General features: G+C 41.9%; 1 protein-coding gene and 6 pseudogenes across 1 annotated transcript; 3 read left to right on the forward strand and 4 right to left on the reverse strand.

Annotated features, from left to right (window-relative positions):
- The first annotated feature begins 8275 nt into the window (after nucleotides 1-8275).
- On the forward strand, nucleotides 8276-21464 carry LOC122899901 (butyrophilin subfamily 1 member A1-like). The gene is given in 8 exon segments (XM_044238114.1): nucleotides 8276-8360; nucleotides 10125-10472; nucleotides 13640-13921; nucleotides 14037-14237; nucleotides 16579-16605; nucleotides 20266-20292; nucleotides 20706-21229; nucleotides 21231-21464. Coding segments are annotated over 8 exon segments (1728 nt in total).
- A 6639-nt stretch (nucleotides 21465-28103) lies between these two features.
- LOC122905074 lies at nucleotides 28104-28860 on the forward strand (annotated as a pseudogene).
- Nucleotides 28861-33758: 4898 nt separating this feature from the next.
- Nucleotides 33759-34645, reverse strand: LOC122905131 (annotated as a pseudogene).
- Nucleotides 34646-44559: 9914 nt separating this feature from the next.
- LOC122905194 lies at nucleotides 44560-53661 on the reverse strand (annotated as a pseudogene).
- Nucleotides 53662-69330: 15669 nt separating this feature from the next.
- Nucleotides 69331-79659, reverse strand: LOC122899910 (annotated as a pseudogene).
- A 48888-nt stretch (nucleotides 79660-128547) lies between these two features.
- LOC122905259 lies at nucleotides 128548-129521 on the forward strand (annotated as a pseudogene).
- A 390-nt stretch (nucleotides 129522-129911) lies between these two features.
- LOC122905356 lies at nucleotides 129912-136729 on the reverse strand (annotated as a pseudogene).
- Between the last annotated feature and the right edge of the window lie 1669 nt (nucleotides 136730-138398).

Raw genomic sequence — 138398 nt, forward strand, 5'->3', positions numbered from 1 at the left:
TATTCCAGGAAAAAGGTCTTATCGGAACACTTTCATGTCTATTGCTCAAGTTGCAACCCTCTAGTCCATGGCTGCTCTCAGGGGAGGGAAAAATCCCTGCATTTTGACTGGAAGCTAGTACCCTAGCAAAAATGGTAATAAGACCCAGAAACTTGATGCCTTCTCTTTGTTCCAATCTTAATACAAAGCTGTCTTTTGGGGCACAGGACAACCACCTAAGTCACTAGGATGACTGCCAACCTTAAGACTCTCCTTTGAGGTTTCCTCCTCATTGGTCCAATGTGGTCTCTTCCACATCACTTATCTAGCCACTCCTGGCCAAAAGACCTCCTCTGAGGTCCAGCAAAAACTGAATTAAAACCCAGCAAATGTCTGTTTCCTAGGGAAGTTGGCTGTAAAGACTACATGCATTGGGAGGGGAGAAAAGATGGTGGGGAAGTAGGAGGAGGCGCCCTTTCAACCTGTACCCTAAAGTGAGCTGATTACCTTCCAAAGAACTCCAATCACCCATGAAATTAGCCTGAGATCAGAATTATACACGTCTGGATCTCTACTGGAGCAGAAGACGCCAGTGGGCAGGTAAAGCGGAGTGAAAAAGTCGGACTGATATTGGAAGATAAACAAAAGGGGGAGGGAGCAACCAGAGGTGACCCATTGGAAAGTAATATCCCAATGCGAGAGTGCCCTGCGTCAGGGGACCAGCATTAACTCAGGAGTCTAGTAGAAAGCACTCAAAAAGAGCAAAGGATAACGGGGGGGGGGGGAATTGTGGAAATCGGGGTGTTAGGGACAGGAGCTTAAGTCCCCAGACCCAGGACAGCCACCCCTGGTGCAGAGCCAGAGAGAGTGCGGCAGAGAAACCAGGTCTTGATCCCTGAACCACCAGCGCGCCTGAGAGCGCCTGGGGCCCGGCTCCCATGAGGGGCTGGGAGCCTCGCAGGCCAACAGAAGCACAGTTTTTTTGCAGTCCCCACGCAAGTGCCCTGCCATGCCATCAGAGTCCAAGCCATGCCCCTCACCCTTCCCTGAGAGAGGTGCACACAGGCGCCAGCCCAGTGCTCTCGGACCTGGAAAGACCAGACACTCCCAGCCCAGGCCAGCAGGAAAATCTCAGTGTGCGATCACTGCTTGGAACCTCTCTTGCAGCTGCCGCTGCCATGGTTTTGGGGACAAGCAAAAAATCCTGAGACCCCAGGGCCCGCGACTTGGAACTGCTCTGCCAGCGGCCAAGGGGGGATTTATTTGGGCTCTACAGCCAGACTGAGGCTTCTCTCTGAAAGGGAGGTCAGGGTGCAGTTTGCTTTCCTCTAAACCTACAAAAACCATCAAAAGTGGTAAAGGAGAGAGAGAAAAACAAAAGTGAAAAAATATAAAAACCTCCAGAGAACAAAAGCCTGAAAAAAAAAAAAAACAGTTTCCTCATAGCCCACCCCCTTGGGGGGCTGGGAGGACTTAACTCAGAGAACATCATTGACTGAAAACCCATGTGGCAGGCCCCTCCCCCAGGAAAAAAACCAGGAAAGGGGAAAAAGAAAAAAAAAAAAAGACAACAAGAGAACAACCACCACTACTTCATAGAACAATTTTTATTATTAATTCGTTCCCACTATTCTGGCTCTTTTTTTTAAATATAGATAACTTTTTACTACTATATAGATAATTTTTTAACCTATTTACCATCACAGTGAGGTGTCCAGTACATCAAATTCCATAATAACCTTCTAACCTGAACTTTTTGATACCTACACCTGTGTTTTCCTTTTGCATTTGTATTTTTTAAATTTCTTTTTTTTAATTTTAGTTTAGTTTAGTCTAGTTTATTCCTTTTAGAGATAAACTTCAAGGTAATCCCCTTTACCCAATAAATGCTACCCTATAGGTAAACGAATTCTTAATCCCTCTTTATCTTAGGAAAGTTGAGTCCTTTAACAAAGATATCAAGATACATCCAGGAAGAATCAAAAGAACCTTCCTCGCCCACACTGAGAATTTATAACCACTCTACCATCTTTTTCTTCAACCAGTGTTTTTGTGTTTGTCCTGATAGTATATAAATCTTATACTTGGGGCTCTTTTTGATGATGTTCTTCCTTTATTTGCACATATATGCATATATATATATATATATATATATATATATATATATATTACTCTTGTCATATACTTTTATCAGTCTTTTTGTCTGTTTTTGTTTGTATACTTCATAAATCTTACCTTGGGCCCATTTAGGCTGAACCTTCTCTTTTATCTCACCTTTCATTCCTGTCTCTCCATTTAGGCTGAACCTTCTCTTTTATCTCACCTTTCATTCCTGTCTCTCTCTCTCTCTCTTTTCTTTTCCTTTTCTTTTTTCTCTCATTTGGGTGGAGAATCCTGATTGCTCAGAAGCGTTCCAGTGTGAACCTTGACTGCACCATGGTCGATACATCCAGCTACACCCGTTCAGCCATCTCTCACCAAAATGACTAGGAGGAGGAATGGCCAACAGAAGAAACACAGAGGAGGGGCCTTCTGCAACAGAGCTAACGGTTATCAACATAGACAATATGTCAGAAAGAGAATTCAGGCTAACAATTATCCAGGCAATACCTTGGTTGGAGAAAGCCATGGATGACAAAACAGAATTGATTAGGGCTGAACTGAAAACGACCAGAGATCATGTTTCCAATGTTAGGGAAGAGCTGAAAGCTACCAGGGATGAGCTTCACAATGTTCTCAAAGAGTTCCAATCCAATCTAAATACTCTCAACGCTAGAGAAACTGAGACAGAAGATAGAATTAGTGATCTGGAGGACAAAAAGATAGAGAGAAAGGATCAGAAGGAAGCCTGGAACAAACAGCTTAGAAACCCCTAAAACAGAATCAGGGAAATAAATGATGCTATGAAACGTTCCAGTGTCAGAATTATTGGAATCCCTGAAGGGGAGGAGAAAGAAAGAAGTCTAGAAGATATAGTGGAACAAGTCCTTCATGAAAATTTTCCCAATCTCATGAATGGAACCAGTGTTCATGTACTAGAGGCTGAACGGTTTCTCCCCAAGATTGCAGATTCTCGAAAGTCCCTGAGACACCTAATAGTAAGAATGAAGAATTATAATTGTAGGCAGAAACTCTTGAAAGCAGCTAGGACAAAGAAGCTCCTTATGTACAGAGGAAAGCCCATCAGAATAACGTCAGACTTGTCCACAGAGACCTGGCAAGCCAGAAAGGGCTGACAAGATATATTGAGGGCACTTAATGAGAAGAACATGCAGCTAAAAATAATTTATCCATCAAAACTGACATTCAAAATGGATGGTGAGATGAGTTTCCTGAAAGGAAAGATAAGACCGGCGAGGCTTAAAAGACTATGCAAACACCAAGCCGATACTGCAGAAAATATTAAGGGGGGTTCTATAAAAGAGGAAAAAGCCCAAGAATAGTATTGAACAGAAATATAGAGGCAATCTACAGAAAGAAAGACTTCAAAGTTAACACGATCTCAATAAAAACGTATCTATCAATAATCACTCTCATTGTGAATGGCCTAGATGTGCCCATAAAAGGGCACAGGGTTGCAGATTGGATAAAACGACAAGACCCATCTATATGTTGTCTACAAGAGACCCATTTTGAACCTAAAGATACACCCAGACTGAAAGTGAAGGGATGGAGAAGTATCTTTCATGCCAATGGGCCTCAAAAGAAGGCTGGGGTAGCGAATCTCATATCAGATAAATTAGATTTTAAACTAAAGACTGTAGTCAGAGATACAGAAGGACACTACATCATTCATAAAGGAACTATCTACCAAGATGATCTAACAATAGTAAATTTCTATGCCCCCAATATGGGAGCAGCCAATTACATAAGAAAACTGTTAATCAAGATAGTCATATTGATATGAATACACTAATAGTAGGAGATCTTAACATGCCTCTCTCAAAAATAGACAGATCATCGAAGCAGAAAATCAATAAAGAAACAAGAGCATTGAATGACACATTGGACCACATGGACCTCATAGATATATACAGAACATTACACCCTAAAAGAACAGAATACTCATTCTTCTCAAGTGCACATGGAATCTTCTCCAGAATAGACCACATACTGGGTCACTCAACAGATACCAAAAGACAAATTATTCCATGCACATTCTCAGATCACAAAGCTTTGAAACTTGAGCTCAATCACAAGGAAAAGTTCAGAAGGAACTCAAACACCTGGAAGCTAAAGATCACCTTGCTTAAGAATGCTTGGATCAACCAGGAGATCAAAGAAGAACTGAAACTATCCATGGAAACCAATGAGAATGAAGACACTTTGGTCCAAAACCTATGGGATACAGCAAAGGTGGTCCTAAGGGGGAAAGACATAGCCGTCCAAGCATCCCTCAAAAACATTGAAAAATCCAGAACACAGCAGCTGTCTCTACACCTTAAAGAACTGGAGAATCAACAACAAACCAAACCAACTCCACACATAAGAAGGGAAATCATCAAGATTAAAGCTGAGATCATGGAGCACTGGGTGTGGTGAAAAAATAATGAATAATGTTTTTCTGAAAATAAATAAATTGGAAAAAAAAAGAAAAAAAAAGATTAAAGCTGAGATCAATGAGGTAGAAACCAGAGATACAGTAGAATGTATCAATGAAACTAGAAGCTGGTTTTTTGAAAGAATCAGTAAGATTGATAAACCATTGGCCACACTAATCCAAAAGAAAAGAGAGAAAGCTCAAATTCATAAAATTATGAATGAAAGGGAGAGATCACAATGAACACCAAGGAAGTAGAAACAGTCATCAGAAGTTATTATCAACAGTTATATGCCATTAAGCTAAGCAACCTAGATGAAATGGATGCATTACTGGAAAACTATAAACTCCCAAAATTGAACCAGGAAGAAATAGACAACCTGAATAGACTGATATATAGTAAGGAGATTGAAGCAGTGATCAAAAACCTCCCAAAAAACAAAAGCCCAGGACCTGACGAATCCCCTGGGAAATGCTACCAAACTTTCAAAGAAGAAATAACACCTATTCTCCTGAAGCTATTTCAAAAAATTGAAGCAGAAGGGAAACTTCCAGACTCTTTCTATGAAGCCAGCATTACCTTGATCCCCAAACCAGAAAAAGACCCTACCAAAAAGGAGAATTTCAGACCAATATCACTGATGAATATGAATGCTAAGATTCTCAACAAGATCCTAGCCAACAGGATCCAACAGCACATTAAAAAGATTATCCACCATGACCAGGTGGGATTCATTCCTGGACTACAAGGATGGTTCAACTTTCACAAATCAATCAATGTGATAGAACAAATTAATATGAGAAGAGAGAAGAACCACATCATCCTCTCAATTGATGCAGATAAAGCATTTGACAAAATGCAGCATCCGTTCCTGATTAAAATGTTTCAAAGTATAGGGATAGAGGGAATATTCCTGAACTTCATCAAATCTATCTATGAAAGACCCACAGCAAATATCATCCTCAATGGAAAAAATGCTTGCAGCCTTCCTGTTGAGATCAGGAACATGGCAAGGATGCCCACTCTCATCACTCTTGTTCAACATAGTATTAGAAGTTTTAGCAACAGCAATCAGACAATAGAGAGAAATAAAAGGTATCCAAATTGGTAATGAGGAAGTCAAACTCTCTCTCTTTGCAGATGACATGATTCTTTATATGGAAAACCCAAAAGACTCCACCCCCAAACTACTAGAACTCATACAAAAGTTCAGCAACGTGGCAGGATACAAAGTCAATGTACAGAAATCAGGGGCTTTCTTATACACTAATAATGAAAATACAGAAAGGGAAATTAGAGAATCGATTCCATTTACTATAGCACCAAGAACCATAAGATACCTGGGAATAAACCTAACCAAAGAAGTAAAGAATCTACACTACAAAGAGGTAAAGGATCTACTCGAGGAACTACAGAATTAAAGAAATTGAAGAAGACACACACACACACACACACACACACACAAAAGATGTATTATATGGCTTTGAAAGTAGAAAGTATAATATTAATCCTACTTCCATCAGGAAAATTTATTTTGAGCAAGAAAAATCATTCATGGAGAATGAACAGTGTTTGTGGATAAAGCAGCTGGAATTTGAGCCTGCTGAGTGAGGGGAGTTTTCGTAGTGAATAGAAAGTGCAAGAAGCCCCAGGCATAAGGCTTTTTTTTAAAGATTTTATTTATTTATTTGACAGACAGAGATTACAAGTAGGCAGAGAGGCAGTAAGAGAGAGGAGGAAACAGGCTCCCTGCTGAGCAGAGAGCCCGATGTGGGGCTCGATCCCAGGACCCTGGGATCATGACCTGGGCCAAGGCAGAGGCTTTAACCCACTGAGCCACCTGGGCCCCCCAGCATAGGGCTTTTTTAATCTTGGTTGTGCATACACATTCCCTGCTTCTGGTCTAGAATCTAGCCAACCTGGAGAGTAGCAGTTGTTGAAAAAAGGATTATGGAGTCTGCATCTCTGTGTGTCCCCCTGTAGAGTGAGTCAGTGTATCTGTACCTGCCCTGTTTCTGTGGCTCTGATTATGTGTTTCCTTCCTGATAACTGGTTTATCGTCCAGAGAGCAGGGCAGAGTCTGCTAGGGGTGCATTTTGTAAGCTTTCACTTTCAAATGGTGGAAGGAGTCATCACAGGATTCTTCTGTCCAGGAGTGCTGAGTGCCCCAGGTCACTGTTTCAGCTGAGACCTCTGCAACCTGTGCCAGGCTGTGCTTCTCCACTCTCCTGGGAACAAGCTGCTTCTCAGACAAGAGGAGCCCGTGGCACCAATGTTGGATCTGGAAGTGGGGTTTGGGGCTTGAGCAGTCAACCTCATGTTAAATCTCTGAAAGCAGATTTGGGGCTGGCTGATGTCTCACAGTACTGAGTCAGAGACGCTCCAGAAGCCTCTGTTTTTCACGCAGGTGAGTGGGTTTTGAATACACTTGCTGGACAAGAAGAGAAAAGTGGGAAGCAGCTGGCTGGGAAGAGGACGCTGAGATTGTGGTGGGGCTGTGGGGTCGTGCTGGATAATAATGAGGCTCTGAGATGACCCAGGACTACAGTAGGGACTCCACTTTATTCATTTACTGAATGACATTTCTGCAGCGTTCCTAGCACCAGGCACAGTTCTAATGTGCACTGACTTTCCATACATAAATTCATAGGATACTTCTTTTTTTTTTTAAGATTTTATTTATTCATTTGACAGAGAGAGATCACAAGTAAACAGAGAGGCAGGCAGAGAGAGGGAAGCAGGCTCCCCACCAAGCAGAGAGCCCGATGCAGGACTCGATCCCAGGACCCTGAGATCATGACCTGAGCCGAAGGCAGCGGTTTAACCCACTGAGCCACCCAGGCGCCCCCATAGGATACTTCTTATAATGTGGGATGAGGTCTTATTACGCTCTCCACATGGCAGATAGGACCTGAGACAGAGTAGGTTAAGAAACTTGCCTCATCTGATTCCCTCAGCATGTGACTGAGTATGGAGGAGACCTTAGCAGTCAGCCCCAGAATCTATCCTTCCCAGGACCATTGGCTGCCCCCTGCTCCCCCGAGTCATTGGTCTGAAGCCCTTCTTTTTGACCAGTTTCATTTTATCGTGTGCTTCCCACTGCTTTGCTGGGATCCTTTATCCTGAGGCAGAAACCTCTCAAAGATAGAGAAAACCAGGATTAACCATGGGGAATTGTCTTGCTTCAGTTATGAGCAAGTCCACATCCTTGGTCCTGAGCAGAAAAGGGCTGCAGGAGGCAGGAGATGAAATCAGTATGAACTCACCTATCAAAGGACCCTGGAACAATGTGCATGTGGTGAGAGCCACAGTGTCCTTGAGGAGGACGCAGTCTGACTGTCATGCTTCTTCTCAGTCATTCCCTGGTTATAATTAGGGGGCAGCAGAAGAACAGCACACAGGAGCTGGTGTGTCCTTCACAGGGAGGGTCTTGTGTTCCCAGACATCTGTGGTGTCCCATGACTCATGCAGACATGGAGGAGGCTCCTGTGCTAAGGCGAGAAGGGTCTGGTCCTGTGGGCAGAGTAGGCTGGGAAAGTTTCCAAAGGGCTGGGAGGACTTTCTTGGCATCAGGGTTGTGGGGCTCCCACCTCATCAGCATACTGAGCAGTAGGAAAGGCTGTGCTCCTGCTGGGGACTGTTGCCAGCCCTGAGCCCGGCTGTTTGCTCTGAGGCCCAGAGCTCTGGGCTGGACCTGCCTCCTGTCTGGAGGTGCTCACCTGCCTCCTGCCCTGTGTCTCCCCAGGTCTGAGGAAATGGAGGATTGCTGCAGGGGCTCTTTTCTCTACCATCTCCCCTCCCTGCTCCTCTTCTTCCAGCTGCCTGCTGGGGGCTCTGCAGGTGAGTGTGTCCGCTCCCCGTATCTCCCTGGGGTGGGTGAGAGCCCCCAGAGCTCTGCTGGTGTCTCCATCAAGACAGATGGATATTGGTGGAAGCCCTAGATCTACACAGATTCTGAAGATGCCCCAACTCCTATTTGAAATGAAACACATAAGAAGAATCCCAGAACTGCAAAATAAGGGCAGAGGAACATGAGAGTTCTCTAATGAGGAGTTTATGTCTTCTAAAGTAAAAAAAATGTGACTTTCACTATGAATAGTATGAAAATAATTTTATTTTTATTTTTTGCCTCCTGAATTTATTGGATTTTTGTTTCTTGGCTTTACTGGTACTTCTATTTCACAAATATTTATAGGATACTGAATACATGTTAGGTGCTACTCTGTGTACAAAGCAGCCAGTCTCTATATTTACAGAGCTTATATTCTGGCAGGACAGCGAGTACAAAATACCACAAGTCCGTACAGTTCATGTCTGTTAGAGGAGTGGAGAGCATCACACAAGGACCTAGAGCATTTGGGACAGTCAGGGCTGCAGGATGGCAAGTGGGCCATAGGTGCTCCATAGGTGATCACTGTATACAGTGGGATGGGAACAAAGACATTGAGGAAGTGTAATAACCCTTCTGGATGCCATGGAAAGAGGTTCTCCACAGTGAGGAGCAGCAAGACAAAGCTGGCAGTGTGCCTGGGTGTTCAAGAAGCAGAGGATGTGAGTGTTGGCCAGAGCAGAGTGAATGAGGGGGAGAGAAGCAAGAGTTGGGAATCAGAGAGCAGGGAGGGTCTTCCTTAATGTGCTTGGGATCACATAGGCAACTGCAGAATCTTTGAAGGGCTTTGGTAGAAGAGGGACGTGGTTTTGGTTACAGGTTTAAAGGTTCACAGACGTTGACTAGAGAGAGGATATCACAGGGAGACTAGTAATTGTCATCCCACAGGTGAAACAGATAGAGATTCAGCTGAATTTGAGTAGCACAGGAGCTGAGAAGTTGGTGTTTAGATGTCCCGTGGGGCTTGTCCTGCAGAAGTGTCCTGTTGTGACATATCGACCAGGTCTCAGGAGACCAAGGCCTACAAGAGGCTGGGGACAGTGGGATGAACCCTCTTTGGGAATAGGCAGTGATTTGGGTCCTGGGAGCAGTGGAGTGAAGGCAGGTTTTAATGGAAGTAGCTGTGAGGTCTAGTTTTTAGTGCACATAGAATTCAGCAGAGAACAAAGACATAGGCAGAAATAATAAATTTAGGAGCAGGTATAGGAAAGTTTCAGGTGTGGTGCAATGAGTAGGATGTTACCACTAGTCCATAGTACTGCTCTTTGTGAGTTTTCAGTCCTGTCCTAAGAGGAGTCAGGTTCGAGCTGTGGTTCTCAGTGTGTGTTCCCTGGAACATCAGTATCAGCTTCTCACCACCTCCTTAGAAATGCACATTCTTGGACTCGCTCCAGACCTTCTGAACCAGGAGCCCTGGGGGAAGAAGAGCCCAGCAGTCTGTGTTTCACAGACCTTCCTAGTGATTGTGATGCCTGTGGAGGGTTGGAACCACTAAGTTAGAGAGTCCTTCATGGAAGTGCCTGGAATCAGGAGCACAGGCTGTTGAGGAGTCTCTTTGACACAATTTGTGTGTTTCAAAGTTGTTGTAGGATAAAATTGTCATATTAGGAGTTGTCACAGCTGAGTCCCTCAGTCAGGGCCTCCCTCCTAACAGTGTGTCCTCTTCCCTGTCCTGCATCTCTCCAGCTTTCTCACTCCTATGTCTGTGTCCACAGAGGAGTTTATGGTGATTGGCCCCTCGGAACCCATTGTGGCAGTGCTGGGTGGGGACATCACGCTGCCATGTCGTGTGTCCCCGGCCATGGATGTGGAGAATATGGAGCTGCGGTGGTTCCGCTCCAAGTTCTCAGAAGCAGTGTTCATCTATCAAAGCCACCAGGAGCAGAGAGAAGAGCAGTTGGTGAAGTACAGAGGGCGAACCTCATTGGTGAAGGATTTCCTCACCCAGGGGGAGGCTGCTGTGCGCATCCACAATGTCCAGGCTTTTGACAATGGGCTGTACACCTGCTTCTTCCGAATGGGAATCTTCTATGAAGAGGCCAGTTTGGAACTGAAGGTGGCAGGTGGGTTGCTGATCAGTATTTATTCACCTGCAGTACTGGAATTCAGAGCCACCTCAGGATCTAAATTAATATCCCTCAATTTATACAAGAGGGAAAGTGGATTTTTCACTCTTCATTTTATTCAGTACGAATATACAGAACTCTTGGTACATGATAGCTATGTTCTCTGCACCTGGATATCTCAGTGTAACAAATAAAGCTCACTGCCCTATAGAGTTTATATTATACAGACAATAAATAGCCAAATAGATAGGTTATAGACAATGTTAGATGGTGGTGAGTAGAGATCTAGCCTAATATACATTTTAGGGGTGAGAGTTCCAAGCAGAAGAACACCAACATGAGGCACCCAAGGGAGGAGTGTGGCTGGTGAGTCTGGGCAGAAAGAGAGGCCACATGATTGGTGTGGAGGTGAATGGGAGGGTGGTGAGAAGTGACTATCTGCAATATAGAGGTGTTCCAGGTCCAGGTGCACAGAGACAGGATTTATCAGGAGAAGCCCATGAGTAATGCACACTTAAGCAGATATTTGAGTGAAGAAGACAGCGTTCTGAGATGGCCTTCTGGTTGATGGATCTGTGTGGGGCATACACAGCATGATGATTGTGGGTCTGAGCAGTCAACTGAATTGTCCTAGGCCTGGAGTGTGTACTCCCTGATGTGTGCAGATGGTGGGATTTGGGAGGAAGTGGATAGGAGTTTCATTTGTGGGGTAGTGGGGGTGGTAATACCAGACCTTCAAAGGCTTTGTGAGCTCTTATGACATTTAGATTCAGGGCTGAGGGAATTTTCAACAGAGCAGTGGAGCAAGGTGTGTGAGGGCAGGTTTGCTTTGGCAGCTGTAATGGAAGGTGTATGGAAGGTGAGCAAGACTGGAGGCTGGATGTAGTTATGCGGTGGAGAGGATGGCCTCCTGCATTCATGTAGAGGCAGTGTGGTGGGAAAGGAGCACTCCAGCATCAGAGAGTTTTGGAAAGTAGACCCAGCTGAGTTGAGGAGATTTGGGGACAAGGACATTTTGGAGGCTTGGAGAGAAGGGACTTCAGGTACTCACAGGTTTTTCTCTCTTTTTCTTAATTGGTTGTTTAGTGGTAGAAATATTGATTTTATGTGTATGCTGCAGGTTGCTGCCATAATGCTGTGTAACACAGACATAGAAATCTCAGTGGCCTGTAACAACAAGCATATATTTAATTCAGCATTCAGGGAGTTCAGCTCATCTGGGCTGTGTTCAGGTAATCTTAACAGGTCTTACTCATAAATCTTCAGCCATGTAGGGGAAATAAAATTAAAAACATAATCTCACAACCCAGAATCTTGTCTCTAAGGGAGTAGTAAGAAAGGTCCTTTTTATTATTAAATTAGCATCAACTACAATGTGCTGTTCTTCACAGAGATTCTATCAAGAAATGCAAAGACCGAAGAAATCTCATCTTTTCCATATGCAGACAGAACTCATTCCATACATGTTCTCAGGATCAACAGTTATGAGCCCTCATGTAGGTGGACTTGTCGGCATCATTTGTCCTAGGTGGTGCACCTTATTATTTGCTTGGATATTGGCTGAGCAAGTAAGTTAGATAGTTGGCATTATTCCGAGAAAAACCAAATTCTTCTACCTTAAAATAATTTTTAAAAATTTCTATTGTAGTTAACATAGATTGTTATATTCATTTCAGGTGTGCAATACAGTGATTCAACACTTTCACATATACTCAGTGGAAATTTCAATAGAAACTCTGCAGGCCAGAATGGAGTGGTGTGATATATTCAATGTGCTAAACGGAAAAAAATACATATCAGTAGCCAAGAATCCAGCAAGGGAGTCAGTCAGAATAGAAGGAGAGATGAAGAGTTTCCCAGACAAATAAAAGTTAAAGTAGTGTATTTTTTTTTTTTACCAATTCTCCCATCATGATGACAGGTAGCGATTTTACACGTGGATCATGGTGCCCACTGAGGTTAGGCTCCTACCCTGGCAGAGAAGGGGAAGAGAGGGCTGCTGTCTTCCTTGGTGTGAGCAATTCAAAGAGAGGGCTCCCAGGTCCTTGAGAAACACATTCTTGGATCACACAGCTGACAAAAGGCCTATTTTTTTTGTTTTGTTTTTTTAAAGTACTTATATAGGGAAGCTCTATTTTTAATTTCTTGAGGAATCTCCACACTGTTCTCCAAAGAGGCTGTACCAACTTGCATTCCCACCAACAGTGTAAGTACTTACATACATTTCAAAGAGGAGAGAAAACACCCAAAACACAGTTTCCTCAAGTAAATGCTACAAGGAAAGGATGGGAAGGGGCTCTCTTTCCCTATTTTCAACAGGGACTTCTAATATATTTTTTCCTGACAGTGGACCTTGGCTGGATTTGTTCAGCTGGTGTTGTCCAGGTGGCTATTGGTTGATCTAGGACAGCTTCAGCTGGAAAGGCTGCACTAGCCTGAAGATGTCTGTCCTGTGGCAGAGGACAAGGCAATGGCACAAGCAGTTTCCAACCTTTGCTTGAGTCACATTCCATGAACTCTCAGTGGCTGAGTCAAGTCACAGGATGGAGCCCAGGAGCAGAGTATGAAAGCATTAACAGTAGGTGGCTGGATGTAAAAAAGGTTGTAAAGTAGGATGTAAAGTAGGGATGGCTGGATGTAAAGACGGCTGAAGGATTGGGGATATTTTCAACATTATCCTATCACAGATGTGGCAAAACATGAATTAGTTCAGGATTTGAGTCTGAATCATCTGTGAGGAATCCTGGCACAGCTAAACCAGAGATGTGGATATTAGGGAGTGAGCTCAGGAGGTATGTAGGTTGGTGTAAGTGATGACTCAGTGGCAGTGGGTATGCCCACAGATGCCCTGGAGAGTGTGTGAGTTGAGAAGAGCAGAGAAGGATGGTTCCTGGAACCAAATTCCTCCTTCTATGCCACTGGGTGATGGAATTCCCACCCTCATGGCTGGGGAGAAGAGCCTGCTCTCTGGGCCTGCCATAGGTCCCCATGTTCCTTCCTTCTGTTATACATGGCAGGACCCCTTACATTAATCCTTGTAGGGACCACTCCCCCCAAGGAGCCCCCCAAATGCAATGCTGCACATGGAGTTGCATATAGGAAGGTTCTGCTGGAATCCCTGGGCTCTGGGTGGTCTACTTGTGCTCTCTAGCTTCTCTCTTCAGGTGTGGGCCCTGCCCCTCAAGTGCACATCACAGGGCCAGAAGAGGATGGGGTCCAAATTGTGTGCATAGCCTCGGGGTGGTTCCCAAAACCCCAAGTGCAGTGGAGAACTCTAAGTGGAGAGAAGCTCCTGACATTCTCTGAGACCCAAGCCCAAGATGCTGAAGGGCTGTTCACCATAGAGTCCACTCTTGTGGTGAGGGACAGATCTTCAGGGAATGTGACCTGCTCAGTCCTCAACCCCATACTGGGCCAGGAAAAGGCAATGGCCATTTTCATCCCAGGTCAGTACTACTTCCCACTCCCAGAAGGGTGGAATGGTCTGGTTGGGGGTCCCTGTGTGTGCTGGGCTGGGCCGTCCAGAGCAGTGCCCCTGATGGGGTGTCTGTCTGGGCACAGAACCCTTCTTCCCTCGGAGTTCTCCATGGAAGCTGGCTTTCATGGTGATCCTCTCTGTGCTGATGCTCCTACTCCTTGGGGCTGTCTTCTACATCATGAGAGAACATAGTGTAAAGCTCCAGAAGATGCAGGAATGGGAGAAATTGCACAGAGACAAGGAGGAGGACCTGCAGATAAAGGAGGAGGCACTGAAGGCCAGAGGTAAGGCAGGACAGGGTCAAGGCAATAAAGGTGGAAACTGGTGCAGAGGAGAAGCAGACAATAATCCCTTGGCCAGGAGGAGGGTCTGAGGAGGACCAGAGAGGACAGGTGGGGTTGTGGAGGCTCGAGGGGTCTGGAGTTAGATCTTCATGGAGACATATAGATGCTATTGTGGGTTTTCCAGGTGCAGTGTTTGCTGCTCTTAATGATGGGAGTGTACTTTTTTTTTTTTTTTTTCAGATGAACTCCAAGCAGATCTTGGTACTTTGTGTCCTTTTCCTAGAAGTTTCTGCGTCGCATTCATAGGAGACATTCTGGTTCTTAGCTCACCTGTTTCCTGTGTTGCCTTTCAGACTGCAGGAAATCTGTTTACCTGGCTGGTGAGTGACTCTCCAAACATCCTTGTGTCTCTTGCCCCTTAATCCATAGTGTCCCCACTCTGTTTCATGCAGAGACATGAGGACCCATCCTTGCTCCAGAAGTGGAACCTGGTGGGAGGCAGAACTTGTTCCATGGGCTTTCCCCATCTGGGCTATTGTTTCACACACGGTGCTTTGAAACCTGGAATGATGGTGGTCAGTGGAGTCTGTCATGCACCTTGGGTTGATCTACCCACCACCTTTGTAGCTTTTAGTTTTCAATGCAACTGGTTCTCAGTTAACCTGAATACTCTGGAATATTTTAGAGAAACTATGTAAATAAATGGGGCCGTTAAATTCAGGAGTGTGATCCCTCCACATAACACCATCGTGGGAGCGTCTTTTCTGGGGCCGTTAAATTCAGGAGTGTGATCTCTCCACATAACACCATCGTGGGAGAGTCTTTTCTCTCCAGTTCCTGGAGGTACTGATCACAAAGTGTTGGGTAGAGGACTGAGCAGAGTTTGGGTGGGAATGTTGTGGGATAAGTTGTTACTGGTCCCAGCGATGTATTTTCTGAGAACATTTGGCCACTTTTACCATAGAGCTCACCTAACATCCCGGTCCTTATTTCATCTCCCCTTTTGTGTTATTTCCATATCTCTCTCTCCTGGAAAACATTGGATGTAACAATGACTTCTTAGATTCATGGAAAAATGTATATTTTATTCCCTAAAGTATTTTCATACATTTTATAGTTTTTTACCTTTAAAGCAAATTGGAAGCAGATGAAATAAAAATTTTGCTTTTTTTTAATGTGACAATTTCTTTATTTTGGGATGCAATTGATATTGGGATTCATTTCAGAAAAATTCTGTGGATGAAATTTGTTAGTATTATGCATTTTCTTTTGGTAATCAAGAATGGTTGGACATAGTGTATTGTTCTTTGAAGGAATACTATTTTTATTGAAAATTTATTTGAAATGCATATTTTGACTTATTTTTGAATCCTGCTGTTCCCCTTAAAAAAAAAAAAAAAGAAACAGATTTAGTTGTTGACTGTATTTATGCTGAGTACCTCCCACACTGCTACCTATATTTTTTAAACATGAAATTGCTTTAGAGATTAAAATTCTTCTCCACTGGCCCCAGGAGATCTACCTGACTCTTATGGGTTCAGTGTTTCCACAAAAGTTGTGTCTCTTCTATTGTTCAGATGCATATAGATAACTGGCCTTGCAATGTTTGTGTGCATAAAATTGAGTAAATAACTTAAGAGTTTTTTTTTTTTTACCTTAGAGATTCTTAATGTCATGATAAATAATTCAATTTTATGTTATTTTCATTTATCTCTTTGGACTCTGCTGATTTTTTTTTTTAATTTTGTCTCTTCTGGTTAAAATTGTTTTTCTTAGTTGACTCTTAAGTCTACTTGTCTGTAGAAGAAGAGAAGTTTAGTAGTTAAAAGTGCTTTTAATTTTTAACTTAACTGTCACTTTGATGGTTTTGCTATTCAACTACATGTGTCTTTTTTTTTTTAATTTCTTTTCAGTGTTCCAGAATTCATTGTTTATGCAGCACATTCTGTGCTCCATGTAATACGTGCCCTGCATAATACCAACACCAGGATCATCCAATTCCCACCCTTCTCCCCTCCAAAACCCTCCGTTTGTTTATCAGAGTTTGTATTTTTTTAATGTTATGGTTTTTCAGACTCAGGACACTAACTTGGCAAAAGTCACACAGCAATAACTGGCAGGCATCAAACTCAGCCTGCAATGCCGGCTCTCTGACCTGTGGTCCAGGGAATTTCCCCAAAACCCTATTGTCTGCCCATGTCAGGAGGGATCTCCTCTCTAGCCTCTCTCCTTACTCTGTTGATAGTGTCACCTGCAGCACAGAGAGGAGTCAAGTGCCAGTAGATCAATAATATGCAGACTTGTTCTGGCTCATGTCTCACCAGGGTGTCTTCCCTTTCAGCCTTGAAGGAGGCAAAACTGTATGCAGGTAAGTGACTCAGTTTCCTGCAGCTTTACTTCCCCAAACTTAACTGTGCCAACTTCTTTGTCACTGAACCTCATCCTAGAATGGGGTTGGTGTCCCTGATCTCCTTATTATGTTTGTTGTGTCCTTCTGAAGACTGCAGGGACTGTCCTTGGGATCACAGATCTGCCTCTATTCTGACCCATTCTCTACTGTAGGTTGCCGTTAGAATTAGCAACACCCTCTGAACGCACCTTGTTTAACTGATAGTTTGTTGGTACAGTGACAACAGAGTGGTCATTTGTAAAGGCAGTTGGACCATGGCATTGATGGTGTACTTCAAAATTTGCTGTCTCTGAAAGATTTCAGAAATCAAGTTTGCCTGCTTAGGACTCAGGTCTTCCTTAAGGGATCCTTGTTTCTGAATCCATTTTACCCTGAAATTCCTATCTCTTTTCGGATCTTGCTTTGGTTTTCCTGGGTTTTTTTTTTCTTTTGCTGTTTCTCTGGAGTGATGGTTTTCATTTTGCTTCTGCATGCTCTGACTCCTTCTCCAAGCCAGGTATCTTCCTCTAAACCTCCATGGTTGTTTTGGAAGTAGTTTCAAACAGGTCAGCTGTTTGAATTCTCAGATCCAGAGCCTCCAGGATATTTATGGAGTCCTGCTACAGGGTTTGTGAGATACTTGCCAGTATAAACAAAATCCTATGTACATGTTTGTATTACAGTGTTAAGATATTAATTTTTTAAAATTTATTTATTTTCAGCATAACAGTATTATTATTTTTTCTTTTTTTATTAATTAATTTATGTATGTATTTCCTTTTTTTTTCAATTTATTTTTAGAAAAACAGTATTCATTATTTTTTCACCACACCCAGTGCTCCATGCAATCCGTGCCCTCTATAATACCACCACCTGGTACCCCGACCTTCCACCCCCCCGCCACTTCAAACCCCTCAGATTGTTTTTCGGAGTCCACAGTCTCTCAAGAAATTATTTTTTTAAAGGACAGTAACTTATAGTTGTTCACAACCATTATCTCTCCTTTCAGAATTTTGGATTTACCTGATGGGCTCAATACAGGTTAGATTTATTAGGGGCAGTGCATGAGTATTGCAATAGGAGAAGCTCAGAGGAGTGAAAATTGTTTACCAGAGAAAATTTTGGAGTAAATCAGGGGGAAAAAAGCTGGCTGGAGAAGAGAGGAGGAGATGAGAAGGAAAGTAGAGAGCCTGTGATTCCTCTCAGAGACACTTTGGGTGGCTGAGAGTAGAAGAGACACTTTGGGTGGCTTTGGGTAGAATAGAAACCACAAATGAGAGCCATGGTGGTTAGAGTGGGAAGTACACAGAGGACATGCAAGTTATTGGGTGTGCAAAAAGTAATAACTTTCTTGACACATGTTTGAGAGATTTCTGAAAAGACATATTTATTTTAAGATGCTTTGAAGTAATTTTCTAACTGGGTTTGCTTCACATAATGAGGCCATCTCACCCTTCCAGTAGTAGTTGGGGGAGGAGTGTGATCCTAGGTTCACTAATGCAATGAAAGGTTATCCAGAGCACCCTGTAGCACTGGGGTGGGTTATGAATGTAGGCTGTTTGAATCCATAACATGTGCTTTTTCTGTCCTGGGTGTTTCTATTTATGATGAGGGATACAGCCTGTGAGAACAGAGAAGGGGGAGCCAGGGGTGTAAGAATCTATGGGAACCAGATGTGTGAGGAAAACTCTTTAGAGAGCCTCACTGAATCATGGGACTTATCAGTTAAAAATGTGGATAAAATAGTCTTCTGTTAGAATCACCCCATCTCTGCTAGATTGAAATGCCCATGTTTTAAAGTATACCTTATATATGTTCTTTTTATTTTGTAAGGACAGACACCCTTACAGTAGAATCAACACTTTCACATTGGTGGGCTCATAATGTGATGTGAACAAATGTCTGATATGATCTTATTCATGAAATTGGAAGAATAATTTCTAATGAGCAGCTTGCTGTGGAAATGAGGTGAAGAGTGATCTTGGACCACAGAAGTGCACAGCATAGCTCTGTATGCACTGTGGAGTCTCAGATTGGAACACCAACTCCCTTTCTCCTCTTCCTTCTTCTCCTCCTCCTGATTCCTCTTCTTTGCTAATCTGTGTCAGTTGTCATATAGAAATGTAGAGTTTGCTGTCGGCTAATGTCTTAGTGAAGAACAAGTCAAGTTCTCTTTTCTCAAAATGTGACATGTCCACCCACTTCACGTGATCTGTTGGTATAAGCAAATCAACAGAGCTGGACATACTACTTTATCTGAATAAACCTGTGGAGAGAATAGTGGTCCCATGTTGTCAGCAAATATTCAAGAAAGTGTCCTGTTCTTATTTTATACTCATTCTTTAATTTTGTTCTGGAGTCTCTGTCCTATTGGAGGTAACAGCTTTACCATGCCGACTTTTCAGGGTCTTATGACAGATATACATTTTCTGTGATCAGTTAGCTTCCTTTCTTCTTCCCAAAGGAGAGTATGAAGGCTGGAGGAGTTCATACTTTGCGTCACTGAGAGACAGGGTCCCTGTATTCTTCTCTTGTTCATTTTGGGACCTCACTTTATAGAGGGTAGCTTGATATGATCCTTAGGATAATTGGGCTTGAGGTTCTGTCTAGGTTTTTGGAGAAATTGTTATTCCATCCCTGCCCCATTCATATCTCCAGTTCCTTAATATTACTCACATCTGTAAAGTCCTCTCCACCAAAACATACTCAGTTTCTGGGGCATAGGACATAGCCATATTTGGGGTCTGATTGTGTGTTGTGTATCCTTGCTTTTGATCTCTCTAGGTGATTATATAGGGAGAAGCAGATGACTAGACCAATGTTTTTTGGTTTCCCCTTACACACAGGGATGTTTTCCCTTGCAATACTCCATGATAAAGGGAAGCAAATTCATTACTTTCTTGCTTTGAACTTCTCTCTCTCCTTCCTTGAATCTTCTCCATTACCTCTTGATGGGGCAAGATTTCTCTGGTGCCATGTCCTGAGCTCTCCTCACCCATGGCTGAGAGTCATCCTCCAGGTGAAGCTCCACCCAGTTGTATTGCCTCTACCATGGTTTTGAGTCAACATGCAAGTTCAGTTCAGCCAGTTCTTTATAAGTAAATGGAGGCCTCAGAAATGTTGATCTCCTCAGTTCTTTCTCAAAAGAAAACTTAGTTTTCAGGATGGGTGTGTGGCTAGGGATTGAGAAAGCTTACTTTGATCATGAAATCTGTGCAAAGAGCCTTCTTTTTAGGTCAGTACCCAGTCCCTCAGTGGTGCTAAGCTTTATGGCTTACCCAGTCCCTCAGTGGTGTTAAGCTTTATGGCTTGGCTTTCATGGGAACACTGTAGCATGATGGTTGTGGATGTATGAGAGAGAGTGTGTGCATGTGGGTGTGTGTGGGTGTGTGTGTGCATGCATGTGTGTGCATTGTGTCAGAGAGGACAGAGAGAGACAGAGAGAGGGAGGGTGAGCATATGAGAGAGAGAGAATTAATGTGCGTGAAAAATAAATTCACCAGGTGAATCCTTCCAAAACATTTTCCCCTATAACTCTTGGTTTAGTGTATTTCAGAGATAGGTATGAACAGTGGTATGTACAGTCTCCTCAAGTCTCTGATTTATTGTTCACATTTGTGCAATGTGGTTTTCTTGTAGATTGGCGGAAGGAGAAGTTCCAGGCCTGTGAGTTACTTCTGTTGTTTGGGTGTTCCTACTGCTAGCCCATGGCTGCTGACATCTACTTCAGCTTGCTGTGCTGATACAGATGCTGGCATCATCAATGGTGGTGGGGTGGGATGGAGCAGTGAAAGTCATGTAGCTGAGATTACTGGGTGTGACTGATACTGGATATAAATGGGTATTCTTTAGTGTTGGAGTCTTGTCTGGCCTCAAGTACCCTGTGACATGTCTAATCTCCAGAGCAGTCTTATGCTTACTTCTTCCAGTTAGAGGCTATGTGCTTGAGCCAAAAGGCTCTCATCTCATGAGGTTTAGCCCTCCTTGCATGCAGCTAGGTGTCTGGGGGTGGGGTGGTGGTTGTGTGCCTTGGTATGTGGTAGGGCAAGTCCTTGAATGATTGGTAACTGTCTCTGCAGTGACTGTCAGTCTGGATCCAGAGTCTGCCCATTCCTGCCTTGCTGTCTCTGATGACAAGACTAGTGTGACCTTCAAGGACTCACCCAAGTCCTCAGATGATGGAGTCTATAGTGTCTTGGGTCATGAAGGCATCACATCAGGGTGCTGTTACTGGGAGGTGGAGATCAGCAATGCAAAAAAAAGTGAATGGGTCCTGGGGGTCTGTAGGAGAGATGTGGAGAGGAAAGGCTGGTACCAGGAATCCCCAGAAAAGGGGTTCTGGGTTGTGGGGATGTATGAAAATACATTATGTTCCCTTCCTGGTAATTCAAAACTCGATGTGCCAATTCCCCAGAGGGTAGGGGTTTTCCTGGACCTGAAGGAATGGGATGTCTCATTCTACAACATGACTGATAGTTCCCACATTTTCTCCTTCTCTCTCGCTTCCTCCTCTGGGACTCTGTTTCCATACTTCAGGTTGAGGTCAGGAGATGTGTCCCTGACCATCTGCTCTGGGGTGGGTGGGCCTGTGCAGACCCCTGTACCCCTTAACAACCCTCCTTGTTCTTCAGAGGATCCTGTGAGCCTCTCAGGGCAGGAGTTCAGTTCAGGCTGTGGTGTTGATGGTGATCTCCCAGGGGCAGAATCTCCATTACTCCCCTGTGGTCCTGAAGCTATGTCCCCATAATGCTCCAACACTGTCCCAGATTCTTCAGGGTGGCTTCTCCTGGAGCTGCAAATTCCCAAGGGTAATAGCCTCTGAAGTTAGTCCTGAATGACTGGGTGTCTTTCCCTTCATTTCTGGGTATAGAAATGAAGGGATGAGGTTATAAGAATAGTCGGTTCATGCCTTATTCTCAGGTATTAGAAGATAAATGTTGACTTTTTCAGCTGTAATGGGGTTAGGGGAATTTTGCTATTGGAAGTCATGTTTCTTTTTATCATGAACATTATTTCATGGAGTCTTTGTATTGTTTTGATATGAAATGAGATGAGGTCTGAATTATTCTGAAGAATTAAATGGTGTTTATTTTACATAGTTTGAGTTGTGCAGATAAACCCAAAGACTACAGGTGGATTACCAGCTCTATTTAGGAAATGTGCACTCTGACTAAAAAACTTTGTCCATTGGAACATTTCTGAAGTTTGGCTAATGGACTTAAAGAAGAGTGGTGTGTAATATTTTACACACAGGCTTCCTATTCTGGAATGGATGAGACATACTTATCTTAATGAACCTCAGTAAATATTTTTTATTCTGAAATACTGGTGCTGCATTAATGCAGGGAATGGATAACTAAGAGTTTGGGTTTCCTTGTGAGTCAACAGCAGTTGGAAAGAACAGAACTGCTACCAGAATAAAGAGGTAAATGAAGAAGAGTGTTTTCAGACCCTGGGTGAATTGCAGAAAGCTTTGACCATGAGCACATTTCCAGGATCTATGTATGGCTTCTCAGTACTTCTAGTCCAATTGTAAGGGTGGATGGAACCTACAGGAAACAGAAGGAAGTCAGACTGTTGAGGACTTAGACCATAATGAATAAAGGTTTGTTGGCTCCTGAAGTAGAAAACACTGACCTGTTGTGTTTCTGGGAGAGATGAGAAGACACGGAATTGGAAGTGGAAGAAGGAAGTCACAGATCTCAATTCCTGTCTGTGACCAAAAATAGGAAAAGAACTGGAGTCCCTTTGCATATTTTTCTATCTTGTCATGTAGATGTGTCATTTGTATTAATTATCTATTTTCCTTTCCCCTTCTTACCAGTGTGATTTTGTGCAAAGTTGTCCATGGTATAATTTCAAATATAATTTCTATGTAATAGAATAGTCAAATGATTGTGGCTGGATTTAAGGAATAAGGAATAAAAATAACTGATTCAATGCCTGAGACTGCCTGTTTGTTCCATTTTGGGAAAAGAGTGAGAACTTTTTCACTTTTAAGTGTAGCCCTGTAGATGAGTGAAAATGTGGAGTTGTTGTGTTTTTATATGGAAGTTCCAATGTGAGTAAATGGTTTATGTGGAAGTTGCGGAACTAGAAGTGTGAAATATGCCCCTTACCAATTCATTATCTTTTTTTTTTCAAAAGGATCATGCTGCAATAACGTGCCTTCTCTATACAAATAGGATGTTTCAACTCTATGAAATGAATGGTATTATTCTTTTTCTTATTTATTCAATTTTTATTCTTTTTTAATTTATTTATTTTCAGAAAAACAGTATTCATTATTTTTTTTCACCACACCCAGTGCTTCATGCAAGCCGTGCCCTCTATAATACCCACCACCTGGTACCCCAACCTCCCACCCCCCCGCCACTTCAAACCCCTCAGATTGTTTTTCAGAGTCCATAGTCTCTCATGATTCACCTCCCCTTCCAATTTACCCAAATTCCCTTCTCCTCTCTAAGACCCATTGTCCTCCATGATATTTGTTATGCTCCACAAATAAGTGAAACCATATGATAATTGACTCTCTCTGCTTGACTTATTTCACTCAGCATAATCTCTTCCAGTCCCGTCCATGTTGCTACAAAAGTTGGGTATTCATCCTTTCTGATGGAGGCATAATACTCCATAGTGTATATGGACCACATCTTCCTTATCCATTCTTCTGTTGAAGGGCATCTTGGTTCTTTCCATAGTTTGGTGACCGTGGCCATTGCTGCTATAAACATTGGGGTACAGATGGCCCTTCTTTTCACGACATCTGTGTCTTTGGGGTAAATACCCAGGAGTGCAATTGCAGGGTCATAGGGAAGCTCTATTTTTAATTTCTTGAGGCATCTCCACACTGTTCTCCAACGAGGCTGCACCAACTTGCATTCCCACCAACAGTGGAAGAGGGTTCCCCTTTCTCCACATCCTCTCCAATACATGTTGTTTCCTGTTTTGTTAATTTTGGCCATTCTAACTGGTGTAAGGTGATATCTCAATGTGGTTTTAATTTGAATCTCCCTGAGGGCTAATGATGATGAACATTTTCTCATGTGTCTGATAGCCATTTGTATTTCTTGATTGGAGAAGTGTCTGTTCATATCTTCTGCCCATTTTTTGAGGCAAGATATATTCAGGGCACTAAATGAGAAGAACATGAAGCCAAGAATACTTTATCCAGCAAGACTGACATTCAAAATGGATGGAGATATAAAAGAGGAAAAATCCCAAGAGTAGCATTGAACAGAAATATAGAGACAGTCTACAGAAAGAAAGACTTCAAAGGTAACTCGATGTCAATAAAAACGTATCTATCAATAATCACTCTCAATGTGAATGGCCTAAATGCACACATAAAACGGCACAGGGTTGCAGATTGGATAAAATGACAGGACCCATCCATATGTTGTCTACAAGAGACCCATTTTGAACCTAAAGATACACGCAGACTGAAAGTGAAGGGACGGAGCAGCATCTTTCATGCCAATGGGCCTCAAAAGAAGGCTGGGGTAGCGATTCTCATATCAGATAAATTGGACTTCAAACTAAAGACTGTAGTCAGAGATACAGAAGGACACTACATAATCCTTAAAGGGACTATCCACCAAGATGATCTAACAATTGTAAATATCTATGCTCCCAATATGGGAGCAGCCAATTACTTAAGAAAACTGTTAATCAAGATAAAGAGTCATATTGATATGAATACACTAATAGTAGGAGATCTTAACATGCCTCTTTCAGAATTAGACAGATCATCGAAGCAGAAAATCAATAAAGAAACAAGAGCATTGAATGACACATTGGACCAGATGGACCTCATAGATATATACAGAACATTCCACCCTAAGAAAACAGAATACTCATTCTTCTCAACTGCACACGGAACCTTCTCCAGAATAGACCACATACTGGGGCCCAAATAAGGACTCAACTGATACCAAAAGACTGAGATTATTCCCTGCATGTTTTCAGATCACAATGCTTTGAAACTGGAGCTCAATCACAAGGAAAATTTCAGAAGGAACTCAAACACCTGGAAACTAAAGGCCACCTTGCTTAAGAATGCTTGGATCAACCAGGAGATCAAAGAAGAACTGAAAAAATTCAAGGAAACCAATGAGAATGAAGACACTTCAGTCCAAAACCTGTGGGATACGGCAAAGGCGGTCCTAAGGGGAAAATACATAGCCATCCAAGCCTCCCTCAAAAAAACTGAAAAATCTAGAACATATCAGCTGTCTCATTGTCTTTTGATTCAAAAAGCACCAAACAGAAATTCTGGAGCTGAACTCAGTAAATGAGATTAAGAATTCATTAGAAACATTGGAAATAGAGCAGATCAGGTGGAAGGGAGAATACATGATCTGAAAGGTGGAATCTAGAAATGATTCAGGTAGAAGTGAAGAGAACAAAGGTTTATTATTATTTTTTTAACGTAAAGAAACCCTGGGGTGCCTGGCTGGTTCACATAGTGGAGCATCCGACTCTTGATCTTTGGGTTGTGACCCAAAGCCCTACATCACATGTAGAGAATACTTAAAAGGAAAACAAGCTTATAAAATGAAGAAATACTGCAAGAGCTACCAGTCTCCATTAGGAGAGCCAGTTAAGAATAGTGGGTATACCAAAAGGAGAAGAGAAGGAGAAGAGGGGCAGAGCTGTTATTACAAAAGTGTTGTCTGAGAACTTCCCAATTCTGGGGAAAGAACTGGACATAGAAGTCTGTGAAGTTAATAGATTACCTTATTTCCCAATACAAAAATATCATCTCCACGACACTGTTTGATGACACTGTCAAATGTCAAAGATAAAGAAGGAATCTTGAAAGTATAAAAGAAAGTATATAAAAATGAGCCCCCATAGGTGAGATCATCAGCTGGTTTCTCAGCAGAAACTCTGTAGGCTCGGAGAGAGTGGAATAAAATACTCATAGCATTAACAAATTAATATTGCCAGACAAGATATCTGTATCCAGGATTTATCTTTCATACGTGAAGGAGAAATAAAGACTTTCCCAGACAAAGAAAACTTGAGGGAAATCCCCACCACTAGGCCTGCCTCAAGACATATTGAGCAGAACTTTAATACTGTAATAAAATGATGAAGGTACAGAGACTCTGAGTAACCTGGCAGACAGAGTCAGAAACTGTAACCTTATTTTAGAATAGAGCATTAAGCACTTAATGATAACAGCAATGGCTAAAGTAATTAAAAATAGATAGATTTACTACATTTGGTAACAAACCTATACCAGAAAAGAATTTGTGGCAGCTAAAATGTAAAAGGGGAGGAGGAAAATGAGAACAGCTATGTAGGCAAATGAAGAAAAGTTGCCAAAAGCAGGAAAAGCACCATTTAACCTATGAGACAGTTTATACAAAACTCATGGTAAGACAAAACAATATATAGAACAGAGAGAACCTTAAAAAGGGGAAAACTGAGGGAATCATCATGGAAAACCAGCAAGTGATAAAAGTAGAAAGGAACACAAAGAAGAGGAAAGAATAAAGATACAAAACAACCAGAAAAGATAAAATGACAATAGTAAGTACTTACTTATCAATAATCACTTAAACATAAGTAGGTTGACTTTACCAATCAAAGACAGAGGGTGCATTGATAAATTAAAAAAAAAAAATAGAACCAAGTATGTCATGGTTTCAGAAGGGTCATTTTAGCTATAAGGACAAATGTAGGTTTATCATGAAGGAATGGATGTGGATAACCCAAATGAATGTGACCAAAATAAAGAAGGTGTAGCCATGTATATATCAGACAAGATAGACTTCAAGCCAAAAAGAAGATATAACGATTATAAAAACATGTGCCCTCAAAACCTGAGTATTGAAATACATTAAACAAATACAGATCTTAAGGGTGAGATAGACAATAATCCAATAACAGCAGGGGACCTCAGTACCCGACAGTCCACAGTGGATTTATTATACAGATGCAGAATCATCAAGGAAACAGAACATAACCACACTTCAGAAAAAAATGACATTTATAGAACATTCTGTCCAGCTGCAGAGGAATGCATATTCTTCTCATGTGTACCTTGAACGTTCTCCAGGATAGATGGAACACAGAAATCTTAACAAAATTAAGAATTTTGAAACTGTATCAGCCAAATTCTCTACATTGGTATGAAAGTAAAAATGAACAAGAGGAAACTGAGTAGACCTAAAAATATGTGGGAAAGAGATGACAAAGTTTTAAACAGCTGAAGATAGACACCTGGTTTTTGGACTAGTCTTGAAAGCATATGCAGAACTATATTGTATTAGTTGCATTATTCCCTTAGATGCACGTCACATTTTATTTCCTACTAAGGACATTTTCACATCACTTAACTTCATGCATGATCAATCATTTACTTTGCTTTTTTACCCCTACTCTCTGTTTACCCACGGATTATAGGAACCTAATGGGGAGTGGAAAGAAACATTTGTCTCAGAATTATCTGACATACCTCATCATTCCAGGTCCTAAATGGGGTGCCTTATTTTCCAGAGAAATATAGTGCGCCAGATTGTTTCAAGTCCCACCGTCTCAAGGTTTCCAGAAACACCTCATCCTCCTCTCATACATTCACCTCCTTCCCCAAACAAGTAGTGGCTGTCTGTTTTCCTCCAGAGGGCAATGCAGCATTGGGAAGGATAGGCAGCCTTCTCACTGGGCCTTTGTTATAATGATGACGCTTTCTTTGCCTCAAAACCCATATCTCAGACAAGGGCTTACTGGGCATCGGATGCTCAACTAGTCTGAGTTTGGTAACACAATCAATAGGTCAAAGAGGAAATCAAAAGGGAAATAAATAATGGTCTCAAACAAGTGAAAATGAAAATATAATATATCAAATTTTGTAGGTTGCAGTAAAAACAGTTCAGAGAGAAAGTTTAGAGCAACATAAAATTAGGAAGATCTCAAATAAACAATCTACCTTTACACTTCAACAAACTAGAAAAAGAGGAACAAATTAAGCCCAAAGTTAACAAAAAGAAAGAAATAATAAAAATCAGAGCAGAAGTAAATGAAATAGAGACCAGAAAAACAATAGAAAGGATCAATGAAATTAAAAGCTGGTTCTAGAAGATGATGAACACAAACTGGCAAAAAGTTAGCTAGTCTAAGAAAAGAAAAGAGACATAGTACTGTGCGGTGACTAATATAATATAATAAAAAAAAGAAGAAATAAAAGAGGATTATTACAATGGATAGGACAGGAATATATAGTATCATGAAAGACTATGAATAATTGCATACTAACAAATTATATATCTAAAGGAAATGGGTATATTCTTAGAAACACATAACTGACCAAGACTGACTTAGGAAGATGTAGACAAACTGCACAGACCAGTCTAGTCATCTGAGAGGCACAGGTGGAGGTTAAAGTGCAGGAAGACAGGCTTGTAGAGGAGGCACAGACACCAGAGAGCCTGGGGTTGAGGATCACGTGGGGCCTACACACCCCCAAAATGCAACTGTCATACACAAGGAGCTCTCCTTATGGCCATTCTCTGCCCACTCATAGGCAGATTAGCTCTGACCTGGCTGAGTTCCAAGAGCCCCCTCAACTTGCCTCTGTATTCATTGTGGAGCCCTGGGCACCAGGAGCTTTGGAACAGTTACAGTGTGATTCCAGAAAAATGGCGTCCCCACTCCACCACTATCCCTGCCAGAAATACAGCTGTCCCTATGGTTCTGCCTATTTGTCTCTTCCCCCAGAGCCCAGCTGGTGGAGGATGTGTCCTGGAACAATGTCCCTGCTATGAAGGGGCAGGTCTTTCAACTACCATCTGACTGAATAGGACAAATACTGACTCTGTTTTCACACCAGTGTGAGGAACCCCAGCCCTCAGGACACTTATCCAGGCCCCGCTTCTCCTAGCATCCTGCACAGTCCCCATGGAGATTTTCTGAATGGCAAAGTGCACTCCAAAGTCCCTGTTATTGAAGAACTTGTTAGAAGACAAAGAATCATTGAAGTCATGCTGTGCTTGGAAGCTGTCCTTATGTTCTTCCTGATCTTAGTCCTGTGAACTCCCTGCAATTAACACTTATCTGATTTATTCAGGGCACCATGTGCTCCCTGACCAGCCTGCCAATGTGCCTGGCCTTCCACTAGCCATGAACACAGGATGCTCCTTACCTGATCTCACCAACCTGCACTTCCCACTGGCACTTCCCATCCCCCAGGGGCCTGCCAATACCATGTGCCCCTCAGCTGCCTGAGGTTGCCCAAGGACCCAGCTGACACCCAAGAGCAGCTGCCCAAAAAGTTTTTGACAACAATGACACATGCCTTGTCCTGCATCACTCAGGGTGTCTCCCAGATATCAGCACATTGTCCACTGACCAGAGGCTGCCTCCATACCAATACAGCCCCCCAAATTTGGTTCTGCCCACCCAGCCACCTACCCCCAAAACCTCTATAACATCTAGCAATATCCTCTCAGGCCTGCTCAAAGCTTCTTCAGGAGGGCAGCCCCTGGGCAGCCCACCACACTGTGGGACACTATACCCACCCAGCTCAATGGGCATGAGCAAGCATTTTACCATCAGCCAGTGAAGGACTTCAGCCTGGGAACCCTGTTTCTTCACAGCGTGCTCTGTGATGTTCATCTGGTCCAGTGTGTCATTTAAGGACTTTATTTCCTTTTTTATCTTTTGCTTGGATGATCTGTCCATTTCAGCGAGAGAAGTGCTAAAGTCCCCTACTATTATTGTATTATTGTTGATGTGTTTCTTTGATTTTATTATTAATTGGTTTATATAGTTGGCTGCTCCCACGTTAGGGGCATAGATATTTAAAATTCTTAGATCTTCTTGTTGGACAGACCCTTTGAGTATGATATAGTGTCCTTCCTCATCTCTTATTATAGTCTTCGGCTTAAAATCTATTTTATCTGATATGAGGATTGCCACCCCTGCTTTCTTCTGATGTCCATTAGCATGGTAAATTGTTTTCCACCCCCTCACTTTAAATCTGGAGATGTCTTCGGGTCTAAAATGAGTTTCTTGTAGGCAACATATAGATGGGTTTTGTTTTTTTTATCCATTCTGATACCCTGTGTCTTTTGGTTGGGGCATTTAGCCCATTAACATTCAGGGTAACTATTGAGAGATATGAATTTAGTGCCATTGTATTGCCTGTAAGGTGACTGTTACTTTATATTGTCTCTGTTCCCTTCTGATCTACTACTTTTAGGCTCTCTCTTTGCTTAGAGGACCCCTTTCAATATTTCCTATAGAGCTGAATTGGTGTTTGCAAATTCTTTCAGTTTTTGTTTGTCTTTTTTATCTCTCCTTCTATTTTCAATGATAGCCTAGCTGTATGTAGTATTCTTGGCTGCATGTTTTTCTCGTTTAGTGCTCTGAGTATATCATGCCAGTTCTTTCTGGCCTGCCAGGTCTCTGTGGATAAGTCTGCTGTCAATCTAATGTTTTTACCATTGTATGTTACAGATTTCTTTTCCCAAGCTGCTTTTAGGATTTTCTCTTTGTCACTAAGACTTGTAAATTTTACTATTAGGTGATGAGGTATGGACCTATTCTTGTTGATTTTGAGGGGGGTTTTCTGCAATTCCTGGATTTTGATGCTTGTCCCCTTTGCCACATTAGGGAAATTCTCTCCAATAATTCTCTCCAATATACCTTCGGCTCCCCTCTCTCTTTCTTCTTCTGGAATCCCAATTATTCTAATGTTTCGTCTTATGGTGTCACTTATCTCTCGAATTCTCCCCTCATGGTCCAGTAGCTGTTTGTCCCTCTTTTGCTCAGTTTCTTTATTCTCTGTCATTTGGTCTTCTATATCACTATTTTTTTTCTTCTGCCTCCCTTTTTCTAGCAGTAAGAGCCTCCATTTTTTATTGCACCTCATTAATAGCTTTTTTGATTTCAACTTGGTTAGATTTTAGTTCTTTTATTTCTCCAGAAAGGGCTTTTATATCTCTGGAGAGGGTTTCTCTAATATCTTCCATACCTTTTTTGAGCCCAGCTAGAACCTTAGGAATCGTCATTCTGAACTCTAGATCTGACATATTACCAATGTCTGTATTGATTAGGTCCCTAGCCTTCGGTACTGTCTCTTGTTCTTTTGTGTGTGTGTGGTTAATTTTTCTGCCTTGTCATTTTATCCAGATAAGAGTATATGAAGGAGCAAGTAAAATACTAAAAGTGTGGCAAAGACCCCAGGAAAATATGCATTAACCAAATCAGAAGAGACCCCAAATCACTGGGGGGGGGTGGGGAGACAGGGGATAAAAAGAGGTTCAGAAAAAAAAAAGAAACAATAAAAAAAAGAATGCAAATAAAGAAAAAATATAAAAAAGAGAGAAATATATGTATATATTAGATAAAATAGTTATAAAACATTAAAAAAGAAAAGGGTAAAAGTTTAAAAAAATAGCAGCAGAAGAAAAAATATTGAAAAAAAATTGAATTAACTGCAGGACTAAAGAATCATGGGGAGAAAGCCATGAGTTCCGTGCTTTGCTTTCTCCTCCTCTGGAATTCCGCTGCTCTCCTTGGTATTGAACCTGCATTCCTTGGTAGGTGAACTTGGTCCTGGCTGGAATTCTTGTTGATCTTCTGGGGGAGGGGCCTGTTGTAGTGATTCTCAAGTGTCTTTGCCTGAGAAAGAATTGCACCTCCCTTACCAGGGGCCAGGCTGAGTAATCTGCTCACGTTTTCTTTCGAGAGCTTTTGTTCCCTGAATGCTTTCCATAGAGTTCTGGAGGATGGGAATGAAAATGGCGGCCTCCCAGTCTCTGGCCCCAAGGAGCCAAGGGCTCCAGGCCCCACTCCTCAGTGTTCCCTCAGAGAATAGTGCCCAATCACTCCTGTCTCCCTAGCCTCTGACCACACTCTGAGCTCACCCAGCCTGCGACTGGTTCAAGGTAACCCCAAGCTGAGAGCTCACTCCTCGGCTCTGTCTCTGTAGCTGGCTTCCCTGTTCTAATACCTGCAAGCTCAGCAACACTCAGACACCCCCAATTCCTCTGTGATGCTACTGGACCTGGGGCCACGCTGACCCCACGTGGGCTTCACCCCGGTTTAGCCTCTGGAGTGATGTCCCTCAATGGAGCAGACTTTTAAATGTCCTGATTTAGTGCTCCATTGCTCTGCCACTTGCGGGGAGCCGGCCACTCCCCCCAAGTTCTATCTTCCTGTCGCTTTGTATTCTCTTCTCCGCCAGTCCTACCTTTCAGAAAGTGGTTGATTATCTGTTTCTAGAATTGCTGTTCTTCTTCTGTTCGATCTCCCATTGGATTTGTAGGTGTTTGCAATGTTTAGATAGCTACCTAGCTGATCTCCTGCTACCTGATGTAGTCTCAGTCTGCTACTTCTCCATCTTGACTCCTCCCAAAATATACCATTCTTTTATGATAAAAGTTTTAATTGATAGGATAGAGAAGGAACATACCTCTACATAATAAAGGCCACCTACAGGAATCCCACAGCAAACATCCTACTCAATGAAGAAAAATTGAAAGCATTTCCTCTAAGAACAGGAACATAAAAAGGAAGGACACTCTCACCACCTCTATTCAATATAGTAGCAGAAGTCCTAGCTAGAGCAATTAGGCAAGAGAAAGAAACAAAAGCCTTCCACATCAGGAAGGAAGAAGTGAAAATGTCACTCTTTGCAAATATCATCTTACATACAGAAAAATCTGAAGAGTCAATAAAAAAACCTGTTGAAAGTAATCAATGATTCCATAAAGTGACATATTACAAAATGATTTACAAAAATTAGTGGCATCCTTGTACGCTAACGCTGAAGCATCAGAAAATGAAGACAGCATCAAAAGTAACAAAATAGGAATATAAGAAACCAGGGAAGTGAAGGACCTGTACAATGAAAACTGCAAGACTTTCCTGAAAGAAGTTGAAGACACAAACAAATGGAAACACATACCATGTTTATGATTTGAAGAATTAATACTGTTGAAATGACCATATTACACAAAGCCATTACAGAGTCAATGTGATCTCAATCAAAATACCAAAGGTGTTTTTATAGAAATAGAAGAAATCATTCTGAAATTTGTGTGGAAGCATAGGAGACTCCAAATAGCCAAAGCAATCCTGCAAAAAGAGAACAAAGCTGGAGGTAGAACATTTCCTCATTTCAAACCATACTTCAAAGCCATGGTAACAGAATCCAATGTGGTAATGGCACAAAAAGCAACATAGGCACCAATAGAACAGAATAGAGAGCCCAGAATTAAATCCCAAAACATGTGGTCAACCAATAAAAGGTAAGGAAGCCAAGAACACCCAATTAAAAGGATAGTCCCTTCAAGAAATGGTGCTGAGGACACCGGAGAAACACAAGCAGAACAACGAACTCTTTGGATCATCTACTCCTTTCAGAGTATTTTTTCAATGTGCAGCTAATAAATAGGCACAGACATACAGATTATAAAAAGAAACTCAAGCAACATGTTAAGAGAGTTAAGTTCAAAGCTTTCTAATAGAAGTTCCCTTTTTTATAGTAGAAGTTCAAATATGATTTCTGTCTCCCCTCCTGCCTGTCTGATCTCTGGAGCACTCCTATTGCTGGTGCTTCCAATCCGATGCCCTCTGTTTAGAGCTCAGCTGAGCTTGGGGTGCACCTGACTCCTGCAGGATTTGGCCACACATCCAAATGACCCTTGACAGGTGCTCTCCTATTGTTGAGTTTCTTTCACTCAGATTTGAAATGAGGAAAGACTCTCCTCTGAGAATTAGAGTAAACTATTTTTTTAATTGAAATAAAGTACATAACGTTCAGAGTGAAATGGCACCTAGTGAAGGTCAGCAGAGAGCAGGATCCTGGCCTCATGGTTTCAGCCTATAGTCCAGCCTCTGCAGAGAAGTTTCTCTGACAGAGACTCTGACACAGGCTGACTCCAATCAGCTTCTCAGGGTTGGTCAGGGTCTCCCTTGCTTTTTCTGTCCCAGGCCTCTCTCCCGTAATGCTTTCAAGGTAAGAGGCCAATGTGCCAGTTCTCCAGGCCTTTTCCCATAACTTGGCACTCACATCCCTCCCACCAGGATTTGCCCATTTCAGCCTTGACCTTGGATGGGCCTGACCTACATGGGACTGAGAGAGTGGATACATTCTTCCAGGTCACACTTGCTCTCTACAAATGATTCACTGACATTGCAGGGATTGAGGAATGTGATTGAGACACTCTGGGCATTTCTGTGAATATGTACTGAGTGAATCTTTCACTGTTGGACCAAAATACATAGTGTCCTTTATTTTCATACCTTTACTCTCAATGTGCTCTGAAGAATTAAACCGTGACACATAAATGGATGTGCAACAGGTTCAAATATCTCAAATATCTTTCCTGCTGCCTGTCGATTGCTTTTAAAAATTACAGTCTCAAAAAAAAATTACAGTCCCATTAATCGGAGGTAGGTTAATCATAAATGGAATTATTATAAATTGCTCAATAATACTTGAAAGCATCCCCAGGGGCTTTAAATAATTATCTTCACTCAGAATAATAGTGAGTTCTTCAACAGAAGGTATTTCATTAAAGAGTAATTCATCTTTTGTTTTAAGAAGAAAATTCTTGTTTTCCTTCTCAGTTTATTAGACATCTTCTCCCCCTGAAAGCAGGGTAGGAAGTCATATACAAGAGGAAGATGATGAGAATGAGGAGGCGCTTGAACTACCGGAATCTGTTTCACTGTCCAAGTCCGAATCCGAGTCTGAAGTGTCTAGAGAGTCTGTGGTCCCCGCCAGCTCTATAGTGCCCAGGGGCGGTGACACAGTTCCCTCCATGGGGAGGTCCTGGCCTTGACTGTGGAGGGAATTCAGGTGGCTGCTCCTTGGCAGGCTGAACCTCCGTGGCCTGTCTGGTGTCTGGGGACACCTCATGCGACTGCAGTGAAGGCCGTGACCCTGGGACAGGTATACAGCCCGAGACTGCACTGCCTGACCTTGGCCATCTCCCAGTCCTGTGCCATTAAATTTCAGAGTTTCCCGCTGAGCCGTGGTGGCCTCAACTACTTCCATGGTGTCGTGCCAGAGGGCCTTCAGACAGGCTCACAGCTTGCTAGGAAAAAGATAAAACTGTGTGGGTTGTAACCGCAACTGCACCAGATTTCCTGTGTTTCTAGGGTAATTGGGGGGGACCTGCCAAGAGACACGCCCCTGCCGCTTACATAGGGGCACTTCCGGACGAGTCTACTCTGCACTTGCTTTTCTTTTAATTTCTTATTTTTTCATTGCTAATTAATGAGTATAATAAAATTTCTCCAAGTGTGTATAAGAATGTCTTTTTCCGGGGCGCCTGGGTGGCTCAGTGGGTTAAGCCGCTGCCTTCGGCTCAGGTCATGATCTCAGGGTCCTGGGATTGAGTCCCGCATCGGGCTCTCTGCTCAGCAGGGAGCCTGTTTCCCTCTCTCTCTCTCTGCCTGCCTCTCCATCTACTTGTAATTTCTCTCTGTCAAATAAATAAATAAAATCTTTAAAAAAAAAAAAAAAGAATGTCTTTTTCCTTATGTGTAGAGTTCTTTGCCTTTATATGCTCAGGGCTTTGGTGGGGGTATTGCCTCCTCACTTTCCTTGGATCTCAGATATTAGAAATAGAGTGGATTGCCTACTCAGACAGTGCTGGGACAGGTGTCCACTGTCACATGCACTGTGCAGCTGACCTCAGGGTGGACATCAACATGCTCCAATGCTTGGGAGTTCCTTAAGGTATTCTCAGGGCACCTTTGTTTTGATACTTCGGTTATGGGATGACAATCTCTTGAGAGGGGCTGTGCTCACCAGAGAGGCAGATGTGTGGGCTCAGAGGATGGTGAACATTCCCGCTGTACCCTTTGACATCTCATAGCAGGCTGCCAGGGCAAAACTAAGCCCCCAGCTAGAGTAATGCTGGTTAGAGGAGGAAGGAAAATTTTGAAAGGCCAAAAGAATACTATGACTCTGCGTGTGTGTGTGTGTGTGTGTGTTGTCATATTCCACATCTTTTCAGGTAGCAAACAAGCAAAAAAACTTTACCCCGCAGTAGAAGATAATCCAGTGAACCCTTCATCTTAACAGTGTCAAAATAAATGAAGGTCTCTGCAAGCCAGAAAGAGTGGCATGATATATGCAAAGTGCTGAAAGGCAAAAGAAGTACAACCAAGTAGAATGTACTTGACAAGACTATCATTCCGATTTGAAAGAGAGATCAACATCTTCCTAGAGAAACAAAAGCTAAAGAAGTTTATCACCACCAAAACAGTCTCACAATAAATGTGAAACTGACCTTTAAAAATGGAAAATGAGAGGTGCCTGGGTGGATCAGTGAGTTAAAGCATCTGCCTTTGGTTTATTCATGGTCACGCGGTCCTGGGATCAAGCCTCACATCAGGCTCTCTGCTCCACAAGGAGCCTGCTTTCACCTCTCTTTCTCTCTCTCTCTCTCTCTGCCTGCCTCTCTGCCTACCTGTGACCACTGTCTGTCAAATAAATAGAAATAAATAAATAAATAAATAAATAATGAAATGGAAAATGAGCGGCCAGAAATTGTATAAGTAAGTTATGAGTAAGAAGATGTAAAATACAAAAAAAAGTCAATATGATAGCATGTATATAATATATGGAAGAGGTGAGGAAAAAAGAAGAGAAGTTTTTTTTTTTTTTTTAAAGAATGTATTTATTTTTAAAAGTTTTTATTTATGGGGCACCTGGTGGCTCAGTGGGTTGAGCCTCTGCCTTCGTTTCTGGTCATGATCCCAGGGTCCTGGGATCAAGCCCCACATCGGGCTCTCTGCTCAGTGGGGAGCCTGCTTCCCTCTTTCTCTCTTTGTGCCTGCCTCTCTGCCTACTTGTAATCTCTGTCTGTCAAATAAATAAATAAAAATCTTTTTAATAAAGTTATTTATTTATTTATTTATTTGACCAGGAGAGAAAGAGAGAGAGTACAAGAAAGGGGAGCAGGAGGCAGAGGGAGAGAGAAAAGCAGGCTGCTGAGCAGGGAGCTGGATGTAGGGCTCAGTCCCAGGACGCTGGGATCAGACCTGAGCTGAAGACAGACACTTAGGCAACTGAGCCACCCAGGGATGTGTAAAGAATGTGTTTAACTAAAGTGACTGTCCAATTAATATACACCACTATAATGCAGGATATTATATAAGAACTTCAGGATAATGGCAAACCTAAAACCTAAACTGGATACACAAAATTCAAAAAAAAGAGAAAGCCAAAGAACACTACAGAAACTTGTCAATCACAAAGAAATAGTGGAAGATAAGGAGACAGGAACAGGAAACTACAAACAATCAGACAACAAGAATCAAAATTTCAATAAGGGGGGGACAAGATGGCGGGGAAGTAGGAGGAGGCGCCTCTTCAACCTGTACCCTAAAGTGAGCTGATTACCTATCAAAGAACTCCGATCACCCATGAAATTAGCCTGAGATCAAAATTATACATGTCTGGATCTCTACAGGGGCAGAAGAAACCAGTGGGTAGGTAAAGTGGTGTGGGAATGGCATTCTGATATCGGAAGATAAACAAAAGGGGGAGGGAGCCACCAGAGGTGATTGGTTGGAAAGTAATACCCCAATATAAGCGAGAGTGCCCTGCATCTGGGGACCAGCATTAACTTCGAGACTGGTTGAAAGCACTCCAAAAGAGCAAAGGATCGTGGGGAGGAAACTGTGGGAATCGGGGCGGCTAGGGACAGGGGCTTAAGTCCCTGGTCCCAGGACAGCCTCCCCTGGTACTGAGCCAGAGAGAGTGAGGCAGAGAAACCAGGTCTTGGTCCCTAAGCCGCCAGTGCACCTGAGAATGCGTGGGGTCCGGCTCCTGTGAGGGGATGGGAGCCACACTGGATGGCAGAACGCGTGAGCCCTGCTATAGAGCCTGAGCTGCATGCACCCCTCATTCTCCCCTGAGAGAGGTACAAAGGCCCAGCCGGCGCCCTTTGATATGTGCCATTGTTTCAGAGCCTAAGCATGTGCACCAAACTCTCCTCCCAGAGAGGTACGCGAAGGCCCAGACTGGTGCTTTTGGACCTGCGCCCCGTTCTCAGAGCTTGAGACCTGCGCATGACCCACAGCATCCCCTGAAAGAGGTGCGTGCAAGCCAGGTGCTCTTAGACCCAGAAAGACCAGGCACTCCCAGCCTGGGCCAGCGGGAAAATCTCAGTGTGCGATCGCTGCTTGGAACCTCTCTGGTGGTCTGGAGCTGCCCAGACAGCTGCCACTGCCGTGGGTTTGGGTACAAGCAAAAGACCCTGCATCCCCAGGGACCACGACTCGGAACCTGCTCTGCCAGGGGCCAAGGGGGAAATTATTTGGGCTCTGCAGCCAGGCTGAGGCTTCTCTCTGAGAGGGAGGTGAGGGTGCATTTTGTTTTCCTCTAAAACTGCAAAAACCATCAAAAGTGCTCAAGGTGAGAGAATTAAAAAAGTGAACAAACATAAAAACCTCCAGAGAACAAAAGCCTGAAGAAAAACAGTTTCCTCAGAGCACACCCCCTTGAGGGGGGCGGGAGGACTTAACTCAGGGAACATCATTGACTGAAAACCCACGTGGCAGGCCCCTCCCCCAGAAAACAAACCAGGAAAGAAAAAAAAAAAAAAAAAGGATGGCAAGAGAACAACGACCACTACTTCATAGGAAAACTTTTATTGTTTACTCGTTCCCACTACTCTGGTTTATTTTTTTTTTTAATATAGATAATTTTTTAACCTATTTACCATCACAGTGAGCTGTCCAGTACATCAAATTCCATAATAACCTTCTAACCTGAACTTTTTGATACAAGTTTTTCTTTTGCATTCTATTTCTTTAATTTCTTTTTTTAATTTTAGTTTAGTCTAGTTTATTCCTTTTTACTTTTATTTCCTAATATTCATATAGAGTTAAACTTCAAAGTAATCCCCTTTTCCCAATCAATACTACCCCTATAGGTAAACCAATTTTTAATCCCCCTTTATCTTAGGAAAGTTGAGTCCTTTAACAAAGATATCAAGATACGTACAGGAAGAATCAAAACAACCTTCCTCGCCCACACTGAGAATTTATAACCACTCTCCCATCTTTTTCTTCAACCAGTGTTTGTTTTTGTGTTTGTCTTGATAGTGTATAAATCTTACACTTGGGCTTCTTTTTGATGAGGTTCTTTCTTTATTGGAATATATATATTTTTTTCTCTTGTCATATACTTATATCAGTATTTTTGTTTGTCTGTTTTTGTTTGTCTACTTCAAAATCTTACCTTGGGGCCCATTTGGGCTGAACCTTCTCTTCGTCTTCCCTTTTTTTCCTGTCTCTCTCTCTTTTTTTCTTTTTCTTTTTCTTTTCTTTTGTCTCTCGTTTGGGTGGGAAATCCTGATTGCTCGTAAGTGTTCCAGGGTGCACCTTGACTGCACCATGTCCAATACATCAGCAACATCTGTTCAGTCATCTCTCACCAAAATGACTAGGAGGAGGAATGCCCAACAGAAGAAAAATACAGAGGATGGGCCTTCTGCAACAGAGCTAATGGCTATCAACATAGACAATATGTCAGAAAGAGAATTCAGGCTAACAATTATGCAGGCAATAGCTAGGTTGGAGAAAGCCATGGATGACCAAACGGAATTGATTAGGGCCAAGTTGAAAACGATGAGAGATGAAGTTCACAATGTTAGGGCAGAGCTTAAAGCTACCAGGGGTGAGGTTCACAATGCTCTCAATGAGTTCCAGTCTCACTTAAATTTTCTCAAGCCTAGGGTAACTGAGACAGAAGATAGAATTAGTGATCTGGAGGACAAACCGATAGAGAGAAAGGATTAGGAGGAAGCCTGGAACAAACAGCTTAGAAACCACGAAAACAGAATCAGGAAAATAAATGATGCCATGAAACGTTCCATTGTCAGAATTATTGGAATCCCTGAAGGAGAGGAGAAAGAAAGAACTCTAGAAGATATAGTGGAACAAGATCTTCATGAAAATTTTCTGAATCTCGCAAATGGAACCAGCGTTCAAGTACTAGAGGCTGAATGGTCTCCACCAAGATTATACACTCCAAAAAAACATCACAACACCTGATAGTCGAATTGAGGAATCATAATTATAGGTATAATCTCTTGAAAGCCGCTAGGACAAGAGGCTCCTTACTTACAGAGGAAAGCCCATCAGAATAATCAGACCTGTCCACAGAGACCTGGCAAACCAGAAAGGGCTGGCAAGATATATTCAAGGCACTAAATGAGAAGAACATGCAGCCAAAAATACTTTATCCAGCAAGACTGACATTCAAAATGGATGAAGAGATAACGATTTTCCAAGACCAGCAAGGCTTAAAAGACTATGCAACCACCAAGCCGATACTGCAGGAAATATTAAGGGGGGTTCTATAAAAGAGGAAAAATCTTAAGAATAGTATTGAACAGAAATATAGAGACAATCTACAGAAAGAAAGACTTCAAAGTTAACACGATCTCAATAAAAACGTATCTATCAATAATCACTTTCAATGTGAATGGCCTAAATGCGCTCATAAAAGGGCACAGGGTTGCAGATTGGATAAAATGACAGGATCCATGCATATGTTGTCTGCAAAAGACCCATTTTGAACCTAAAGATACACCCAGACTGAAAATGAAGGGATGGAGAAGCATCTTTCATGCCAATGGGCCTCAAAAGAAGGCTGGGGTAGCGATTCTCATATCAAAAAATTAGATTTTAAACTAAAGACTGTAGTCAGAGATACAGAAGGACACTACATAATCCTTAAAGGGACTATCCACCAAGATGATCTAACAATTGTAAATATCTATGCCCCCAATATGGGAGCAGCCAATTACATAAGAAAACTGTTAATCAAGATAAAGAGTCATATTTATATGAATATATTAATAGTAGGAGATCTTAACACGCCACTCTCAGTAATAGACAGATCATCCAAGCATAAAATCCATAAAGAAACAAGAGCATTGAATGACACATTAGACCAGAGGGACCTCATAGATATATACAGAACATTCCACCCTAAAAGAGCAGAATACTCATTCTTCTCAAGTACACATGGAACTTTCTCAAGAATAGAACACACCCTGGTTCACAAATCAGGACTCAACCAATACCAAAAGACTGAGATTTTTCCCTGCACGTTCTCAGATCACAATGCTTTGAAACTGGAGCTCAATCACAAGGAAAAGTTCAGAAGGAACTCAAACACCTGGATGCTAAAGACCACCTTGCTTAAGAATGCTTGGATACCCCAATGTTTATAGCAGCAATGGCCACAGTCGCCAAACTATGGAAAGAACCAAGATGCCCTTCAACGGATGAATGGATAAGGAAGATGTGGTCCATATACACTATGGAGTATTATGCCTCCATCAGAAAGGATGAATACCCAACTTTTGTAGCAACATGGACGGGACTGGAAGAGATTATGCTGAGTGAAATAAGTCAAGCAGAGAGAGTCAATTATCATATGGTTTCACTTATTTGTGGAGCATAACAAATAGCATGGAGGACAAGGGGCGTTAGAGAGGAGTAGGGAATTTGGGTAAATTGGAAGGGGAGGTGAACCATGAGAGACTATGGACTCTGAAAAACAATCTGAGGGGTTTGAAGTGGCGGGGGGTTGGGAGGTTGGGGTACCAGGTGGTGGGTATTGTAGAGGGCACGGCTTGCATGGAGCACTGGGTGTGGTGAAAAAATAATGAATACTGTTTTTCTGAAAATAAATAAATTGGAAAAAAAAACTGGACAGCTATATGTAGAAGCATGAAACTCGACCATTCTCTTACACCATACACAAAGATAAACTCAAAATGGATAAAAGACCTCAGTGTGAGACAGGAATCCATCAGAAACCTAGAGGGGAATATAGGCTGTAATCTCTTCGATATCAGCCACAGCAACTTCTTTCAAGATATGTCTCCAAAGGGAAAGGAAACAAAAGTGAAAATGAACTTTTGGGACTTCATCAAAATCAAAAGCTTCTGCACAGCAAAGGAAACAGTCAAAAAAACAAAGAGGCAACCCACGGAATGGGAGAAGATATTTGCAAATGACAGGACAGACAAAAGGTTGATATCCTGGATCTATAAAGAACTCCTCAAACTCAACACACACAAAACAGACAATCATATCGAAAAATGGGGAGAAGATAGGAACAGACATGTCTCCAATGAAGACATTAAAAATGGCTATCAGAAACATGAAAAAATGTTCATCATCACTAGCCATCAGGGAGATTCAAGTTAAAACCACATTGAGATACCACCTTACAACAGTTAGAATGGCCAAAATTAACAAGATAGGAAACAACATGTGTTGGAAAGGATGTGGAGAAATGGAAACCCTCATACACTGCTGGTGGGAACGCAAGTAGGTGCAGTCACTTTGGAAAACAGTGTGGAGATTCCTCAAGAAATTAAAAAAAAAGCTTCCCTATGACCCTGCCATTGCACTACTGGGTATTTACCCCAAAGATCAGATGTAGTGAAAAAAGGGCCATATGTACCTCAATGTTTATAGTAGCAATGGCCACAGTCGCCAAACTGTGGAAAGAACCAAGATGCCCTTCAACAGATGAATGGATAAAGAAGATGTGGTCCATATACATTATGGAGTATTATGCCTCCATCAGAAAGGATGAATACCCAACTTTTGTAGCAACATGGACGAGACTGGAAGAGGTTATGCTGAGTGAAATAAGTCAAACAGAGAGAGTCAATTATCATATGGTTTCACTTATTTGTGGAGCATAACAAATAGCATGAAGGACAATGGGAGATGGAGAGGAGAAGGGAGTTGGGGGAAATTGGAAGGGAGGTGAACCATGAGAGACAATGGACTCTGAGAAACAACCTGAGGGTTTAGAAGGGGTGGAGGGTGGGAGGTTGGGGGAACCAGTTGGTGGGTATTATAAAGGGCACGAATTGCATGGAGCACTGGGTGTGGTGCAAAAACAATGAATACTGTTATGCTGAAAAAAAAATAAATAAATTTAAAATTTTAAAAAAAAGAAGAGGTAGTTATACATTTAAAAAAATAGAATATTACTCAACCATGAAAAGAATGAAATCTTGCTATGTGCAATGATGTGGATGGAACTAGAGGGTTTATTCTAATGAAATAAGTGAGAGAAAATCAAATAACATGATTTCAATCATATGTGTTATTTGAGAATCAAAACAGATAAAAATAGGGGAAGAAAGGAAAAACAAAATAAGACAAAATCAGAGAGGGAGACAAGACAAGACAAGACATAAGGGACTCTTAACTATAGGAAACAAACAGTGTTGCCGTAGGCAAGGTGGGTGGGAATATGAGGTAAGTGGGTTTTGTACATTAAGGAAGGCACTTGATGTAATGAGCACTGGGTGTCACATGCAACTAATGAGTCACTAAACTCTACCTCTAAAACTAATAATACACTACATGTGTATTAACTGATTTTATACAAAAACATAAAACTCTTGTTCTTATTAAAGGGCACGGCTTGCATGGAGCACTGGGTGTGGTGAAAAAATAATGAATAATGTTTTTCTGAAAATAAATAAATTGAAAAAAAAACTAAATAAAAATAGATATAAATGTTTGTTAAAATCCACTAGTGAAGCCATTTCACTATGAGGTTTTTGGTAATGAAGAAGTCAAACTCTCTCTCTTCGCAGATGACATGATTCTTTATATGGAAAACCCAAAAGACTCCAGCCCCAAACTACTAGAACTCATACAGCAATTCAGCAACGTGGCAGGATACAAAGTCAATGTGCAGAAATCAGTGGCTTTCTTATACACTAACAATGAAAATACAGAAAGGGAAATTAGAGAATCGATTCCATTTACTATAGCACCAAGAACCATAACATACCTGGGAATAAACCTAACCAAAGAGGTAAAGGATCTGTACTCAAGGAACTACAGAACACTCATGAAAGAAATTGAAGAAGACACAAATAGATGGAAGACCATTCCATGCTCTTGGATCGGAAGAATAAACATTGTTCAAATGTCTATACTGCCTAGAGCAATCTATACTTTTAATACCATTCCGATCAAAATTCCACCGGCATTCTTCAAAGAGCTGGAGCAAATAATCCTAAAATTTGTATGGAATCAGAAGAGACCCCAAATCGCTAAGGAAATGTTAAAAAACAAAAATAAAGCTGGCGGCATCACGTTACCTGATTTCAAGCTTTATTACAAAGCTGTGATCACCAAGACAGCATGGTCCTGGCATAAAAACAGACACATAGACCAGTGGAACAGAGTAGAGAGCCCAGATATGGACCCTCAACTCTATGGTCAATTAATCTTCGACAAAACAGGAAAAAATATACAGTGGAAAAAAGACAGTCTCTTCAATAAATGGTGCTGGGAAAACTGGACAGCTATATGTAGAAGAATGAAACTCGACTATTCTCTTACACCGTACACAAAGATCAACTCAAAATGGATAAAAGACCTCAACGTGAGACAGGAATCCATCAGAATCCTAGAGGAGAACATAGGCAGTAATCTCTTTGATATCAGCCACAGCAACTTCTTTCAAGATATGTCTCCAAAGGCAAAGGAAACAAAAGTGAAAATAAACTTCTGGGACTTCATCAAAATCAAAAGCTTCTGCACAGCAAAGGAAACAGTCAAAAAAACAAAGAGGCAACCCACGGAATGGGAGAAGATATTTGCAAATCACTATGAGGTTTTATGGGGTTTTGTTTTTGTTGTTTTTACTGACGCAAATCTTAAATTACAAATCACAAGTGCATTAGGCCCTCCCTTGAGCTCCCCAGGCCCACCCCTTGTGTGGAATTTAGGGGCCATCTGGACAAATCCGTTGCTTTTTCTCATTCTTGGGAAACCTCATTCATGTTAGGAAGAGGATCTGGAGACAGAGTAGAGTCTCTATTGTCCAGGGGAAAGGAAGAAAAGAGACAGTGATGGGGCTGATGACCAAGAAGAATGATGCTGAGAAACCCCTTACTGCAGCTACTCACTGCAGAATGAATCCTACACAGCAGGATCACAGAGCAGGGCACAAGGTTAGCTCAGCATGTGGATCCCATCCAGGCCCAGTTGTTCCATGTCCAGCTCTTCCTCCAGCCCCAACCCAGCCACAGCCAGGCTGTTAACACCTCATGTCAGGCAATCTAGCCAACTCTGCCACAATCTCCTTAGAGAAACCTAGGGAGGACTTTCCTGGGAGGATCATGTTGGGTCCTGAGCCATGGCAGGAACAGTGGGACAAGTTCTGGTGGTTGAGAGCATGGGAGTCCTGGAGGCCATTCACTAGCCCCTCACCCCATAAAAATACAGGCTCTTCTGAAAACATGGGAGATCCTGCACAAGGCTAGTTGCTGGGCTCTCCCTGCTGAACTGTTCCAGCTCCTGGGACCAAGTTGTGCATGCCAGGAAGAGTTCGACTCAAAGCAGCAGTCATCAAAGGGCATTCTGTATGGAAACAGTCCCCAGGCTGAAGTCACTCATTGGCCAGTGCTAAGATTGTTTCTTATACCCTTGGAGCTGTGTGGGTAGTGCAGCACAGTGCCATGGTCTGCCCAGAGGCTTCTCACTAGAGAGCTGCATTGAGCAGGCTTGAGAAGACAGCCCTAGCTGAGGTAGAAGCTTCAGGGTGGGTGGCTGGGCAGGTAGAACCATACTCAGGGGCCGAATGGGTATAGAGGCAGCCATTGGTCAGTGGGTACTTTGCAGGTATCCAGGGAGCATCCTGAGTGAAAGAGGACAATGTAGGTGACATTGTTGGCCACAACTGTTTGGGCAGCTACTGTTGGGACTTTCTGGTGACAGCTAGGCCCATGAGCAAACTGAAGGGACTGAGGAGCACATGATGGTGGGGGAGGTCCCAGTTGTAGAACCCAGGTAAGGGGAGGAACCCAGAATAGGAGATGAAGAGGGGGAGGAGGAATTGATGGAGGAGACAGCCAATACACTGAATGAGAGGGAGGAGTCAGACAGTGATCAGTAGTTGTAGGAGCTTGGACCTGTGGCTTGGGACTGGTCATGGAAGCCTAGAGGTCAGGTTTGCTCACAAAGTGTTCCAGGATGAGTCACTGATAAGGGATTAAAGTCATGGATCATCATAGCCCAAGAACAGGCCCAGACACTGGCCCCCACTGATGCCAAGGGCGATAACGTTGTGGTTCAAATTGGAGGTAACTGTTGCCTCACTCAGGCTGGGGTAGGCCGTCTCCTCAGGGTCCAGTCAGGTGGAAAGTGCCAGGGTAAGGGCAGGTTGGTGAGATGAGGTAGGGTGCCTCCTGTGGTCATGGCAGGTGGGAGGACAGGCACACTGGCAAGCTGGTCAGAAGATGGAAAGATGTTAATTCCAGAGGGGGAAAGATAGCAGAGAAGTAGGAGACCTTGTTTCAACAGGTCCCCTGAATTGAGCTAAATATCTACCGGAACACTCTGAACACCCATAAAATCAACCTGAGATGTAAGATTATATACTTCTGGATCTCTACAGTGGCAGAAGAGCATCAGTGGAGAGGTCAGTGGAGTGGAAACACTGGGAGTGATATCAGAGGATAAACAGAAGGGGTAGGGAACCATCAGAAGCAACCCATTAGAAAGTAATAGCCCAATATGAAAGAGCCCTGTGCTTGGAGACCAGCATTTACTTGGAGTCTGGTTCAAAGTACTTAAAAAGAACAAAGGGTCTTAAGGGGCAATTGGTGGAATTGGGCAGCCACAGGTATGGACATAAGGTCACACCCAGTGCTCACTCATGTCTGAGACAGCCCGGCAGGGGCCCCAGTCGGTGGTCCCTGGGCCCGTGGCTTTCCACTGCTTGCACCACCGCTCAGGCTGGGCACACCCCCATCCACGCCTGAGAGAGCCTGGCTCAGGCTCCTGCCAGAGGTCCCTGGACCCACAGCCTTCTGCGACCTGCACTAGTGATGGGTGTGAGTGCACCCAGTGTGGGCATGGACCCCAGACAGCAGTCCCAACCACAGCAGCCACTAGGATTGGACTTCTCAGACCAATATCACTTGTGGTTCTAGGAGCACAGGGGTGCAGAGACAATCGGGGACCTCAGGCAACCACGGAGATGGTGGCTGGGTGTAAGCACCACCCATAAGAGGTTGTGCTGTTCAGCAGTTTGCAGAAGGGGAGCCTGTGTGTTTTGGACCACCCAGAAGGCAGCAGACTGAGGCTTCTCTCTGGAGCTGAGGACTAGGTGCAGACCATTTACTTCGTACTAACACTCTGAAAAGGCACAAAAAAACATCAAAGAACAAAAACCTCCAGAAAACCAAAGCCTGAAAAACTGGTTTCCACAGAGCCCAACCCAAGCAAGAGTGACTGAAAAACAAGGCAGGCCCCTTCCCCAGAAGACAAGCCCAAAGAACAAGAGGACAATAACCACAGGGTCCTCATAAAACTATAAAACCCCAACATCAGAGGAAAACAATATATTAAGCCTCTGGTATTGTCACAAAATCTGTACATTTCATAGATATAACTTTTTTTTAATTCGTTCTCATGATACTTCTTCTTTTATATTTGTAACCTACTTAGCATTACAACTAGATGTTTAATACAACATATTACATAATAACTTGAACTTTTTTCATACATACACCCATGTTTCTTTTCCTTTTTCTTTATAGATGACAGATAAATAGATAGATAGATGATGATAGATGATGGATAGATAGATAGATAGAGATATAAGCTTCAAGATAATCCTTTTTCCCTATTCAATAATACCCCTATATATACACCAGTTTTAATTTCCCTGTACCTCTGGAAAGTTGAGTCCTTTAACAAACATAACAAGATACACCCAGGAAATACTGAAATAACCTCCCTCACCCACATCAAAGCTTTATAACCACCTTCCCATCTTATTCTTTTGTCAGTATTTCTGTGTATTTGTTTCTGTACTATATAAATCCTATTCTTCAGTTTCATTTTGGCTGTATTTTCCTTTTTTTTTTTCTTTCTTGTCTTTTACTTTTATCAGTCTTTTTGCCTGTTTGTTTTTGTTTATGTATCTTATAAATCCAGGAAGTTCACAGGACTGAGGTTGGGAGGAGCATGAAGATAGATTTCTAGCATCCTATGTCTTCAGCAAATGTTTGTTTCTAGCAAGTTCTCCTCCATAGCAGGAACTTTTGAATCCACTTCACCGTTCAGAAAACCTCCAAAGTGGCTGGGCATGTACAGGGAGATTTGGGGCCTGGATAAGTGTCCTGAGGGCTGGTTTTGTGACACTGGTGTGAAGGGCAGAGTGACAGGATTCCTGTTCAGTGCAGATGGTAGTCAAAACAATCAATCCTTCTGTGTATGGAAGTTTCCCCAGGGCACGATCCTCCACCAGCTGCACTCCAGAGGAAGCAACAAATAGGCAGGACCACAGAGACAGCTATCTTTGTGTTGGGTGTAGCAGGAAGTGGGGACACCATACTTTGGGGATCTTGCTGCACCTGTTTCACAGTCCTGGTGTCCAGTGCTCCAGGATGAATATGGAGGCAAGTGCAGGGGGTTCTGGAACTCAGCCAGGCCACAGCCAATCTCATTATCACTGGGCAGAAAACTACCATAACCAGAGATCCTTGTGTATGCCTGTCACAATTTGGGGACTGGTAGGCCCCCACATGTCACAACCCCAGGCTCTCTGGCATCTCTGCCTCCCTCAGCAAGCCTGTTGTCCTGCCCCTCAGCTTCCACCTGCACCTTACAGATGGTGGGACTGGTCTGTTATGATTTTGTACATCTTCTTAATTCAGTCTTGGTTGGTGAATGTTTCTAGAAATGCACACATTTCCTCTAGGTATGAAGTTGTTGGTATTTAATTGTTCATAGACTCCTATGATTCTTTATATTTCTGTCTTCTCAATTGTAATAGCTCCCTTTTATTTCTAAGTTTGTTTATTTGAGTCTTTTTTTTTTTTCTCAGACTAAGGAAAGGCTTGCCATTTTCTTCACCTTTTAGAAGAACCAGCTTTGGACTTCATTGATCCTTCCTGTTATTTTTCTGGTCTCTATTTCTTTTACTTCCACTCTAATGATGATGGTGGTGATGACGATGATGATATTTCATTCCTTTTGTTGACTTGGTTTTAATTTGTTCCTCTTTTTCTAGTTACTTGAGTTGTAAAGTTAAATATTTTATTTGGGATTTTTCTAATTTTTATTGCTATATACATCCTCTCAGAACTGCTTTTGCTGAAACTCACAAAATTTGATATGTTGTATTTTCATTTTCACTTCCTTGAGATAATTATTTATTTCCTTTTTACTTATTTATTTTTTATTATGTTATGTTAGTCACAATACCATACATCATTTGTTTTTGATGTAGTGTTCAATGTCTCATTAATTCCATGTAACACCCAGTGCTTGTTCCAACATATGCCTCCTTAATTTAATACCTATCACCTAATTACCTCTTTGACATATTGGTTGTGTCACCAATATCACATTATTCAAGCACCCAATGCCCAGTAAATCAATGTCTAAAACACTGTTTTTGAAGCCAAGAAAGCTTCTTTATCACAAGGACAGCCCAATGAGAAGGCTGGGGATCCTTCCCAAAGTTGCCTTGCCCTGTGGAGCCAAGGGACAGCTTCTATATGTTTGGAGAAGGAGGTGAATACATGAGAGGTGTGTGAGGTGTTTCTAGAAACCTTGGGAACGTGGGTCTTGAAACATCTAGAGCTCTCTGTTCTTCCAGAAAATGAGGTACCTTCAGAACCCGGTATGATTAGGTATGTCACATATTTTCCAGACAAATATTTCCATCTGGTTCCCATTTAGTTTCTATAACCAGTACGTGAACGGGAGCAGAGGTTAAAAAAAAAAAAAGAAAACTTAATGATTGATCATGTGTAAGGTTGAGAGGTACATAAGACATAATTAGGGAGAGGAATAAAACACAATGTGAAGCTAAAGTGATAATGCAACTAATACAACTATAGTTCTACATATGCTTACAAAACAGGTCCAGGAACCATGGGTCCATGCTCAGTTGTTTAGAATTATTTTCCACATATTTTTAGGTCTACTCACTTTTGCTTGTTCATTTCTTTTTTTTTTTTAAGTCTTAATTTACTTTTGTTTTCTTCAGTATTCCAAGGCTCATTGTTTATGCACCACACCCTGTGCTCCACACAATACGTGCCCTCCTTAATACCTACAACCAGACTCACCAATCCTCCCAACCCCATCCCCTCTGAAACCCTCAGTTTGTTTCTCAGAGTCCATAGTCTTTCATGGTTTGCCTCCCACCCCTGATTTCCAATTCACTTTTCAATTCCTTCTCCTAATGTCCTCCATGTTATTCCTTATGCTCTACAGGTAAGTAAAACCATATTATAATTGACTTTCTCTGCCTGACTTATTTCATTCACTATAATTCCAGTCCCATCCATGTTGATACAAAAGATGGGCATTCATCCTTTCTGATGGAGGCATAATATTTCATTGCATATATGGACCATATCTTCTTTATCTGTTTTTTCGGGGAAGGACATTTGGGCTCCTTCCACAGGTTGGCGATTGTGGCCATTGCTGCTATGAACATTGGGTACAGGTGCCCCTTCTTTTCACTATCTGTATCTTTAGGGTAAATACCCAGTAGTGCAATTGCAAGGTTATAGGGTACCTCTATTTTTAATTTTTTGAGGAATATCCACACTGTTTTCCAAAGTGGCTGCACTGACTTGAATTCTCACCAATAGTCTAAGAGGTTTCCCCTCTCTCCACATCCTCTCCAACACTTATTGTTTCCTGTCTTGTTAATTTTGACCATTCTAACTGGTGTAAGGTGGGGTATCTCAATTTTGTTTTTATTTCAATTTCCCTGATGGCTAGTGATGGAACAAAGTAGAGAGTCCAGATATGAACCCTCAACTCTATGGTCAAATAATCTTCAACAAACCAGAAAAAATATCCGATGGGGGAAAAAAATCAGTACTTTTTTTAAATTTTTTTATTTTTTAATTTTTTATAAACATATAATATATTTTTATTCCCAGGGCTACAGGTCTGTGAATCGCCAGGTTTACACACTTCACAGCACTCACCAAAGCACATACCCTCCCCAATGTCCATAACCCCACCCTCCTTCTCCCAACACCCCCCCCAGCAAACCTCAGTTTGTTTTGTGAGATTAAGAGTCACTTTTGGTTTGTCTCCCTCCCAATTCCATCTTGTTTCATTTATTCTTCTCCTACCCACTTAAGCCCCCATGTTGCATCACCACTTTCTCATATCAGGGAGATCATATGATAGTTCTCTTTCTCCGCTTGACTTATTTCGCTAAGCATGATACACTCTAGTTCCATCCATGTTGTCGCAAATGGCAAGAATTCACTTCTTTTGATGGCTGCATAGTATTCCATTGTGTATATATACCACCTCTTCTTGATCCATTCATCTGTTGATGGACATCTAGGTTCTTTCCATAGTTTGGCTATTGTGGACATTGCTACTATAAACATTCAGGTGCACGTGCCCCTTCAGATCACTACGTTTGAATCTTTAGGGTAAATACCCAGTAGTGCAATTTCAGGGTCATAGGGCAGTTCTATTTTCAACATTTTGAGGAACCTCCATGCTGTTTTCCAGAGTGGTTGCACCAGCTTGCATTCCCACCAACAGTGTAGGAGGGTTCCCCTTTCTCCACATCCTCGCCAGCATCTGTCATTTCCTGACTTGTTAATTCTTCTCTAGGGAACATGGAACATTCTCCAGAATAGATCACATCCTCGGTCCTAAATCAGGACTCAACCAGTATCAAAAGATTGGGATCATTCCCTGCATATTTTCAGACCACAATGCTCTGAAGCTAGAACTCAACCACAAGAGGAAGTTTGGAAAGAACCCAAATACATGGAGACTAAACAGCATCTTTCTAAAGAATGAATGGGTCCACCAGGAAATTAAAGAAGAATTGAAAAAATCATGGAAACAAATGATAATGAAAACACCTCAGTTCAAAATCTGTGGGACACAACAAAGGCAGTCCTGAGAGGAAAATATATAGTGGTACAAGCCTTTCTCAAGAAACAAGAAAGGTCTCAGGTACACAACCTAACCCTACACCTAAAGGAGCTGGAGAAAGAACAAGAAAGAAACGCTAAACCCAGCAGGAGAAGAGAAATCATAAAGATCAGAGCAGAAATCAATGAAATAGAAACCAAAAAAACAATAGAACAAATCAACGAAACTAGGAGCTGGTTCTTTGAAAGAATTAATAAAATTGATAAACCCCTGGCCAGACTTATCAAAAAGAAAAGAGAAAGGACCCAAATAAATAAAATCATGAATGAAAGAGGAGAGATCATAACTAACACCAAAGAAATACAAACTATTATAAGAACATACTATGAGCAACTCTACGCCAACAAATTTCACAATCTGGAAGAAATGGATGCATTTCTAGAAACATATAAACTACCACAACTGAACCAGGAAGAAATAGAAAGCCTGAACAGACCCATAACCAGTAAGGAGATTGAAACAGTCATTAAAAATCTCCAAACAAACAAAAGCCCAGGGCCAGACAACTTCCCAGGGGAATTCTACCAAACATTTAAAGAAGAACTAATTCCTATTCTCCTGAAACTGTTCCAAAAAATAGAAATGGAAGGAAAACTTCCAAACTCATTTTATGAGGCCAGCATCACCTTGACCCAAAAACCAGACAAGGATCCCATCAAAAAAGAGAGCTATAGACCAATATCCTTGATGAACACAGATGCGAAAATTCTCACCAAAATACTAGCCAATAGGATTCAACAGTACATGAAAAGGATTATTCACCACGACCAAGTGGGATTTATTCCAGGGCTGCAAGGGTGGTTCAACATCCGCAAATCAATCAATGTGATACAACACATCAATAAAAGAAAGAACAAGAACCATATGATACTCTCAATAGATGCTGAAAAAGCATTTGACAAAGTACAGCATCCCTTCCTGATCAAAACTCTTCAAAATGTAAAAAACAGTATTTTTAATAAATAGTGCTGGGAAAATTGGACAGCTATGTATAGAAGAATGAAACTCGACCATTCTCTCACACCATACATAACGATAAACTTGAAATGGACAAAAGTTCTCAAAGTGAGGGAGGAATCTGCCAAAATCCTAGAGGAGAACATAGGCAGTAACGGCTTCGACATCAGCCACAGGAACTTCTTTCAAGACATGTCTCCACTTTGCAGTTTCTAGGAAAAAAAAAAAAAAAAAAAAAAAAAAAACCTAGGTAGACTTTGCAGTTTCTAGGAAAAAAAAAAAAAAAAAAAAAACCCTAGGTAGATTTTGCAGTTTCTAGGGAAAAAAAAAACAAAAACAAAAACAAAAGCAAAAAACAACCTAGGTAGACTTTGCAGTTTCTAGAAAAAAAAAAAAAAAAAAAAAAGACATGTCTCCAAAGGCAAAGGAAACAAAAGTGAAAATGAATTTTGGGGACTTCATCAAGATTAAAAGCTTCTGCACAGCAAAAGAAACAGTCAACAAAACAGACAACCCACAGAATGCGAGAAGATATTCGCAGATGACACTATAGACAAAGGGCTGATATCCTCTTGTTCATTTCTACCTTCATACCATTGTGGTCAAAGAAGTTGGTTGATATGATTTCAGTGTTCTTAAATTTGCTATGATGTCTGTGCTCCATCATATGGTCTAACATGGTGAATATTTCGTGTGCATGTGAAAGGAATATACATCTGTTTTTGGACAGAATGTTCTATAAATATGTCTTTTGTTCTAAAGTGTGGTTTCATTCCAATGTTTCCTTGTTGGGTTTTTTGTTTGTTTGTTTTGTTTTGTTTTGTTGTTTTTTGTCTGGACAATCCATCCATTGTTGACAGTGGGGTATTGAGGTCCCATACTATTTCCTCTGCTATGTCTTGCTATTTCCCCTCTGGTGCACTATACTGACAAAGGCTAACAGTATTCCACATGATAAAAATGAAATTGTTAGGGTATCCAGCACCATATCAAGAAGTAGGGCAAATACAGCGTAGATTTGAATCCAAAAGGCAATAAGTTGATAATGGGCACAGTCCATACCTTTAGTTCTTCAGCTTCCACATGCACCATTTTACCCACATTGGAAGTTTTATATAACAACACATCAAATCCACATTTTCACCCATCTACAAAGCTACACTAAGAAGTTCTCTCTTTCTCTAAAATGAAACACACATTTAATCCAACACTGTTATATTATTTATTCCTCAAGTTCAGTCAAAATCCCTTTGACTATTCTGTTACATAGAGAAAATATTTTAAATATCACCACCAACAACCTGAATAAAATCACATTCCTAAGAAGAGACAGGAAGAAAGTAGATAATAAAGACAAATAACACATCTACATGATAAGAAGGAGAAAATATGCAGAGCTTCTACAGTTCTTTTTCTGTTATTTGTCACATGCAGGAACTGGTATCTGTGACTTCCATCTTCCACTTCTAAGTCTGTGTCTTCTCATTTCTCCCAGAACCACAGCAGGTCAGCGTTCTCTACCTTAGAAGTGAACACACCTTCATTGCTGAAGGTCTGAGTCCTCAATAGTCTGGTTTCCTTTTCTGTGCTGTAGTTTTCTATGCACCTATACCACTGGAGTTGGAAATATTGAAAAACAGTACAGTGTTCAACGTAAAAGCTTTCTGCAGTTTACTGAGGGTTTAAAATTCTCTTCTTCATATACATCTTAATTCTTTTTTTTTATATTTCTTTTTTTTCCAATTTATTTATTTTCAGAAAAACATTATTCATTATTTTTTCACCACACCCAGTGCTCCATGCAAGCCGTGCCCTCTATAATACCCACCACCTGGTACCCGGACCTCCCACCCCACCCCTCCACTTCAAACCCCTCAGATTGTTTTTCAGAGTCCATAGTCTCTCATGGTTCACCTCCAATTTACCTTCCAATTTACCCAAATTCCCTACTCCTCTCTAACGCCCCTTGTCCTCCATGATATTTGTTATGCTCCACAAATAAGTGAAACCATATGATAATTGACTTTCTCTGCTTGACTTATTTCACTCAGCATAATCTCTTCCAGTCCCGTCCATGTTGCTACAAAAGTTGGGTATTCATCCTTTCTGATGGAGGCATAATACTCCATAGTGTATATGGACCACATCTTCTTTATCCATTCATCCGTTGAAGGGCATCTTGGTTCTTTCCATAGTTTGGCGACTGTGGCCATTGCTGCTATAAACATTGGGGTACAGATGGCCCTTCTTTGGTCTTCTTTGTCTAAAGACATCTGTATCTTTGGGGTAAATACCCAGGAGTGCAATTGCAGGGTCATAGGGAAGCTCTATTTTTAATTTCTTGAGGCATCTCCACACTGTTCTCCAAAGAGGCTGCACCAACTTGCATTCCCACCAACAGTGGAAGAGGGTTCCCCTTTCTCCACATCCTCTCCAACACATGTTGTTTCCTGTTTTGTTAATTTGGGCCATTCTAACTGGTGTAAGGTGATATCTCAATGTGGGTTTAATTTGAATCTCCCTGAGGGCTAATGATGATGAGCATTTTTTCATGTGTCTGATAGCCATTTGTATGTCTTGATTAGAGAAGTGTCTGTTCATATCTTCTGCCCATTTTTTGATGTGTTTGCCTGTTTCGTGTGGGTTGAGTTTGAGGAGTGCATTATAGATCCTGGATATCAACCTTTTGTCTGTACTGTCATTTGCAAATATCTTCTCCCATTCCGTGGGTTGCCTCTTTGTTTTTTTGACTGTTTCCTTTGCTGTGCAGAAGCTTTTGATTTTGATGAAGTCCCAGAGTTTATTTTCACTTTTGTTTCCTTTGCCTTTGGAGACATATCTTGAAAGAAGTTGCTGTGGCTGATATCAAAGAGATTACTGCCTATGTTCTCCTCTAGGATTCTGATGGATTCCTGTCTCACGTTGAGGTCTTTTATCCATTTTGAGTTGATCTTTGTGTACGGTGTAAGAGAATAGTCGAGTTTCATTCTTCTACATATAGCTGTCCAGTTTTCCCAGCACCATTTATTGAAGAGACTGTCTTTTTTCCACTGTATATTTTTTCCTGTTTTGTCGAAGATTAATTGACCATAGAGTTGAGGGTCCATATCTGGGCTCTCTACTCTGTTCCACTGGTCTATGTGTCTGTTTTTATGCCAGGACCATGCTGTCTTGGTGATCACAGCTTTGTAATAAAGCTTGAAATCAGGTAACGTGATGCCGCCAGCTTTATTTTTGTTTTTTAACATTTCCTTAGCGATTTGGGGTCTCTTCTGATTCCATACAAATTTTAGGATTATTTGCTCCAGCTCTTTGAAGAATGCCGGTGGAATTTTGATCGGAATGGTATTAAAAGTATAGATTGCTCTAGGCAGTATAGACATTTGAACAATGTTTATTCTTCCGATCCAAGAGCATGGAATGGTCTTCCATCTATTTGTGTCTTCTTCAATTTCTTTCATGAGTGTTCTGTAGTTCCTTGAGTACAGATCCTTTACCTCTTTGGTTAGGTTTATTCCCAGGTATGTTATGGTTCTTGGTGCTATAGTAAATGGAATCGATTCTCTAATTTCCCTTTCTGTATTTTCATTGTTAGTGTATAAGAAAGCCACTGATTTCTGCACATTGACTTTGTATCCTGCCACGTTGCTGAATTGCTGTATGAGTTCTAGTAGTTTGGGGCTGGAGTCTTTTGGGTTTTCCATATAAAGAATCATGTCATCTGCGAAGAGAGAGAGTTTGACTTCTTCATTACCAATTTGGATACCTTTTATTTCTCTCTGTTGTCTGATTGCTGTTGCTAGGACTTCTAATACTATGTTAATTCTTGCAGCAGTTCTATTCTTTCCAACTTGTGTTGGCACACCAGGGAATTCAGACCCACATCCTTCATTCCCTGCAGTAACTAGCACAAGTTTCACAAGTAACAGACAGTTAAGTGTTTTTCATCCATTCCAGCATAAGAAGTATATAAAGTAGAATATTAGACTGTTCTCCTCCTAAAGACCCATGAACCATCATTTCCCCAGAAATTTTTGGATGACTAATGCCTCTGGTCAGAGTGCCCATTTCCCAAAATATAGCTGCTTGACATCCCCCCCATAACCTCTGGGTCCTCTGCACACCTCAAGCTGTGTTTATTTGCAGAGTCATTCAGCCCTCATCTCCTTCATATCCAAGCAGTATAAAGCCTCCATGAAAACACACACACACACACACACACACACACACACACACCAAAAAAGGGAAAAAAGAGACAAACACAAAAGACATAACTATAGAGAACAAACTGGTAGTTGGTGGGTGACAGATGGGTGAAATATATGAGGGGGATTATGGAATACACTCACCATGATGAGAACTAAGACATGTATAGAATTGTTGAATCACTATATGGTACACTTGAAAATAATCTAACCCTGTACATTAACTCTACTGGAATTTAGAAAACATTTTTTTTAATTTATAAATAATTAAATAATAAGAAACTCTAGGACACTTTATAAATTCAATTTTTGCTGAATTTACATAGGGACACTGATAATATAAATGAAATATAAATGATGATTAAAAAAATTTTTTAAAGAAATAATTTTCATTACCAAAAGAAACATGAAGTCTGGTAGTAAAGTTCAGCCTACCCCAAATCAGCTTAAGCAAGCTGAGCATGAGGTATAAACTAACTATTCTCATAACCACACCAGGAGTCTGTATCCAGAGCAGGAGGGCAGGACACCAGCTCACCCAGGACGACCCTCAATCCTTTTGCTTCAGGGAGTCTGCAGCTCCAATAAGAACCACCATGAGGGTCTGAGACTATGTTGGGGCCCTAAGGGAGATATAACTTTGGGCTACAAGAGAGTAATGGAGATTTTGCTCCTTGGGAAGCACCATCAACACCAGAGCCTGGGCTGAACCCATGCCCTGAAAGATTCATAGTCTCTTCCAAAGAAGGAGAAAGCACAGGGTCCTCCCCAGGCCCACCCACCACAGAGAAGATGGTCATGGACACATCTGACCTAGTCAGCCAGTGGAGGAAGCTAAAGGGAAGGATAAAATGTGGAAGCCATCAAGCATGTTATAAAAGAAGACAACACCTTTTTTGAGGTCCAGGAAAACTCCACCCTGTGGAGAACTTGCACAAGGATTAGTCGAATCACAATGATAGTATAGGCATAATATATATTGGCAAATTGCCCACAGTCCAGAACCCCTTTTCTGGGAACTCTTGTGCCAGACCTACTTCTTCACATCTTCCCTATAGACCCCCAGAGTCCACTCATTTCTGTTTCCATACTTGATCTTCACCTCCCAGTAACATCACTGTGATGTTTTGAGCTCACAGTCCAGGATGCTGTGTCTCTCCTGTATCCTCAAATGTGTCCATCCAGATCATATTAGTCTTTTTATCAGAGACATCAAGGTCAGGATGTGCAGACTCTGGATCCAGACACTGCAGAGAGAGTTGCCAATCGTGCAAGGACTTCCCCTGCCCTATAAGAAGGCACACCACCACCACCACCACCACCACCACCACCACCCAAGACACCTAGCTGCAGGGAGGGCTAAGACTTCTGAGATTAGAGCCTTGTGACTCAAGCTTATAGCCCTCCAAACAAAAGAAGTGACCATGAGTGTGATTAGGGGGTTAGATATGTCATAGGACACTTGAGGATCAGATGATACTCTGTGGACTGAAGGATACCTCTTTAGCATCCAATATCACTAACACCCACCAATCCCAGCTACATGAGTTTCACTGCCCCATCTGAGCCCACCACCATTGATGGTGCTAGCATCTGTATCATCACAGCAAGCTGAAGGACATGTCAGCAGCCATCGGGCAGCTGTAGAAACAACCAGAAATAAATCAAAGTAGCTCACAGGTCTGGAACTTCTCCTTCTGCCAATCCACAAGGGAAATGCATTTCCCAAAAGTGAACAAAAACTAGAGACTTGAGGAGACTGTACACATCAATGTCAATATCCAGGCATCTGAAATACAGTGATGCAAGGGTTATAGGGAAAGATACTTTAGAAACATTCAACCAATGCACTTATTTCTTTTACACACACACACACACACACACACACACACACACACGGAGCCATCCTGCTACATCCTTCCCAGGAAAGCCAGGCCATAAAACCACTGAGAGGTTGAGTATAAATCTGAAAATAAGATTCTATTCCCAGATTTCACTATCAAATTATGCTTTCTTAAATCCTAGCTACACATCCCCCCTGAAAGCTAAGTTTTCTTGAGGAATAATTGGAGAGATCAAAATTCAGTCAGTTAAGCACCTGACTCTTGATTTCTGTTCAGGTCGTGATCTCAAAGAGTCATGGGTCAAGCTCTGTGTTGGGCTCTACACTTGGTGGAGAGTCTGTTTCAGCATTCTCTCTCTCTGTCTCCTTCTGCCCCTCATCCCACTCATTTTGTCTGTCTCTCTAAAATAAATAAATAAATCTCTTTAAAAATCCTTGAGGCCTCCATTTATTTAACTGATTGAACTGATCTTGTAGGTTGACTCAAAGCCATAGTAGAGACAATGCTGCTTTGTGGAGCTGCACTTGGAGGATGACTATCAGCCATGGGTGAGGAGAACTCAGTATACTCCATTAGAGAAATCTTGCCCAGTCAGGAGGCAACAGAGAGATTTCAAGAAAGGTAGAGAAAGAAGTTCAAAGTTCACACGCACCTGCAGAGCCCCGAGCAGGCAGCTGGAAGAGGAGAAGCAGGGATGGGAGATGAGAGAGCAAAGAGCCACTGCAGCAATCCTCCATTTCCTCAGAGCTGGGGAGACACCAGGCAGGAAGTAGGTGAACACCTCCAGAGAGGAGGTAGGGCCAGCCCACAGCTCTGGGCCTCAGAGTAGACAGCAGGGCTCAGGGCTGGCAACAGTCTCCAGCAGGAGCACAGCCTTTCCTATGGCTCAGTATGCTGAAGGGTGGGGGGCCCACAACCCTGATGCCAAGAAAGTCCTCCCAACACTTTGGAAACATTCCCAGCCTGTTTTGCCCACAGGACAAGACCCTTCCCACCTCAGCATAGGCGCTTCCTCCATGTCTACATGAGCCACCACAGAGGCCCAGTGACAGACAGAGGGCCCAGACTCAGGCTCCTCCCCATGAATGACATGCCAGCTTCTGCATGCTTTTCTTCTCCTGATCCCTCAGTATGACCAGGGAATCACTGAGAAGCATAAGAGTCCGATTACATTATCCTAAAAGACACTGTGGATCCCACCACACACACCCTGTCCTGCTGCTCCCCAGCGTTTTCCTGCCTGGGAGCAATGACACAGCCTTGCTCCCAGCAAAGCCTCTCTCAGCCTGTGTTCACTATTGATTGTTCTGAATGATCTGCTACATTTGTTTTAATGAAACAAAGACTGACCCACCAATGCATGCGAGTTTCTGCTCAGATATCTGGTTGGACATACTAAGACTCTGGGTAAACCCATGACTTCTAGATATACCTGAACACATCCCATGTTATCCCCAAATGTGCATTTCTGCCAATATCCACTTTGAGGTAGGAGTATTGAGAAAACCCATCTTAATCAAAAAATAATGAATGCACAAAGACCAATATTAGCCTCCAGGTCCATCCCCCACTGCCACCAACTTTCCCTGCCCAACTGGGAGACTCCTCAAGGCCTGAGAGACATTAGGGAAATTTTATACAAGAACAGAGGGAAAAAAATTTATTTAATACCTAGTAAGTGCCAGGACCTTGGCTACACAAGTTGTTCATATGATACTTCATTCTCACACATGCAACAGAGAGGAAGGAAGACATGAGCCCTGCCATCTAAAAATCCTTCATCCAGGAACTTTCTAGAAGTAGGAGGGCTGGAGCTGAACCAACACTGCCCCACACACACACCCCAGTCCTCAAGCCCAGCCCAACCCCCAGCTCCACACAATTCAGGATGAGAGAGGAGAAGGAAGAGGACCTTGGATTCAACAATGGCCCAGCATGATTGGGCCAGAAAGCTTATCTCCCTTGAATGCTGTACCTTGGATCCCATGTTGAAAGAGGAGGGGAAGGAATGACAAAGCACAGAGAAGATTTTCCTGAAGGACATGGAAAGACACCTGGAGACATTGCAGGAAAGACACCAAACAGCAAACTTCACTCCCCCACCCACACACACTGCCAGTTCATCAGTCTCACGGTCTAGCTATTTGTTAATAAACATTATTCACTGGCCATGAACGATTTTTCTTGCTCAAACTATAAATTATCTAGTGGGGTGTTAAGATTGCACTTTCTACTTGAGCAGCCATATAATAGCTGTTAGCATATAATATAATAGCACATAATATCTTCAAGTGCTTTCAAAACACTTCCAAACAACTAGGCTTTAAAACAATAGCTAAGGTAAAAATAATTATGAATTTCTCATGTGCCAGTTGGTAGAAAGTATTAAACCCACTTTTTAAAAACCTGTAGTAAGATAAAGGTTAATTTATTTTAATTTTTTATGACTCATTTTTATCTGAGTGTAATCGACAATGTTGTTATTTTTCAGATGGCAACATTCAACAAGTTAAACATTATTCCATGCTCTCCATAGGTGTACGCATCATCTAATTGAGAGCCTATCTCCCATTCTCTTTACCCACTTTGGCCCACACTGCACTCCATCTCCCCTAAAGCAAGCATGGGTTTGTGCTCTGTGTTCACAGGTCTGATTCTGCCTTTCGTTTATTTGCTTATTCATTTGGTTTGTTTGTATTCCACATATGAGTAAAATCATGCAGTATTTGTCTTTTCCAGTCTGACTTCTTTCACTTAGTACAAAACCTAGATCCAACCATCTTATCACAAATAGCACAATCTCATCCTTTCTTCTGGCTGCATACAATTCTACTGTGTTTATACATACTACCTCCCCCTGTCCATCTGTCAATGGACTAGTAGATGGCATCCATATCTTCACTATTAGAAATAATGTTACAATAAATATGGGAGTGTTTATGCCTTATCAAATTCATATTTTCATTATCTTTGGGTAAATACTTGATGAGAGAAAACAGAACAAAGCCTAGAATTTGCTGTGGCTCATAGGTTATAGGCTTAGAGATTACAACACTTCTGCAGCTCCCTCAGGGGCTTCCTTTCTTGTTTGACCACTATAGCTTTGTTCTTTTTAGTTTTACTTCCTGTGAGAACCATAAATAGCCCCACCCAAAATATGATTGCAATTACCTTATCAACATTGGCCTACTGATATACATCCGAAGGGTCTCAGGATTAATGTTTTACTTGAAAGTAGTAAATAACTTTATCTTAAGAGCAGCTGCCCTCTCAAAGTCCTAGAAGCCTTGCTTCCAATTCCTTTGAGATTTGCACTATCCCTTATCCCCACTAACTAAAAAGTATAAGATCAGTCACAACTCACAATCTCTGTGCAGCTCTTTCTGAGCATGGGTCCTGTCCCTGTACAATAATAAAACCACCTTTTGCATGGAAAACTCTCAAAAACTATATCTTGACCATTTGCTCACCAGCCTCACATCATTTTGATTCCCAACATGGGGCCTTTCTTCTTATCTGAACTTCAACCTCAGTGCAAAGTTCTCTTCCTGTACTTCCCTTTTAGGGGCTATTCCAGGAATAAGGTCTTATCGGAACACTTTTCTGTCGATTGCTCAAGCTGCAACCCTCTAGTCCCTGACTTCTCTCAGGAGAGGGAAAAGAGCCTGCATTTTGAGTGGAAGCTAGTACACTAGCCAAATGGTAATAAGACCAAGAAACTTGATGTCTTCTCGTTGTTCCAATCTTAATACAAAACTATCTTTTGGGGCACAGGACAGCCACCTAAGTCACTGGGATGCCTGCCAACCTTAAGACTCTCCTCTGAGGTTTCCTCCTCATTGGTCCAATGTGTTCTCTTCCACAACATTTATCTAGCCACTCCTGACCAAAAGACCTCCTCTGAGGTCCAGCAAAAACTGAATTAAAACTCAGCAAAGGAAAAAAAAAAAAAACTCAGCAAAGGGCTGTTTCCTAGGGAAGTTGGTTGTATGCATTGGGATGTTACTTAGACCGTGATGGATTTCTATCTTTACAATTTTTCATCAGTGTCCTCTAATCACAGCTTGAATCACAATGTTGGGTAATTTCTCCTTGTAAAACTTTTCTAGTGTTTTCCATAGGTTAAAAATGGCAGGTTCTTCCTGCCATGTCACGGGATCTCAGCCAATTCACCAGCACCAGTTTGTAGTCTAGAATGCAATGGGAAGGTAGGAAGCAACAGCATCCCTCCTACATCCCTCCTACAAAGCTGGAAGTAAAAAAAAAACAAAAAACCTGAAAGTGTTCACAGCAGTTTTGTTCTAGGTACACCTCCAGTCACTTTGATACTGGGAACCTCTGACATATCCTGCACAGGATGTCCCAAGGTATGGGGTATGGGGGATTTTCTTGCTAATGGACCTGCTCTGCTTCTCTAGGAACATGGGATCTTCTTTAGTTCCCAAGGGCTCTCCCTCGGGTTGTATTTTAACCCACTAGCATCAGTTCAGATCACAAGATTTAAGAAAGACAAGACTGATTTTCTCTGTAACCATTCATGGCCTCAGTACTCCCTATTAGATGAGGGAAAATGGCCAAATAATGAGATGCTGAGTATCAATATGATCTACCATTTAGATCTGTTCTGCAGGAAAAAGGGCAAATGGACTGAGGTACCCTATGTCCAGGCCTTCATGACCCTAAATCAGGATCCTCACCTTGACAGAATACATTTGGCCACTGACCAGGCTAATAGTCCACCTTCTGACATGTTGGTTGATGATACTTAAATAAGACTACTCCTCCTTATAAACACAGCTTGCTAGAGGAAACTAATGAAGGGAACACTGACTCTTTCACTGTTCTTCCTCTTAATAGACCCAGGTTATTCTTCTTGTATGTGGGAACTTCTTCCTCATTTATTTACTAGGTTAATGGTTATGATAATTGGAGCCAATTATCAGTTAGTCTACCTCAGAACAGGGCCCTGAAGGAATATTCCCACGCAGGTACAAAAACTCCTTTTTTTAAGGACATTCCCTGTCTTCTCTAGCCTGAAATGGACTCCCTAATACATCTGCTCCTCTGACTGAGCTGATGAGCTTTAAGAATGGGAGTCCTCTTTCTTCTGTTTTTGTTTTTGGTTTTTTTTTTTTAACCATGTGTTAGCTTCTCTACTATAAAATGTGATCAAAACTCAATTGTGAAAGCTCAAAGACATTAAAAAAAACCATACATTTCAATTTTATTATAAGCTTTAAAATCTGGGAGTAGTTTGCAATAAATATATCTGCTAACTTCAGCCCAAGGTTAATATTTTACAAACAAACGAAGAATCACTACAGGCAAACATCAATGCAACAAACAAGTACAATTTACAAACCCAGGTCACGCACTTACTAACAAACACTAATCATGGTAAGGGACAGTGCCAAAGTTCAGCTGATGCCCAGGTAAATCAGAAAGAAACCTTTTTTAATATTCATTTGTTAATCCATTCACTAGTCAATTAGTATTTAAAACTTTTCTTAACTTTTTATTGAAATATAACACACATATATAAATGTATACAAGTCACAGATTTTAAAGCTCACTGAATTACCATGAAATAAACACACCTTGATGACCACCATCTAGACCAAGTACCTTTGAAGTACACTACTTCTCCCCAAAGTCATCACTGTCCTGATTAGTATTTCTTGATTTTTAAGTTTAATAAAAATAGAATTGCACAATATATAATATTTTGTGTCATGCTTGCTTTATAGTAGTAGTCCCTTGTTTCAATACACTAAAGTTCTTTGTCCTACTGTTTTTGGGATTTGGAGTGTGTCCAGATTGAGACAATTATGAACAACATTATTGCGGGCATTCTTGTATATGTCTTCAAGTGCACATGTGAATGCATTTTCTGGGGGCACGCCTATTTCTGGAATCGCTGGGTATGCCAGTGTTTAGCTGTGCAGCAAATGCGGACAGTGCTCAGAAATGGTCTTCCACTATTCCATGCTCTTGGATCGGAAGAATAAACATTGTTAAAATGTCTATACTTTCTATAGATATCTATACTTTTAATACCATTCCAATCAAAAGTCCACCAGTATTCTTCAAATACCTGGAGCAAATAAACCAAGAATTTGTATGGAATCAGAAGAGACCCCGAATTGCTAAGGAAATATTGAAAAAGAAAAACAAAACTGGGGGCATCAGGTTACCTGATTTCAAGCTTTGTGATCACCAAGCTTTGTGATCACCAAGACAGCATGGTCCTGTCATAAAAACAGACACATAGACCAGTGGAACAGAGTAGAGAGCCCAGATATGGACCCTCTACTCTATGGTCAATTAATCTTCGACAAAACAGGAAAATATACAGTGGAAAAAAGACAGTCCTTCAATAAATGGTGCTGGAAAAACTGGGCAGATATATGGAGAAGAATGAAACTCGACCATTCTCTTATACCGTAGACAAAGCTAAACTCGAAATGGATAAAAGACCTCAACGTGAGACAGGAATCCATCAGAATTCTAGAGGAGAACATAGGCAGTAATCTCTTCGATATCAGCCACAGCATCTTCTTTCAAGATATGTCTCCAAAGGCAAAGGAAACAAAAGCGAAAATAAACTTTTGGGACTTCATCAAAATCAAAAGTTTCTGTACAGCAAGGGAAACAGTCAACAAAACAAAGAGGCAACCCACGGAATGGGAGAAGATATTTGCAAATGACAGTACAGACAAAAGGTTGATATCCAGAATCTATAATGAACTCCTCAAACTCAACACACATGAAACAGATAATCATATCAAAAAATGGGCAGAAGATATGAACAGACACTTCTCCAATCAAGAAATACAAATGGCTATCAGACACATGAAAAAATGTTCATCTTCACTAGCCATCAAGGAGATTCAAATTAAAACCCATTGAGATATCACCTTACACCAGTTAAAATGGCCAAAATTAGCAAGACAGGAAACAACATGTGTTGGAGAGGATGTGGAGAAAGGGGAACCCTCTTAAGCTGTTGGTGGGAATGCAAGTTGGTGCAGCCTCTTTGGAAAACAGTGTGGAGATTCCTCAAGAAATTAAAAATAGAACTTCCCTATGACCCTGCAATTGCACTCCTGGGTATTTACCCCAAAGATACAGATGTTGTAAAAAGAAGGGCCATCTGTACCCCAATGTTTATAGCAGCAATGGCCACGGTCACCAAACTGTGGAAAGAACCAAAATGCCCTTCAACAGATGAATGGATAAGGAAGATGTGGTCCATAGCCACTATGGAGTATTATGCCTCCATCAGAAAGGACGAATACCCAACTTTTGTAGCAACATGGATAGGACTGGAAGAGATTATGCTGAGTGAAATAAGTCAAGCAGAGAGAGTCAATTATCATATGGTTTCACTTATTTGTAGAGCATAACAAATAGCATGGAGGACATGGGGAGTTAGAGAGAAGAAGGGAGTTGAGGGAAATTGGAAGGGGAGGTGAAAGATGAGAGACTATAGACTCTGAAAAACAATTTAAGGGGTTTGAAGTGGTAGGGGGGTGGGAGGAACCAGGTGGTGGGTATTAGAGAGGGCACGGCTTGCATGGAGTACTGGGTGTGGTACAAAAATAATGAATACTGTTATGCTGAAAATAAATAAAAATAAATAAATAAAAATTAAAAAAAAATAAATGGTCTTCCATTCACAACCCATCAAGGCTTCAGAAATCTGCTTCACATCCTGTTCAGCTTTGATGAAGTTCTAGAACCTAAGTGTGGTTTGGTGGGCTGAGGTCCAGAGCCAATGACCAAGAAAGAATTCTTGAGACATCTTTGGTGCAAAATGGTGGTTTATTAAAGCACGGGGACAGGACCTGTGGGCAGGAAGAGCTGCTGCCCTGGGTTGTGGGTGATGGCAGGTTATGTACCCTGTGTTTGGGGGAAGGTGAGGGAAAGGGAGATTTCAATGGTGTTTTCATATGCTAAAGAGGGCCTACAAGGTGCCTGAAGACCAATGTTGTCTTTTAGCAAGCCATTAACATCAAGATAGTTGGGAGATTCCTGTATTGCAGGATTGTGATCTCTGCAAGTTAACTATTTGTTTCTAGTTTATGGAGGTCAGGGGTGCCTGAGGAATGTTACACATATTACTGAGGGGAAGAGGATGGACAGGGGGTGCAAGGTGCCAGCTTTTGCTTTGTCTTCAGCCAGTCGCCTGCTCCCTCATCAGCTTTGCACTTGTGACCACTCTGGTGGTGCTCAGGGCCATCTCCTCATGCTTCCAGTATGTTTCCCTAAAAAGAAGGTAGAGAATCTGTCCATCTGTTGGTAGGCCTTTTTTGCTGCCCTCATTAGTACTTTCTAGGCTCTTGGTCATTTTTTAAAGTTTAGGTTGCCAGTCTTTATTTCTCACTGATTTGGATCATTCTTTATATATCTGGATGCGAGTCCTTTGCCAGTTATATGTATTACAATCATCATCTCCCACTCTGGGCCTGGCCTTTTCATTGTCTTAATGTGTTTTTTTATGAAGAGAAGTTTTTAATTTCAATGTTGTCCACCTCAGCAATCTTTTTTTTATGGTTGATGTTTTTTGTGTCCTGTTTAAAGAATCCCCTCATCCTAAAATTTTAATTCCCTTCTCCTATTTTGCCCATTCCTCCCACCTTCTTCCTTCTGACAAGAATAAATTTTTTCTCTGTGCTTATGAAGTCTGTTTATCTTTCAATCAACAGATATTCTTGAGTGGTGACTATAAGCCAGACAGTGATCTACTGCTGGGAATATAGTGGTGAATGAGAAATATATAAACATGGGCTCACATCTAGTGTGGAGGACATGAAATAAATAAATAGATGTCTATTTTGTTATTAAAAAAAAAGGAAAGGAAAGAAAAAAAAAGAAACTTTGCCTTCTGTGAAGGCAGAAAAACATGCAAACAATTCTGCTTTAGGAAATTTGCATAGAAGTAGAAAATGCTAAAGCCTCTACCACAAATCAAGTTGAAAACATTCAACATATCAAATTCAATCCAAGGAGAGCCAAATATTAAATTGAAGCAAAGGGATGACTCAAACTTTTAATTTCCAGGTATGCTTCTAACAGAGGCCAAGAATTTCAGGTGTGGAAATTAGCTGTAGGCAAGCTCTTAAAAAACATTAGTTTATACTCTTTAGTTTTAATAAAAGGCAGGTGTTTCTGCAATGGTTAGATTTTACAAGAGCACCATAAGGTCTCAGGGTCTCTTTTCAAAGTCATTCTCAAATACTCTTGATTTTTGGTTGGCAGCAATGACATCTTTACAAGTCAATACCTTTTCAGATACACAGTCGACAAAATCCCACTTTCTGTCTGGTCCAACTTAATGTCTGTTTGTAGAATGACTTGACATTAAATCAATCCATGGCTTAAGTGGCACAGAAGCTACTATTTCCTGGGCATGTCCACATTTTGTTCCCATCTCCTCAGCATGAACTGTCTCTCAATCATTTCTCCTTCACTTTCCATACTTGTCAAAGTCTCCAGTGGATCCTGGAAAGTTGCACGGATGTCCACGCTGGGAGCTCTACTACTGCTTATCTCCAGGTCCCCCTGCTGGAAGCCAAAGCAACAGTATGTTGTGAAGAATTGTACATACAGTAATTACTTATAAATTCACTTTTGTGTACTTTCACGTATTTTAAAACCTGGTGTAGACGGTGCTTTCAGGCAGCAGGCTTGAGCCCTGGAACTCTGAGTAAGGAAGAAGGGCCCACCATAACTGCCAGGCTGAGGGCAAACAGGCATCTCAGGAAACCCATCTTGAAAGAGGAGGAAGTACTAGCTTCTGACCAATGGGCTACTTATGGCTGGGCACAAGTACCAAAAAAGGAAAAAATCCATATGTTTCCATACCTCCTCACTCCCCCACTTCCCTGTAGCCACATCACCACTGCCCTCTGGCCCATGGTATCTCCTTTCTGTCCTGCCCCCTGCTCCCTTGCAGCGTATTCCATAAACTTGTATGTTCTGTGTCCTGCCTTGGCCAAATTCATTCACCACCTGAGCTGGCGGTCCCACACCAGGGATCTCTACAACTGCTCTCCAGAGTCTTTTCTGGAGGGTAGTAGAATATACAGCATCACGAAACGACACTTAACCTCCACAGGTAGAAAAATGTTTAGCATTCATAATAATTGTGTGCATCGAGTAAATTGTTATAAAAAATTGAAATGCCCCAGAGCCCTGAATTTTTATCAACCCTGCATTTTCCTGCAAGAAGAGAACCTCAAAGAAGTCACTGGTTTTGCTTTCAGTCAATTAGGAGTCGCCGTGGTTGTATAACTGATTCTCTGAGAAAAGCACCAGATGAAACTCAAACGTTTTAAAGTAAAATAGTGACTAACTACAGAGCACACAGATCCACACCCTTATCCATCTGCTCAAGGTCAAATAGCCAGCAATTCTCTAGAAGGACTCTACTAATATTTTGGATTTATTACCACAATAACTAAAATTATCAAGCAGGGAAAAACATGTAATCAAATAAGAGAATGGCAGCCTGAGTAAAGTTCTCTCTCTCTTTCTCTAACTCTTTTTTTTTCTTTCTTTCTTCCCTTTTTTTCCCCCCTGAGTAAAGTTTGATTACTACAACGTCCAATTTTCTGTCAACCCACACTGCAGAGACACAAGGAACAACACCGTTTTGGCTCCCATGTTTCACACAAGAACTCTTACGAAATATTTCAGAAAAATAAGTTTTAATCCTCCCCTTCCTCCACTTCCTCACCCTGGTTAATCTGTAAAGTAACATGATTAGCAACTCTCTTTGCTGTTAGCAACTATATGCACACAATCACATAGATGATTATTCTCCAAATACTTTTTGGTGAGATATTTCAAATACCTTCTTGGAAAAAGGCACCTCAGAAGCCACAGTGATCTCGCTCTTGCTCCTTTCAATGGTTACAACCCCTCCACCAAGACTCCCAGCTTTTCCATTCACTGATTGTCTCTTGAAGAAAATGCTTACAGTTGGCAGCATCCAGGATTCCATCTTCTATTGGGTGGGTGCACTCAAGGGTAAACTTCAGAACTCCCTTCTTTCCCCCTCTCCTCCTTCACCACAAGCTTTTCCAAGGATACAATGGCAGCAGCAGAGGCAAAAAGGAAGTTCCCTTCTGTATGAGCTTTTACGCACCTCTAGCCTCACTGGCAGCCGCTCTCCTCTCCTTCCTCTCCCACTCCTTCCTCCTGTATCTGCACCACCATGGGTGTAGCTTGTACAACCAGCTCCTATACCATCCTGGGTGCCTCCACCACCCATCGGCTGCTGCTTCTCCTGCCCTTACTATCAGGGAACAAATAGCACCCTCTTGGACTTAAACCATCCACTTCAGATTTCCCTATAGGTGCCCAAGGTTGAAAAGAAATGACAATAGGGAACAAATTGATTGACTTTTAAGTGGACATAGGTGCAATATATTCTGTATTAAAGTTAATTTGAGTTTGTTGGTTTAATTAAGATAGGCATGTCTATCTCAATTAGCTCCCAACATTAAATATGACACTTTTATTCTACAAAGGTTTCCTGAAGATCAAATAGGCTCTTGTTATCTCTTGCAATTTTTCAACAAAAGATGGTTTCAAATGATGGTTAAATTTGTCTTTCACTCTTAATGTCATAAAACAAACTGAGTGTGGCTGGGAGTGGGTAGGGAGAGGGTGATGGGGTTATATGGACATTGGGCAGGGGTATGTGCTATGGTGAGTGCTGTGAAGTGTGTAAACCTGGCGATTCACAGACCTGTACGCCTGGGGCTAATAATACATTATATATTTATAAAAAATAAAAAATATGTATAAAAAATCCCTCTGTCTCAAAGTTTTTATGGGTAATTGCTAAAATAGCTATCACAGTCTTTGGCAACCTCAAATTTACAGTTTTACTTGGATGAGAACTCAGATTGAATTCATTGGATATCTAAGTCTTTTCCAAATAGACAAAATACTGAATCTTTAATTACCAAACATAAAGTTTACTTGCTTTTGGTTTCCTATTGATGAGGGAACAGAAGGCTGGCTGAGGACCAAGCAAAAGCTGACAACTGACAACCTTCTCCTACTCCCACTCCTGGGTGGGACATATTATGACATTCTTTGGGAATCTCCCAACTATCTTACTGTTAATACCTTGTTAGAGGGGAAAATGGCCTTGACAATGGCAAGGCCTCAAGGCCTTGTAGGTCCTCTTTAGCATATGAAAGTTCTATTGAAAACTCCCTTTTCCTTCTCCACCCTAATGGTACATAACCTGCCAGGCCTCACAACCCTGGGGCAGCAACCCTTTCTGCCCACAGGTCCTGTCCCCATGCTATAAACCACCATTTTGCACCAAAGATGTCTCAAGAATTCTTTCTTGGTCATCGGCTCTGGACATCACCCCACTGAACCTTACCTATATTCTAGAACTTCATCACTATTGTATAGAAGCTGAGGATACTTGGGTCTATTGGTAAACATACTTGATGCTTTATCAAAAGATTGTACCACAGAAAAACATATTTTTACAAAATAGAAAATGTATCCATAAATTTCAGATCTTAAGAACTCCAGTGTAACACACAGCTCACAACTGGTTACTACTTAGTTTTCATTAGACACTAAGGTTTCTAAGTGTTAAAATTCTGCTAAATGTAATTAAGAATGATGGAGATAATGAAAGTAACTCTGCAGGGGGAAGATGTGATTTTGATGAGAAAAATATAAGGAATGGGAATTCATTTTGTTTGGGGGGAGGTAATTTTTTTCCTAAAATAAGACTGGTAGTTTAGAGAGAAAGGCTTAGGCCAAATATGAATGAGAAAAAAAGAAAAAAAAAAGCTATAGAAGAATTGTGAAGAAAAATCATTGGAAAAGAATTTTATGTGTGGTCAGGACTAATGTTGAAATAAATAGATTATAAAGGTACACTGGCAAATGATTAAAATTCTGCTTACTCTGTGAGAAAAAGACACTGTTTTCTTGGATCATTGTTTTGGACTTTAAAAGAAATTGTAAACGAAGTTGTTTTATTTTCCCCACCCAGAAGACCAAATTTTGTTTTGTCTTTATGGGGTCTCCAGTTACCTAAGAGAGTTAAAACTTCTCAATATTAAAAGAGCTAAATTTTGAGAACAACTATGTAACCCTACCTAATTGTCTTTGGAATCACTTATTATCACCTTGGGGAGATAAATAATTCAGTTTTAAGGTTTTATTTGTTTTGGGGTGGTTTTTTTTTTTTGCTTTTTTTGTTTTGTTTTGTTTTACAAAGAAGTTACTTTATTTCTAACAAACATAAAGAGATCAAAAATTAGAGTACAAGAGTCACTACCCAAGTTTCAAAGAGACCTACGTACAACTTTCTGAATATACCAAGCCTTTCCATGCCCCATCTATGCTGTTTCCTCTTCTTATATACCATGTACACCTGGTTAATGCCTACTTGGTTTTTTTGTTTTGTTTTGTTTTGTTTATTTCTTTTCAGCGTAATGGTATTCATTGTTATTTTTTAATTAATTAATTTATATTTTGAAATATCATTGATCCCAAGAAAACTCCCACATGGTCAGAGTACTACTATTTTTTCTTTTTCTTTCTTTTATTTATTTTCAACATAACAGTATTCATTATTTTTGCACCACACCCAGTGCTCCATGCAATCTGTGCCCTCTCTTAATACGCACCACTTGGTTCCCCCAACCTCCCACACCCCGCCCCTTCAAAATCCTCAGATTGTTTTTCAAAGTCCATAGTCTCTCATCATTCAACTCCCCTTCCAATTTCCCTCAACTCCCTTCTCTTCTCCATTTCCCCTTATCATCCATGCTATTTGTTATACTACACAGATAAGTGAAAACATATGATAATTGACTTTCTCTGCTTGACTTATTTCACTCCGCATAATCTCTTCCAGTCCCTTCCATGTTGCTACAAAAGTTGGGTAGTCGTCCTTTCTGATGGAGGCATAATACTCCATAGTGTATATGGACCACATCTTCCTTATCCATTCATCCGTTGAAGGGCATCTTGCTTCTTTCCACAGTTGGCGACCATGGCCATTGCTGCTATAAACATTGGGGTACAGATGGCCCTTCTTTTCACTACATCTGTATCTTTAGGGTAAATACCCAGTAGTGTAATTTCAGGGTCATAGGGAAGCTCTATTTTTAATTTCTTGAGGAGTCTCCACACTGTTCACCAAAGTGGCTGCACTAAGTTGCATTCTCACCAACAGTGTCAGAGGGCTCCCCTTTCTCCACATCCTCTCCAACACATGTTGTTCCTGTCTTGCTAATTTTGGCCATTCTAACTGTTGTAAGGTGGTATCTCAATGTGGTTTTAATTTGAGACCACGAATCACTAAGGAAATGTTGAAAAACAAAAATAAAACTGGGGGCATCACGTTACCTGATTTCAAGCTTTACTACAAAACTCTGATCACCAAGACAGCATGGTACTGGCATAAAAACAGACACATAGACCAGTGGAACAGAGTATAGAGTCCAGATATGGACCCTCAACTCTGTGGGCAATTAATCTTCGACAAAACAGGAAATATATCCTGTGGAAAAAAGACAGTTTCTTCAATAAATGGTGCTGGGAAAACTGGGCAGCTATATGTAGAAGAATGAAACTCAACCATTCTCTACACCATACACAAAGATAAACTCGAAATGGATAAAAGACCACAATGTGAGACAGGAATCCATCAGAATCCTAGAGGAGAACAGAGGCAGTAATCTCTTTGATATCAGCCACAGCAACTTCTTTCAAGATATGTCTCCAAAGGCAAAGGAAACAAAAGCGAAAATAAACTTTTGGGACTTCATCAAAATCAAAACCTTCTGCACAGCAAAGGAAACAGTCAAGAAAACAAAGAGGCAACCCATGGATTGGGAGAAGATATTTGCAAATGACAGTACAGACAAAAGGTTGATATCCAGGATCTATAATGAACTCCTCAAACTCAACACACACAAAACAGACAATCATATCAAAAAATGGGCAGAAGATATGAACAGACACTTCTCCAATGAAGACATACAAATGGCTATCAGACACATGAAAAAATGTTCATCATCACTAGCCATCAGGGAGATTCAAATTAAAACCAGTTTAAAAAGTTTTATAATGATGCATAATCCTATTTAGGCATGTGCTTTAAAACTTTCTGAGGGTTTTAACAAAGTCCCCCAAAGAATTGTAAATGAAGACTTTTATTTTACTAATTAGGTTTGTTTAATTGCTATGTTAAATTACATGGGAATCATTGTCAAACAACTGATGATAAGCCTTAGGTTATATTGTAGGGGTAAATGCTTTGACTGTTTGAGAAACTGTATGAAATCCCAAAAGTTTTCATATGTCCTGGTATAAAGTCATCACTGGATATTCTGATTATGAAAATGCTATGTAGCAGAAAGAACTGGGTTTCCTTGTCAACTGCCTTATAATGAACTCTCCTGTTATCATGAACTCTCATCAGATCTTTAACCATGTCCATTTTTGAGTCTTTTGTCATTTATAGTTATTATCTTGATGCTCTTACAAAATGTGTTTTGTCTTCAAGATGACTCATGAAATGAACTTTTGGCAAATACAGGCATCTGGTATCTTTAAGGTCATAAAACTAAAGAAAACTAAAATTTCCAGAGCTAATGGGGAATGAAACTGCATTTAAAAGAGATTAAGAATTAATAATATGGGACTAAATAAATTGAGAAAAATGGCCATATTTTTTATGAGTCTTGTTTGAAACATTGCTGGTTCTCTAATGTTAGCTCTTCCAGATTAAGGAAACTTTTCATAAGAGATCCATGATATACAGAAATATGATAAAATGTTCTTTTGAGAACAACTTGAAGCATTTTTTCTATTCTCCCTACCTGAACCCTCTGAAATTCAGAAACTCTATTGAGTATCCTTTCTTTAATGCAAATTATAATTTTTACCATAAGTTCCATAAGAACCTGTTCTACTTGTCCCAGGCCACCATTGGAAACACTGGTTATTTTACTAAGGCTTTGACTGGAATGTCATATTTGAGAGAGACATGCATAGACTCAGATATGACCAGACAGCTTTAAGAACTAAGGTTGACTTTATAGAGCCAAAAAATTCCCTTGGAAATGCAATCTGGCACCCCACTCACAGAGTTCCCAGCAGCCTCACTAGATGAGTAAAGAATGTTCCTTCCTGGCAGGTATAGGAACCTCAGGATATTTGGGGGAACCTCAAGAAGTGGAATTTGCCCAAATCTACAGGAATTGCAGGTATGTCTGATGGCTAGTATTTAGCTTGGTTTATGACCATTAAGAGTGGGTTAGTATAAGAATAGCCATCTTGAAGGCTGGGAAGCCATTTTTACTGAGCATCCCTAACCAGCCCACATGGCGTACGTGACTTCAGACAAGAAAAAGTAGCTAAACCCTAAGAAAACAACTTAATCATATACCACCAGGGTGGTTTGGTGGTGGTCCCACAGGGACCAAACTTTACCCAATAAATAAATAAATAAATAAATAAATAAATAAATAAATAACTTGCAGAGATCACAACCCTGGAGACAGGAATCTTCCTTGGTTTGCAAATGTCCTGGTGATTTACAACAAAAAGGCCATCTCTTCAATGGCCCAATTTCCAGAGACAAATGGCTCAGTGCCTTGAGGTCAAAGATCGCCCTCCCCACCACAAAACTGTGGGAGGCTGAGGCAGAAGGAAATGTAGTTAAGGTGAAAGTTCTTCTAAACCTAAATCTCACTTAACAGCCAGGGTGATGCAGGAGTGGCAAAAGGTTAAACAAAGTTAGCCTGTCAAAGTGGGGTGCAAGATATGTATGTAGCTATGAAGAAGTGCCTTGAAAATGCTATATAAAGCCTTGGCTTTGAGTGCTCGGGGTCCTTGTTGAAACCCGCTGTGCCGGGGGGATACTTGGACCCCAGCTAGCTGGAAATAAACCTCGCTGTGTGACTTGCATTATTGAGAGTGTTCTCTGTCTAATTGAGGGGTGGTCGGCTCCGTACCCTAACAGCCTCAAAAGGCATTAAAATTGTTCAATCTAGGGACGCCTAGGTGGCTCAGTCAGTTAAGTGGCTGCATTTGACTCAGATATTGATCCCAGGGTTCTGGGATCAAGTCCTATATCGGGCTCCTTGCTCAGCGGGAAGACTGCTTTGCTTCTCCCTCTGCCTTCTCTGCCTGCTGCTCCCCGTGCTGTTCTCTCTCTCTCTCCCTGACAAATAAATAAATAAAATCTTTTTAAAAAAACTTTCAAAAATTGTTCAATCTAGAGATTCCTTATCAAAAGCTCCAACAATGCAAATTTTAAAAAGATCTATATGGTCAATCACTATCCTTGTGGAGCTTATTATATAAAGAAATAGACCAAGTTTGTTAAAACTGGACTTGCTTTACAAACAAATTAATCTTGATTTGGCTATCTTTGGTAAAATGAGACTGATTATAGAGAAAAATATGTTTTAATAACACATTTTTGTAGATATTAGATTTTAAATACCATTTATTATAACCTAGTCGAGATACTAAATGCTTCCTGAAATATCTGGCTATGACTCTCCAAACTAAGGTTTCCAATCTTTTGTCATTCTTTCAGCTTGAAGTCAATCAAAACCAAAACTGGGAGGAGGTGCAAGATGGAGGAGAAGTAGGAGACCTAATTCAACAGGTCTCCTGAAGACCCATGAAATGAGCTAGTTATCTACCAGAACACTGAACACCCATGACTGTTGGGTCGGAGATTCCAGGAATACAGGAGGAACAATAGAAATGACCACTGGGGCCGCAATCTTCCAGTCCCCTCCCCCCCTTCCTTAACCCTAGACTCTCCCACCAAAAGGTCATGTCTCCATAGGTAACCCGATACCTATTCAGGAAACAGGAGTATCAGGAGCCCTCACCCCATACCTTCTGATCACCAAATATGGATGTGAGCCCATGCCCTACCTTGGCCTGATAAAAGACCCCATCAACTCCCTCCCAGTGCGAATTCCCCCAGCCCCTTTCTGGAGTCGAGGAACCTCACCCAAGGGTGCCCACCTCCTCCCGGCATGACTTTCCTGGCTCCCTTTCTCCTGAGCCCTGAAACTTCACAAGAGAATGCCTTTAATAAATCTTGCCTTGAGCCCACCTTGCCTGATGACGTGTTTATCTTGCCTATGAAACTTTACAATGACGTCAGCCTGAAATGTAAGATTATACACTTCTGGATCTCTACAGGGGCAGAGAATCATCAGTGGAGAGGTACAGAGGAGTTGGGAACACAAGGACTGATATCAGAGGATAAACAGAAGGGGGAGGGAGCCACCAGAAGTGGGCCATTGGAAAGCAATACCCCAATATGAAAGTGTCCTGTGGTTGGGGACCAGCAATAGCTTAGAGAGCAGTGGCTGTGAGACAAGAAGGGACTGATAACAGCACTCAAACAGAACCAAGGGACTTAAGGGACAAGTGCTCATACAAGATAGCCACAGGTGCAGACCTAAGCCCAAGGTCCAGGAAGGCCATAGCATAGGCTCCAGTTGGCAGTGCCTGGGTCTGTGGCCACCACAGTCCCCTCTGCTGTCTCCACTGCCACTGGGGCTGAGCGCATCCAGGGTGGGCTCCAGTCCGCAGTCCCAGGAACCACAGCTGCCAGGACCAGGCTTGCCCAGACCAGTCTCACTCACAGTTTTGGTGGCACAGGGGTACAAAGACAAGCAGGGGCTTCAGGCAACCACTGATATGGTGGCTGGTGGTGTGCACAGCCCATGGGAGGTTGTGGTGTTCAAGAGAGTTTGAGAGGGGTAGTCTGTGTTCTGAACAATTCAGATGGGAGCAGACTGAGTCTTCTCTCTGAGGCAGAGGTCTTGGTGCAGACAGTTTGCTTTGACCCTCTGAAAAGGTGCAAAAAGCCACCAAAGAACAAAAACCTCCAGAGAACAAAAACCTGAAAAACCAGTTTCCACAGACCCCAGCCCCTTGATAAATGGCAGGGCAACTCAGCCCAAGTCTGATTGACTGAAAATCAATGCAGCAGACACCTCCCCCAGAAGACAAGAAAAGAACAAGAGAAAAACAACAACCACAGGGCCACCACGAAACTGTAAAACCCCAACATCATGGGAAAACAATATAGTAAGCTCATCATTCTTGTTTTTATTTTTATTTTTTTTTACCTACTTGCCATTTCAACTAGATATTTAATAGACCATATTCCATAGTAACTTTTTGAACTTTTTTTTATACATATACTTTTGTTTCTTTCCCTTTTTTTTTTCTTTTTATACATTCAAGCTTCAAGGTAATCCTTTTTCCCTACTCAATACTACCCGTATATATATATACACCAATTTTACTTTCCCTGTATCTCTGGAAAGACAGACCTCTAACAAATATAACAAGATATATCCAGGAAGAACTGAAATACCTTCCTCACCCACATCAAGGGCTTATACTTTTGTCTTAAACTTTTGTTGCTGTTTCTATGTGGGTTTTTTTGTACTTTACAAATCTTATTCTTGGAGTTCATTTTGTTGAGTTTTTCTTTCTTTTTTTTTTCCTTTTGTTAATCTTTTGTATGTTATAAATCTTACTCATTTGGCTCATTTTGTCTGGGTTTCTTTTTTTTCTCTTTCCTCTTTTTTCTTTCTTTTTGGTGGTGACTTCTGATTATTCTGAAACTTTCCAGGGTGCACCTTGCCTGGATCATGGTTGATATTTTCAGCTATGCATTCCCTCAACCACCTCTCACCAAAAGAGTAGGAGGAGGGAGCCCTAACAGAGGAAAAATTCAGAGGCTATGACCTCTGCCACAGGACATAAGCAAGAGGGTGGAAATAGAATTCAGGGCAACAGTTATCCAGACAACAGCTAGGCTGGAGAAAACCATTAGTGGCAACATAGAATCCCTAAGGGCAGAAGTGAGAGCTAAATTGAAAGAACTTTAAAATGCTATCAGTGGGATCCAATCTAATCTGAATACTCTAACAGCTAGGGTACCTGAAGCAGAAGATCAAATTAGTGACCTAGAAGACAAAGTGTTAGGAAAGAGGGATCAGGAGGCCTGGAACAAACACCTTAGAAGCCATGAAAACAGAATTAGGGAAATAAATAATACCACGAAATGTTCCAATGTCAGAATTGTTGGGATCCCTGAGCGGGTGGACAGAGAGAGGACTAGAAGATGTTTGAGTAAATCCTAGCTGATAATTTCTTTATTTGGGGAATGGAACAAGAGTTCATGTCCTGGATGCGGAGAGGATACCCCCCAGATCAATGAGAGTGGAAAGACCTCCAGGCATGAGATAGTAAAATTTGCAAATAGTAAATTTGGAGAAAATGTCTTTTTTTTTTTCAGTCTCCCAGGAAGATTCATTGTTTATGCACCACACCCAGTGCTCCATGCAATATGTTCCCTCCTTAATACCCACCATCAGACTCTCCCACCTCCCCAGCCTGTTCTCTTTCAAAACCCTCAGTTTAATTCTCAGAGTCCACAGTCTCTCATGGTTCATCTCCCTCTCTGATTTGTCCCAATTCACTTTTCCTTTCCTTCTCCTAATGTCCTCCATGTTATTCCTTATACTCCACAAATAAGTGAAACCATATGATAATTGACTTTCTCTACTTGACTTATTTCACTCAGCATAATCTCCTCCAGTCCTGTCCATGTTGATACAAAGATAGGTATTCACCATTTCTGATGAAGGCATGATACACCATTGTATATAGGGACCATATCTTCTTAAACCATTCATCTATTGAAGGGCATCTTGTCTCTTTCCAGAGTTGGCTGACTGTGGCTATGACTGTTACGGACATTGAGGTACAGATCGCCCTTCTTTTCACTACATCAGTATCTTTGAGGTAAATACCCAGTAGTGCAATTGCAGGGTCATAAGGAAGCTCTATTTTTAATTTCTTTAAGAATCTCCACACTGTTATCCAAAGTGGTTGCACCAACTTGCATTCCCACAAACAGTGGCAGAGGGTTCCGCTTTCTCCCCATCCTCTCCAACACACGTTACTGTCTTCTTAATTTTGGCCATTCTAACTGGTATAAGGTGGTATCTCAATGTAGTTTTGCTTTGAATCTCCCTGATGGCTAGTGATGAACATTTTTTCATGTATCTGTTAGCCATTTGTATATCTTCTTTGGAGAAGTGTCTGTTCATTTCTTCTGCCCATTTTTTGACATGACTATCTGTTTTGTGGGTGTTGAGTTTGAGGAGTTCTTTATAGATCTTGGATACCTTTGTCTGGAGTGTCATTTGCAAATATCTTCTCCCATTCTGTGGGTTGCCTCTTTGTTTAGTTGACTGTATCCTTTGCTCTGCAGAAGCTTTTAATCTTGAAGGAGACCCAAAAATTCATTTTCAATTTTGTTTCTTTTGCCTTTGGAGACATGACTTGAAAGAAGTTGCTGTGGCCAGCATCAAAGAGTGTATTGCCTATGATCTCCTCTACAGTTTTAATAGATTCCTACTTCACGTTGAGTTCTTTTATCCATTCCAAGTTTATCTTTGTGTATGGTGTAAGACAATGGTCGAGTTTCATTCTTCTATACTTATTTGTCCAATTTTCTCAGCACCAAGTATTGAAGAGACTATTTTTTTTCCACTGGATATTTTTCCTGCTTTGTCGAGAATTAGTTAACCATAGACTTGCAAATCCGTATCTGGGCTCTCTACTCTGTTCCACTAGTCTATGTGTCTGTTTTTGAGCCAGTACCATGCTGTCTTGGTGATCACAGCTTGTAGTAAAACTTGAAATCCCATGATGTGATGGCCCCAGCTTTGTTTTTCTTTTTCAACATTTCCCTACAATCCAGGGCCTTTTCTGTTTCTATACAAATTTTCAAATTGTTTGTTCCAGCACTTTGAAAAATGCCAATAGAATTTTGATTGGAATAGCATTGAAAGTATAGATTGCTCTGGGCAGTATTGTCGGGAGCCACGCTGGCAGAATAAGAACAAAATGGTGCAAGCGCTTTTGAGGAACTAGATGTGATTGGCTGACAGCTTATGTAAGAGGTGCATGAATACTGCGGGACCCTTAGGTGGTGGAAGGGAATGATCATGCGCGTGCTGCATGTAAGGGCTGCTTCTTTGTCATTGGCTGTTACAAACTGTATATATATGTGTGAACTTCCGTGTAGGGGAGGAGCGCGGGGCCCCGGGAGCGGTGGACCAGCACAGGTTCCCGGCGCTGCGGCGCGGTGCACGCGGCGGAGACCCCCGGGGCCCCAGACGGGGCTGCTTCCAGCGGGGCGTCCCAGGGACAGGGCTGCCCCCAGACCGCGGTGCAGGAGAGCACAATAAAGAAGCTTGCCACCCTGTGTGCCCCCGGGTCGTTCTTGATGGTGAGAGCGACACGTGGTGCCGAAACCCAGGAACGCTTACATGGCGGGAGGACACACGGGAGCTAGGCAACAATAAGGTAAGAGTGCACCCATTTCTGTCTTGTGACAGGGAAGTTCCTTAGGGACGAGAAGAGTAAAGGTTTCCAGAATGGGAAACGAGATGGTTAGGTATAGAATGGAGGGGCCGTTAAGGGACCTTCTTAAGGCAAATGGCACACCCTTGAAAGTGAAAACGGCCCGCTCATTTTTAAGAGAGGTGGAGGAGGTCGCTCCCTGGTTCCTAGAGGAGGGGCTGCTGAATATTCCGCAATGGGAGCATTTAGGGGAAGATCTCAGGCGCAGTCCAAATATCACACCTGGAATTCTTGCCGTGTGGTCTTTGGTGAGGGTCTGCTTACAATCTACATGAGAGCCCTTAAGGCAAGCAGTGCAACAGGGAGAGGAAGTTTTTGAGCAGGTGAAGGAGGAGTCCCATAAAGGGTCTTCACGAGACTCTGATTCCGAAAGTGAAAGCTCAGAAGGGCTCTCGGACAGTGAGCTAAATGACATAGAAGAAAAGGAGAAAAATAGAAGGGAGGAATCACAAGGTCTACAGGCCTTAGAGGAGCTTAAAAAACAGCTTGAGAAAAAAGAGGAAGCACTAAGAAAGGCCATGGCGGAGTTAAAATTGCAAGAGGAAGCTGTGGCGCAGTTAAAATTAAAAGTGGAAGCTACAGCGATGGTGGACCCTACTTTTCCGCATCCCGGCCCAACCGCTCCACCTTATGAGTGGCCTCCACCTTATAGATCTAGCTGTTCCAGAACTTGCCATTGTCCAACTTGCACTGCTCAAAACTGGAGGGAGGTTCTTGGTCCAGAAAGGGGGTTTTTCCCCATTATGGAGGATCAGAATCAACAGAGATATCACCAACCTCTGGACTTTAAACTAGTAAAGCAATTAAAGGAGGCAGTCATGTCTTATGGGCCCCAGGCTGCCTTTACTGTGTCCCTGATAGAAACTATAGGGAGCCTTTTCCTCACTCCTGAGGACTGGGGCAACCTAGCTAAAGCGGTTTTGACCGGAGGTCAATATTTGGAGTGGAAGATACAAAATCAGGATAACTGTCAGGACACAGCGCGGAGAAATACAGCCGCAGGTAATCCTCAATGGAACATAGACATGTTAACAGGCACAGGACAATACCTCGGATCCCATGCACAGAGCAATTATCCACCTGGAGTGTATCAGCAGGTAGCAACTGCAGCTTTAAGGGCTTGGAAGACTCTGCGGGGGGCAGGAGACTTACAGGGGCAACTGTCCAAGGTGATACAAGGACCAAATGAACCTTATGCAGACGTTGTGGACAGATTAATGCAAACAGCAGGCAGAATGTTCGGGGACGCGGACGCAGCTATGCCATTGGTCAAGCAGCTAGCCTTTGAGAATGCTAATAAATGGTGCAGAGAAGCCATTAGGCCTTGGAGGGCGAAGGATTTGTCAGCGTATATTAAAGTCTGCAGAGACATCTCGGGACCAATGGTCCAAGGTCAAGTTATGGCCGCCGCCTTCGCACAGGCCTTACAAGGCCCTGGGGGGACTCGTCCCGAAGGGTGCTTCCTGTGTGGCCAGGAAGGCCATCTGAAAAGGGATTGCCCAAAACGAGGGACCCAAGCGGGGGGACAGAAACAGCCGCAGCCAGTTAAGTTTGTAAGGCCAGAAGGAGCACCCTTGGCTAAACTGCAGGGAGGCCCTAAACCGCAACTTTGCCCGAGGTGCAGAAAAGGAAATCACTGGGCTAGCGAATGTCGCTCTGTGGCTGATATTGAAGGAAACGTCCTTCCCACAAATAATTGGGGAAATGCAAAAAACGGGAAGCAGGGCCCGTCCCCCCGGGGCCCGAATCAAATGTACGGGGCGGTTATGACGCTGCCACAAGTGCCGAGACAATTGTACCCACCGACAGGCCCAGAAGAGCCACCTCAGGCTCAGCAGGAATTGACATCTGTGCCGCCACCAGATTGGTCTTAACCCCAGAAATGGGAGTGCAGGCACTGCCCTCCGACTTTCACGGGGGCCCACCGGAGGGCACAGTAGGACTACTTCTAGGCAGAAGCTCTTCCACCCTGCGAGGCCTTATTGTCCACCCTGGGGTGATCGATCCAGATTTTACAGGGGAGGTAAAAATCCTAGTGTCATCCCCAAAGGGCATCTCAGTTATCAATCCAGGGGATAGAATTGCTCAAGTTTTGATACTGCCTAGTAAACATGACAATTATGAATCTACAGGCAGGCAAAGGAGTGGAGGGTTCGGATCAACAGGGACTTCTCTAGCCTGTTTAACAATGGACATGAAAGATAGGCCTATGACATTTCTAAAAATAAGAGGAAAACAATTCTGGGGACTATTGGATACAGGAGCAGATAAGAGTATAATAAATCTAGCAGATTGGCCAAAACAATGGGCACTCGTTAAGGCCAACCAAACTCTGAGAGGGTTAGGAGTAGCTACCAGCCCAGATATCAGTGCCTCCTCACTAGATTGGGAGGATGAGGAAGGCCATAAGGGAGTTTTTCAGCCCTATGTATGTTCTCTCCCAATAACCCTCTGGGGACGAGATATACTTGGACAAATGGATGTTGTATTAACCACAGAAAGAATTTATAGTGACAACGCTAGAAATATGATGAAAGCCATGGGCTATAAACCTGGTCACAGCCTGGGCCCAAAAGGGCAGGGGACTCCTGAACCAACCCCCATGGGAGGCCAGGGTTTTTCCCAGTGGCCACTGAGGCAATAAAGATTGAATGGAAGGATGACACACCACGATGGGTGCCTCAGTGGCCATTTACAAAAGAAAAATTAACAGCTGCAAAACATTTGGTTGAGGAACAGCTTAAAGCTGGGCACTTACGTGAATCAGTATCTCCCTGGAATACCCCCGTATTTGTTATAAATAAAAAATCAGGAAAATGGAGATTATTACATGATTTAAGACGAATAAATAGCCAGATGCAAATAATGGGACCCATCCAACTGGGTCTCCCAGTTGTCACTGCCTTGCCTAAAGATTGGCCTTCTATAGTAATTGATATCAAGGATTGTTTCTTTTCCATACCCCTACATCAAGATGACACAAAAAGATTTGCTTTTACCTTGCCGGCCATCAATCATACTGAGCCTGATCGCAGATATGAGTGGACAGTGCTCCCTCAAGGTATGGCCAATAGTCCGACCATGTGTCAGATATATGTCAGCAGGGCTCTAAAGCCATTCCGAAATGCGTTCCCAAATGTTTACTGTTATCACTATATGGATGATATTCTAATTTGTGGTAATGATGCGCAGACTCTCCCAGCTGCGCTGACCTATTTACAGCAACAATTGGCTATATGGGGGTTAACAATCTCCCCAGAAAAAATTCAAATGGGAAATTTAAAGGAATACCTAGGCTTACAAGTCTCCAATTCTATAGTAACACCACAGAGAATGCATATCCGTAAAGACCAGCTCAAAACATTAAATAATTTTCAAAAACTTCTAGGAGATATTAACTGGATACGACCATACTTAAAAATAACTACATCAGAGTTGAAGCCATTATTTGAAATCCTGCCTGGGGACCCTAAATTGGATTCTCCAAGAGCACTCACCCCGAATGCCATCAAAGCTTTACAGTTAGTTGAAAATAGGTTAGCCCTAACGACAGCAGACAGATGTGATCTAGAAAAACCTGTATATGCCATAGTCATCCCATCCCCGGGATCGCCTATGGGAGTGTTATGGCAAGGAGGACCCCTACAGTGGATTTATTTACCACACAACCTTACCCGGATCATTACCCCTTACACCACTGCGGTGGCTACTGTAGCTAACAAAGTCCTTAAGGCAAGCATACGAATTCTCGGAAGGCTGCCTGACATATGTGTAGTCCCTTATGACAAGAACCAGCTAGACATCCTTACAAACACTGTCGATGATTGGGCCATTGTAACAACCTCCTATCCTGTCAGATTTGATAACCATTACCCATCACACCCATTAATTGATTTTTGTAAGGATACCCAACTCATTTGGCCAAAGACATGCAGGCTAGAACCCTTAGCTGGTGCCACCACAATATTCACTGACGGCAGTAAGCAAGGAATGGGTGCTTACGTCATTAATGGACAAGTTACATCTGTGGTGGTACCTGCAAACTCAGCCCAACGAACTGAATTGCTAATGGTCATCACAGTCTTACAAAGATTTGGTGATCAACCCATCAATATAATCTCAGACAGTAAATATGCAGTTGCCACCACTCGGCTGATAGAAACAGCCATTATCTCCACCAATCAATCACCTATCTCTTCTTTGCTGACAAGTTTACAGGAGGCAGTGTTGGCTAGGCACGCACCCTTCTACATTGGACATATTAGAGCTCATTCAGAAATGCCAGGGTCTATGGCAGAAGGAAATAAAATAGCCGATGCTAATGCAAAATTTGATTTCTGTGGGACAATAGAAGAGGCTAGAGAATATCATAAAAAATGGCATGTGAACTCCCTAACCCTAAAAACGCGATTTAATATTTCAAGAGCAGACGCACGTGATATAGTGAAAGGATGTGGTAATTGCACTGTGCACCTTCCTACACCCTCCTTAGGAGTAAACCCAAAAGGCTTGTTGCCTAATCATCTTTGGCAGATGGATGTAACTCACATGCCATCCTTTGGTCAGCAACAATATTTACACTTAAGTGTTGACACCTGCTCTGGAATAATCAGTGCAACCCCCCTAAGGGGTGAAAATGCAAAGAATGTGATGACCCATTGCTTGCGCAGTTTTGCATGCTGGGGAGTACCTAAAAACCTAAAAACAGATAACGCACCTGCTTACACCTCCAAAACTCTTAAGAGTTTTTTAGCATGCTACAATATTCAACATAGCACTGGAATACCATATAATCCACAAGGTCAAGGAGTGGTGGAGAGAGCCCACCTAACATTTAAAACAACCCTACAAAAAATAAAAAAAGGGGGAATAGGGGAGGACTACAACACACCTAATGATCTCACTAACCTAGTAACCTTCATTTTAAATTTTCTAACTCTGGACAAAGATGGCCTTTCCGCTGCAGAGCAACATTGGGGCCAGCAAAAAAAGATGCAAATGATGGTCAAATGGAAAGATATACTTACAGGCCTCTGGAGAGGCCCGGACCCGGTGCTCCGATGGCACCGAGGATCTCTCTGTGTTTTTCCTCAGGATGTGCCAACTCCAATCTGGGTGCCAGAGAGGCTCACGAGGATGGTGGTCATGGAGCCTGTGGACCCTGTGGATGATGATGATGATAAATCTACATCCCAACACCAAGACAACAGCGGAGCCAGTTCAGCTGTGGGCTCTCGTGAAAGCGTGGCCGTTCCCACTGCCCCTGACAAATGAATCAGATATTCTACAAGTGGACTCAAACAATTTGCCGGTGTTGCTTTGCCACAAACGAGACTTTGGGATCACCGCAGCCGTAATTGCAGCCATTGCAGCATCTACGGCTGCCGCAGCAATGGCGCTAACAACATCAGTACAAACTGCTGCAACTCTCAACAACGTCACAGGACTGGTGGCCGAGGCTCTCGCAACACAAGACCAAATCAATGGACATTTACATGCAGGGATTCTCATTGTAAATCAGAGAGTAGATCTAGTACAAGAACAGGTTGATATCCTGGGGTCATTATTGGCTGTTGGATGCATAAGGAACATGCCAGGACTCTGTGTTACCCCAGTAACTTATAGTAATTTAACTATTGCGGCAAATCTCTCCAAACAGCTGGGACATATGCTCAATGGTACCTGGAATCTCAAGTTCCAGAATTTAACCCGACAGTTGAGAGCCCAAATTGTCACCCTCAATGCCACTAAGGTGCCCATTGCCTCAGTCCAAGATTGGCTTAACATGCTGCAGCAATCAGTCTCGTTCCTCAAACAATGGGCTGGCCTGGGAGCTTTGGCCATCCTGCTAGTGATAGCCAATGTATTTATGATACGCTGGTTTTGTAGCCTCGGTCGTCGACAGTGTCGACAGCAACAAGATGGCTCTCGAGGCTGGTACCTCCCCCCCAAGTATGGCTAAGCATGCTAGACCGGTAGTCAAAGATGGGTAAGACTGATCCCACACCATAGCAACCTAAGACAGGGGCCCCTCGACCAGGAGGAGTACCCGATGACGGGTAAGCATGGGTAGTGAGGATCGGCAACCTAAGACAGGCACGGTCTCAGCCATCACATATAAATAAAATAAAAAAGGGGGAGCTGTCGGGAGCCACGCTGGCAGAATAAGAACAAAATGGCGCATGCGCTTTTGAGGAACTAGATGTGATTGGCTGACAGCTTATGTAAGAGGTGCATGAACACTGCGGGACCCTTAGATGGTGGAAGGGAATGATCATGCGCGTGCTGCATGTAAGGGCTGCTCATTGGCTGTTACAAACTGTATATATATGTGTGAACTTCCGTGTAGGGGAGGAGCGTGGGGCCGCGGGAGCGGTGGACCAGCACAGGTTCCCGGCGCTGCGGCGCAGTGTTCGCGGCGGAGACCCCCGGGGCCCGGGACAGGGCTGCTTCGAGCGGGGCGTCCCAGGGACAGGGCTGCCCCCAGATCAAGGCGCAGGAGAGCGCAATAAAGAAGCTTGCCACCCTGTCTGCCCCCGGGTCGTTCTTGATGGTGAGAGCGACACAGTATAACATTTTAACAATGTTTATTCTTCCAATCCATGAACATGAAATGTTTTTGCATCTTTTTGTGGCTTCTTCAGTTTCTTTCATGAGTGTTCTATAGTTCTTCAAGTACAGATCCTTTACCTCTTTGTTTAGGTTTATTCCATGTAAAGTTATCATGTCATCTGCAAAGAAAGAGAGCTTGACTTCTTCTTTGCCAATTTGAATACCTTTTATTTCTTTTTTGTTGTCTGATTGCTGTTGCTAGAGCTTCTAGTACTGTATTGAACAATAGTGGCTAGAATGGGCATCCTTGTCGTGTCCCTGATCTCAATGGAAAGACTGTCAGTTTTTCCCCACTGAGAATGATATTTGCTGTGGGTTTTCCATAGACAGATTTTATGAAGTTGAGGAGTGTTCTCTCTATCCCCATAATCTGAAGAGTTTTAATCAGGAAGAGATGCTGTAATTTGTCGAATGCTTTTTCTGCATCATTTGAAAGGACAATGGGATTCGTCTCTTCTCTTGTTGATTTGTTCTATCAAATTGATTGATCTGTGAATGTTGAACCACATGAAGATCCCCTACAATTAATGTATTTTTATCAATATGTCTCTTTATTTTTATTAACAGTTGGCTTATGTAGTTGGCTGATCCCATATGGGGGGCATAGATATTTACTATTGTTAGATCTTCTATCTAACAAACTATCCATCCCACCTTCCCTATATAGACCCAGCTGAGGGTTCACAGCAGAAGGTGAGTGGCTCCTAGGTGCACAAATTGTGCCATGGTCATTCATTCCCTTCCTCCACCACTGCACCTTGGATGAAATTTCTGCGTCAGCCCTTGGAGAGAAAAAAGCCATGTCAGGAAAACAAAGCAAAACAACTACTCCAAAGAGACTAGTGCTTAGGAAATTTTATGGTCATCAATGAAATACTTCTAGAGTTCTGATTAGCCTTTGTCTTGATTATGCCTTGAGGTAGTGTCTTACTTTACTAAAATGTGAAATTAGAAAGTATACACTGAAAAAAAATATGTATTTAGGAAGTAAATATACATATAATTATTTATATATATTTAGTTCCAATATTAGTAGACTCCTGACTTAATACTGTGGTGGTGGGCAAAATAATGCCCCCTCCCTAGCAGGCCCCCATTCTAATCCCTGGAGCAAAAGGGACTTTGCCAATGTGCTTACGTTAAGGACATGGAGATGGGGACATTATGCTGGATTGTCCAGATGACCCCATGGAATTACACGGGGGCCTTAATTTTGGAAGAGGGAGAAAAGGAGGTTAGAATGATGCTATGTCAAAGAACTCTACCTGCTGTTTCTAGTGCTGAAGATGGAGGGAAGTGTCCAAAGGAATATGGGGAACCTATAAAAGGCGGAAAAGTGAAAGAAACATATATCCCTTAGTGCCTCCAGAAGGAAGGCAGCCCCGTTGACACTTTTTTTTGTCCAGGGAGATCCTGGTTGGACTCCAACCCCAAAGAACTGTGAGATAATAAAGTGTGTCCTTTGAAGCCACTGTGTTTGTGGTGACCTGTCAAGGCAGCAGTAGAAACCTAAACATCTATCTCTCTCACTCACTTCAACAGTGATAAGATCTGTGGGAGACAATAAACCCTGGATAAACTCTGTAGTTTGTCTGTCTTAGGTAGTCAGGTCAAGAGCTTGCTTTACATGTTTCAGTGTTACATTAGGTCTCTGCCATCCTGTTCCTTCTCATTCTTTTCTGTAGGATGTGTACCCCATCCTCTGCACAGAGCTCAACATAGTCCTTATGTGAATTATGCAAATTGGAAGACATTGGTGGTCACACAGATGGATTATTTTAAGCAATGGCTCTGTTTCTCTACCATGGAGAGAAAGAACATAACTTACAAAAAATTAAATATTGGCAAATCCTTTTCTCAAAGGTACATTTTTTTTGCAAACAGTTTTGTTAAAGCACAGAGCTATTTTCAATGGTTCATAAAGAGCAGATCTCATATTTATGATATTACATGTTGTTACATTCATAAATGTTAGGTATTTATAAGAAGCAATATCTGAGCTTCCATTGATTACTGATTATCTTCTCAATGAACCAGTCCCAGGAGCATAAAGATGAAGAAAGAATCACAGGGAGGCTAGAACAAGCACATGGTAAGAGAGTCTCACATTTTGCTACTTTCTTAATGTTACTAGTTTGGGGACTTATGCATTGTGCCAAGTCTGCCAGTGAGCTTCTCTGTATTGACAGCCAAAGGCACTCATAGAAATACTTAAACAAGTGTGAAAGCAAACACTGAGGCCACTCCATCTACTAGGAAAGAGGGGTATGTCTCCACTTCAGACATGAGTTTGTTGATGGATTCTTTTTGCTGGTGGTGGTGATGGTGGTGACAGTGTGGGTTTTTTTTTCTTGTTATTTGCTTTAATTTTTAAACTGTTTCTAGGAAATAATTGTGGAGTAGTATTTATTTAATATTTTATTTATTTATTTATAATATATATTATAATATAGTTATTTATAATAATTAATATTATTATATTGATATTTATTTAATTCTGGAAAACAAAGAAACATAACTGAGGACACTTCCTAAGGAATATTTTAAGATCTCTATGTCAACATTTATAAAATGACTTATACACTTTCCTGTTAAAGTTTTCAAATATAACAACTTTATTTACACGTTTAACGCAAAGTTATAAGCATATATTAGAAACTGTGGTCCGTAGCCCACCTACATTAGAATCACTTGGGGTGTTTCTTTAAAAAGTGCAGAGTCCAGGGCCCCATGTCAACTAAATCGCTTGGGAGTGGGGCCCAGGAAGCAGCTTCTATGATCCCCGCTGCTGATCCTAAGGTCCCCACATCTAAGAGCCTCTTTTTATTCACATTTGCTTCAGTAGCCAATACCAAGATGCTTCACTTCCTCTCACTGACCATGTCCACCAGTCATGCTGGCTTCAATACATTACTATAGCAACACAATGAATATATATCATGCACTTATATACACACACTTTTTACAGTGCCATGAGACACAGGCTAAGCCTCTCAGGTGCCACTTTAAAGTGATCACTGGTTTGGTTTCACAAGACTTTCAATGTTCTGGGTCTGGCCACTGGTTCCAGTTCCGCAGAGAAAAGTGAAAATGATAAAAATCAATATCATATTTACAGTGAGGTCACCACACTTTGGAGATCATAAATGCGTCAAAATGGGAGGTGGTAGGTTAAGCATGAGATGGTATCTGGGAAGCCATGTGACTTCAGAGCACTCAGATGTTGCAGTGTAGACTGACACCCAGCATGATTGAGACACAGCTGAGCTGGCCCAGGGTAGGTGGGGATCTGGCAATAGGGATGGCTGAGACCCCACTGTCCCTCAGAGCACTGCTGTCCATCATCCTGTGCTTTAGAACTGCCAAGGAACTCCTGTAATGGGACCATGTGCCCTATTTGTAGGAAGCAGTGTGCTTTTTCAACCTGGGTTGACCAGCTGAGGATAAATGCTGAGGCAAGAAAAGGCTGGTGTTAGTTCCCAGGCCACTGGCCATGTGGAAGCAGTGTCAGGAGGTCCTCTACAAACCATATATGTTTTGCTCAGTGCCAGGCCAAGCTGTCCTTGGCTGACAATGTCTCTTAACTGTAGGAAAGGCTTTCTGATTTTAACACCAGGGCAATGTCTCTGGTGTCCCTTGACCCTCTAGCAAGTGTGGAGGAATGAGCTCACATCTCTGCAACAGATTGGGAGCTACACAAATGGGGGAAAGCCCATTCTTCCTGCTGCCTCAAGCAGCTCTGGTGACTCCACTTTTCATGTGGCTCTTGGTAGCCAAGGATCACAAACCTAGGGTGCACAGCAGAGCCCTTACTGACTTCACCAGGAGACAAAACTACAAGGTGAGAGTCCATTTTCTGACCTTGCTGGGGGCTCCATGAGCTGCAGTGAGCACTGGGCTGTGGCAGAACCAAGGGCGCAGGGAAAGCCTGTCAGGAGGATGAGCTTAGGGGAGGTGCTGCTGTCCTGAGGAGCCACTGGTGCACCAAGTTAGAGGCAAATGCTCCACATCAACAGAGCTGGTGATGGCCCTGCTCAGAACTGTTGCACATGAGGTGGCCAGATCCCTCTCTGTTCAGGGAGCAGTGCTCTCCCCAGTTCACTCTGGAGCAAAATGATGACTTCTGTGCCCTCCCAGGAACAGAAAACTTAATATGAAACATGCACATGTAGAAACAGGTTGTTGTAGGAAGGAGGGAACATCACACAGGACATTCCCCTGTTTGGCCATGTCCCATTTACTTAGTGAGGGGAGGGAGGGGCCACATCATCATGGAGCTTGGAGATGGCCTAAGTCTAGTACCACCTCTTACATATGAGGGGCAGGGCTTTGCAGACACTGGGATCCAGCCAGAGTCATATGGCTGGTTAGTGGCAAGCTTAGGATTAGAACTTCTCCGGCCCTCTCCCATGGCCTAGGAGAAGGTGAAGGTACCCATGGACATCACAGAAATTGAGAGATCACTTTTATTTTATTGGGACAGGGTTCATGTTTCCTATGTGAGTGAGGCACAAATATGGGCCTGTGTGAACTCATGAAACACTTTTCTAACCTGGAAGGTCAGGATCTCCCACCTCAGCTGTGACTAGCCAGCTGAGGACTGGGTGACTAGCTGCTATGCCTATTTGCAAGCATCAAGTCTTAACATAATAAAGAGTGTGCCCATTCCCCAGCAGTCAAATCTGGAGGATAGTGGATTTCCTAGTCAACAAGGGGCAGGATGACTGGCCAGTGACTCCTCCAGTAAGAGAGACCTAGAGGCCCTGGATCCAAAATAGGCAATAACCTCAAATGAGGACTGACTCACCAGTTTGCAACTGCTGCTTCAGAATGATTTATGGGGGCTGGCCTTCCACTATCTTCTAGGCTCAACCATCATTTGGGGACAGGCACTAACTCCGCAGGCATGGAGGGCCGTAACACCCATGGTCTGCTGAAGGTATGTGTGCTGGGCATGTGCTGCTGTGCAGGTTGATGCTGTCAGGGATCCAGAAATACAAGGGGCTCTCTGCAGAGCCCAGGTCACAGGACTCAGCTCTTGCAGGACCCAGTGTGTGCCTAACTGCAAGCTCTACTCTGCACAAATGTGCATAGTGCCCCTAGGCAGAGATGGAGGAAGTTGTCCTGCCTTCCCAACATCAGCCCAGCTGACTGGCTAGAGTATCCTTCACAAGAAACTTGATTACTGGTGAGCCCAGGACACCATCAGGCAGCCAGTCCCAATGAGGACTGATGGTCCTCAGTTGAAAATTGCCACCTCAGGAAGATTTGGGGGGAGTAGGCTCTGTCTACCCTGGAAGCTGTGCTGTTTTGGGGTCCAGCCTGAGCCCAAGAGGCCTGGGAGGCCCCAAGAGCCAAAGGCCAACTGACAGAGTACAGACCACAATCCATGGGTGACACAGTTCAGAAGAGTCTGGAATCTGAACCAGGGCATCTGTAGGGAGAGGCTGGGTTCCAGTAGTGGTCTATTGGGTGTTCCTGGCCACTGCCTCATTCCAAGAGCTAATCTACACAAATGTGGATATTCTTGCTCCTGAAGACACTCCTGGAGGGCTCTAGGCTGCCTTGTCAGAGCAGGGCAGTACAGGATGGTTTGAGATATTCTCTAGTAGGAGACACCCACGAGTCTTGATTATAGAATGCCCAGAACTTCATCAGAGAGCCAGTCCAAGTGGGGATTAACTGCGCTGGCTTAAAGCTACCACCCCAGAAAGATTTTCTGGGAGTCAGCCTTGTTCACACTGGTGGCTCTGCAAGTTTGGGAAACCTGCCTGAGCCCAGCAGGCATGGAGGTCCTAACAGCCCAATGTTGCTGGCTGAACACACTACTGTCTCTTCTGCTTTATCATCTAAAGGACAGACTGAACTCCCATTTCCTCTCCTAGTGTGTTATGACAGTCACCATACAGGGCACCATTAGTTTTTGATATAGTGTTCCAAGATTCATTGTTTGCATGCTACACTCGGTGCTCCATGCAATCCTTGCCCTCTTTAATACCCATCACCAGGATCACCTATTCCCCCATTCCCCCCACCCCTCTAAAATCCTCAGTGTGTTTCCCAGAATCCATAGTCTCTCATGGTTCGTCTCGCACTCCAATTTCTCCCCTTTCATTTTTCCCTTCTCCTAATGTCCTCCATGTTATTCCTTTTATGCTTTACAAATAAGTGAAACCATATGATAATTGACTTTCTTTGTTTGACTTATTTCACTTAGCATAATCCTCTGCTATCTTTATCAGATGGACTTAAATGACCATCTTCTACATGTCTCCATATTTATTCTCTGTATCATATCATGTGTACAGCTTTGATTTAGGGACTCTCTGGGTCTTCCTTCTAATTTCCTGCTTTTCCTTCCTCCTTGCCTGCTCAGTTGGTTCTGTCCACTCATCATCTACTCTTCCATCATCCCATCCACACACATCTACTCTGTGCCTATTGTGTGCAGTCAGCATGACAGGCACTGAGCATACTGACCTTTAGTCATACTTGTTATACTTTTTTAACAGCCAAGTTGTCTATCTAGGCTTTCTACCAGTAACTAAAACTAATTGAATTTAAGCTAGAAAATTACTAACATTTTCAGTTAGGTCAAATTAGTTAATTTAATTAAAATGTGACTGAATCAGTTGTGAAGCTAGACTGATCTTTTTATAGAACTTGTGTTGATAGAACATCAATTCCTATTTTTGTCCAGATGATTTCAAAATAGCAATGATAATACAGTAACCCTGAGCTTCTAAATACACATTTTAGTGAAAGAGGCACAGGAAATAGAAAATTTTACTACTCTGTTCATTCCTGGTTCTGCATTATAAATAATAATGGGATGTTAATAAAATTTATCATTAAGGGACCTCGGGAAAGAAAAAAATAAGTGCAGCTAATGACTTGATAGCTGTAGGATATCATTTTAGTAGCTGAAAGTGTCCTGGGTCTTTTTTTATATTAAAAATAAAAGTATGCTGAAAATATGACTTCTAATCTTTTGAAATGGGTGAGAGGTGAAAAGAAATAGAGTCACTTATGTTAAGAGGTTTGAAAATGGAGCCAAAGGCCATTAAGGATGTGGGCTTACACATGTCCTCACTGAGTGGAAAAATGAACTTTTGAACAAGACCAAACCAGGGATATTCCAGGGGCTCTGCAGGAACATCTGCAACTTGCAGCAATAATGAACTTTTGCTCCATGATGGCTCTAGCCATCAGAGAACCAATTCTGTTTAGCTGAAATTAATTTTCTACCACCAACACCAATTATAAGCATTTTTAACAATGCATATAAGCATTCCCTGTTGTTGTAAAAACCATCAATTTTTTTGTTCCCTAGAGGGACACAATTTGGGTTACTACCTGAATCAATGTTCCTGATTTGCTTTTGTTTTATTTCAATTTTCTTCTTTTTTCAAGTGATAAGATGTAGTTAGTAAAGCAAGGTATTATTGCATCCAAGTTTTGACAGCAAATATTGAGTTATTGGATGCTATAAGAGGATGCTAACCATCCTGGATAATTGTTACCTTTGACACCTGCTCTACTGTGGATGAGAGACAAAGGAAATGTATGTTTTCCTCCTTTCCAAGCATGTATGTGGAGGTGTTGAATGGATAGGAAAAAGGCTGCCACTCTTCTGTGATCTGGTGTCCACACACACTCGGCCCACTGCAAGATTTATTATCTGTGATGCCAGACCTGCAAGGGGCTGAAAATAGTCCTTATATTTTCAGGGGGACAGAATACTTTGTTGAGATGAGTAAGCCTTTATGGTGTTTTCAAATTATGCCTCAAAATGCTTACACACTACTCCGTTGGGTCTTTGAGCAGTGAGGGAGTGGACATGTATGGAAAATAATGTTGTGGCTTTACACAGAATTACATACAGAGAGTCGAAAGAATGATGTTTATCAGTAAGTCTATAGCAAGGTTATGGCAATAATGCAGGTTTACAGTCCTTTGACTTGCCTTCCTTTTAAGGTATCCCCCTCATCTCTTCTCAGTACCCTGGTTTCCCAGGTGCAAAAGTGAATCCAGTCTCACAATGAAGCTGCTCCCTCCACATCTCATCCATCTGTGACTCTACAGAAGTGTCAGTTCCAGCAACTACCTTTTCTCCTAATAGTGATGCTCTGCATCTTTAGAGCTTTTCTTTATTGTTAGAGCTGAAGAAAATCCCCTTGCTGGATGATCCATTCACACAGTGGTGTGAAGGTACTTTGGGTGTTCATAATAGTTGCTGCTGAGAACAGTACTGTTTTTTTTAGTTTGTTTTGGTTTGGTGTTTTGAGAGAGAGGGAACATGGAGGCAGTGAGAGACAGAGGGAGAGAGAGAATCCTAAGCTGGCTCCACACCCACCATGGAGCCAACACAGGCCTCCATCTCACAACCTGGAACATCATGACTTGGTTTGAAATCAAGAGTCAGATGCTTAACCAGCTGAGCCACCCAATTGACCTAAGATCTTGATAGTTCTGATCAGCCAATAATTGTTGCTGAAGGAGTTTGAATTGGTTGGACTGCCAATACCTGATGTGAAATTCGAAACTTGTGTTTATGAACACTAAGACAGTGATTGTGTGCGGTGGATGGTGACTTCATTTATGGAAATATAGGGAAAGGAAAGCTGTGTTAGACAATGTGTGACCCAAGGCTTTAGATTGTTGACACCAAACATATTGAGGAAGATCTGTTAAATTCATTGTGTATGACATAAGTCACCTCCTCTTCCTGCATGGGTTATAGAATTTGCATTTGAGGAGGGAGGCAAGATGTCAGAAGAGTAGGAGACCTCATTTTATCTGGGCCCCTGAATTTAGGTAGATAACTACCAAATCATTCTGAATACCAATTCAAACTGAGATGTAAGGAAAGAATTTCTGGAATTCTACAAACCAAAAAGTGACCACTTTTTGCAAAGTAGAAAGTCTGGAGAATCTGAGGGGATATCTCAGAAGATAATCAGTGGAGGGAGGGAGCCTCTGTAAACTGGCTACTAGAAAGTGATATAGCCCCAGAGCCCAATATTAGAACCTTTATAAATCTGCTCCAATGAGAGACATCCATGCCTGAAAAGTGCTCAGGTTGGAAGCAGGGCAGAATCCTAGGTGTGACAGTGTGGTCTTAGAATCTCCAGGGTGCATGAGCAGACAGAGTTCCTAAGCATTGGAATGAAGAAAGCAGTGAGGCTCAGCAAACCCGGGACAGGACCCTCAACTTGGTTAGCCATAAACCATGAACTGCAGCATGATCCGGTGACAACACTCCTGCAGGTGTCCTGCAAAGGAGAGAAAAGTGGCAGCCCTGTGACATCGTCCAGCATGGATAGCAGGGGAGTGTGCACAATTGGGAAACCCTTCAGAGTGTAAGGGTACTGCAAAGGACAGAAAACTTGTAGCCATATGCCTTCCCCAGGAAGGATAGCATGGAGGAATGCCTGACTGGGTGACCACTCTCTGTGTGGGGACCCTACAAAGGACAGATATTCAGGGAGATTTTACATTCTCCTGGGAAGATGCATGCAAGCACACCACAGTAGTCTTTAGACTTTGGCACACACAAAAGTGAAGACCACTCATCCCTGAGGGTTTAGTAAAGAGAGGGGACTGCCATCTCTTGGCACCAGGACTCAATATTGGGCAAGGCCTTATTTGTATTCATTCTCTAGAGAGATGCAGAACACCTCTGGGAAACAAAAGCCACATAAGGCAATCAGTAGCAGCTCAGCCCAAGTCTGGGTCCCTGGCAAGGGGCTGTGCAACTATGCCCAGGCAAAGGCACCTGAGATTCAGTGCAGCAGGCCCCTTCTCCAGAAGACCAGATGAAATAACAGGAAACACCAAGCTGACAGAGCACGCAGGACTGCAAAACTCTGGGACTAGGGGAAAATAATATAGAGAATGTAAGGGTTTTTTCCTCATGATCTCATTATCTTTCATTTAAAAATCTTCCTTTTCTTTTTTCTTTTATTTCCTTTTTCAATTAGTTTCTTACTTTATTGACTCTTTGTTTTTGTCTTTTTTTTTTTTTTTTAATCAGACTGCCACGGGCAGAGCCACATTTGGGTGTGTCTGGGGTCTTAGAAGCTTGACTACCCTACATTCTCCTACAAATGGACCTTGAAATATTGCTTAAAGGTTCTATCAGGGGAGCACAGCTACTCATATACCCTTGACCAAAGAATGGTTCTCTCCTCTTTCAGGGAAGGTCATCCTCTTCGACTGAGTGTGCAGCTTCGGGAGGGATGTAGATAGAGTAGTGAGAGAGGAAGGGGACACCTGCCTAGCCAGCCAGATTAGCCAAATCAAGCCTGGCAAACAATGGGGTGACAGATGCCGCAGTCAGATTGCCCTCACATCCTTTAAGTCTTTTTTTATGAACATATAATGTATTATTTGTTTCAGGGGTACAAGCCTGTGATTCATCAGTCTTACACAATTCACATCACTCACCATAGCACATACCCTCCTCAATGTCCATCACCCAGTCATCTTATCCCTCCCACCCCCCACCACTCCAGTAACCCTCAGTTTTTTCCTGATATTAAAAGTCTCTTATGGTTTGTCTACCTCTCTGGCTTCATCCCATTTCGTTTTTTCTGTCGCCCTCGGCCCGCAAGAACGACAACCAGCCTGGCATGGTGTTAATGCTTCGTCTCTTTATTTCGACAACTTTCTTAGCTTATATGTGTCAGGGTGACCAATAAGGGGCCAAACAATGGGGAGAGCCAATGAGAGTCCTGTTATTATACTGATTAAATTTGAAACAGCCAATGACTATGTCCTCCTTCAGGTGGGCTTCACCAGAAAGTTCGGTGTTTACTTGCAGCATATTTTGCTGGCAGTGAGCCAAGCGCCATCTTGTAATGGCGGGGACTTTCCCGGCCGGAGGCGGTCCCCGACATCTCCCCCTTTTTTGTTTTATGGCGGAGATCGTGCCTGTCTTAGGTTGTCAGTAGCAGAAAACATCCTTACCCGTCATCAGACACAAGATATCGATGATCTCTGTCCTGTCTTAGGTTGGTATGTTTCTCTACTGATCTTACCCGTCTTTGACTACCGATCTAGCATGCTTAGCCACATCTGGGGAGATGCCCCAGCCTCTATTGACATAAGGGCTTGTACTATAGCTCGGCTCTGCTCTCGCTGCTGTGTTCTCCATTGGCGAACTTTTCTGAATAGAAGCAGAATGCCAATAAGAAGGAGGACAAGAAGACCAATTGTGCCAGCCCATTGTTTGGTAAACTGGAACATATTGCTGAATGTTTGAAATAGCTCTGGGAGGGAAGCTGGTTGCACACACGTACTCGTGTAAAATTTTGAAAATCGTCAGAAAATCGTCAGACCAAGCACCCTGCAAATACTGGGAGAGCTGTCGGGAGACATTCTGTAAGTTACTCATATTAGCATAGGCTACGGGAGTTACACAAATTGCCGGGAAGGGTGCTATACATCCCAGTCCCAATAGGGCCCCCAATATGTCCACTTGTTCTTGAACCAAATCCACTCTCTGGTTGACTATTTAGGATTCCTGCTTGCAGATGTGCATTGATCTGAGTCTGTGTTCAAAGGGCAGCCGCCTTTCCTGCTGCAAGGGTGTTCACAGCTTCCGCAGTGGGTCTAGTTGCAGCAAGCGAGACTGCTGCTGCCGTGGCAGCTGCTGTAGATATAGCCAATGCTGTCACAATGGCGGCTGTGATACCAAAGTCTCTCTTCTTTCTGGATAGCACCACCGGTAACTTGTCATCTGGAATGAAAACTGGGATAGGAGTAGGGATACGCATAATCACAGCCAGCTTGAAGGCCGTGACATTCCAGCACTGGGAAAGATAGCAATTCTTAGTGCAATTCAACGTGCTTGCTAGCATTTGTTACGAGGAAAAGGAACGGTGGCGAGACGCATATGGGAGTGGGCTGATAAGTAATATTATTGGGACAAGACACATTAACTGTTGTCTCAAAGGTACTAGAGTCATTTTGTTTATAAGAACAGTTGAGGAATTTGCCACCATTTAACATGGACACTGCTGAGATATAAGTACATGCTCCTAACAAGTTACAGACCTGCCATGCATCAAAGGGAGAGGAGGGAATATGAGAAAAGAATTAGTCACTGGTAAAGGATATAGCCATGCTTTAACCACTGCTCACAGCTCTCTGGCTTGAGTCTGCCGCAGGAGGTGTAGCATCCCCAGCGTTATCATCAGCATCTTCAGCATCATGACTGGTGTTTGGAGGCAAGGCTGCACGCACCAGCCGCTCTGGGATCCAAATTGGAGCCTCTTTTTCCTGTGGAAAAACACATACAGACCCCCTACTCCATACTAACACTGGATCTGGTCCATTCCACTTTCCTGTGAGGATGTCCTTCCAAAGTACTAAAGGCTTAGGGGGAGCAGCAACAGCACTTGCATGTCTGTCTACAGCTGATTTACCTGTTTTATCCAACGTTAAAAAATTCAAAATAAAGAGAATGGTGTTGAGCTTATCTTTAGGGGACCTGAAGGTGTCCCCTATTCCCCCTTTTTGTTTATAAAGCGCATTTTTTATTGTAAGATGCGCGCGCTCCACAACACTCTGTCCTTGTGGGTTATAGGGTATTCCATGTATCAAGTGAATGTCAAGTTGTTGTAGGAAGGCTTTAAAGGGTTGTGAGGTGTAGGCTGGACCATTATCTGTCTTTAACTGGCGTGGCTTTCCCCATGCCGTGAAAGCCTGTAGGCAATGGGCGATAACATGTCTGGATTTTTCCCCCGTATGCACTGAGGCAAAAATTATTCCAGAGCAGGTATCTACAGAGACATGAACATATCTTAACTTTCCAAATTCTGAAACATGTGTGACATCCATTTGCCGTATATGATTAGGTAACAGACCCTTAGGATTAACCCCCAAAGACGGTGCAGGTAGTAAAGTCACGCAGTTTCTGCAGGAGACTACTATGTCCCGTGTCTGTGCCTTTGTTATGTTAAATTTGAGGCGAAGAGTTAAAGCATTCACATGGAACAGCTTATGATAATGTCTCGCCTGTTGCACCGGGTCCTCAATGGCAAAGACAAATTCTCCTCTGGTTAAGGAGTCTGCTAACCGATTACCTTGTGTCAGGGGGCCTGGTAAGGTTGTATGAGCTCTTATGTGGCCAACATAAAATGGAACCTTCCTGTCCCAAACTAATGTTTGGATTTCTTGTAATGCCTTAGAGATAGTAGACCTGGCATTAATAGAACCCACATTTTCAATGATAGAGACAGCTTGCACCACATATCTACTATCTGATAAAAGGCTGAAGGGTTCTTGATGAAACATTTGAAATGCTTTTATCACTGTGAGCAGCTCGGTTTCTTGGGGAGAGGAGCTTTGAAATAGGAAAGTCCAACTCTCTTCTTTGGTAACTATAGCTCCTACTCCTTGCTTAGATCCATCAGTGAATATAAGCCTTACATTACTGAGGGGTTTATGGTGAGTGATCCTAGGGTATATGATTGGATTGGATAAACTGAACTGTAGCCATGGATGTGATGGGTAGTGGTTATCAAATTGAGCGCACGTTATAGTTATCAAAATGGCCCAGTCATCATCACAGGCTGCTAGGCACTTTATTTGTTCCTGTGTATATGGTGTTATTATAGTATCTGGTTGTTTACCAAACGCTGCTATACTAAGTTTAATCCCTTTAAGTATAATTTGCGCAACGGCGCTTGGGTACCAAGGCAAGACCTTCCTTGGAGAGTGGGCCAAACTAACCCATGATATGGGGCCAGATTGCCAAAAAACTGCAGTGGGAGCTCGTTTTTCGGCAAGGACACAAAATAGCAAAGGTTTGGAATAGTCAATTCTGTCTATTTGAGCAGCTTCCAGCCTTTTCTGGATCAAACTGATGGCTGCTTTTGCCCCCTCAGTCAACTGACGAGGAGAGGTGAGGTTAGGGTCTCCTTTAAGTGTCTCAAATAAGGGTGACAATTCCTGATCAGTGAGTTTTAGGTAGGGCCTGATCCAATTGATATCTCCTAACAATTTTTGAAAATCATTTAATGTGTTTAGGTGATCTGTCCACAGGGTTATGTTTAAAGGTCTGACTTTAGTATTCTCTAACCTAGTTCCCAAATACTCTTTAATGGGCGTCATTTGGACCTTTTATGGTGCTATGTGTAATCCGAATCTCTCAAAATGTTTGAAAAGAAAGGAAAGGGCCTTCTCAATATACTGTTCTTCTTTATGGCACAGCAAAATATCATCCATATAATGATACACAATGAGTGGGGGAAATTGTGTTCTCACCTCCTTTAGGGCTTGATCTACATATAATTGGCACATTGTAGGGCTGTTGGCCATGCCCTGAGGCAATACCACCCATTCATAGCGTAGATCCGGACTAGAATGATTAATGGTAGGTACTGTGAAAGCAAAACATTGGGTGTCCTCAGGGTGCAATGGGATGGAAAAGAAACAATCTTTAACATCGATTACCACAGAGGGCCAACCAGAGGGCAGGGCTGAGACTAAAGGCAGCCCCAGCTGTACTGCTCCCATGGCCACCATCCTTTCATTAACAGCTCGTAAGTCATGTAACAATCGCCACTTCCCGGACTTCTTTTTAATCACAAAAATAGGCGTATTCCATGGTGATGTGGAGGGCCGAATATGCCCGGCGGCAAGTTGCTCTTTTACCAACGTGTGGGCAGCTTCACATTTTTCTTTAGGCAGGGGCCACTGAGAAACCCACATGGGTTTACTGTTTTTCCATTGAATTTTTAGAGGTTCAGTGGCCCCTAAGAAAAACCCAGCCCCGGCCCACCTATTCTTATAGGTTCAGGAGTGCCCTGCAGCTGTTTCCCTAGGCCTCCCGTTTCAGGATAACCAGACTTAGTCACTAAGGCTTGAGCTTCCTCACTATAGAATAATTCTGTAGTCAACTTCAGGTTCATTTGGGCCAAAACATTCCGTCCCCACAATGAAATGGGAATTTTAAGGACATATGGCTGCACAAGTCCATGGTGGCCTTCATCATCCTTCCATGGCAGTGTAGCTGCACTGAACATGGGGCTATGAGCAATCCCTAATCCTCGAAGTGTTTGATCAGCCTTTTGCACAGGCCAATCCTTAGGCCAATCAGCTTCATTGATGATACTGCGATCCGCTCCAGTGTCCAATAAGCCTATGAATTTCTTGCCTCTTATCCAAAGAGAGTAAAGGGGTCTATTTTCCATGCCTAGCGTGACGCATGCTAGAGGAGCTCCAGATGAACCGAGCCCCTTTTGTTCCCGCGTAACCTCATGGCTTCCAAAAAGCTTGTGACAACTAGGCAATACCAGGATCTGAGCTATCTTATCACCTGGACTAATAGCTGTAATTCCACGTGGGGAAGATACCAGGATTTTCACTGTTCCTTTATAATCAGCATCTATAACTCCGGGGTGAACAATGAGTCCTGATAACGCCGTGGAGCTCCGTCCTAGCAAGAGGCCCACGGTGTCCTCAGGTAATGGACCCTTAAAATCTGATTCGACTACCTGGGTCCCCATCTCTGGAGTCAATATGAGTCTGGTGGTGGCACGGATGTCCAATCATGCACTCCCTGTTGTGGCTCGCCTTGGCTCGTCGGCGGATAATGCAAGCGAGCCACCTGTTGGAGCACCCCATACATTTGAGGGCCCTGGGGTGTGGGGCCCCCCTTCCCGTTTTTTGACCCTCTTGGAAGCAGAGAGTTTCCTCGTATATCCCTTATTGAGCGACATTTATTTGCCCAGTGGGCACCTCTCCCACATCTTGGGCAGATACCTGGTTTTTTAGGCTCTTGATAAGACACCTTTATCTCTGGGCACTTACGCTTAAGGTGTCCTGGCTCCTTGCAGTAATAACAAACTCCAGGAGTATCCCTATGTTTATATTGTTGAGCTCCCTGTAATCCTTGTAAACCTTGAGTGATAGCTGCAGCCATAACCTGCCCTTGAATAACACTGTCATTGATATCCCTGCAAACTTTAATATATGTACTCAAGTCTTTGCTTTTCCAAGGTCTGATGGCTTCTTTACACCACTTATTAGCTTGCTCATAAGCCAGCTGTTTTATCAAAGGCATGGCTGCCTCTACCTCCCCAAATATTCGACCAGCTGTTTGCATCAGCCTCGCTACAAAATCAGCATATGCCTCATTTGGTCCTTGTATTACCTTAGACAGCTGACCCTGTAAATCCCCACTGCCTTGAATGGTTTTCCATGCTTTAGTGGCCGCCGCAGCTATTTGCAGATACACTGCAGGGTCGTATTGTATTTGGGCCTGCTTTCCCATGTACGGTCCCATTCCCATTAACATTTCTAGGTCCCACTGAGGATTTCCAGCCGCTGCATTACGGCGGGCAGTGTCCTGTGAGTATTCTTGCCAGGCTGTTTTCCATACTAGATATTGCCCTCCTGACAAGGTTGCGCGGGCTAGATTACCCCAGTCTTCAGGGACTAAGTTCATTCCCGCTATGGTCTCCAACAAAGATACTGTAAAGGCTGCCTGAGGGCCATACTGCATGACTGCTTCCTTTAATTGCTTAACTAGTTTAAAATCAAGAGGCTGATGATACCGCTGGTTGTTTTGGTCCTCTAAAACCGGAAAGGCAGAGGTCAGGTCATGATCTCTCCAGCTCGAAGCCCTGCCACTACCGCATGTGGTGCAGCAGCTACAAGCTCCTTGGCACGCCATAGGATTATACGGCGGAGGGGCACTAGGCGTTGCTGGAGTCGACAGTTTCAACTGTTCAAACTTGGAGTACATTTTACGGTCTAACTTTTCCCCTGACCTTTCTTCTTCCTCTTCACTAGAACTACCCCCCTCTGAGGCACAAGAAGACCACTCTTTAGATACTTCAGATCCCATTATGAACACAAAGACAACAGACGCAGACGTTAAAGACACTAACCAACACATTGACTTTTTACACGCATATACTTCAGTCGACCTTTACTCCCCGCTTTACCGCGGAAGAAAATCCCGGCTCTATGGCCGCCCGCTTCTTATTGCGGTCTTGTACAAGATTGCCACCATTTTAATTGTGGTTCCTTCACCGCTTACCTGCGGTTTTTCTCCTTGCAAGGTTTACTTACTCGTTAACTATTCCCGGGTCTCGGCACCATTTGTCGCCCTCGGCCCGCAAGAACGACAACCAGCCTGGCATGGTGTTAATGCTTCGTCTCTTTATTTCGACAACTTTCTTAGCTTATATGTGTCAGGGTGACCAATAAGGGGCCAAACAATGGGGAGAGCCAATGAGAGTCCTGTTATTATACTGATTAAATTTGAAACAGCCAATGACTATGTCCTCCTTCAGGTGGGCTTCACCAGAAAGTTCGGTGTTTACTTGCAGCATATTTTGCTGGCAGTGAGCCAAGCGCCATCTTGTAATGGCGGGGACTTTCCCGGCCGGAGGCAGTCCCCGACATTTTTCCTCTCATCCCCCATGATCCTCTGCCTTGTTTCTTAAATTCTACACTTCAGCGAGATAATATGATAATTGTCTTTCTTTAATTGACTTATATCTTTTAGCATAATACACCCTAATTCCAGCCATGTCATTGCAAATGGCAAGATTTCTTTTTTTTAATGGCTGCATAATATTCTAGTGTGTGTGTAGACATATATAGAGATAATAGAGATATAGATGATATAGATATAGATAGATGATATAGATATATCAATCACATCTTCTTTATCCATTCATTTGTTGATGGACATCTAAGTTCATAGTTTGGTATTGTGAATATTGCTGCTATAAACAGCGGGGTGCACATGCCTCTTTGGATAACTACATTTATATCTTTGGGGTAAATACCCAGTAGTGTGATTGCTGGATCATAGGGTAACTCTATTTTCAACTTTTTGATGAACCTCCATACTGTTTTCAAGAGTGACTGCACCAGCTTGCATTCCCCAACAGTGTAGGGGGGTTCCCCTTTCTCTACATCCTTGCCAACATCTGTCAATTCCTGAAGTGTTTATTTTAGCCATTTTGACTGGTATGAAGTGGTATCTCATTGTGGTTTTAATTTCTATTTCCCTGATGCCAAGGGATGTTGAGCATTTCTTCATGTGTTTGTTGGCCATTTGGATGTCTTCTTTGTAGTTCCTTCACCACCTTGGTTAGGTTTATTGCAAGGTATCTTGTGTTTTTTGGTGCTACTGTAAATGGAATTGATTCCTGAAATTCTCTTTCAACAGTTACATTGTTAGTGTATAGGAAAGCAACTGATTTCTCTGCATTGATTTTGTATCCTGTCATATTACTGAATTGCTGTATGAGTTCTAGTAATTTGGGAGTAGAGTCTTTTGGGTTTTCCATATAAGTATCATGTCATCTGTGAAGAGAGAAAGTTTGACTTCTTTGCCCATTTCAATACATTTTTTTTCTTTTTGTTGTCTAATTGCTGAGGCTATGACTTCGAGGACTATGTTGAACAACAGTGGGGATAGTGGGCATCCTTCTTGTGTTCCTGACCTTAAGGGAAAGGCTCTCAGATTTTCCCCATTGAGAATGATATTCTTTGTGGGCTATTCATAAATGGTTTTTATAAAATTGAAGAATATTCCCTCTATCCCTACACTCTGAAGAGTTTCAATCAGGAAAGGATGTAATATTTTGTCAAATGCCTTTTCTCCACTAATTGAGAGATCCATATGGTTCTTCCCTCTCCTCTAATTAATGTGTTCTATCACATTGATTTGCCAGTGTTGAATCACTCTTGCATCCCAGGGATAAATCCCACCTGGTCCTGATGGATAATCCTCTTAATGTACTGTTTTTAATGTACTCCTTTTAGGCACTGTTGGATCCTGTTAGGTAGGATTTTTTTTGAGAATCTTGACATCCATATCCATCAGGGATGTGGTCTGAAATTCTCCTTTTTATTTTTTAAGATTTTATTTATTTATTTTGACAAACAGAGATTACAAGCAGGCAGAGAGGCAGGCAGAGAGAGAGGGTGAAGCAGGCTCCCTGCTGAGCAGAGAGCCCGATGCAGGTCTCGATCCCAGAACCCTGGGATCACAACCTGAGCCAAAGGCAGAGACTTAACCCACTGAGACACCCAGGTGCCCCTGAAATTCTCCTTTTTGATGGGGTCTTTGCCTGGTTCAAGGATCAAGGTGATGCTGGGCCTACAGAATGAGTCTGGAAATTTTCCTTCTGTTTCTATTTTTTGAAACAGCTTCAGGAGAATTGGTATTATTTCTTCTTTCAATGTTTGGTAGAATTCCCCAGGGAATACATCATGTCCTGGACTCTTGTTTTGGGGGAGGTTTTTGATCACTGCTTCAATCTTATTACTGGTTGTGGGTCTATTCAGGTTGTCAATTTCTTCCTGTTTCTGTCTTGGTAGTTCATAGGTTTCCAATCTCTCCCCTGTCATTCATAATTTTATTCATTTGGGTCCTTTCTCTTTTCTTTTGGATAAGTCTGGCCAGTGGTTTATTGATATTATTAATACCTTCAAAGAACCAGCTTCCTGTTTGTTGATCTGCTCTTGACATTTCTGGTTTCTAATTCATTGATCCCTCCTCTAACCTTAATTAGTTCTCTTCTATATGTGGCATAGGCTTCATTTGTTGTTTTTACTTTAGTTCCTTAAGGTGTAAAGTTAGTTGGTGAATTTGGGATTTTTCTATTTTTCTGAGGCTGGGTTGGCTATGCATTTCCCCCTTAAGACTTCCTTTGCAATATCCCATAGTTGTTTTTTTTTTTAAGATTTTATTTATTTATTTATTAAATAAATAAATAGGAGAGGCAGGCAGAGAGGCAGGCAGAGGGAGAAGCAGACTCCCCGCATGAAGCAGAGAGCCTGATGTGGGGCTCGATCCCAGGACCCCGGGATCATGATCTGAGCCGAACGCAGAGGCTTTAACCCACTGAGACACCCACGTGCCCTTCCCATAGGTTTTATAATTATGTGTTTTCATTCTCATTGGTTTCCATGAATTGTTTAAGTTTATTTATTTATTTATTTATTTATTATACTTTTTTTTCCAATTTATTTATTTTCAGAAAAACAGTATTCATTATTTTTTTTCCCAATTTATTTATTTTCAGAAAAACAGTATTCATTATTTTTTCACCACACCCAGTGCTCCATGCAAGCTGTGCCCTCTATAATACCCACCACCTGGTACCCCAACCTCCCACCCCCCCGCCACTTCAAACCCCTCAGATTGTTTTTCAGAGTCCATAGTCTCTCATAGTTCATCTCCCCTTCCAATTTACCCAAAAGCACATACCCTCCCCAATGTTACCTTGGGGCCCATTTGGGTTGAACCTTCTCTTTTATCTCACCTTTTGTTCCTGTCTCTCTCTCTCTCTCTCTCTCTCTCTGTTTTTCTTTTCCTTTTCATTTTCCTCTCATTTGGGTGGGGAACCCTGATTGCTCAGAAGCGTTCCAGGGTGCACCTTGACTGCACCACGCTCAACACATCCAGCTACACACGTTCAGCCATCTCTCACCAAAATGACTAGAAGGAGGAATGCCCAACAGAAGAAAAATACAGAGCATGGACCTTCTGCAACAGAGCTAATGGCTATCAACATAGACAATATGGCAGAAAGCGAATTCAGGCTAACAATTATCCAGGCAATAGCTAGGTTGGAGAAAGCCATGGGTGACCAAACAGAATTGATTAGGGCCAAACTAAAAACGACCAGAGATCATGTTTTCAATATTAGGGAAGAGCTGAAAGCTACCAGGGATGAGCTGCACACTGCTCTCAATGAGTTCCAATCTAATCTAAATTCTCTCAATGCTAGAGTAACTGAGACAGAAGATAGAATTAGTGATCTGGAGGACAAACAGATAGAGAGAAAGGATCAGGAGGAAGCCTGGAACAAACAGCTTAGAAGCCACGAAAACAGAATCAGGGAAATAAATAATGCCATGAAACGTTCCACCGGCACTTTTCAAAGAGCAGGAACAATCAATCCTAAAAATTGTATGGAATCAGAAGAGATCCTGAATTGCTAAGGAAATGTTGAAAAAGAAAAACAAAACTGGTGGCATCACGGTGCCTGATTTCAAGCTTTACTATAAAGCTGTGATCACCAAGACAGCATGGTACTGGCATAAAAACAGACACATAGATCAGTGGAACAGAGTAGAGGGCCCAGATATGGACCTTCAACTCTATGGTCAAATAATCTTTGACAAAGCAGGAAAGAATATCCAGTGGAAAAAAGACAGACTCTTCAATAAATGGTGCTAGGAAAATTGGAGAATTATATGTAGAAGAATGAAACTCGACCATTCTCTTAGACCTACACAAAGATAAACTCAAAATGGATAAAAGACCTCAAAACGAGGTAGAAATCCATCTGAATCACAGAGGAGAACATAGTCAGTAACCTCCTCAATATCAGTCAAAGCAACTTCTTTCAAGACATATCTCCAGAGGCAAGGGAAACAAAAGTGAAAATGAATTTTTGGGACTTCATCACGATCAAATGCTTCTGCACAGCAAAAGAAACAGTTAACAAAACAAAGAGGCAACCCACGGAATGGGAGAAAATATTTCCAAATGACAGTACAAACAAAAGGCTGATATCCAGGATCTATAAAGAACTTCTCAAACTCAACACACATAAAACAGATAATCATGTCAAAAAATGGGCAAAAGGCGTGAATAACACTTCTCCAATGAAGACATACAAATGCTATCAGACACATGAAAAAATATTCATCATCACTAGCCATCAGGGAGATTCAAATCACAGCCACATTGAGATACCACCTCACACCAGTTAGAATGGCCAAAATTAACAAGACAGGAAACAACGTGTGCTGGAGAGGATGTGGAGAAAGGGGAAGCCTATGACACTGTTGGTGGGAATGCAAGTTGGTGCAGCCTCTTTGGAAAACAGTGTGGAGATTCCTTAGGAAATTAAAAATAGAGTTTCCCTATGACCCTGTTATTGCACTCCTGGGTATTTACCCCAAAGATACAGATATAGTGAAAAGAAGGGCCATCTGTACCCCAGTGTTCACAGCAGCAATGACCACGGTCGCCAAACTGTGGAAAGAACCAAGATGCCCTTCAACGGATGAATGGATAAGGAAGATGTGGTCCATATACAGTATGGAGTATTATGCCTCCATCAGAAAAGATGAATACCCAACTTTTGTAGCAACATGGATGGGACTGGAAGATATTATGCTGAAAGAGTCAAGCAGAGAGATACAATTGTCATATGGTTTCACTAATTTGTGGAGCATAACAAATAACACGGAGGACATGGGGAAATAGAGAGAAGGGAGTTGAGGGAAATTGGAGGGGGAGATGAACCATGAGAGACTATAGACTCTGAAAAACAATTTGAGGGTTTTGAAGGGACAGGGGTTGGGGAGTTGGGTAAGCCTGGTGGTGGGTATTATGGATGGCATATATTACATGGAGTGCTGGGTGCAATGCATAAACAATGAATTCTAGTGCACTGAAATTTTAAAAATAAAAAATCTTTTGGCAAAAAAAAAAAATACAGGGCCAGATGACTCCAGGAAAATTATACCAAACCTCTAAAGAAGAACCAATACCTATTCTTCTGAAACTGTTAAAAAAAAAAAATAGAAATGGAAAGAAATCCCCAATCATTCTATGAGGCCAGTTTTACCTTGATCCCAGAACCAAATAAAGATACCACCAAAAAGGAGAATTGCTGACAAATATCCCTCATAAACATGGATACCAAAATTCTCACCAAGGTACTACCCAATAGGATGCAACAGTACATTAAAAGGATTATTCACCACAACGAAGTAGAATTTATTCCTGTGATGCAAGGGTGGTTCAACATTCACAAATCAATCAATGTGGTAGGTCACATAAATAAAAGAAAAGACAAGAACCATATGATGCTTTCAATTGATGCAGAAAAAGCATTTAACAAAACACAGCACTCTTTCTTCATTAAAACTCTTCAAAGTGCAGGGATGGAGGGAACATACATCAGTATCATAAAAGTCATCTATGAGAAGCCCACAGCAAATATCATTCTCAATGGGAGGAAACTGAGAGCTTTTCCCTTAAGATCAGGAACATGACAGAGATGCCCTCTCTCACTACTATTGTTCAACATAGTGCTAGAAGTCCTAGCCTCAGCAATAAGACAACGGAAATAAATATAAAGCGTTGACATTGGCAAAGAAGTCAAACTTTCTCTCTTCCCAGATGGCATGGTACTTTATGTGGAAAACCCAAAAAACTCCACCCCAAAATTGCTAGAACTCATACAGCAATTTGGCAACATGACAGAATACAAAATCAATGCACAGAAATCAGTTGCATTTCTATATATTAATAATGTGTCTGAAGAAAGAGAACCACACACCATACCCAAAGATAAACTCAAAATGGATGAAAGACCCAAATGTGAAGCAGGAATCCATGAAAATCTCTGAGAACAAAGGCAGTAACCACTTCAACCTTGGCCAGAGCAAAGTCTTGCAAGACATGTCTCTAAAGGCAAAAGAAACAAAAGCAAAAATAAACTATTGGGACTTAAGGTAAAAAGTTTCTTCACAACAAAGGAAACAGTCAACAAAACTAAAAGCCAACCCACAGAATGGGAAAAGATATTTGCAAATGGCGTAACAGAGAAAGGGCTGGTATTCACGATCTATAAAGAACTTCTCAAACTCAACACCAAAGAAACAAGTAATCCAGTCAAGAAATGGGAAGAAGACATAAATAGACACTTCTCCAAGGAAGACATACAAATGGCCAGCATACACATGAAAGAATTCTCTGCATCACTTGACATCAGGGAAATACAAATCAAAACCACAATGAGATACCACCTTACACTAATTAGAATGGCAAAAAGCAGCAGGACAGGAAACAACAAATGTTGGAAGGGATGTGGAGAAAGGGGAACCCTCTTACACTGTTGATGGGAATGCAAACTGGTACATCCACTCTGGAAAACACTATGGAGCTTCCTCAAGAATTTGAAAATAGGGGACGCCTGGGTGGCTCAGTTGGTGAAGCAGCTGCCTTCGGCTCAGGTCATGATCCCAGTGTCCTGGGATCGAGTCCCACATCGGGCTCCTTGCTCAGCAGGGAGCCTGCTTCTCCCTCTGCCTCTGCCTGCCATTCTGTCTCCTGTGCTCCCTCTCTCTCTCTGACAAGAATTTGAAAATAGACCTACCCTACAAACCAGCAATTGCACTACTGGGTATTTACCCCCATAATACTTTTTTTTTTAAATTATTATTTATTTATTTTTTATTTTCCCAATTTATTTATTTTCAGAAAAACAGTATTCATTATTTTTTCACCACACCCAGTGCTCCATGCAAGCTGTGCCCTCTATAATACCCACCACCTGGTACCCCCAACCTCCCACCCCCCCGCCACTTCAAACCCCTCAGATTGTTTTTCAGAGTCCATAGTCTCTCATGGTTCATTACCCCTTCCAATTTACCCAAAAGCACATACCCTCCCCAATGTCCATAACCCTACCCCCCTTCTCCCAACCCCCCTCCCCCCAGCAACCACAGTTTGTTTCGTGAGATTAAGAGTCACTTATGGTTTGTCTCCCTCCCTATCCCATCTTGTTTCATGGATTCTTCTCCTACCCACTTAAGCCCCCATGTTGCATCACCACTCCCTCATATCAGGGAGATCATATGATAGTTGTCTTTCTCCGCTTGACTTATTTCGCTAAGCATGATACGCTCTAGTTCCATCCATGTTGTCGCAAATGGCAAGATTTCGTTTCTTTTGATGGCTGCATAGTATTCCATTGTGTATATATACCACATCTTCTTTATCCATTCATCTGTTGATGGACATCTAGGTTCTTTCCATAGTTTGGCTATTGTGGACATTGCTTCTATAAACATTCGGGTGCACATGCCCCTTTGGATCACTACGTTTGTATCTTTAGGGTAAATTCCCAGTAGTGCATTTGCTGGGTCATAGGGCAGTTCTATTTTCAACATTTTGAGGAACCTCCATGCTGTTTTCCAGAGTGGTTGCACCAGCTTGCATTCCCACCAACAGTGTAGGAGGGTTCCCCTTTCTCCACATCCTCGCCAGCATCTGTCATTTCCTGACTTGTTGATTTTAGCCATTCTGACTGGTGTGAGGTGATATCTCATTGTGGTTTTGATTTGTATTTCCCTGATGCCGAGTGATATGGAGCACTTTTTCATGTGTCTGTTGGCCATCTGGATGTCTTCTTTGCAGAAACGTCTGTTCATGTCCTCTGCCCATTTCTTGATTGGATTATTTGTTCTTTGGGTGTTGAGTTTGTTAAGTTCTTTATAGATTTTGGACACTAGTCCTTTATCTGATATGTCGTTTGCAAATATCTTCTCCCATTCTGTCAGTTGTCTTTTGGTTTTGTTAACTGTTTCCTTTGCTGTGCAAAAGCTTTTGATTTTGATGAAATCCCAAAAGTTCATTTTTGCCCTTGCTTCCCTTGCCTTTGGCGATGTTCCTAGGAAGATGTTGCTGCGGCTGAGGTCGAAGAGGTTGCTGCCTGTGTTCTCCTCAAGGATTTTGATGGATTCCTTTCTCACATTGAGGTCCTTAATCCATTTTGAATCTATTTTTGTGTGTGGTGTAAGGAGATGGTCCAATTTCATTTTTCTGCACGTGGCTGTCCAATTCTCCCAACACCATTTATTAAAGAGGCTGTCTTTTTTCCATTGGACATTCTTTCCTGCTTTGTCGAAGATTAGTTGACCATAGAGTTGAGGGTCTATTTCTGGGCTCTCTATTCTGTTCCATTGGTCTATGTGTCTGTTTTTGTGCCAATACCATGCTGTCTTGATGATGACAGCTTTGTAATAAAGCTTGAAGTCCGGAAGTGTGATGCCACCAACTTTGGCTTTCTTTTTCAATATCCCTTTGGCTATTCGAGGTCTTTTCTGGTTCCATATAAATTTTAAAATTATTTGTTCCATTTCTTTGAAAAAGATGGATGGTACTTTGATAGGAATTGCATTAAATGTGTAGATTGCTTTAGGTAGCATAGACATTTTCACAATACTTATTCTTCCAATCCAGGAGCATGGAACATTTTTCCATTTCTTTGTGTCTTCCTCAATTTCTTTCATGAGTACTTTATAGTTTTCTGAGTATAGATTCTTAGCCTCTTTGGTTAGGTTTATTCCTAGGTATCTTATGGTTTGGGGTGCAATTGTAAATAGGATTGACTCCTTATGTCTCTTTCTTCTGTCTTGTTGTTGGTGTAGAGAAATGCAACTGATTTCTGTGCATTGATTTTATGTCCTGACACTTTACTGAATTCCTGTACAAGTTCTAGCAGTTTTGGAGTGGAGTCTTTTGGGTTTTCCACATAGAGTATCATATCATCTGCGAAGAGTGATAATTTGACTTCTTCTTTGCCGATTTGGATGCCTTTAATTTCCTTTTGTTGTCTGATTGCTGAGGACTTCTAGTACTATGTTGAATAGCAGTGGTGATAATGGACATCCCTGCCGTGTTCCTGACCTTAGCGGAAAAGCTTTCAGTTTTTCTCCATTGAGAATGATATTTGCAGTGGGTTTTTCATAGATGGCTTTGATGATATTGAGGTATGTGCCCTCTATCCCTACACTTTGAAGGGTTTTGATCAGGAAGGGATGCTGTACTTTGTCAAATGCTTTTTCATCATCTATTGAGAGTATCATATGGTTCTTGTTCTTTCTTTTATTGATGTGTTGTATCACATTGACTGATTTGCGGATGTTGAACCAACCTTGCAGCCCTGGGATAAATCCCACTTGGTCGTGGTGAATAATCCTTTTCATGTACTGTTGAATCCTATTGGCTAGAATTTTGGTGAGAATTTTTGCATCTGTGTTCATCAAGGATATTGGTCTATAGCTCTCTTTTTTGATGGGATCCTTGTCTGGTTTTCAGATCAAGGTGATGCTGGCCTCATAAAATGAGTTTGGAAGTTTTCCTTCCATTTCTATTTTTAGGAACAGTTTCAGGAGAATAGGAATTAGTTCTTCTTTAAATGTTTGAACACTAGAATTCCCCCGGGAAGCCGTCTGGCCCTGGGCTTTTGTTTGTTTGGAGATTTTTAATGACTGTTTCAATCTCCTTACTGGTTATGGGTCTGTTCAGGCTTTCTCTTTCTTCCTGGTTCAATTTTGGTAGTTTATATGTTTCTAGGAATGCATCCATTTCTTCCAGATTGTCAAATTTGTTGGCATAGAGTTGCTCATAGTATGTTCTTATAATAGTTTGTATTTCTTTGATGTTAGTTGTGATCTCTCCTCTTTCATTCATGATTTTATTTATTTGGGTCCTTTCTCTTTTCTTTTTGATAAGTCTGGCCAAGGGTTTATCAATTTTATTAATTCTTTCAAAGAACCAGCTCCTAGTTTTGTTGATTTGTTCTATTGTTTTTTTGGTTTCTATTTCATTGATTTCTGCTCTGATCTTTATGATTTCTCTTCTCCTGCTGGGCTTAGGGTTTCTTTCTTGTTCTTTCTCCAGCTCCTTTAGGTGTAGGGTTAGGTTGTGTACCTGAGACCTTTCTTGTTTCTTGAGAAAAGCTTGTACCACTATATATTTTCCTCTCAGGACTGCCTTTGTTGTGTCCCCCAGATTTTGAACCGTTGTATTTTCATTATCATTTGTTTCCATGATTTTTTTCAATTCTTCTTTAATTTCCCGGTTGACCCATTCATTCTTTAGAAGGATGTTGTTTAGTCTCCATGTATTTGTGTTCTTTCCAAACTTCCTCTTGTGTTTGAGTTCTAGCTTCAGAGCATTGTGGTCTGAAAATATGCAGGGAATGATCCCAATCTTTTGACACTGGTTGAGTCCTGATTTAGGACCGAGGATGTGATCTATTCTGGAGAATGTTCCATGTGCACTAGAGAAGAATGTGTATTCTTTTGCTTTGGGATGAAATGTTCTGAATATATCTGTGATGTCCATCTCAACCAGTGTATCATTTAAGGCCTTTATTTCCCGGTTGATCTTTTGCTTGGATGATCTGTCCATTTCAGTGAGGGGAGTGTTAAAGTCCCCTACTATTATTGTATTATTGTTGATGTGTTTCTTTGATTTTGTTATAAATTGGTTTATATAGTTTGCTGTGCCCACGTTGGGGGCATAGATATTTAAAATTGTTAGATCTTCTTGTTGGACAGACCCTTTGAGTATGATATAGTGTCCTTCCTCATCTCTTATTATAGTCTTTGGCTTAAAATCTAATTGATCTGATATAAGGATTGCCACTCCTGCTTTTTTCTGCTGTCCATTAGCATGGTATATTCTTTTCCACCCCCTCACTTTAAGTCTGGAGGTGTTTCGGGTTTAAAATGAGTTTCTTGGAGGCAACATATAGATGGGTTTTGTTTTTTTATCCATTCTGATACCCTGTGTCTTTTGATTGGGGCATTTAGCCCATTAACATTCAGGGTAACTATTGAGAGATATGATTTTAGTGCCATTGTATTGCCTGTAAGGTGACTGTTACTGTATATTGTCTCTATTCTTTTCTGATCTACCACTTGTAGGCTCTCTCTTTGCTTAGAGGACCCCTTTCAGTATTTCCTGTAGAGCTGGTTTGGTGTTTGCAAATTCTTTCAGTTTTTGTTTGTCCTGGATGCTTTTAATCTCTCCTTCTATTTTCAATGATAGCCTAGCTGGATATAGTATTCTTGGCTGCATGTTTTTCTCGTTTAGTGCGCTGAAAATATCATGCCAGCTCTTTCTGGCCTGCCAGGTCTCTGTGGATAAGTCAGCTGCCAGTCTAATATTTTTACCATTGTATGTTACAGACTTCTTTTCCCGGGATACTTTCAGGATTTTCTGTTTGTCACTAAGGCTTGTAAATTTTACTATTAGGTGACGGGGTGTGGGCCTATTCTTATTGATTTTGAGGGGCGTTCTCTGAACCTCCTGAGTTTTGATGCTCATTCCCTTTGCCATATTGGGGAAATTCTCCCCAATAATTCTCTCCAGTATACCTTCTGCTCCCCTCTCTCTTTCTTCTTCTACTGGAATCCCAATTATTCTAATGTTGTTTCGTCTTATGGTGTCACTTATCTCTCGAATTCTCCCTCATGGTCCAGTAGCTGTTTGTCCCTCTTTTGCTCAGCTTCTTTATTCTCTGTCATTTGGTCTTCTATATCGCTAATTCTTTCTTCTGCCTCATTTATCCTAGCAGTGAGAGCCTCCATTTTTGATTGAACTTCATTAATAGCTTTTTTGATTTCAACTTGGTTAGATTTTAGTTCTTTTATTTCTCCAGAGAGGGCTTTTATATCTCTGGAGAGGGTTTCTCTAATATCTTCCATGCCTTTTTCAAGCCCGGCTATAACCTTGAGAATTGCCATTTTGAACTCTAGATCTGACATATTACCAATGTCTGTATTGATTAGGTCCCTAGCCTTCGGTACTGCCTCTTGTTCTTTTTTTTGTTATGAATTTTTCCGCCTTGTCATTTTGTCCAGCTAAGAGTATATGAAGGAGCAAGTAAAATACTAAAAGTGTGGCAACAATCCCAGGAATATATGCTTTAACCAAATCAGAAGAGATCCCAAATTGTGAGGGGGGATTTCTCACCCACGATTGGGTGAGGGATCTCCTCTGATTGGGATCTCCTTTGATTGGGATCTCCCAATCTCTTCTGATTGGGATCTCCCAATCTCTTCTGATTGGGATCTCTTCTGATTTGGGGATAAAAAGAGGTTCAAAAAGAAAGAAAGAAAAAAAAGAAAAAAAGAATTAAAAAAAGAGATTGAATTAAAAATTCAATCAAGAATTTAAAAAAGAATTAAGAAAAAAAAAGATTGAAGAGATTAGGATCTCTTCAGATTTGGGGATAAAAAGAGGTTTAAAAAGAAAGAAAGAAAAAAGAATTAAAAAAAAAGAAAATGAATAAAGAAAAGTATAAAAAAGAAAAATATATATATATTAGATAATCTAGTTAAAAAACGTTAAAAAAGAAAAGGGTAAAAGTTATAAAAAATTTTAGCAGAAGAAGAGAAAAAAAAAAGAAAAAGAAAAAAATTAAATTAACTGCAAGACTAAAAAATCACAGGCAGAAAGCCATGAGTTCCGTGGTTTGTTTTCTCCTCCTCTGGAATTCTGCTGCTCTCTCCTTGGTATTGAAACTGCACTCCTTGGTAGGTGAACTTGGTCTTGCCTGGATTTCTTGTTGATCTTCTGGGGGAGGGGCCTGGTGTAATGATTCTTAAGTGTCTTTGCCCCAGGCGGAATTACAACGCCCTTACCAGGGGCCAGGCTGAGTGATCTGATCGGCTTTGCTTTCAGGAGCTTTTGTTCCCTGAGCGCTTTCTGTAGAGTTCCGGAGGACGGGAATACAAATGGTGGCCTCCTGGTCTCTGGCCCGGAGGAGCCGAGAGCCCGGGGCCCCGCTCCCCTGTGTGCCCTCAGCAAACAGCTCCTAGTAACTCGCGTCTGCCTAACCTCTGGCCGCGCTCCGAGCTCACCGAGCTTGCGACCGGTTCAAGGCAACTCCGAGCTGCGAGCTTACTGTCAGTTCTGTCTCTGCAGCCGGCTTTCCCGTTCCAATATCCGCAAGCTCTGCGACACTCAGACACCCCCGATCCTTCTATGACCCCGCGGGACCTGAGGTCACGCCGATCCCGTGTGGGCTTCGCCCCGGTTTAGCCTCCGGAGCGATGTCCCTCAGCGGAACAGACTTTTAAAAGTTCTGATTTTGTGCTCCATTGCTCCGCCGCTTGCCGGGAGCCGGCCCCTCCCCCCGCGGTCTATCTTCCCGTCGCTTTGGATTCACTTCTCCGCCAGTCCTACCTTTCAGAAAGTGGTTGTTTTTCTGTTTCTAGAATTGCTGTTCTTCTTCTCTTCAATCTGCCGATGGATTTGCAGGTGTTTGCAATCTTTAGATAAGCTCTCTAGCTGATCTCCTGCTAGCTGAGGTAGTCTCAGCCTGCTACTTCTCTGCCATCTTGACTCCTCTCCACCCCCATGATACTTATATAGTGAAAAGAAGGAGAGCATGAACCCCAATGATCATAGCAGCCATATCCACAATAGCTAAACTCTGGATGGAGCTGAGAAGTCCATCAACTGAAGAATGGATAAAGAAGATGTGGTTCATATAAACAATGGAGTATTACTCAGCCATCATAAAGGATGAATACCTACCATTACATCAATGTGGATAGAACCAGAGGGTATTACACTGAGCAAAATAAATCGGTCAGAGAAAGACAATTATCATATGGATTCACTTGAAGAGGGGGAAAACTTTATGGGAGGAAATCAGAGAGGGACACAAACCATGAGAGACTCTGGACTCTGGGATACAAATGAGGGTTGTGGAAGGAGAGGGTGGTAGGGATATGGGGTAACTGGGTAATGGGCATTAAGGAGGACAAACGATGTGATGAGCACTGCGTGTATATGCAGCTGATGAATCATTGAACACTGCATCTGAAACTAATGATTTACCATACATTGGCTAATTGATTTTAAATTTTAACAAAATGTTTTCCCTGTGTTCAAAGGTTTTGTTTTTTTTTACCATTGTTTCATCATTTTCATTTTTTCATGTTTTTTATTATATGGAGAGGAATATTTTTGGTTTTTTATGTTTCCACTTTTTATAGATATTTATATCTTTATATATATTTTCCACTTTATCATTCCCTTAGACTGCTTTGTTGAATCACTAGTTGTTTAGTATCATGTTGTTTAGACTCTACATGTTTGTGTGTTTTCCAGTTTTTTTCCTGTGGTTGATTTCTAGTTACATACCACTGGGGTCAAAAAAAGTTGCATGGCATGCTTTCAAATTTCAAAAAGTTGTGTGGCATGCTTTTTAAATTTATTGAGGCTTGTTTTATGCCCTAATATGTGATATAATCTAGATATTCTACATAAATTTGAAGAGAATGTGTATTCTGTTGTTTGAGGATGGAATGGTCTGTATACATCTGTGTTGTCCACATGGTCTCATTTTACATTCAAAGACATGATTTCATTGTGGATTTTCTGCCTTAATGATCTATCCATTGATGTACTTTGGGGATAAAGCCCCCTACTCCTGTTGTGCCATATCATCTTGTCTCCTTTTGTCCATTAATATGTATTTAGGTGCTTTAGATACTTGGGTGCATAGATACTTAGAATTGTTGTATCACCTTGTTGGATTTACCCCTTTTCATTATGTAATATCTTTCCCTATCTCTTGTTACAGTCTTTGTTTTAAAATCCATTTTCTATGTTATAAGCATTTCTTCTCTGGGTTGTTTTCTTTTATTTTGATTTTGCTTGTTTTGTTATTTTTTTGCTTCCAAACACATGCATCTACATTTTCCATACCGTAGCTTTTACTCTGCAGGTATCTCTACATCTGAGAAGATCTCTTCTGGGCACCATATAGATAGGTCTTGCTCATGTTATCTATTCTCTACCTTGTCATTTGATTGGAACATTTAGGCCCTTTATGTAATGTAATTATTGATACATATGTCCTTACTGATATTTTGTTATTTGTTTTCTGGTTGTTTGTAGGTCTCTGTTCTTGTCTCCTTATCTTCCTCTCTTTCTTTGTGATTGATGAGCTTCTGTAGTGTTTTTTGGCTCTCTCTTTTTTTTAATTTTGTGTATCCACTACAGGTTTTAGGTTTGCAGTTACCCTGAAGTTCTTCTACAATAACTTGAGTTATAACAGTGTATATTAATTGGATAGTCACTTGAGTGTAAACACATTCTTTACACATCCCTGGTTGGCTCAGTTGGTTAAGCATCTGTCTTCAACTCAGATCTAATCCCAGGGTCCCGGGATCAAGCCCCACATCCAGCTCCTCGCTCAGTGGCTTGCTTCTCTCTCTCCCTCTGACTGCTGCTGCCACTTCTTGTGCTCTGTCTCCTTCTCTCTCCCTATCAAATAAATAAATATATATTTTTTAAACTAACACATTCTTTGTTTTTCTTAGATTGTAAGGATTTATTAATTGTACTCTTTTGTACTCTTCTGCTTACTTCTGAAGAGAAGAAAATTTTCCCAACAGCAGAGGAAAGACACATTCCTTCCTTCAGTCTCCAAATGCAAATTAAGGCAAACAAGGTGAGCTGTGCTTCAGCTTCCAGCAGCTGAGAATGGAGTGAATCCTGGACAAGCTGCCAGCTAGAAAGTCTACTTTCTCTTCTACTCTTCTACTTATTTGTACTCTTCTACTTACTTCCCAAAAAATAATTGATGTAGACAAAAGCCTACACAGAAAATTTTACAAGTTCAAATAAAATAAGCAGAGGTATACTGCTGTGCCATATTTATTTTTGTTTGTTTTGAAAAAAATAACACATTCTTAAAATAAAAAAAAAACTTCTCTTCCTTTTTGCTTATCTCTTCCAAAGTTTATGTACATGCTATCATATTTATATATTTATTGTATTTTACATCTCTTTACTCATAATTTACTCATGCAATTTCTGACCACTCATTTCCCATTTTAAAAAGTCAGTTTCACATTGATTGTAAGGATGGTTTGGTGGTGATAAACTCCTTTAGCTTTGGTTTCTCTAGGAAGATGTTGATCTCTCTTTCAAATGTGAACAATAGTCTTGTCAAGTACATTCTTCTTGGTTGTAGTTCTTTTTCCTTGCAGCACTTTGCATATACCATGCCACTCATATTGGCTTGCATAGAGCTTCATTTATTTTGACACTCTTAAGATGAAGGGTTATCTTCTACTGTGGGGTAAAGTTTTTGCTTGTTTGCTACCTGAAAACATGTGGCATATGACAGCACACACACACACACACACACACACACACACACACTGAGTGATAGTATTCCTTTGGCCTTTCAAAATTTTCCTTCCTCCTCTAACCAGCATTACTCTAGCTGGTGGACTGAGTTTTGCCTTGGCAGCCTGCTATGAGATGTCAAAGGGTACAGCGCGAATGTTCACCATCCTCAGAGACCACACATCGGCTACTCTGGTGAGCACAGCCGTTCTCAATAGATTGTCATCCCATAACCGAAGTATCAAAACAAAGTATCAAAATCTGAGAATTCCTTGAGGAACTCGAAAAGTTTGGAGCATGCTGATGTCCACCCAGAGGTCAGCTGCACAGTGCATGTGACAGTGGGCACCTGTCCCAGCACCCTCTGAGTAGGCGATCCACTCTACTTCTAATATCTGAGATCCAAGGAAAGTGAGGAAGCATCACTCCCACCAAAGCCCTGAGCTATATAAAGGCAAAGGACTCACACACAAGGAAAAAGACATTCTTATAGACACTTGGAGAAATTTTATTATACTCATTAATTAACAATGAGTAAATAAGGGGGGAGGAGTCAAGATGGCGGAGAAGTAGCAGGCTGAGACTACTTCAGCTAGCAGGAGATCAGCTAGATAGCTTATCTAAAGATTACAAACACCTGCAAATCCATCGGAAGATCGAAGAGAAGAAGAATAGCAATTCTAGAAACAGAAAAACAACCACTTTCTGAAAGGTAGGACTGGCAGAGAAGTGAATCCAAAGCGATGGGAAGATAGAACCCGGGGGGAGGGGCCGGCTCCCGGCAAGCGGCAGAGCAATGGAACACAAAATCGGGACTTTTAAAAGTCTGTTCCGCTGAGGGACATTGCTCCAGAGGCTAAACTGGGGCAAAGCCCACGAGGGGTAAACATGGCCTCAGGTCCCGCAAGGTCACAGAAGAATCGGTGGTGTCTGAGTGTCGCAGAGCTTGCAGGTATTGGAACGGGAAAGCCAGCTACAGAGACAGAGCCAAGAGTAAGCTCGCAGCTCAGGGGTACCTTGAACCGGTCGCAGACTCGGTGAGCTTGGAGCGCGGCCGGAGGTCAGGAAGACGGCAGTTACTGGGCGCGGTTCTCTGAGGGCGCACTGAGGAGTGAGGCCCCGGGCTCTCTGCTCCCCCGGGCCAGAGACCAGGAGGCCACAATTTGTATTCCCGTCCTCCAGAACTCTACAGAAAGCACACAGGGAACAAAAGCTCCTGAAAGCAAACCCGAGCGGATTACTCAGCCTGGCCCCTGGTAAGGGCGGTGCAATTCCGCCTGGGGCAAAGACACTTGAGAATCACTACACCAGGCCCCTCCCCCAGAAGATCAACAAGAAATCCAGCCAAGACCAAGTTTGCCTACCAAGGAGTACGGTTTCAATACCAAGGAGAGCAGCAGAAATCCAGAGGAGGAGAAAGCAAAGCACGGAACTCATGGCTTACTCCCTGTGATTTTTTATTCTTCCAGTTAAATTAAATTTTTTTTCTTTTTCATTTTTTTTTCTCTTCATTTGCTAAAATTTTTTTTAACTTTTACCTTTTCCTTTTTAACATTTTTAACTAGTTTATCTAATATATATATTTTTTCTCTTTTATACTTTTCTTTATTCATTTTCTTCTTTTAATTTTTCTCTTTTTTTTTCCTTTCTTTTTTTTGAACCTCTTTTTATCCCCTTTCTCCCCCCCTCATGATTTGGGATCTCTTCTGATTTGGTTAAAGCATATTTTCCTGGGGTTATTGTCCACCCTTTTAGTATTTTACTTGCTCCTTCATATACTCTTATCTGGACAAAATGACAAGGTGGAAAAATTCACCACAAAAAAAAGAACAAGAGGCAGTACCAAAGATAGGGACCTAATCAATACAGATATGATAATATGTCAGATCTAGAGTTCAGAATGGCAATTCTCAAGGTTCTAGCCGGGCTCAAAAAGGCATGGAAGATATTAGAGAGACCCTCTCGGGAGATATAAAAGCCCTTTCTGGAGAAATAAAAGAACTAAAATCTAACCAAGTTGAAATCAAAAAAGCTATTAATGAGGTGCAATCAAAAATGGAGGCTCTCACTGCTAGGATAAATGAGGCAGAAGAAAGAATTAGTGATATAGAAGACGAAATGACAGAGAATAAAGAAGCTGAGCAAAAGAGGGACAAATAGCTACTGGACCACAAGGGGAGAATTCGAGAGATAAGTGACACCATAAGACGAAAAAACATTAGAATAATTGGGATTCCAGAAGAAGAAGAAAGAGAGAGGGGAGCAGAAGGTATACTGGAGAGAATTATTGGGGAGAATTTCCCCAATATGACAAAGGGAATGAGCATCAAAACTCAGGAGGTTCAGAGAACGCCCCTCAAAATCAATAAGAATAGGCCCACACCACGTCATCTAATAGTAAAATTTACAAGCCTTAGTGACAAACAGAAAATCCTGAAAGTATCCCAGGAAAAGAAGTCTGTAACATACAATGGTAAAAATATTAGACTGGCAGCTGACTTATCCACAGAGACCTGGCAGGCCAGAAAGAGCTGGCATGATATTTTCAGCGCACTAAACGAGAAAAACATGCAGCCAAGAATACTATATCCAGCTAGGCTATCATTGAAAATAGAAGGAGAGATTAAAAGCTTCCAGGACAAACAAAAACTGAAAGAATTTGCAAACACCAAACCAGCTCTACAGGAAATATTGAAAGCGCTCCTCTAAGCAAAGAGAGAGCCTAGAAGTGGTAGATCAGAAAAAAACAGAGACAATATACAGTAACAGTCACCTTACAGGCAATACAATGGCACTAAAATCATATCTCTCAATAGTTACCCTGAATGTTAATGGGCTAAATGCCCCATCAAAAGACACAGGGTATCAGAATGGATAAAAAAACAAAACCCATCTATATATTGCCTCCAAGAAACTCATTTTAAGCCCGAAGACACCACCAGATTTAAAGTGAGGGGGTGGAAAACAATTTACCATACTAATGGACAGCAGAAGAAAGCAGGAGTGGCAATCCTTATATCAGATCAATTAGATTTTAAGCCAAAGACTATAATAAGAGATGAGGAAGGACACTATATCATACTCAAAGGGTTTGTCCAACAAGAAGATCTAACAATTTTAAATGTCTATGCCCCTAACGTGGGAGCAGCCAACTATATAAACCAATTAATAATAAAATCAAAGAAAAACATCAACAATAATACAATAATAGTAGGGGACTTTAACACACCCCTCACTGAAATGGACAGTCATCCAAGCAAAAGATCAACAAGGAAATAAAGGCCTTAAATGACACACTGGACCAGATGGACATCACAGATATATTCAGAACATTTCATCCCAAAGCAACAGAATACACATTCTTCTCTAGTGCACATGGAACATTCTCCAGAATAGATCACATCCTCGGTCCTAAATCAGGACTCAACCGGTATCAAAAGATTGGGATCATTCCCTGAATATTTTCAGACCACAATGCTCTGAAGCTAGAACTCCACCACAAGAGGAAGTTTGGAAAGAACCCAAATACATGGAGACTAAACAGCATCCTTCAAAAGAATGAATGGGTCAACCGGGAAATTAAAGAAAAATTGAAAAAAAATCGTGGAAACAAATGATCATGAAAACACCTCAGTTCAAAATCTGGGGGACACAACAAAGGCAGTCCTGAGAAGAAAATATATAGCGGTACAAGCCTTTCTTGAAACAAGAAAGGTATCAGGATCATAACCTAACCTTACACCTAAAGGAGCTGGAGAAAGAACAAAAAAGAAACCCTAAGCCCAGCAGGAGAAGAGAAATCATAAAGATCAGAGCCGAAATCAATGAAATAGAAACGAAAAAAAAAAATAGGACAAATCAACGAAACTAGGAGCTGGCTCTTTGAAAGAATTCATAAAATTGATAAACTCCTAGCCAGACTTATCAAAAAGAAAAGCGAAAGGACCCAAATAAATAAAATCATGAATGAAAGAGGAGAGATCACAACTAACGCTAAAGAAATACAAACTATTATAAGAACATACTATAAGCAACTCTACGCCAACAAATTTCACAATCTGGAAGAAATGGATGCATTCCTAGAAACATATAAACTACCACAACTGAACCAGGAAGAAATAGAAAGCCTGAACAGAACCATAACCAGTAAGGAGATTGAAACAGTCATTAAAAATCTCCAAACAAACAAAAGCCCAGGGCCAGACGGCTTCCCAGGGGAATTCTACCAAATATTTAAAGAAGAACTAATTCCTATTCTCCTGAAACTGTTCCAAAAAATAGAAATGGAAGGAAAACTTCCAAACTCATTTTATGAGGCCAGCATCATCTTGATCTGAAAACCAGACAAGGATCCCATCAAAAAAGAGAGCTATAGACCAATATCCTTGATGAACACAGATGCGAAAATTCTCACCAAAATACTAGCCAATAGGATTCAACAGTACATGAAAAGGATTATTCACCACGACCAAGTGGGATTTATTCCAGGGCTGCAAGGCTGATTTAACATCTGCAAATCAGTCAATGTGATACAACACATCAATAAAAGAAAGAACAAGAACCATATGATACTCTCAATCGATGCTAAAAAAGCATTTGACAAAGTACAGCATCCCTTCCTGATCAAAACTCTTCAAAGTGTAGGGATAGAGGGCACATACCTCAATATCATCAAACCATCTATGAAAAACCCACTGCAAATATCATTCTCAATGGAGAAAAACAGAAAGCTTTTCCGCTAAGGTCAGGAACATGGCAGGGATGTCCATTATCACCACTGCTATTCAACATAGTACTAGAAGTCCTAGCCTCAGCAATCAGACAACAAAAGGAAATTAAAGGCATCCAAATCGGCAAAGAAGAAGTCAAACTATCACTCTTCGCAGATGATATGATACTCTATGTGGAAAACCCAAAAGACTCCACTCCAAAACTGCTAGAACTTGTACAGGAATTCAGTAAAGTGTCAGGACATAAAATCAATGCACAGAAATCAGTTGCATTTCTCTACACAAACAACAAGACAGAAGAAAGAGAAATTAAGGAGTCCATCCCATTTACAATTGCACCCCAAACCATAAGATACCTAGGAATAAACCTAACCAAAGAGGTACAGAATCTATACTCAGAAAACTATAAAGTACTCATGAAAGTAATTGAGGAAGACACAAAGAAATGGAAAATTGCTCCATGCTCCTGGATTGGAAGAATAAATATTGTGAAAATGTCTATGCTACCTAAAGCTATCTACACATTTAATGCAATTCCTATCAAAGTACCATCCATCTTTTTCAAAGTAATGGAAATTTATAAAATTTATATGGAACCAGAAAAGACCTCGAATAGCCAAAGAATATTGAAAAAGAAAGCCAAAGTTGGTGGCATCACACTTCTGGACTTCAAGCTCTATTACAAAGCTGTCATCATCAAGACAGCATGGTATTGGCACAAAAACAGACACATAGATTAATGGAACAGAGTAGAGAGCCCAGAAATAGACCCTCAACTCTATGGTCAACTAATCTTCGACAAAGCAGGAAAGAATGTCCAATGGAAAAAAAGACAGCCTCTTCAATAAATGGTGTTGGGAAAATTGGACAGCCACGTGCAGAAAAATGAAATTGGACTATTTCCTTACACCACACACAAAAATAGATTCAAAATGGATTAAGGACCTCAATGTGAGAAAGGAATCCATCAAATTCTTGAGGAGAACACAGGCAGCAACCTCTTCGACCTCAGCCGCAGCAACATCTTCCTAGGAACATCGCCAAAGGCAAGGGAAGCAAGGGCAAAAATGAACTTTTGGGATTTCATCAAAATCAAAAGCTTTTGCACTGCAAAGGAAACAGTTAACAAAACCAAAAGACAACTGACAGAATGGGAGAAGATATTTGCAAACGACATATCAGATAAAGGACTAGTGTCCAAAATCTATAAAGAACTTAACAAACTCAACACCCAAAGAACAAATAATCCAATCAAGAAATGGGCAGAGGACATGAACAGACGTTTCTGCAAAGAAGACATCCAGATGGCCAACAGACACATGAAAAAGTGCTCCGTATCACTCGGCATCAGGGAAATACAAATCAAAACCACAATGAGATATCACCTCACACCAGTCAGAATGGCTAAAATCAACAAGTCAGGAAATGACAGATGCTGGCGAGGATGTGGAGAAAGGGGAACCCTCCTACACTGTTGGTGGGAATGCAAGCTGGTGCAACCACTCTGGAAAACAGCATGGAGGTTCCTCAAAATGCTGAAAATAGAACTGCCCTATGACCCAGCAATTGCACTACTGGGTATTTACCCTAAAGATACAAACGTAGTGATCCAAAGGGGCACGTGCACCCGAATGTTTATAGAAGCAATGTCCACAGTAGCCAAACTATGGAAAGAACCTAGATGTCCATCAACAGATGAATGGATCAAGAAGATGTGGTATATATACACAATGGAATACTATGCAGTCATCAAAAGAAATGAAATCTTGCCCTTTGCGACAACATGGATGGAACTACAGCAGATCATGCTTAGTGAAATAAGTCAAGCAGAGAAAGACAACTATCATATGATCTCCCTGATATGAGGAAGTGGTGATGCAACATGGGGGCTTAAGTGGGTAGGAGAAGAATAAATGAAACAAGATGGGATTGGGAGGGAGACAAACCTTAAGTGACTCTTAATCTCACAAAACAAACTGAGGGTTGCTGGGGGAGGGGGTTGGGAGAAGGGGGTTGGGGTTATGGACATTGGAGAGGGTATGTGCTTTGGTGAGTGCTGTGAAGTGTGTAAACCTGGTGATTCACAGACCTGTACCCCTGGGGATAAAAATATATGTTTATAAAAAATAAAAAAATTATTTTTTAAAAAATGAGTAAATAAGAAATTAAAAGAAAAGGAAGCACAGAGTAGGCTCCCCCGTAATTGCCACTGTGTATGCAGCAGCAGGGGTGAGTCTCCAGGCAAAATCCTGCGCTGTTACCCTAGAAAGACGGGAAATCTGGCCAGATGCGCCATACAACCTGCACAGTTCTACCTTTTTCCTAGCGAGCTGTGAGCCTGTCTGAGGGCCCTCTGGCACGACACCATGGAAGTAGTTGAGGCCACCACAGCTCAGCGGGAAACTCTGAAGTTTAATGGCACCGGTTTGGGGGATGGCCAAGGTCAGGCGGTGCAGTCTCGGGAGTGTATACCTGTTCCAGGGTCCGGGCCACACTGCAGTCAGATGAGGTGTCCCCGGACAGCAGACAGGCTGCGGAGGTTTAGTTTGCCAAGGAGCAGCCAACTGAATTCATGCCACAATCAAGGCCAGGACCTCCACCCAGAGGGAACTGCGTCACTGCCCCGGGCACAGCAGAGCTGGCAGGGACCCCTGATTCTCTAGAGACTTCAGACTCAGATTCGGACTTGAACAGTGCAACAGATTCAGATAGTTCAAGCGCCTCCTCATTCTCATCATCTTCCTCTTGTATATCACTTCCTCCGCTGCTGTCAGGTGGAAAAGATGATTGACAAACTGAGAAGGAAAATAAAAATTTTCCTCTTAAAGGATGAGTTACTCCTTAATGAGCTACCTTCTGTTGAAGAACTCACTATTATTCTGCCTGAAGATACTGTTTTAAAGATGTTTTCAGGTATTATTGAGCAATTAGTAATAATTCCATGTATGATTAAACTACCTCCAGTTAATGGAACTGTAATGTTTTTTTGAGACTGTAATTTTTAAAAGTAATCAACAGGCAGCAGGAAAGATATTTGAGATATTTGAACCTGTTGCACATCCATTTATGTGTTGCGGTTTAATTCTTCAGAGCATATTGAGAGTAAGGTATGAAAACAAAGGACACTATGCATTTTGGTCCGTCATTGAAAGACTTCACTCAGTACATATTCACAGAAATACCCAGAGTGTCTCAATCACATTTCTTAGTCCCTGCGATGTCAGTGACTCATTTGCAGAGATTACATATGACCTGGAAGAACGTACTCTCTCTCTCAGTCCCATGTAGGTCAGACCCATCCAAGGTCAAGGCTGAAATGGGCAAATCCTGTGGGGAATGATGTGAGTACCAAGTTGTGGGAAAAGGCCTGGAGAACTGGCACTTTGGCCTTCACCTTGAAAGCATCAAGGGAGAGAGGCCTGGGGCAGAAAAAGCAAGGGAGACCCTGACCAACCCTGAGAGGCTGATTGGAATCAACATGTGTCAGAGTCTCTGTCAGAGAAACTTATCTGCACAGGCTGGTCTGTAAGCTGAAACCATGAGGCCAGGATCCTACTCTCTGCTGACCTTCACCAAATAATCAGGCCCATCAGTCAACAGGTGCCATTTCACTCTGAATGTTATATACTTTATTTCAATAAATAATTTACTCTAATCCTCAGAGGACAGTCTTTCCTCATTTTAAATTTGAGAGACAGAAGCTCAACAATAGGAGAGCATGTGTCAAGGGTCATTTGGTTGTGTGGCCAAATCCTACAGGAGTCAAATCCACCTGGCACAGATGAGCTCTAAAGAGAGGGCATCAGATTGGGAGCACCAGCAATAGGAGTGCTCCAGAGATCAGACAGGCAGGAGGGGAGACAGAAATCATATTAGAACTTCTACTACAAAAAAAGGGAACTTCTGTTAGAAAGCTTTGAACATAGGCAGTAATCTCTTCGATATCAGCCACAGCAACTTCTTTCAAGATACGTCTCCAAAGGCAAAGGAAACAAAAGTGAAAATAAACTTTTAGGACTTCATCAAAATCAAAAGTTTTTGCACAGTAAAGGAAAGAGTCAAAAAAACAAAGAGGCAACCCACGGAATGGGAGAAGATATTTGCAAATGACAGTACAGACAAAAGGTTGATATCCAGGATCTATAATGAACTCCTCAAACTCAACACACACGAAACAGGCAAACATATCAAAAAATGGGCAGAAGATATGAACAGACACTTCTCCAATCAAGACATACAAATGGCTATCAGACACATGAAAAAATGTTCATCATCATTAGCCCTCAGGGAGATTCAAATTAAAACCACATTGAGATATCACCTTACACCAGTTAGAATGGCCAAAATTAACAAAACAGGAAACAACATGTGTTGGAGAGGATGTGAAGAAAGGGGAACCCTCTGACACTGTTGGTGGGAATGCAAGTTGGTGCAGCCTCTTTGGAGAGCAGTGTGGAGATTCCTCAAAAAATTAAAAATAGAGCTTCCCTAGGACCCTGCCATTGCACTCCTGGGTATTTAACCCAAAGATACAGATGTAGTGAAAAGAAGGGCCATCTGTACCCCAATGTTTATAGCAGCAATGGCCACAGTCGCCAAACTATGGAAAGAACCAAGATGCCCTTCAACGGATGAATGGATAAGGAAGATGTGGTCCATATACACTATGGAGTATTATGCCTCCATCAGAAAGGATGAATACCCAACTTTTGTAGCAACATGGACGGGACTGGAAGAGATTATGCTGAGTGAAATAAGTCAAGCAGAGAGAGTCAATTATCATATGGTTTCACTTATTTGTGGAGCATAACAAATAGCATGAAGGACAAAGGGTGTTAGAGAGGAGAAGGGAGTTGGGAGAAATTGCAAGGGGAGGTGAATCACGAGAGACTATGGACTCTGAAAAACAATCTGAGGGGTTTGAAGTGGAGGGTGGGTGGGAGGTTGGGGTACCAGGTGGTGGGTATTGTAGAGGGCACAGCTTGCATGGAGCACTGGGTGTGGTGAAAAAATAATGCATAATGTTTTTCTGAAAATAAATAAATTGGAAAAAAAAGAAAGCTTTGAACTTAAGTCTCTTAACATATTGCTTGAATTTCTTTTTATAATCTGTATGATGTCTGTGCATATTTATTAGCTGCACATTGAAAATATGTTCTGAAAGGAGTAGATGATCCAAAGAGTTCATTGTTCTGCTTGTGTTTCTCCAGTGTTCCCAGCACCATTTCTTGAAGGGACTATCCTTTTCACTGGGTGTTCTTGGCTTCCTTACCTATTATTGGCTCACCACATGTTTTGGGATTTAATTCTGGGCTCTCTATTCTGTTCTATTGATGTATATGTTGCTTTTTGTGCCATTACCACATTGTATTCTGTTACTATACCTTTGGGGTATGGTTTGAAAAGAGGAAATGTGCTACCTCCAGCGTTGCTCTCTTTTTGCAGGATTGCTTTGGCTATTTGGAGCTTCCTATGTTTCCACACAAATTCCAGAATTATTTTTTCTATTTCTATAAGAAACGTCTTTGGTATTTTGACTGAGATCTGATTGACTCTGTAATGGCTTTGTGTAATATGGTCATTTCAACAGTATTAATTCTTCAAATCATAAACATGGGATGTGTTTCCATTTGTTTGTGTCTTCAACTTCTTTCAGGAAAGTCTTGTAGTTTTCATTGTACAGGTTCTTCACTTCCCTGGTTACTTATATTCCTATTTTACTGCTTATGATGCTATTTTCCTTTTCTGATGCTTCACTGTTAGTGTAAAAGATGCCACTGATTTTTGTAAGACAATTTGTAATATGTCACTTCATGGAATCATTGATTACTTTCAACAGATTTTTTTGTTGACTCTTCAGATTTTTCTGTATGTAAGAGGATATTTACAAAGAGTGACATTTTCACATCTTCCTTCCTGATGTGGAAGGCTTTTCTTTCTTTCTCTTGCCTAATTGCTCTAGCTAGGACTTCCACTACTATATTGAATAGAGGTGGGGAGAGTGTCCTTCCTTGTTATATTCCTGTTCTTAGAGGAAATGCTTTCAATTTTTCTTCATTGACTAGAATATTTGCTGCGGGATTCCTCTAGGTAGCCTTTATTATGTAGAGGTATGCTCCTTCTATTCCCAATCTGCTAAGAGTTTTTATCATAAAAGAATGGTATATTTACTCTAATTTCTTTGGGCAACTTTTGAGATGATCATGTGATTTTTATTTTCTTGGTGTACTGAATTACATTTATTGACCTTTGTATGTTCAACTACCCTTGAATCCCACAGGTAGATCCCATTTAGCCATGGTGTCTAGTTTATTTAATGTATGAACTCAGTTTGATAACATTTTACTGAGAATTTTTCTACCTGTATTCAAGGATACTGGTTTATTGCTTTTTTGATCTGGTGTTATCCTTATCTGGTTTGCTATCCAAATAATACTGCCTTTGTAGAATGAATTTGAAATTGTTGCCTCTTCCTTAACATTCTGGAAGAGTTTGAGGAGTATTGGTATTAATTTTCCACTGCGTGTTCATTAGAATTCACTGTTGAAGACATTTGATCACAAGGTTTTCTTTTGGGAGTTTTTCGGGTTTTTTTGTTTTGTTTTGTTTTGTTATCAAATTTTTTACATTTTTTAATAAACATATAATATATTATTAGCTCCAGTGGTATAGGTCTGTGAATCGCCAGGTTTACACACTTCACAGCACTCCCCAATGTTCATAACCCCACCACTTTCTCCCTGCCCCCTTCCCCCTGGCAACCCTCAGTTTGTTTTATAAGATTAAGAGTCTCTTATGGTTTGTCTCCCTCCTGATCCCATCTTGTTTCATTTATTCTTTTCCTACCCCCCAAACCCTTCACATTGCATCTCCACTTCCTCATATCAGGGAGATCATCTGATAGTTGTCTTTCTCTGATTGACTTATTTCACTAAGAAAAATACCTTCTTGTTCTACCACATCATCACAAATAGCAAGATTTCGTTTCTTTTGATGGCTGCATAGTATTCCATTGTATATATATACCACACCTTCTTTATCCATTCATCTGTTGATGGACATCTAGGTTCTTTCCATAGTTTGGCTACTGGGGACATTGCTGCTATAAACATTTGGGTGCACATGAGCCTTTGGATCATTATGTTTTTAACCCTTAGGGTAAATACCCAGTCATGCAATTTCTGGGTCATAAGGTAGCTCTATTTTCAACTTTTTGAGGAACCTCCATGCTGTTTTCCAGAGTGGTTGCACCAGCTTGCATTCCCACCAACATTGTAGGAGGATTCCCCTTTCTCCACATCCTCACCAGCATCTGCAGTCACTCCAGCCTGGGCTGTCACATTTTCCTTACAATAACCTGGGAGTACTCTCCTGGGAGGATGATGTTGGGCCCTGAGCCATGGCAGGAACAGAGAGTCAAGTTCTGGTGGTTGAGGGCATGGGAGTCCTGTAGGCCACTAATTGGCCACTTGTCCCCTAAAAATAAAGGCCCCTCAGAAAAGCTAGGGGGTCCAACACCAGGATGGTTGATGGGCTTCCATGCTAAACTGGTCCTGCTGCTGAGACAGAGTGTGTGCACACCAGGGGGCAAACAAGTCAGAGCAGCAGTCATCAAAGAACACGCTGTGAGGAAACAGATTTCCCAGGCTGAAGTCCCTCCATGGCTGATGGTAAAATGCTTGCTCGTGCCCATTGAGCTGGGTGGGTATAATGTCCCACAGTATGGTGGGATGCCCCAAGGTTGCCCACTTGAAGGTTGCTTTGAGCAGGCCTGAGAGGACATCGCTGGATGCTGTAGAGGCTTTGGGGTAGGTGGCTGGGTGAGCAGAACCAAATTTGGGGGGCTGTATGGGTATGGAGAGAGCCTCTGGTCACTGGACAGTTTGCTGGTATCCGGGGGACACCCTGAGTGATGCAGGACAAAGCAAAGACATTGTTGTCACAAACTTTTTGGGGAGCTGCTCTTGGGTGTCAGCTGGGCCCTTGGACAAACTCAGGAGGCTGAGGAGCACATGGTGGTGGCAGGAAGGGATTCCAGTGGAAGCAACTGGGTAAGGGGAGTACACAGCACAGGAAAGGAAGCAGAGGTGGAGGAATTAGAGGATGAGAGAGCCAGAGCAATGAGTGACAGGTGGCCCAGGGAGGAGGCTAACAGTGAGGGTTGGCTATCAGAGCCTTGAACATGGGGGTGGGGACTGCTTCAGGAAGCCTAGGGGTTGGGATTGCTCAGGGAAGACCACAGGATGGGTAGCTGAGCAGGGAGTAAAGTCCAAGCTTGGTCCAGGCACTGGCTGTAGTAGTGACTAAGGTGGATCATGCTGTGTCTTCATTTGGAGGTACTGATGCCCTCACTCAGGCTGGGGTAGGCTGTCTCCTCAGGGCCCTGGGGGATGAGAAGTGCCAGGGGAAAGTGCAGCTTGGTAAGATCAGGTAGGGGGCTGGTGGAAGGACAGGCACATTGGCAGGCTGGTCAGGGAGCACATGGTGCTCTGATTAACATCAAAAATGTGTTCATTGCAGGGAGTTCAGAGGACTAAGATCAGGAAGAACATAAGGACAGCTTCCAAGCATGGCATGGTTTCAACAAATCTTGGTCAACTAACAAGTTCGCTTCAATAACAGGGACTTTGGAGTGCACTTTGCCATTCAGAAAACCTCCAGGGTGGCTGTGCAGGATGCTAGGAGGGGCGGGGCCTGGATAAGTGTCCTGAGGGCTGGGGTTCCTCACACTGGTGTGAAGGCAGAGTCAGTACTTGTCCTATTCAGTCAGATGGTAGTAGAAAGACCTGCCCCTTCTCTGCAGGGACATTGTACCAGGCACATCCTCCACCAGTTGGGCTCTGGGGGAAGAGACAAATAGACAGGACCCCAGGGAGAGCTGTCTTCATGACAGGGATAGTGAAGGAGTGGGGACACAATTTTTCTGGAATCTCTCTGTAACTTTTCCAAAGCTCCTGTTGCCCAGGGCTCCACAATGAATACAGAAGCAAGTTGAGGGGTCTCTTGGAACTCAGCCAGGTCAGGGCTCATCTGGTTATCAGTGGGCAGAGAACGGCCATAAGGAGAGTTCCTTGTGTATGCCAGTTGCAATGTGGGGGCCTGTAGCCCCCATGTGTTCCTCAACCCCAGGCTCTCTGGTGTCTATGCCTCCACTACAAGCCTGTCTTCCTGTGCTTCAGCCTCCACCTGTGCCTCTCAGATGACTAGACTGGTCTGTTCAGGTTGTCTACATCTTCCTAAGTCAGTCGTGGTCAGTTGTGTGTTTCTAGGAATGGACCCATTTCCTTTAGATATATAATTTGTTGGTATACAATTATTCATAGTCTTTCATGACTCTACATATTCCTGTCCTATCCATGGTAATAACCCTCTTTTATTTCTTCCTCTCTTTATTATATTAGCCACTGTAGAGTACTATGTCACTTTTCTTCTTAGACTAACTAACTTTTTGCCAGTTTGTGTTCATCATCTTCTGGAACCAGCTTTTAGTTTCATTGATCCTTTTGATTGTTTCTCTGGCCTCTAGTTCCTTCACTTCTGCTCTGATTTTTATTATTTCTTTCCTTTTGTTAATTTCGGGATTAATTTGATCCTCTTTTTCTAGTCATTGAAGGGTAAAGGTAGATTGTTTATTTGAGATAGCGCTCATTTTCTGTTGTTCTCAACTTCCTCTCAGAACTGCTTTTACAGCAACTCACAAAATTTGATATATTTTCATTTTCACTTTTTTGAGACCATTATTTATTTCCCTTTTGATTTCCTCTTTGACCTATTGATTGTGTTACAAACTCAGACAAGCTGAGCACCCAATGCCCAGTAAGCTAATGTCTGAGACATGGGTTTTGAGGCAAAGAAATCTTCATTATCACAAGGAAAGCCCAGTGAGAAGGCTGCCTAAAGCTGCATTCCCAAAGCTGCATTGCTCTCTGCTGGAAAAGGGACAGCCACTACTTGTTTGGGGAAGGAGGTGAATGTATGAGAGGAGAATGAGGTGATTCTGGAAACCTTGAGAGGGTGGGCCTTGAAACAATCTGGGGCTCTATATTATTCCAGAAAATAAGGCACCCCGTTCAGGATCTGGAATAATCAGGTATGTCAGATCATTTTGAGACAAATGTTTCTTTCCACTTCCCATTAGGTTCCTATAATCAGTGGGTAAACAGGGATTAGGGGTGAAAAGCAAAGTAAATGATTGATCATGCATGAGGTTAAGAGATGCAAAAATGCCCTTAGTAGGTAATTAAACATGACGTGCAGCTTAGGTACTAATGCAACTAATACAATATAGTTCTGCATAAGCTTTCAAGAGTAGTCCAAGAACCAGGTGTCTTGACTCAGTTTAAAATTTTGTCATCTCTTTCCCACATATTTTTAGGTCTACTCAGTTTCCTCTTGTTCATTTTTACTTTAGCCTTTTTTTTTAGCTTTAGTTATTTTTAATAACTTTAGCCATTGCTGTTATCATTAAGTGTTTAATGCCCTATTCTAAAATAAGTTTGCAGTTTCTGACTCTGTCTGCCAGCTTACTCAGAGTCTCTGTACCTTCATCTTTTCATTACAGTATTAAAGTTCCACTCAATAGGTCTTGGAGGCAAGACTAGTGGTGGAGAATTCCCTCAAGTTTTTTTTTGTGTGGGAAAGTCTTTATTTCTCCTTCATGTCTGAAAGATAAATCCTGGATACAGATTTCTTGTCTGGCAATATTTATGTGTCAATGCCATGAATATGTTATTCCACTCTCCTGGCCCACAGAGTTTCTGAGTGTCATCGGAAAGTGTCTTGGAGATTATTATTTTTGTATTGAGATAATAAGGTTATGTATTAACTTAAGAGACTTCTATGTCCACTTCTTTTCCCAGGATTGGGAAGCTCTCAGTCAACACTTTCGTAGTAACAACTCTGCCCCTCTTCTCCTTCTCTTCTCCTTTTGGTATACCCACTGTTCTTAACTGGCTTTCCTAATGGAGACTGGTAGCTCTTGCAAGACTTCTTCATTTTCTAAGCTTGTTTTCCTTTTAAGTAATCTCTACATGCAACGTAGGGCTCTAGGTCACAACCCAAAGATCAAGAGTCAGATGCTCCACTAACTGAAGCAGCCAGGCACCCCAGGGTTTCTTCACTTTAAAAAAATAAATAAATAAACCTTACTTCTCTTCACTTCCACCTGAATCATTTCTAGATTCCACCTTTCAGATCATGTATTCTCTCTTCCACCTGATCTGCTCTATTTCCAATGTTTTTAATGCATTCTTCATCTCATTTACTGAGTTCAGCTCCAGAATTTTCTCTTTGGTTCTTTTTTAGAAATTCAGTCTCTTGTGTAAAGTACTTCTTCTACCCATTCATTTTATTACTGAGTTCATTGAATTGCCTGATTCTCTTGTATCCTGTTGAATTCTGTTCTGGCAGCTATTTTGAATTCCCTATTACTTAGATCACAATCTTCTGTAAATGTAGGCTTGGTGGCTGGAGAACTGTCATTTTCTTTTAGCAAAACCATATTACCATGATTTTTCATGTTCTTTAATGAGATTCCTCTGCCAAGTAGTTTGAAGTAGCTAACACATTTTTTTCCCAATTTATTTATTTTCAGAAAAACAGTATTCATTATTTTTTCACCACACCCAGTGCTCCATGCAAGCTGTGCCCTCTATAATACCCACCACCTGGTACCCCAACCTCCCACCCCCCCGCCACTTCAAACCCCTCAGATTGTTTTTCAGAGTCCATAGTCTCTCATGGTTCATCTCCCCTTCCAATTTACCCAAAAGCACATACCCTCCCCAATGTCCATAACCCTAACCCCCTTCTCCCAACCCCCCTCCCCCCAGCAACCCACAGTTTGTTTCGTGAGATTAAGAGTCACTTATGGTTTGTCTCCCTCCCTATTTTTTTATTATATTTATTTATTTATTTATTATTTATTTTTAGCATAACAGTATTCATTATTTTTTCACCACACCCAGTGCTCCATGCAACCCGTGCCCTCTATAATACCCACCACCTGGTACCCCAACCTCCCACCCCACCCCTTCAAAACCCTCAGATTGTTTTTCAGAGTCAATAGTCTCTCATGGTTCACCTCCCCTTCCGATTTCCCCCAACTCCCTTCTCCTCTCTAACTCCCCATGTCCTCCATGTTATTTGTTATGCTCCACAAATAAGTGAAACCATATGATAATTGACTCTCTCTGCTTGACTTATTTCACTCAGCATA

This window comes from Neovison vison, chromosome 1, assembly GCF_020171115.1.
Source record: "Neovison vison isolate M4711 chromosome 1, ASM_NN_V1, whole genome shotgun sequence".
NCBI classification, from domain to species: Eukaryota; Metazoa; Chordata; class Mammalia; order Carnivora; family Mustelidae; genus Neogale; species Neogale vison.